This window comes from Protopterus annectens, chromosome 1.part1 (assembly GCF_019279795.1).
Source record: "Protopterus annectens isolate FY-2018-M chromosome 1.part1, PAN1.0, whole genome shotgun sequence".
Classification (NCBI taxonomy): Eukaryota; Metazoa; Chordata; order Ceratodontiformes; family Protopteridae; genus Protopterus; species Protopterus annectens.
The window spans coordinates 1048360021-1048504199 of NC_056726.1; the positions used below are offsets into that span (position 1 = coordinate 1048360021).

At 44.4% G+C, this 144179-nt stretch overlaps 2 protein-coding genes across 2 annotated transcripts in view; both read right to left on the bottom strand.

The window, feature by feature from the left end:
* Positions 1-11486: 11486 nt before the first annotated feature.
* Positions 11487-76438, bottom strand: LOC122815315 (zinc finger protein OZF-like). Its single transcript, XM_044087704.1, has 3 exons — positions 76420-76438; positions 22134-23545; positions 11487-11564 (listed from the first exon to the last, which is right to left on the bottom strand). Exons 1-3 carry the CDS (start codon positions 76436-76438, stop codon positions 11487-11489), a joined length of 1509 nt encoding a protein of 502 aa, XP_043943639.1.
* A 48300-nt stretch (positions 76439-124738) lies between these two features.
* The window catches only part of LOC122808862 (KRAB domain-containing protein 4-like), a 304687-nt gene continuing 285246 nt past the window's right edge, over positions 124739-144179 (bottom strand). Inside the window, exon 3 of the mRNA XM_044079963.1 lies at positions 124739-124884. Coding sequence (XP_043935898.1) covers positions 124754-124884 — 131 coding nt within the window. The 3' untranslated portion in view covers positions 124739-124753. The remainder of the gene's footprint in view (positions 124885-144179) is intronic.

Consider the following 144179-nt stretch of genomic DNA (forward strand, 5'->3'; position numbering starts at 1 on the left):
GTATGGAAATAAAATCTGTAACCGTGGTGAATGATGTCCAACACCCATCTGTCTTGAGGAATTAAATCCCAATTTTCTTTGAAAAGAGACAGTCGTCCTTCCAAAGGAGCTGCCAGACGAGAATCCACTGGCAGCTGAAAAGGCAGGTCATTGGGTCTGTTTACGAAAGGACTGACCCTGCCCTCACCAGAAGTCTGAGCAGGTGAACTCCTGTTCTAGGCCTAAAAGAACCTTGGGCCCTGCCCCTACCACGTCTAGACCTACCCTAGACTGGGAATCATAAGCAGGATATGTCCACCCCTTAGCAGGCCAATTTCTACTAAACTTGGTGGCTGTACCTGCAAAAATCTTTAACAGTTTGCATAGACTTAGCTTTGTCCTCCATTTTCTTTAAAACTGCTTCCACAGGTGAACCAAACAACACATCAGACTGTAAAGGAGCATCCAAAATCCTTGTCTTAACATGCTCAGCCAAATTTTGATCCCTCAACCAGGCATGCCTGCGAAGAACAGAACTAGTGGCAGCCACCCTCGAGGAGGCCTGCACAGCATCAAAACCACATTGCAAAGAATGCTTGCCCACTTGTTCAGACACATAAACCAAATCTAGCAATTCTTTACAATCAATACCTTCCGCCAAAGCATCCACCTTAGATTTTAATTGTGAAAGGAGATAATTTTGATATTTCAGCATGTGAAACTGACAATTCAATGCTCTCATGGCTAGAGTGGAAGAAGTATACACTTTCTTACCCCACCTATCTAACGCTCTTGCCTCTTTGTCAGTGGGAACAGGATTTTTAACCACAGAGGCTTTAACACCTTTAGGCCCCTGAGAAACAATTTCTGGGTCCGCCCTAGGACTCTTAAACAAATACTTATGAGCTTCAGGCACCCTATAGTACCTATCAGGTTTAACAGGAGCAGGAGGCAAGGAATCAGGGTTCAGGGAAGCCTCTGCAAAACATCTTCTACCACAGTCAACACAGGAGGTATAGCTAAGGGCCTATGCTGGGGTAAAACAAGAATTCCCTAAGCCTCTTCCTGGAATCAGAGTAATCCTGGCCTTCCCATTTAAAGTGCTCCCTCATGGAATGCAGAGTCTCTGAAAATGAAAAATCCTCTGGAGGAGAAGCAGAAGGAGTGGCATCATCCACATCAGAATCAGAATAATGAGAATACTCCTGCAAATCTTCCAGAAGACTCAGAAGCCCCTGAACCCTGTTCAAAACTGTCAAACTCTGGTTCCACCCTAGGCCTCTTATCAGGAGGGCATAGAACCTCTAATCATAGTAATCAAATCTTCTGCCATTTTAAGCATATGTTTCTTAGGTACAGAACCTGCAGAAGGCTAGGAGAAGCCCCTACTGAAACCGAACTTGGCCTTCCTCTAAAAGAAGTTTTGGCAACAGAAGGAGAGGCTCTAACTACATTGGGAAGAGAGGGAAGAATAGTTACCTGAGAAGCCCCTCAGCCTGGCCTGCCTCCTGAGAGGCCACATCCTGTAACAGTAAAGTTTCTGCCTGAGACTCCATAGAAACTCCTGGCAAAACCTCTGGCTCCACTGAGTTTCTAAAGAACCGGCGTCCGGGACTGCGGTTCATCAACCCTAGGTTTCGCTGTTTTGTCCTTACGCTTTTTGGGCGAAGCGGGCCGGAGCATCCGGACGGCATTTTATAATTGCAACGCTTCCCAAACACTAATCTGGCACAGTCTAACCTCCTCTTAATAGTGCGTTTGTTAAACCTAGCACAAGAGCGGCAACCAACAACGTCGTGCTCAGGCCCTAAACAAGGTATACACAATGTATGGTAATCCCTATGAGGTATCTGTTTCCCACAAGAAATACAGTTATTCACTTTTTCTGACATCCGGTTAAATACCGAGGCAAGAAAAACCAAAATGTTCCCAACGGGTACTTAGCCAACTCTGATTCGGTCTGAAACTCCGGTTCGAAATATTTCAGAACGCCAACCTGCACTCGCAAAACTGCTTCTGCATCGGACAACGCGGCAAAAAAGACTGAGGATATGACGCCGGTCATGCGCATTAGTACCCTGACGTACTGACGTCAGTCTAATGCGCCCTGACCGACGTCAGCCTTATACTCTGGTATTCGGGCCGACTGGATGCGGACTATACCCAATAGTAAGGACTGCAGCAATGGAAGACGAAGAACATCATCACCTACCCAAGTACTTTATCACACGACAGCAGTACACAGTTACAGGACGCACTATAGAGATTACTGGGCTACAATCTTCCCAGAGGTGCATTTCTAGGTGGATGACATCAGCAGCCTTGCCTAAGTTGTGCATTTAAATTGTTGGGAGTGTGACTACTTAAAAAGCATTGCTCACTACTTAGTCAGACACACACACACACAATTGCCAAGTCTGGGATTCGAGCTCCTACCTAACTAGCTTATCACACTACAGCAGTACGCAAGTACGGGATGTGCCACGGAGATTACTAGGTCACAACTCTCCCAAATGTGTATTTCACATTGGATGACCTCAGCAGGCTTGTCATAGTAAGCCTATGGGGAGAGCAGTGTGTGTGCATGGGCCATTACCCATTCATCTAGGGGTTGACACTCCACATGTGGGCACACACAGGGTCATATTTCACAGGTACGTGTATGCAGTTGCTAGATGACTACTTCCTTGTACAGTCATGTTGCACAGCTGGCACATGCACCACATAGTCTGTACTGCTGACAGATACCGGTGGCTAGTATCAGCAGTGCGTGACATCTGCACCTCATGTGTTTGGGGCCCTTTGGCTGCATGTTGGGTGGGACAGGCCTGGATGGCTCCTTGTCACAATCACCCTCTTCCACACATCTATACCCGTCTACCTTTGGCTTATTATAGTGTGCTGTCCTTACATATATGTCTTTATTCCTATCCACTGTATGTGCAAGGCATGAATGGTGCATACTGATGAGTGTATGCACTAACAACTGCGACTGCCAGAAATGTCTGGTTCACTGGTGTTTGCAGACATGGTCTCCGTGTGTTTAAGTGTGTGAGCATGCCCAGTGTGACCTCTCAGTATGTTGTTGACTTACATTGCCTTCATTTCTCAAAGTGTATGAGCATGCCCAGTATGGCCGTTATATTGCATGTGTTGGTCATGCCCAGATAGTTTGCACTACAGTGCAGACATTTGTGTTGTACACCGACAGGTAGCATGCTGTCTCTGCAGGGTATCCATTTATCATTTGGCATTGACTGTTACTACATTTCTGCGTAGCGGGGGGGGCACACCTGACTATTCCTACACAGAACTGGGGGGCACACACGACTGTTACTATACATCTACGTAGGATGGGGGGGCACACCTGACACTTGTACACATTTGCTAGGACTGTACTGGTATGTCGGGTACTTCATTTCAGTCTGCAGTCTTACCTATTGGGCTGGCTAGAGGCATACGAGTGAGCTACAGATCTTAGCTTATAATTACCTACATATTAGTGTCTGACTTCCTAGCCTTCACAAGTGACATCCCACTGCTTGGCCTGCTGTAGTCAGTCTGTGTAGGCCTGAGGGCGGGGTTGCCCATAGGCCTCATTCAGAGGCCATAGCACAGCATTTGTTTGTGTTTGTCTACACCTGTCCTGCTGGCTGTGACTGTTGTTGGGTATGTGACCCCCCCCAACTGGCATGTGCGAGTCACTTACCTTGTGGGTGTCCCAGTATTGAGGGTGGTGCTGCAGGGCTGCCTATGTCGGATGCACATAGTACACTCCCTACACATGGTTAGGCACAGGTAGTGTAATGTTTGGCATCCCTTTTACTGTATGTGAGAGTCAAAGAGAGGTGTTACTCCCTGGGTCCCTCCCGTGTCAGTGTATGTGCTATGCATTGCCTCTTTGCCAGGGCATACTGGGCACACCTCCTTCTGCCTACTGGGGCAGGCTCAGGTTGCTCCTCCTCCGAGTCACTCTGTGCCCATGTAGGCCTTGGCAATGGTGGTGGGCTGTGTGGCCCTTCCCCGTGCTTTTCGTGCTGCAGCTGTTTCCGCAGGATCACATTGTGTAGCATGGCACACACAAGGACAATTTGGGTACATGTAGCTGGTGAGTACTGCAAGGCTCCACCAGATGTGTTCAGGCACCGGAACTGTGACTTGAGCATCCCAAATACATGCTCTATTATGATTCTTGTTTGTGCGTGTGCCTCATTATGGAGTTCTTGTTCGGGTGTGTGTGCATTTCTGATAGGTGCCATCAGCCACGGCTCCAGTGCGTATCCAGCATCCCCCCACTAAGTGACCATGTAGGATGTCCCCACTGGCAAATCTCTAGTACAGCTGCATCAGATGCCAGATGTGGGAATCATGATAGCTTCCAGAGGAGCCAGCACACACATTCATTATTGTGCCCTGGGCATCACACTCGACCTGGCAGTTGATGGAGGTGAAGCCTTTGCAGTTGATGTAGACCCTACCCCTCTCACCAGGTGGTGCTTTGATGCATATGTGCATGCAGTCTATAGCACCCACTATCTCAGGGTATTCTGCTATTTGGTGGAACAGTTGCATATTGCTGGCCAACGCCTTACGGTTGTTGGGGAAATATACATGCTCAGCGACATGTGCTGACATGGCATCCAGGAACTGGTGGAGTACCCCAGATGCTGAGGCCTGTGAGATCGCCATCATATCCCCAGTTGGCCTTTGGAAGGTACCTGTAGCTAGCATTCTTAGGCCTACACATACCTTGGTATCCACTGGGATGGGTCCCCCTCTGCTAGTTGTGTGTGAGGCGTAGCCAGCACAGCTCAACAATTTGATGTAGGAGGTCCCTGTCCACCATATAGCGCTCCACTATCTCCAGCTCATGTAGCCCTTGGTAGGTTACCCTGGGTCTGTACACTCTTCTCCGTCTGCTCAGTGTGGGTTGCTCGGCAGCATTCACATCCTCACCACTCTCAGCCTCTTCCACAAGTTGTTGTATGGTAGCTATTGCAGCCCTTAACATTTTGCAGTTGTGAGTGTTAAAAGTTCCACGCTTGTTTACACCGGTGGTGTAGAGTGTGGGAAAAACCAGAGAGTAGGTGTTTGCATAGTTTATAGTAGCATTCTGGGCTGGGCTGGTCTGCTGCCTGTGTAATTGGCTGGTTCTGATACATTTCATCTGCCAGCTAAGCTAGTACTCCTTGATTACCTTCCTACTGCTGTTTTCCCTTCCCATTGCCTTCCCGTTTCAGCCCGGGGGCGCGCCATGCATACAGAGTGCTCAATTGTGCACATTGCTGCTATTTCCTGGTTTAACCTCTTTTTTTCTAACTGTACAACCCGATGTGTGGTGCACACACCCACTTAGGCTTTGCAAAGACTGCTAGGCAGGTTTAGACACACCCCCTAGCTTAGCTGTGCTGAGCTAGGAGCAACCCCGAGCCACAGGGCTCCAATCCGCTTACAGTCTGCCTGCCCCCCCCACCATGATGTTGCCTACCTCCTAGGCTTACACCAAGCTATTTCTACTCATACACTGTTGGGACCTAACTCACATCCTGGGGTACACTGGGATTCACTATCCTTCCCCTCATTTGCATAGGACTGCCTGCTAATGCATAGTTACATGTCTCACACTGAGCCTCTCCCCTTAGCAACCACTACTCACTGGCCAGGTTGTCTTCTGCCTGCCATTGACTTGCATGATAAAATACTGATTTTAGTTAGAATGCTTAATTTAGGTTCATTTTGTTACCCCCCGATCCCGTTTGCATGCCGCTGCCCTACACTTAAACAGCAAAGATCGGTTAATATGAATTGAAAGTTGATTTTTTTAATTGTTGTACTGTTTGCAATGCCCATGGCCTTATACTTGGCCATTGGCATGCTTACTATATGATATGCAACCTTTATTTAGGGCTGTCATAGCTCCGCTTTGGATTTTGCAGAAATTGACTCATTTCTGCTGATTGCACTAGTCCTGCACGGACAGTCATAAGCTTCCTGGATTTCTCCTGCAAATGGGGTGATTTGCATACAAGAGCTTCGTCCGTGCAGGATTAGTGCAAGAGCTCTCATGCATGCCCCTGTAGGCTGTTGCTGGTTCGCATGGCAGACATATTGCCTGCTTCAGCTCCTGCACCGATCTTACATGCCGTGCAAGCTTTTGAGAATCTGGGGGATTAACTGTTGTTTTTATGATATTAATGTATATAGATATAATTTTTACATATTTCTAAATATCTCAACAACCAAGTAACAGACAGAAATCATTAGCCTCAGAAGAAAGTTCTCAGCTAGATGAATAAAATGTTGCTGACAGTATGTGTGCAACTTGAGTGGTTGCTGAGGTATTATAAGTTGTTTACAAAATACTGTAAATGTAATAGTTACTGTGTTTACTGTGACTTATGAAATTCAATTTAAGGTCTAGAATCTAAAGAATACTACCACTACAAATTGTGCTGAAGAGTTTGCCATTTATGCGTCTTTCATAACCCCTATGGTTCCAGAGATATGAACATTTGTTTGGAATACAAGGACATAATTTGATTCTGTCAAAAGGCTTAGGGTCTGTGCCCATTGGAAGTAATAGTGCAAACTTCCCAAGTTAATTTCTCCAACTGTTTATTTTTTTTTTAATACAGAGGCAGGAATGGACCCCATTCCTAAGGCATGGCATAATTAAAGTTCATGAAATCGGTCTTAGTTTAATGTAAAAAAGGGATGGCATAGAAATACGGCAGAAACAACAAACTATGTAAAATAAGTTTAATAAGACAGGTAAGTGCTTTCTCACCAAAAAGATGCTTCTTCAGACCATAAACAGTAAAACAAAACTCACACATTAAATAGTAAAGTTTGAATACATTGTAACCAATGATAAAACACGTCATCAAAAACATCCAATCAAAACTCAAAAGCAATGAACCCTAACTACATAACTGAAACAAATTCCTAGACTTCAGGACAGGTTTTAAAGAAACCCTGCCATTCAAACTAGGTGACTTATCTGCCTGAAGTTTAATGATCCAGTTTAACTCTCTCTTTTCTGTACAACTTCTAAAGTCACCTAAATGTACATCATGTCTATTTCAATGACCATTAAGCTAAAAATGTGTGAACTGTCATTAGACATAAAATGTTTAGACAAGGATTACGGATACTAGGAATGTCCTACATTAAACAAAATGTTCCCTGAGCCATTAAAAAAAATAGGCGATTTGTCTTGCCAACATAAAAACTAGTGCAGGACTTGCATGTGGTAAAATAAATCACATCTGGAGCACAGCAATCAGCTATAATGTTGAACCTGAAGATAATACCTGTATTGGATTGAACGAACATGTTGGAGGTATTAATGTATGTACAAAAATTAAATTTCTTACATTTTCGTGTACCAAAAATCCCAGCAATGTGTTTCGGAGATGTCTGATCAGTCCTATAACAACTGTCATTTCAAAGACTTCTTTTTCTTGTACCTAAAAGATGGCCTAATCCCTACCAAATCCTTAATACAATCATCAGTCTGCAAAATAGACCAGTTAGACTCAATGACTTTACGTACACCGCTCCTATATCGCTGGCATAGAAAAGTTTAATAGGGATATTTCTGTGCTGCAACACCCCCAATACATGTAATTCATCCACATGTACAGGATCTGTGTTCTCTGTAACATCTGAAAAACAGGGTCTCACTCTAATGGCCACAAGCTCTATTGCATCATTTTACAAACTTTTCACCTGTCTAGGTCTATAATCCATCCCCAAGTTCATCACTCAACCTCAACAAATCACTCTGGAATCTAGCTTTAGAGTTACTTAATCTAGAGATCCACATAGCCTGTCCTTTGAGAATGTTCCTATAAATATGGGGATGGTGCATGCTGTGCCACAGCAACAGCGTATTCCTCCTCTAGGGTTTCCTATATAACTCTGTAATGAATGACCCATTCATATCCTTGGAGATGCTTACGCCCAGGAAATCAATATAGAGTCATATGAATGGCAACATGTAAACTTTAAAAAAGCGGTGGTCATGTGCATATATGCTACAAATTGATCCAACCACTCTAAAATGCCATTCCATAAATATATGTAATCAACAAACCTTCTTTAGAAGGTAATGTTTGCCTCATAACCTTTTCCTTTCAATAAATATTCATGCCCCCAAAATGTGAGGACTATGTTGGCATAGCGATTGGCACTAGATGTGCATATAGCTACACCAATCTTCTGGATGTAAAAAGAATTCTCAAACAGAAATACATTGTTTTTTAAAACTACTGCTGAAAACAGACAAATTAAATCAAACTGATTAATATCATAAGTACTACATTGAATGAGGAAAGCCTTGGTCATCTCTATACCCTGTAGGTTGGCAATCACAGTAAAAAGTGACTCAACATTGAGAGTAACAATAACATTCTCCTGAAACAAACTCGTTACTAACAAAACCATGCAAGTCCTTTAAAAATTGTTTTATATCCTTAAAAACTGTCTGTACATTATCCAAGACTGATCTCAATTGTTTCTAGACATACAGTGAAAACAGTTCTGTGAGCCATCATTTCCAAGATACTATGGGCCTGAGAGGGGGGTTTGTGAGGACTTGGGCAAGTCCTGAAATATAGGAACAAGATGTTCAATTGTTAAATAAGATAATTCAGGAGTTATCAAAAGACTGCACAGTCAGTCATGTACAACAGAAAAAACAGAAAAACAGAATCTTTTAAAGGCATGACCCAATCCTCAGTTGTTCTTCAATTAACAGCATTATCTGCCAACATCTCATTAACAGCATCCCTGTAGTATGAACAGTCCATTACAACTGGCCCTCCCTTGTCAGCAGATTTAATAACCAGATCTCTGTCATTACATAACTCCATTAAAGCTTCCTTCTCAGTCCTAGTAGGATTATGAAATTCAGTTTTATAACCATTCCATTGAGAATATAAATCAAATAAATCTGACTCACATTTATTACAAAATGCTTCCTAAACAGGGTTTAAAATCTAGTGAAAGGCACTAGGTCTTTTAAACTTGGAACATTCAAATCAGCAGGAAAATGTGTCTAACATAACATTTCTGGAAAACATTCTTAAGTCTATAATCAAGTGAGTGATGTCAGAACACTGTGAAGGTATAAACGACAAACCTTGCTGAAGAAGGAAAACTTGAGGGTCAGTCAAACATTTATGGGAAATGTTAAAAACTAAGAACCCTTGTGTGTTGCCACATCTGCTTCAGTGTTGCTGTTTGTGAAACCTCCATGTGTTGTCTCCTCTTCCTGCCTCTGCTATTTTGCTTTAATCTTTGATGTTTTACCAAGAGTGCTCCTCTCTTCATCCTTAATCCAGAATTAATGGGAATCGTACCTTTTTCTTCAGTTAGAATTTTGTGTGGGTTACTTGTAATGACAGCATCTTTAAACATGCTTGAAATTCATTAGCTCAGTTACTCCTGCTACCACAGAAACTGCTCCTTATTCCAAATTGTTCTAGTTTCTGCTTGCATGCCTTAATATCTTATATCTTTACGTCTTTCATTTTGTAAGATACTATGATCAGTGGGTGAAGCAATTTCGATAATCAATGCTGCTTTTGTCTTTCTCTTAAGCTACAATATCCAGTTTCCATATGTCTACCTTAGATTCTGGTATTGAATTATTCCATGCAATCATTACTTCATTTTCAGGACTCCTTTGTGGTTCACGTTTAAAATACCTCTTAGCTGCCTGTGCATTGTGATGTTTACACACTCTCCAGTGTAACAACCTTACCAACCCATCATTGTTTTTTCAGCAAACAGACCTTCAGCCCGCTTGCAATAAGATGTGCAACTGTTCTAATTTTGTACTGCAGAACCTACATTAGTCTATATTCCCCTAGCTTTTCTGTGGAGTTTGTGAATTATCATCTAAGTACTCAAGTATCTTGAGCAGACAATATTAACCTTTCATCTTCTGGATCAAAGTCATCTTGCCTATGCCACTTGTATACCAATTCTTGATCAACAAGTGGTTGTTCTAACAGTTCACTGTACTTTCCACTTCAAGTGTAGGCTTTCCAATTTTCTTTTCTTTTTCTGATCACATTCTCTGTTCTCCTTTTGCACTTTTTTGTCTGCTTCTGGTTCATTTTCCAGGCCTGTTCCTTTTAACAGCTTCTGCTAACTTGAGGAAAGATGTTTTGTGGGTGAAACTTTCATTATATCTCAGTCTTATGATGTCAGCAAGTATGTATGCAATCCCACAATCGCCAACCTATACATGTAGTCAGTTTCAAGATGGCCCATGTCTCCTTCAGACAGGGAATGTATAATCGTGAAAAACATTGGGTCTTGTCTATCATTTGATGGGCAAGAAGCAGATATTCTGTTTTCCTACCAAGCTTATCCAGTTCTTGTTTAGAGGCCAGTCATTCATGCCAAAGCTGTTTTATAGTGTGAACCTTATGCCTAGATGTCAAAGCAGTTTTCACTATTATTTTTAATCTTCTAAAATATTCCATACTAAGCTTTGTTCTCACTTATTCATACTGTACTGCTGCCCCTTCATCACGTCTCTGTTGTTCCAATTCTTTTATATCACTTCCTCCCAGTGTTTTTTCTTCATGTTTCAATTTTCCTGCTACAAATCCTGCTTTTGCACAATTGTTGAAACCAAATGACATCCTTGTATCATTTGAAAATGTTTGACTTGTAACTGCACTTTCAGATGAACTATACAGTTTTAGATCGTCCACAAAAAATAAAATGCCTTTTGAGAGGATTTTCTCTTTTGGAGTCATAGACTGTTAAGTAAACAGCTTAATGTACTGAGGGCAAGGCAAAACAGTAATCTACCCACTGTGGATTAATTGACATTTTCCTGCACTACCCCTTCTGTGAATAAGATTCGTCACTTGGGGAATATTTACAGGATTTCACCCTTTGTTCAACTTCCCCAAATGTTTAAGATTTTTATATAACTTGACAGAAATGGACTCCATTCTTAAGTTAGGACAAACTTAATAAAAATCAGTTTTACTCCAATCTTTGATGTTTGCCAAGACTATCTTCTCAGCACCTGCAATGTACCAACAATTACCTCTTTCTGTAGTTCATAAGGGGTTACTTGCATTGGCAGCATCTGTAATTATGTCTGAAGATTTTTTTATTAGTACAGTTACTTCTACTACAACTGGAAATGCATGTCTTGATATTTTAAGAATTAAACCAAGCAGAAACTTCACAGTGTGGTGTGTGTGAAGTTCACTCCTTGAAATATGTTTTGGACCTAGATCACTAATAAAAATCAAACAGTAAAATACATACTACAAAATAATAAAATAGTAGGTAGGCCACAGTTGAGTTAAACATGGAATATCCTTTACTGAAACACACAAACAAGCGATCCTAGCTTAGTACAATAAAAAGCATTAAAGAAATTCATTATTTATATATAATCAGGTTATTTGGAGCAAGGGAATGGTTACAGAGGGTGGTTCTGTTAAGATCAATAAAAGCATTAAACTCATTCATTTTACCAAGTCCCCCTTCACCCTTAACACCTCGGTGTACACAGACTGTGCTACATTAGAACTGAAACTAAAAAGCTAGAGACAAATTAAAATATATAACATAAGAACAACTTACCCCCTTAACACCACAGTGTACACTGAGACTGTACTACCTTAGAACTGAAACTAAAAAGCTAGAGACAAATTAAAATATAGAATACAAGAACAACTTATTAAGGCCCACATACTAATCCAAACTTTAAGAAACCACTCACTAACAAATGGTATGGTGTGAGGGTGGACTTAAAGGAATGAGTTTAATGCTTTTATTGATCTTAACAGAACCACCCTCTATAACCACTCCCTTGCTCCAAATAACCTGATTATATATATAAATAATGAATTTCTTTAATGCTTTTCATCATACTCAACTAGAATCGCTTGTTTGTTTCAATAAAGGATATTCCATTTTTAACTCATCTGTGGACTACCTAATATTTTATTACTTTGTAGTATGCATTTTACAGTTTGATTTTTATTAGTGAACTAGGTACATAACATATTTCAAAGAGTGACCTTCACACCCTCCACACTGTGAAGTTTCTGCTTGGTTTGTTTTTGACCCAGTATAGGTTGCATACTGGGTTTTCTGAGACTTCCAGGGATACCATGGATTTTTCTTTTTGATATTTTAAAAATTCACACCTTCCAGTTTGTAAAATGCTGTAGTTGCTGGGTGTAGCACTTTTAATAATCAATGCTGATTTTGTCTTTTTCCTTGAATTACAATATCTGTTCTGTTCGCTTATACCATCTTAGGTGCACTTATGAGATGATTTCCAATAATTTTGTACCTTGTGGTGCATGTTTCCAATGTCTCTCAGCTATTTGCATACTGTGATGCTTACTCAATCTCCAGTGTAACAACCTTGATACATGGTTAAGTCTTTCAGATGCAAACATTCAGCCAGAAAGTACAGTTGTGTACACTTACCATAAATGTAGATCTTCAAGTGCATTTACTGTTGCAGTCATCACATTTGGGTTATCTGCCTGCAGGTAGCCCTCAGTCGGCCTGAATACCAGAGTCTTAGGATTTCTGCGTCGAATGCGGTCACTTCTTCCATGATGTCAGGTCGTTAGGGGTATAAAACATGCAGCCGATGCCATTACATCTTGCCCCAGATGTCAGGTGCCTTCAAAATAGGAAGCAATTACATGGTATGGAACACCCCCAGCAAAAAGCAAATATAGATGATATAAAATATGCCAAACAAAAAGGATAGGTAGAAGTAAAGAGAAGTCAGGGGGCTGGAGGGAGGGTAACCAGGACTGCAACAGTGAATACACTCGAACATCTACATTTATGGTACGTGTACACAATAGTACTATGTTCTTCATGTTTCACTGTTGCAGTCATCACGTTTGGATTGATTCCCAAAGCTAAGGAAGGGTAGAGGCAGTTAAGAAGCATCAGGGCTGGCAATCAGGCCCTGTAAGACTGCTGTGGCAAATCCAGCTCTGGATTTAGAAAAGATAGGTAAGTGGTAATGCTTGGTGAAAGTGTGTACCGAGCTCCAGGTTGCAACTTTCAGGATGTCCCTGGTGGGGACTCCCCTGAGAAATGCTGTACAGGTTGATGTAGCCCTAGTGGAATGTGTTCTGATCCCCTGTGGGGTAGGTTTCTCATGGTGTTTGTAGCAGAAATGGATGCAGTGTGCTATTCATTTGGAAATGGTTTGCTTTGAGATGGCCTTGCCCTCTGCCCCTGCAGCAAAGCTGACTAGCAGCTGGTCAGATTTCCTGAAAGGCTTAGTCCTGTCCAGATAGAACCTGAGCTGCCTGTGCATGTCCAGGGAGTGCAGGATCCTTTCCCCTTTATTCTGAGGATTAGGGAAAAAAGTTGGCAAATGAATGGATTGGTTCACAGCCACACAGGATACCACCTTGGACATAAATGATGGGTTAGTCCTCAGGGAATCCCTGTCCGCATGGAAGATAATGAAGGGTTCCACGGCCATAAGGGCCTGCAATTCAGACACTCTTCTTGCTGAAGTGATGGCTAGAAGTAAAACTGTCTTCCATGAAAGGAATTTTAACTCTGCTGAGGCAGCAGGTTCAAAGGGTGAAAGGGTGAGCTTTTCTAATACAAAGTTAAGGTCCCAGGCAGGAGTGGGAGCGCTCCTGTGGGGTCTTAAATTTTTGGCTCCTCTCAGGAACTGTTTGACCAGAGGATGAGAGAAAAGGGGTGGCTTAGTAATATACTGAGCTGAGATGGCAGAGGCATGAATCTTAATTGAAGAGAAGGATAGGCCTTTGTGGAGCATTTCTGTTAAGTAATTTAGTATATGAGGTAAGTTGGGCACAGTTGTGTCCATTCCATGAGACTGGCTACAGGAGCAGTATCTCTTCCACTTTTCTGAATAGGACTTTCTAGTACTAGGCCTCCTTGCCTCAAGAATGACCTCCAGCACCTGCTTACTGACAGATGCTGGTGAAGAATTCAGGGGATCAGCCAGGCTGCTAGGTTCAGGATCTGTAGCTGAGGGTGCAGAATCTGGCCCGCCTGCTGAGACAGTAGGGAAGGAGTCTGAGGCAGGTGCCATGGTGGCAGCACTGTCAGACTGCGCAAAAGAGGGTACCAGTGCTGGCGTGGCCAGTCTGGTGCAATCAGGATTGTCCTTGGCATGTCTTGTTTGATCTTTAGTAGAACCTTTGAGAGTAGGGGCAGAGGGGGAAAGGCATAGACAGAGACTTTCCCAGGTGAAGGACAGGGCATCCACTTCCCAAGCTTGGCTGTGGGGCGTTCTGGTGCAATATTTGCATAACTGACAGTTCTGGTGGGAAGCAAAAAGGTCCACCTCTGGTGGCCCCCACCTGTTCCTCAAAAGCTTAAATATTTTGGGTTCCAGTTTCCACTCCTGTGGGTCCATGAGATTTCTGCTTAAGTCATCTGCCAGTGAATTTAGTTTGCCTGACAGGAAATGAGCTTGCAGGTGCACTTGGCTGCTCAAGGCTGTGTTCCACAGAGCCATGGCTAATCTGCAGAGTGGGTAGGAATGGGTTCCCCCTGCTTGTTTATGTACCACATAACTGTGGTGTTGTCCGTCTTTACCAATAGTTGTCCTGGAAGAATAAGGCCTTTGAAGGCTGTCAGATCATTCTGTACAGCTAACATTTCTTTTTCATTGATATGCAGGTGCATTTGCTTTGGGTTCCATTTGCCCTGAATGCACTGCCCTGCCATGTGCGCCCCCCATGCATAGTATGATGCATCTGTTGTTAGGGTATGGGCGGCAGGAGGTAGAGTGAAAGGGAGTCCCTTGTTGGGGTAGCAGGCTTCTGCCCACCAAAGGAACTCTGTCCTTAGGCAAGGAATGATAGGAATCATTGTTTCCAGGTCCTGAGAATGCTGACACCAGAGACTTTTTAGGTACAATTGACATTTCCTAATATGCAGCCTTGCAAATGGAATTAGTAGAATGCAAGAGGCCATGAACCCTAGGGCCTACAGTATTTTTTTTGCAGACAGCCAGGTATTGACGGCCAGTAGATTGAAGCAGTTTGTCAGATAAATCTGTTTCTCTGGAGTGAGGAATGCCATCTGGGAAGTTGTGTTCAAGCTTGCTCCCAGGAATACAATCTGTTGGCTGGGTACCAGCTGTGATTTCTTTTAATTGATAGTGTACCCCAGTGAAGTTAGAAGTCTCTTTACAAATGCCAGGTGTTGTAGTAGCAAGTCCTGACTGTCTGCCTGAATCAGGCAATCGTCCAAGTATGGGTAAATTTTAATTTCTCTCTGCCTGCAATATGCAACGGCTGGAGCTAGGCACTTTGTGAATACCATAGGCACAGTAGATAAGCCAAAGGAAGTGCATAGAGCCTGCTCTGAAGTGCAGGTATTTCCTGCAAGATTCCCATATGGGGATGTGCAGATGAGCTTCTTTTAAGTCTAGGGTTACTAGCCAGGAGTCCGTGGCTAGCATAGGAAGCAGCTGTTGGAGTGATAGCATTTTGAATTTTGGAACCACCAGAAAGGTGTTGAGAATAGACAGCTCCAGGATAGGATGCCAAGAGTTTTCGTTTCTGGGAACCAGAAACAGTCTGGAATAAAAGCCTTGTCCCCTTTGTTCTGCTGGGACAGGTTGAATAGCCTTGATAGTGAGAACAGAAGGTACTTGTTTTGGGCCTCTGCCCACTGGTTTGGGGGGAGGTCTGGCCATCCGCTTATGGTTGAGGGTGAGTGGAAGTGGAATCTGTATCCCTGGGAAACAATGGTTAAGACCCATCTGTCTTGGGTAAGGCATTCCCAGTTTTTGGCATGCAGGGCAAGTTTCCCTCCTAAAGGTGCAAGTATGTGGGCAAGGCTTGGAAGAGATCAGAATAAGTCATTGTGCAATTTTACCATAGGATGGCAGCTTACTACTCCCTGTTTTTGACTTGGGAGCACTCCATTGCTTAGACCTGTGCATAACCTGAGACAGGAGTCTTGGTGGTCTGCTGCCCCTGGGCTTGAACTGAGAAGGCCTGGAAGGGACCAGTTTTTTTGAAGGACAATGCCTACTGAATCTAGGTGGCTTTACTTGTAAGAAATCTTTAACAGTTTGCATAGATTTAGCTTTCTCCTCCATTCTTTTGAGGACTTCTGCTTTATTGCCAAATAGACTCTCTTGATTTAAAGGTGCATCTAGTAATTTAGCTTTGACATGATCTAGCAAGTTTTGTCCCTTAAGCCAAGCATGCCTTCTAAGAACAGACCCAGTGACAGCAGCCCAGCAAGATGCTTCTAAAGCATCAAACCTACACTGCAAAGTATGTTTACCAACTTGGTTAGCAGAATGCATTAACTCTTGTAAATCTTTGTGTTCTGCACAATCAGGAATCAACATCATTTTCTGTTTAATTAGCTCCATAAAATGCTGCTGATACTTTAACATATGAAACTGGCAATTTAAAGCCCTAATGGCAAGAGTAGCAGAGGTGTATACCGTCTTACCCCATCTGTCTAAAGCCCTAGAATCCCTGTCCGAAGGGGTAGGATTTTTGGCAATTATAGCCTTAATGCCTTTAGGCCCCTGGGAAATGGTCTCTGGATCCGCTGTAGGATTCTTAAAAAGGAATTTGTGGGAGTCAGGTACTCTATAGTATCTGCCAGGTTTCCTGGGAGCTGGAGGCAAAGTATCAGGGCTAAGGCTGGATTCCAAGAAAACATAATCTACAATTTCCAAAACAGGCGGGATAGCTAGAGGCCTGTGCTGAGGCAAGTTTTAAAAATTCCCAGAGTCTCTTTTTGGACTGAGAGTAGTCCTGGCTCTCCCAGCGGAAATGCTTTCTAAGGGTATGTAGGGTTTCACCAAAAGAAAAATCTTCTGGAGGCGAAGTACAGGGAATGGAATCCTCTGCATCAGAATCCTCATAGGTAGATAATGGTATGTCCTGGTAATCAGAAGGGTCAGAGATATCAGATTCCTGATCAGAAGAATCAGAAGGAAAATCAGTTCTTGTCCTTTCTGAGAGGGAAGGCTGACTTCCCCTAATTAAAGTAATGAGGTCTTCAGCCATTCTAAGCATTTGTTTTTGTGGTATGTGGGCCTGAGAATGCGTTTTTGTCGGTTTCCTAGATGTGGTGCGAACTTTAGGCCTCAGAAATTCGGTATTTTTGGTTTGAAACAAAGTCAGTTTAATAAGAAAATCCGAAGGCCGGAACACATCCTCAGAAGCTGGTGCCTGCACAGCGGCTCCAAACCAATCCAAGTTAGAGACATCCGCAGGTTCCATAGTCGAAGAAGCATCTTGTGGCATTCCGGACTCCAAATGGGTCTCAGTAGAGGCCTGCAAATCTGTAGACGTGGGTATCGGGGGCTGAGAAAGCGCCTCACTGACTACCGGCGGACTGCCGAATAGCTTAACGATAGCGTCATTGGCAGTTTTGGACCTATGCGGTCTATCTCTGTCTTTATCCTTATGTTTTTTCAGAAGATCGGTAGTCAGATGGCTTATCTATGCCATTTCGGAGTATGGAGATCGAAAGCGAAAGAATTTAGCTACAAAAATTGCCAGATGACAAATAGTTTGGGCGTTGAACAAGGCACAAAACCGACAGCGAGGGACGTCGTGGTCTGGGCCTAAACAGGTGATGCAGTAAGAATGAAAATCTCTGTGAGGTATTTGATTTCTACAGGCAAGACAATTATTAATTTTTTTCTGACATCTGTTAGAGCAAGAAAAAAGAATCCCCAACGGGGTACTTATCTTTTAGAAGACTTCAGGTCTGAAACTCAAAAAACGAAAATTTCAGGAGGCGGCCAACTGGCACTTGTGAACTCCTTCTGCTTTGGGCACCGCACGGCAAGAAAGACTGACGCAATGGCGTCGGCTGCATGTTTTATACCCCCGACGATGTCATGGAAGAAGCGACAGCATCTGACACAGAAATCACAAGACTCTGGTATTCTGGCCGACTGAGGGCTACCTGCAGGCAGATAACCCAAATGTGATGACTGCAACAGTGAAACATGAAGAACATGTGTATTGCAATCTATAAAAAGATGCATAACAGTTGCTAGTTCCATACTGCAAAACCTGCATTTTCAGTCGTTGTTTAATTTCTCCAAATATTTATTAGTTTTGGTTTCACATAACTTCACATGAATGGGCCTAATTCCTAAGTGAGGACATATTTTAAGTTCATGAAATCAGTTCCGCTTCCCACCCAGCATGGACAGACTGATGTTTTATCTAATGCTGCCTTACTGTGTAAAATGTTTGTTACATGTGGCACACTTATAGGGTGTTCACCTTTAATTTCTCTACATTTATTTTTTAAATCTTGATAAAAATGGATGCCATTGCAAAGTCAGGGCATAATTAAGGTTCATGAAATCAGTTTTGCTTGCTCTGACTATTGTCAAGTCAAATAAAAGTTTATTAACATTTTATAATCCAGGAATATGGAATAATTCCAAATGCTTTTCTCTCTGTAATCTTTCCTGCCATATTGAGATTCCTGCTGTTTCTACAGGTCGCCATTATGATTTTGTATAGGAAAATATGGTTCTTGGTTCCATATGATACTCATTTTCCTTATGTTCCAATGCCATGATGGAATTTTATCTAGATGACTGAATATTCTCTCTCTGTCAATTCTGATACACATCTTGTATGTTGATGAAATACAAGTTATTGTTCCATAGTTCTTAAGAGTGAATGTAGGATCACTTTTAAGCACAAGTAGTTTTCTCCCATTGGTAAACTGGTGTCATTTCAGGGTGTACATGTAGGAAGCTTTTATTAAAGTCTAAATCATTGTGCAAAGATGCTAATACTTTTAACTAAAAGTTGGATACATTACCTACAGCTGGAGCTTCCTACTCGAGAGCTTTTCTTCGCTTTATTTCTATTCTCAGTAGCAGTTACTTCATTCCATAACCTGTTTTTAAATTTTCTTTTTCTTGGGCATCATTTATACATTGTTTCCTTGTTGTGTTCAACCACATCCTCATATATTTGTCCAGAATGTATTAATTTCCTCTGTTCTTGGTGTTTTGATTATTATTCCTTTCCTTTGTAGCTCTGTAGAATTTCTTTAGTTCCTCCCTAAATTGCTTGCTTTTATCTTTCTCTGAGCATCTCTTTTACCCTATGCAGAGATTTTTAATTTATCGATATAAAAGCTGTAACTCAGATCTTGATCCATTTTGATGCTGTGCATTTGTTTTAGCACATTCACTTTTCTAACAGCTTTTTTTAGACAGATGTTTTTCAATATTCATAGTTGTTTCTACCTGGCATTTCAATGGTGTTGACCTATTTCTTCCTTTATTTTCCTTTACTACTGTTTGCTTTCTTGGTAATGCCTTGTTTGTTATTAGCTTAGCTGCAAAGTAATGTAGTCTGTTAATCTCTTATGATTTAATGTTACAATATCTCTGTTATGATGAGGATCTCTCTTTATGGGTATTCATTTACTTGGCTTACTATTTTTGAACATTCTCATTCACTTTCAGTACACTGTTTATATAAGCAATAAATACGTCCACAGCCTGTATTTCCTCACATGGGACTGGGGTGCAACTTTCAAAAGCAACAGTCATCTACAGCCAGGGTTCACATCACTGGGTGGCTAGCCATATGTATCCATTTCTATCAAATTCAGCAGGTCTTCCCCTATCGCTTCATTTTAAAAATTTTTCTATAACGCGTGTTTTGCAGATTTATACGGTCAAGTGTAGACATACTGATGTTTTATTAGGTTACATTTTCTGGTAAATCCCTTATCACATGTGGCACATTTATATGGTTTATATCGTCTCTCACTTTAATTTCTCCACATTTTTTAAGTTTCTAATAACATGATGGGAATGGACCCCATTCCCAAGTCGAAGTACGATTAAAGTTCATGACTTTAGTATTGTTTCTATCTTTCCTTCTCACACTGCCCTCATTTCTGCTTGCAAATCCTGGTATTTATTTTATTACTTTGTCTCTCTCTCTCTAACTAAGATACTGTAGTCACTGGGTGCAATAATTTCAAACAGTCAGTGCCACTTTATGTCTTCTTTTCATGGATTACTAATTTTGGTTTTCTCGCATCTATTTTTTGAACTGTTGGTAATGGGTGATCCCATGTGATATAAACTTAATTTTCTATGATGGTTTGTGGCTCATGCTTCCAGTGTTTTTTAGCCACTTCAGTACCATAATATTTGCACAATCCCCAATGCAACAGTCTTGCCACATTATTATGCCTTTCAGTATACAGTCCTTATGCCATTAATATATCACAACCAGCTACAAGATGTGCAACTGTTTCCAATTCTGTACTACAAAACCTACATTTGTCTGTTTCTCCCACATGTCCACTGGACTTTGTAAACTAATGCGTACGTAGTCTACTATCTTGGGCTGCCAATATTAACCTTTTGCTTTTGGTTTAAATTCACCTCTCCTTAACCATTCCTGTGCTTCCTGACCAACATGAGGTTGCTCCAAGAGTTTCCTATACTTGCAACTATATTTATGCTTTTTCCACATTTCTTGCCATCTCATCTGATCCTTCGCCTTATATTCTTTTTGTTTTTTGGCACATTCAGTTGCTGCCTGATTTTTATCTACTTCTGGTTTGATTTCCATTCCTGCTTGACAATGAAATGCTTTTGCTAAACTAAGCAGGGAAGTCATCTTAGACTTATTCTTCTCATGTTTCAAAAGTTTCACTAAGTGGGTCTTGTGAGATAATCAGATGTGTGGAGTCCCATAACTGCAGATCTATACATGTAATCAATTTCAAGGAGGCCCATTCCCTATTTCGGAATGAGGAATATATAATCTTGGTATGCTCTATTTTTATATCATTTAGTGAGCATAAAGCATCCTTCATGTTTTAATATCTAATCTATCCATCACGTTTCGGGGCCAGTCAATCACTCCAAAACTGTAAGTTAGGACAAGAGCAGCAAATTGGTTGATAGCTTGAACTTTGTTTCTTGATGTCAACATGGTTTTCAGTATTAATTTTAGTCTTCTAAAATATTCCCGAGTTTTATTCGCATTTGTTCACGTTTCACTGTAGATCCTTCATCAATTCCCAAATATTTAAACACTATCTCTTACTCAAATTCTTTTATATTGCACTCCTGTTCTTTTATATTGCACTCCTGTCCAAGTCTGTTTTCTTGGTGCTGCAGCTTTCCTGTTTTAAAGGTTGATTTTGCACATTTATCAAGACCAAATGACATTCTTATATCTGAAAAAGTTCTGACCACTTGCAGTTTTGCTTTCATTTCCTCATCAGATTACTATATAATTTTAAATCATGTAGAAAAAGAAGAGAAGTCTTGACACTTTGTTGTTTTCTGGGAGCCAAACTGAAGCAAAGACCTAAGCAAACAGCTTAATGGGTTAAGGAGAAGACAAAAGAGCAGTGGTGACAACAGAATCACCCTGGAATATCCCCCTTTGAATTTTTATCCCTGGAATAATAATTTGTCCTTTATCACAACTCAACTGCAAAGTGGTTTGCCACCGTTTCATGGTCGCTGTAATATAATCTGTCAGTGTAGGGTGCATCTTGTACAGTATTAAGCACTCTTATCCATGAATGTGGGATATTGTCAAATGCTTTTTTGTAGTCTAGCCATGCCATACTTAAATTCTTCACCTTTGTACAGTTCTTCATTATGACTTTAACAACAAATGATCTTTTGTTCCATATCGCCTTCTTTTATGACCCCTTTGCTCTATTGCCACGATTGCGTTTTTTTTTTTCTAAAGGACTATAAACTCTGTCGGTATCAGTTCCAGCGTACAGTTTATATGTCCTCGGAAGGCAAATTATTGGTCTATAGTTATAAAGTTATATAGCTATATATATGGTCTACTTGTCTATCCATTGTGGATATACTGATGCATTGACAGACCCTTTTTATTTTTAAAGCCCTTGCCACATGTAGTACATTTGTAAGGCTTAACTCCGGTGTGGACACATTGATGTTTTATCATGTGACATCTGTGTGTGAAACTTTTGTCACATGTGGCACACTTATAAGGTTTCTGTCCAGAATGGACATACTGATGTGTTGTCAAATAACATTTCTGTGTAAAACTCTTGCTACATGTGGAACATTTATAGGGTTTATACCCCGTGTGGGTACTCTGATGCAGTACCAGATTTTGTTCAGATATAAAACCCTTGTCGCATGTGGTACATTTATATGGCAGGAGTCCAGTGTGAATATGCTGATGTTTTTTCATGTAAGATTTTTGTGCAAAACCCTTCCCACAAGTGGCACATTTATAGGGTTTATATCCAGCATGGATATACTGATGCATCTCTAGACTCCTTTTCTCTGTAAAACTTTTGTCACATGTAGTACATTTATAAGGCTTCAGTCCAGTATGGACATATTGATGTAATATCATGCAGTACTTCCTTGTAAAACATTTGCCACATGTAGCACATTTAAAGGGTTTATATCCAGCATGAATATACTGATGCATTTCCAGATTCTTTTTATCTGTAAAACCCTTGTCACATGTAGTACATTTATAAGGCATCAGTCCAGTGTGGACATACTGATGCCTTATCATGTGATGTCTCTGTGTGAAACTTTTGTCACATGTGGCACATTTATAAGGTTTATATCCTGAATGGATATACTGATGCGTTGTCAAGTAACGTTTCTGTGTAAAACTCTTACTACATGTGGCACATTTATAGGGTTTATACCCAGTGTGGATATTCTGATGCACTACCAGATTTCGTTCATACATAAAACCCTTGTCACATGTAGTACATTTATAAGGCATGAGTCCAGTGTGGATATGCTGATGTTTTTTCACGTAAGATTCATCTGCGAAACGCTTCCCACAAGTGGCACATTTATAAGGTTTAAAGCCACTGTGGATATTCAGATGCCGTGCCAGACTTCTTTTACATGAAAAACTCTTGTCACATGTATTACATTTATAGGGTATCAGTCCTGAGTGGACATACTGATGTTTTTCCATGCAAGACTTCCGTGTAAAACCCTTGCCACATATGGCACATTTATAGGGTTTTTGGTCAGTCGGAACACAATGAATTAACATGCTATTCTTATGTTTAAAAACTTTGCCAAAGGTGTCAGGTTTACAGGGATTCTTGATAATGTGCTCTCTGGATATTTTATTTTTACCTTTAAAGTCTGGTTCACATGGGGTAACTTTCTGTAACTTCTCAACACCAAAAATTTGTTTGTGCGCTACATCTGTAGCATTTTCGCATTTGCCACAGGGAAGGAATTTATCATTTAAGTTAGTAGTATGGAATTTGTTGGGGTTATTAGTATAGAATTTGCTGGTGTCAGAAAGCCAGCTGCATGACCATTCATTTCCATGAGTTCCCAGATGCATTTCTGCATCAGCTTTTGTGGTAAACCATTCATTATATTCCATGCAGGTATGGCATCCAATTCCAGTCTGCAAAAGGTCTTGTTCTGTGATGGATGTCTTATTCAAAGCCTTGTCACATTCAGTATGAAAGCATTTTACATGTGATAACTGATTCTGAACCTCATTGTGGCTTGCATTCCTGTAGACTTAAAAAAAAAAAGAAATAACAATGTTATCAGAATATGTTAGCCATTCACAATGAAGCTTTATTTTTTATCAGTAAAAATAGCAAGTGTAGTAGTATATTCATATTTTTTAATTACTAATTTTAGCAAACAGGAAATTGTTGGTCACTATGATAAATGTCACTGCATAAGAAAAATCAACAATGCTAACTTCCAACTTGCCAAATTCCAAAGACATGCATCTGCAGCATTTCTCCCTGGGCCTCTGCTGAAAATAGGCTCTGTCCTAGTCGGACTTTCCTGGTCAACAAAGGTTATACAAATGTTAAATAAACAAACAAATTGGTCAGTTTACACTTTTTATTTATGTAAAAAATTTACATTGTTTGATCATTTTCAATGTACCTGCTCTCTCCATGTTTCTTTCAACATGCAGTAATTCCTCATATCTCACCTAGTTTTACTATAACTCACAACATGATCCTGAAAGTACAGTTGTGTACACTTATCATAAATGTAGATGTTAGAGTGCATTCACTGTTACAGTCAATACATTTGGGTAATCTGCTGGTAGGTCGGCCTGAATTCCAAAGTCTTGGGTCCTGCGTCGGTTGCCGTCTCCTCTTTCATGACGTCAGGTCGTCAGGGGTATAAAACAAGCAGCCAATGCCATTTTCTTTATTTTTGCTTGCCCTGGATGTCAGGTGCCCCCAAAAAGGTAGCAAAAAAAAAAAAAAAAAAAAATATATATATATATATATATATATATATATATATATATATATATGTATATATAAACTATATATACATGCATCAATACAAACTTTACCTTCATCTACAAGCAAATACACCACATAGGTTGAAGAAGATAGAGAAGGAAAGATAAACTCCAGAATGAAAGGGGGATGGCAGGCAGGTAACCTGGACTGCAACAGTGAATAAACTCGAACATCTACATTTATAGTAAGTGTACACAACTGTACTATGTTCTTCGTGTTTCACTGTTGCAGTCATTACATTTGGGTAGAATCCCAAAGCCATGGATGGGAGGCTGGAGCTAAAACAGCATTAGGTGCGGCTATAAGGCCCTGCAGAACTGCAGTGGCAAAGCCTGCCCTGGACTTAGAGTAGACAGGCAAATGATAATGCTTTGTAAAGGTGTGAATAGAACTCCAGGTAGCAGCCTCTAGAATGTCTTTGGTTGGTACTCCTCGGAGAAAGGCTGCTGATGTAGCTGCAGCTCTGGTGGAATGAGACCTAATGCCCTTGGGCACAGGTTTGCCATGGTGTAAGTAGCAGAAACGAATGCAGTGGCTTATCCAGTCTGCTTTGAAATAGCCTTTCCTTCTGATCCTGCAGCATATGTCACTAGTAATTGCTCAGTTTTTCTTAGAGCTTTAGTCCTGCTCAAGTAGAATCTTAGCTGTCTGTGTACATCCAATGAATGCAGAATTCTCTCCCCCTTGTTCTGTGGATTTGGATAAAAGGTTGTCAGATGAATAGTTTGGTTAAGAGCCACAATGGAAACCACCTTAGGCATAAATGAAGGATTTGTCCTCAGAGACGCCCTTGTCTGGGTAAAATATGATAAAAGGCTCCACAGCCATGAGAGCCTGTAGCTCTGAGACTCTTCTTGCTGAAGTAATTGCTAGTAGCAGAGCTGTTTTCCATGATAAGAACTTTATATCAGCAGAAGCAGCTGGTTCAAATGGAGGCAGGGTGAGCTTTTCCAACACATAACTGAGGTCCCATGCAGGTATTAGTGATCTTCTAGGAGGCCTTAAATTTTTGGCTCCTCTAAGATACTGCTTTAGTAAAGGATGAGAAAAGATTGGTGGCTCTGTATTGCAATAAGCCGAAATGGAAGAGGCATGGATTTTAATTGATGAGAAAGATAGGCCTTTGTCAAGCATCTCAGTCAAGTATTGTAATATCTGAGGAATATTTGGTTCTGCTGTATCAGTTCCTTGTGCCTGATTCCAAGCACAGAATCTCTTCCATTTATCAGCATAAGATTTTCTAGTACTAGGCCTTCTGGCTTCCAAAATGACATCCATCACAGCTTTACTGAGAGGTGGTGTTTGTATAACTACATGATCAGCCATGCTGCCAGGTTCAGTGTCTGGAGTTGCTTGTGCAGGATCTGATTGTTTTGCTGGGACAGTAGTTGAGGTCTCTGAGGTAAGGTCCAAGCTGGGTATTGAGACAAGTTCCTTAGGATTGGGTACCAGCATTGGCGGGGCCAGTCCGGGGCAATTAGTATTATCTTTGGTTTCTCTTATCTGACTTTTAGTAGGACCTTGGGAAGAAGCGGCAGAGGAGGAAAGGCGTAAAGTGATAGGGCGTCCACTTTCCATGTTTGTCTGTGATAAATCCTTGTGCAGAATCTTTTCAACTGATAATTTTGAGGAGAGGCAAATAGATGTATGTCCGTGCTCCTCCATTTCTTTGTTATCATGCTGAAGACTTGTGGATCTAGTTTCCACTCGTGAGGGTCCATAAGGTTTCTGCTTAAATCGTCTGCCAGAGTATTTTGTTTTCCTGGCAGGAAATTAGCTTGAAGATGTATTCGGCAAGTCAAAGCTGTGTCCCACAGTGCCATGGCTAATCTGCAAAGGGGGTATGAGTGCGTGCCCCCCTGCTTGTTTATATACCACATAACCGTGGTGTTGTCCATCTTTATCAGTAGTTGTCCTAGATGAAGTAAGTCCTTGAAGGCTGTCAGGGCATTTTGAACAGCTAGCATCTCTTTTTGGTTGATATGTAGATGCATTTGTTTTGGGGTCCATATGCCCTGAATGCATCTTCCTGACATGTGGGCTCCCCATGCATAATCTGATGCGTCTGTTGTTAAGGGTTGTTGACTCCATAAACTTTTTAGGTACCATTTGAAGTTTCCTCATATACAGTCTTGCATATGGAATCAGTAGGATGCAGGATGCCATGAAGCCCAAAGCCTGCAGAGTTTGTCTTGCAGATAACTGGGTTTTTGTTGCCATCTGTTTGAAGTAAGTAGCCAGTTGCCTTTGTTTGTCTGGCATGAGGTAAGCCATCCAGGCAGTTGTATTCAAGCTTGCACCCAGGAATGTTATCTTTTGAGAAGGTACCAGTTGTGATTTCTTTTTGTTTATTGTGTACCCTAGGCATGTTAGAAACCTTTTCACAAACACCAGGTGTTGAAGAAGAATGTCTTTGTTCTCTGCTTGAATGAGACAGTCGTCCAAGTATGGATATATCTGTATACTCCTTTGTCCACAAAAATCAATTACTGGTGCCAGGCACTTTGTAAAGACCCTGGACGCAGTAGATAAGCCAAAGGGCAGTGCAGAGAATTGGTAATGCATTAAGCCAGCCTTGAATCTGAGGCATCTTCTGCACGACTGCCTTATTGGGACATGCAGGTATGCCTCTTTTAGGTCTAATATCACCAGCCAAGCATTCTTGCCCAGCATGGGCAGAAGCTGCTGCAAAGTCAGCATTTTGAATTTTGGAATGTCCAGGTATGTGTTCAAAATCGATAAATCCAGTATTGGCCGCCAGGCCTTGTCCTTTCTGGGTACCAAGAACAGTCTTGAGTAAAAACCTTGTCCTTTTTCCTGTTCTGGTACTGGCTGCATGGCCCCCATATCCATGAGGGATGTAACCTGTTACTGTGCCTCTGCCCATTGATTTTTTGGCAGATCCGGCCAACCGTTTGCCATTGGCAGAGTATGGAAATGGAATTTGTATCCCTGTGATACTATGTTTAGCACCCACTTGTCCTGGGTTATTAACTGCCAATTTTGAGAAAAACGTGCTAATTTTCCCCCTAAGGGTGCTGCCAAAAGGTAAGTCCTTAGTGAAGGCAAAGGGAAGTCATTGGGACTGTTTTCTGTAGGTTTGCGCTTTATCTCCTCCAGATTTGGAGGTAGAAGTGCACCGTTGCTTTGACCTGTAAAAATCTTGTGCCTGGTATCTGGAACCCTTAGGGCATCTGGATTTGCCCCTTTGAGCTCTGTCTGACCAGTGTCTACTGAATCTTGGTGGCTGCACTTGTAAGAAGTCTTTTACAGTTTGCATAGACTTAGCTTTGTCTTCCATTTTCTTTGAAACCTCTTCTGCCTTAATACCAAACGGAATGTCATGCTGTAAAGGTGCATGCAGTAATTTAGCTTTAACACGATCAGGCAAATTTTGCTCTTTTAGCCAGGCATGCCTCCTAATCACAGATCCAGTAACTGCGGCCCTGTAGGAAGGCTCAAAGAATCAAAACCACATTGCAAAGTATGCTTTCCAACCTGTTCAGCTGCATGCAAAAATTCCTGCAACTCTTTATTTTCTGCACATTCATAAATCAACATAATTTACTGTTTCAGCAATCCCATAACATATTGATACTTCATGTTGTTGATACTTCAGCATATGAAACTGGCAGTTTAAGGCCCTAATTGCCAAGGTTGCAGATGTATAAACCTTTTTTTCCCATCTATCCAGTGCCCTTGAATCTGTCAGAGGGGGTAGGATGTTTTGCTGTTGAGGCCTTAACTCCCTTTGGACCCTGTGAAATAGTTTCAGGATCAGCAGCAGGGTTTCTAAATAAAAATTTGTGTGAGTCAGGGACCCTGTAATATCTGTCAGGCTTGCTGGGAGCCGGAGGTAAGGAGTCAGGGGTCAAGCTTGACTCTGAAAACACATCATCCACAATGTCTAAAACAGGGGGTATGGCTAAAGGCCTGTGCTGAGGGAGAAGGAAATCCCTGAGCCTCTTATTTGATCCTGAGAAATCTTGACCCTCCCAGTGAAAATGCTCCCTCAAAGTATGCAAGGTTTCTCCAAATGAATAATCCTCAGGAGGTGATGCAGATGGTATAGACTCCTCTGCATCAGAATCCTCATAGGGAGGTATAGATAATTCCTGATCAGAAGAGGAATCAGAAGAAATAGAAACCTGATCTGAAGATTCATAACCAGTGTCTTGCCTAGGCATCTTATCAGGAGGGGGATGGGAACCCATGATCAAGGTAATAAGGTCTTCAACCATTTTGATCATCTGTTTTTTAGGCACAGCGGCCTGTGCATGTGGCTCATGCGTCAGTTTTTTAGTTTTAGAAGTTGCTTTGTCTTTGGTTTTGCAGCTGTCGTCGGTTTGATATAAAAATGTTGAGGCCTGAATACACCCTCAGAAGCCGGTGCCTGCTCAGCGGCTCCAGACACATCCGAGGGAGATACATCCATGGGTGCAATACTTTGAGTATCTCACGGCATGCCGGACTCCACATGGGTCTCGGTAGGGGTCTGCGACTCGAAAGTAGCGGGTATCAGGGGCTGCAAAAGTACCTCACTGAGTACCAGGCGACTGGCTAAGGAGAAGCTTCGTCGTCAGTTTTGAACCTCGACTGTCTGTCTCTGTCCTTTTCTTTGTATTTTTTATGTAGTCGGATTGCTATCAGATGACATTTCTGGGTAGTTAAATCTGTTTCCAAAATACTTTGAGGCAAAAATATACCGACGCTTAATAGTGCATTGGTTAAATCTAGCACAAAACCGACGACCAGGCACATTGTGATCAGGGCCTAGGCAAGGAATACAGTATAAATGGAAATCCTTATGAGGTATTTGCTTCCCACAAGTAATATAATTATTAACTTTTTCTGACATCAGTATGGAGCAAGAAAAAAGTTTCCCCAACGGGGTACTTCGCTTTAGTGAAGACTTCGGTTCTGAAACTCAAACTCTAATATTTCAGGAGTCCGCCGACCGCACTTGCGAAATGCTTCTGCTTCGGGCACTGTGTGGCAAGAAAGACTAAAATGGTGTCAGTTGCTTGTTTTATACCCCTGATGACATGACGTCATGGAAGAGGAGACAGTAACTGACGCAGGACTCAAGACTTTGGAATTCAGGCCGACTGAGGGCAACCTGCCAGCAGATTAGCCAAATGTAATGACTGCAACAGTGAAACACGAAGAACATCATTTAAAGTAAACTCTCCCCAGACTCTGCCACTATAAATATTCTTTTTGCAATCAAAAGGAATGAAAATACTAACCATGCTAACCCCACTGATTTTTAAACACAATGACTTTATACCTGTAAAACTTACAAACATGTTAAAAGACATAATAAACATCCAAGCCTAAATAAATTGAACATTTAAAAAAACATTTGAACAGCAAGCATTAAAACAGTGAAGTAAATGATTTAACTCAATATATTCAGAGTATAGATAGCTTGTGCATTCTCTTGTAGTAGTTGACTATAAGAAAGATTTTAAGAAGTTGCTTATGGAAGGAGAGAGAGAGAGAGAGAGAGAGAGAGAGAATCTTCAGCACTGTCTCAATGATTTATTGATGCATAATAGGAATTTGTTGCTAGAGGGAATGTTTCTAGTAGGACAGCAGTTGAGTAGAGCGTCCTGTAATGCTTGACATTTATTGGGAGAATATATGAGGTTGTGGGCACTTCATGGGTTTATAAGTGAATACTAGGCACTCGGTCTATAGATTACAAGCCTAGTCAAAAACCCTATTCAGAATTTCTGTCACACCTCATGGAGAGCAAGACAAGATATACCTGGGAAGGGATTTGAGGATGCCCATCCAATTATGTAGAAACAATGGACTCAGGAGTGGAGCACCCCCTAATGCTGCACTGCAGTATCAGCAGTCCAGTCACCTAGAATAAGGAAAGAACCCACAATCCCTTTATCTTGTATCACCACAGCTAATGCTGCTACCTATTGTCCCACTGACACCAAACACAGAGGTGATTAGCTGTGTGTCGACAAGCTTGTTTGGGCGTTCAAGACAGCTTAATTGTTTTAGTAAAACACAATGATGTGTTTTATTAGGGAGGTTGGCTGCAAATGCACCTACTTTGTAGTAGCAGTCGGACAGTTTAGTTTTATACAGATAATGTTGATGTCTGTAGGAATAGGCAAAACATAGGATTATGAAGGAAGGAGGTAGGCTGGTACTAAGGTAATCCTATCCTCATCTGTCTGGTATTGCTTGACCTTATAGTGGGAGCCAAGTTTTGGTGAGTTTCCTTGATTAAGTAAAATATTTTTTATTTACTTATTGACATTTGTTTACTGGGAAAGTCCAACTGGGTCCAGAGTACCCATTTTCATGAGAGGCCCAAGGAGAAAAGCTCCAAGGACATAAATTTCAGAAAACAAGTATGCAGTGAAATAAAAGTTCACATAACTCATAACACTGTGGGAAGAAATAGCAAGGGAATTGTTATGGCTAGGCTTGTATATGCCCTAGGGCTGACAGCCCAGTACCAACCTATGAACCAATAACAAATTACAATAAATAGGGGGCGTAAGAAAAAGTTAATGAAATCCAGTAATATTGAAATGTTTGAAGTGGAGCATCTATGGATAACAAACAGCAAGTACCAAATATTGCTGAATGCAAACCTTTATGCTCACACAAAAATTATGCAAACATTTTAAAGAAATGCACATATTATTGCAAAGTCAAGACTACAGGTCATAAATGCCCTGAAGGCATATCTAGATACACAGCGGATAACAATGTATACAATCTATTCCCTGTTTTTTACCTTAGTAAAATCTGGCCTGTATGTACTCTCCACATAATACTCTGTGATCTTACTCTGAATATTTAAATCTTAAATGAATGTGAATGTTGCACCACTGCATGTTTTTTTTTTAAATAAAAAATAGAATTATCTGGAATACTGTTGCACCCAGCCGCTCATAATGAGGCAGCCCACCCGCCTCCCATTTATTTGTCCCTCTATGTTAAGGTCAGATGTCATTAACTCTGGTGGTTAAGTAAACAATCTGCTCTTGTTCTACACATCCAGATGTCCCAAGCAAGCAGAAAATCCCCATCTATCAGGAAAGTGGTTTAGGCCTCTGCAGCATCCACACATGGCTCTTCAAGCAAACTGAAGCATCTTCAACAAATAAACCAAGAAGTATTCTCTATCAAATCTTGACTCACTAATTCCCAACGGTCACTAACTTATCAAATCTTGGCTCACTAATTCCCAACGGTCACTAACCTTAAAGAAAAAAAGAGAAGTTATGTCCTTACCAGAACGTTCCACCTGTGTTGTCGATCTTCATTCATTCTTGACAGATCGGACTCAGTTGAGTCCTCGGAGCCAACTCAGCCGTTACACAGCTCAAGTCAGCCAAAAACTCCCGAGCTAAGGCTCTACCCACAATGCCCTTTTCTGCATTACCTCAGATCAAGTTTGCAGCCCGAATATAAGAAAAAAACAGAAGCTCTGTCTAATGCAAACCCTAAAACCCTCCCAGGACAAAGGTCCGAACCTCCAGAAGTCCTTTGAAAGGGGCAGGAGGGTGGGATGTCAAGAATGAATGAATATCGACAACACAGATGGAATGTTATGGTAAGGGCATAACTTCTTTATCTGACGTTGTCAATCTTCATTCATTCTTGATGAATGGGACAGAGTCCCCAGCTTCTTTAGATCCCGGGTGGCCCTAAGGAAGGATATTCCTGAGTACCATAGAGCCAAAGTATGCTCTTCCCATGCAGACCACATCCAATTTATAATGAGTGATAAAAGGTATGAGGAGTGGCCCATGTTGCAGCTGCACATATTTCTTCCATTGAGGCCTTTGAATGAAAGACAAGTGAAGTGGATACAGATCTGGTGGAATGAGCTCTAACTGGTGCAAGTAGTTCGAGTTTATTATGATTGTAGACAAAGGTAACACAATTCCTAAGCCATCTCGATAAGGTAACTTTGGAAACTGGTTTACCCAAAATGGGGCCTGAAAAGGATATGGAAAATTGGTCTGATTTTCAAGATAGTCAAGTTTCTACCTGGACAGAACTAAACCATCTTTGGATGTCCAGCAGATGCAAGCAGTATTCACCTTTATTTGAAAATTTTGGAAAGAAGATGGGCAAGTCTATAGTCTGGTTAATATTAGTAAGTGTAGAAAAATTCCACCAAGTAAGACACGAACCTTCAAAGTGGCCAAGCTGCCCTAGCTTTTTTCTTTTTGATCACCCAGAGTTAATATTACATTCTGAGACCACTTTGGGAAGAAAGGATGGATTGGTTCTTAGTGATATTCTATCCTTGTGAAAAATCATATAAGGGTGTTTCACAAAATGCCTGTAATTCAGAAACCCTCCTGGCAGAAGTGATAGCCACCAGTAAGAGTTTTCTCCAAGACAAAAATTTTAGGTCGCAAGTAGCTGCTGGCTCAAAGGGCTTTCAAACTAAAGATTGTAGTACTAAGGTCAAATCCCATGGCACTACAGGATCTCTGAATAGGGGTTTTGGATGTAAGGCGCTTTTAAGAAAAAGTTTTGCATAAACGATGAGACATCAAGGTGTGGCCATCAAATCCATTGTGAAAATTGAAAATGGCTGTTAACTGGACTTTGATGGTGGAAGTAGAAGCTCCCAGTTCAAATAATGAAGCCAAATATTCCAAGATCTTACCAACTGATGCTGAAAAGGGTTCTATATTGTTTGCATGGGCCCAGATTGAAAATCTCTTCCATTTGCTAAGGTACAGTTTCCTAATGGACGGTTTATTGGAAGCCAGAAGAATCTTTTGTACTGAAGAAGGTAATTTGTTCTGCTCGACAATTAATGGAATTGGAGATACCAAGCTGTCAGCTTGAGACTGTGGAGATTGGGATGCACCAATCCCTGTGGGTGAGACAGCAGGTCTGGAACTGGGTCTAGAATCCAAGGATGGTGAACTAGGTGAGCCCAAAGGAAGGGGATCCAGACTTGATAGGGCTAATAGGGTGCAATGAGAATTACTTTGCTTCTCAACCTTTGGGCTTTCCACCAGAACTGGGGAATCAGTGGAGTAGGGGGAAAGGCATAAAGTAGTCCCGGGGGCTAATCGAGGAGGAGTGTGTCTCTTGGGAACTCCCCTTGTGGGGAAATTAAGGCAAAACAGCTGCTGCATTTGTTGTTCATTGGAGAGCCAAAAAGATCGCAGCAAGGCTGGCCCCAATGATAAAAGATTTTCATTGCGATGTTGTGATTGAGAGACCACTTGTGAGGCAGGAGGATGAATCTGCTCAGTTTGTCCTGAAAAGGCCCTTGGGATTTCTTGAACCACATTTTTCCACTTCTCTGATTCCTAGAATAGGGTCGTTGAGGAGTAGAGAAATAAATGCCCACAGCAGAAAGGGTCTTTCCATCTTTTTCACACTTGGCTAGTGTCTCTCTAACTTTGGGGCCAAACAAAGAAGATCCAACAACAGGGGCGTTGATGAAGGAAGACTTGAAAGATCCCACAAAGTCACACAAGAGCATCCAGGTGTGGCGCCTTATGACAATGCCTGTATTCACTGCCCTAGATGTTCCGTAGGCTGCATGAGCAATGAGCCACATGGATGAATTTGATATAGACTCCAGGAAGGCAAACTGAGAGGCAACTTTATCCCGCACCTTGTCAGACAACTCATGTGAGGGTATCCGAAAGCTCAATTATCAGATCCCTTTGGAGTCTAGTGAAATGTGCCATGAAATTCAAGGGCCTAAGAGAGAAGATTGATGACGCAAAGACATGCTTCCCAAACCTATCCACTGTCCGAGACTCTCTGTTGGGAGGATGGACAGTGGAACTCTCCTCAGCAAGTTCCTTTTTGGTGGCCACCGCTAATACCACGGCATCTACTGCTAAACCCTTTCCCCAATGTGGTTGGTCTTCTGTGACTGATAAAATTTTATCTGGTCTCCGGGGAATCGGCTCTATGGAATCGGGAGCCTTCCACGCCCGTTGTACGATCAGCTTAATAAAGTAGTCAGTGGGTGAAGCCACCCAGAAAGCAGATGAGCGAGTACAAAATGCTTGCAGGAACACAGATCCTCTGATGCTGGGTTTGAGGGCTTCCAATCACCCCTCTGCTTTAGTATTTCTAGGATTTCTTCAAAGGAGACATCTTCAGGAAGTGACCGGGGGAACCCTCCCCTTCATCGTAGTCGGTTTCTTCCATGACAGACTCTTCGGGTGAATCTAGATGCTTCCTCTTGCAAGTCTTCTTATGTGGTGGCTCCTCAGTGGGGATCTCTGAGGCAGACTCCTTAGAAGAAGGACCCTGAACAAGGATGTCTTGCAGTTCCAGTGCCCACTGCCCTGACGTGATAGATTGTGGCAGCTGTGAACCAGAGGATAAAAATGTGACACTGACATAGATGGGGCCAAATGGGAGCCTGCTGAGGCTAGACCTCTCTCCATGATCTGGAAAGGCAGGCCCACCCGAAGAAGGATGGGACCCCAGAACAGAGAAAGCAAACCTCGGAACCGGGGTCAAACCCTGCTCCAATGAGTTGCCCTCCAAAGCAGGCACCGGTGGAGGGTATATAACCGTCAGGGCCCCAAAAGCCAAAGACAGTGCCATACTAACAACCAGAACCATACTGAAGCTCCCACAGCTGATAGCCAAACCATGGTCCCGGGTGTGCAACAGATCCAATGGTGCCGAAGACATCAAAGATGACCCCAGTGCTGAGATACGGTCTACTGTTGGCACTGAGACAGCTGGAACTGGGACAGTCGAACTGGTGGGCCCCAAACCTTGAAAGGAGGTCGGAGGAGGAAAGCCCGGGGGGGGGGGCCCTTGTAGAATATTCCTTGGCTCCCGAAGAGGAGGAGGAGGACTGCGTAGGTGCAGGAAGACCCCTGGCCTTCAAAAGCTGGTCCACCAAACAATGTCCACTTTGGAAAGACTTCTGGATGAATGGACTGAAATTCCCAAGGAAACTCTGGCCTATCAATGAAGGGACTGGGGAGTTTACCAAAAAATGGGTCCACAGAAGGGGAACATCTAGTCCTGGAAGGTAGAAATGTTTCACATTTTGGCACTGGCTGCTGGGCAGAAGGGGAAGCAGGAACTGAAAGGGAGGACAGCGATGCTGGTGCCAAGGAAGTTGTCGGTGCCAATGAGGTTGGTGCTGAAGTAGTCAGGATCGGTGCAGAGACCATCGGTACAGATGAGGACCTAACAGTCAGTGCCAAAGGTTACTTTTCAGTCATTTTTGCAACTTTAGTACTCGGTGCTGAAGACACAGATGGAACCGGCGACTTATGAGGTTTTAATTCTTGTAATGATGGTGAGGTTGGCACTAAATGGCTTATCTTTTTTACTCTGATTTAGGCAATTTGGACAACTCTGACTTGGGCTTCTTCAAAAGAGGACTTCAACAATCCTTTCAAAATAAGCTTATTATGGCATTCTGCCAGAATATGGACACTGAATCCCTGACAGATCTTACACCCAGTATCTACGTGAGGGGCATCCAAGTAGTATATGCAGGAAAGGTGCCCATCTGAATTGGGCATCTTTCTACCACAAGCCTAACACTGCTTGAATCCTGATGTGCTCTTTTTGTTATCCATGTCTTAAACACCATATACACACACACACACACACACACACACACACACACACACACACACACACATGCGCATTGTGGGCAGAGACTTAGCTTGAGAGTTTTTGGCTGGCACGAGCTGTATCATGGCCGAGCCTATTCCGAGGACTTGGAACAGAGTCCCATCCATCAAGAATGAATGAAGATTGACATCATCAGATAAACTTTTTCTCTTCACTCCCAAAACATTCTCTTGAGAAATCAAAGTTTACGATCCTTTCCCAAAACAATACACTTATTCAATAGTTCCCCATACAAAATACTTAGATGCTACAATTGATGAAATTCTTAAATTTGATCTTCATATAAAAAAATCTTCAGAAAATGGGGATGCTTTATAGACAAAGTAACTCTTGCGAACACTTACCTAATACCATCACTCCTACATGGTGCTCCTGTTCTCACCAACTCTACATACCATATTTAAACCAACACTGGTTACAATAAGATAGTCCGTTTGTATCTAGTACTTTATACCACACATATCACTACACTTCCCTGCAGTCTCTCACATGACTTGAATTACAGTGCCACCTTCGATACGTGTAACTCATAACTGCCCACATTAAAATTCATATACCTACTGCCTTGCCCTGCCTTAAATTCTACGCTTCATACCTGCCTGCCTAAATGATACTTAAGATCAGAAGACAAACAAATTGTTTTGTTGCATGAACCAAAATTTCTGCCAGGCAAAGTCTTTATTCTTATTCTGGTGCCAAAGGCTGGAACAACCTTTCCACAGATATCAGAACCACATCTGGTGTGTGCGCACAAAGAACACAAATAACCCAAAGAGGGTATGCACTGTAAACCAGCAAATATGGTATGAGAGCAAACTCCAACTTACTGGCCTTCAAACGTACATTAAAACACTGTCACTGAATCATGGAGCCGCTCCTGTCTAAAGCCTTATTAAAACTATCATGTTACTTCTCCTACGATGCCCTCCTTTTTTACATCCGACTGTTTTTATCCATCTATACACTTCCTTCTTTAATTTCTCCTGTGTCTGTCTTGCTCACCCCCCCTCTACTCACACAGTCTCTCTTGGTCATCCATACCCACATTCTCACCTTTCTCCCCTTCTTTACAATCAACCTCCTCCTCTTACCTTTATTACCAGAAGTATTTAAATCCCTACAACCTATCTCCTACTTACACTGTCAGCTCTTTTCTCCAATTAATATTACTCAAGAACCACTTTCACTTTATTTTATTAGAATGTGTCCTCATTGTTCTATGGTTTGTTTTTTGTACATTTTTTCTTGTACTTGCAACAATGATTGTACACGTACCTGAATATAGGTTCATAGGTTGGTACTAGGCTATTGGCCCTAGGGTCTATACAAGCCTAACCATAACAATTCCCTGGCTATTTCTTCCCACAGTATTATGACTTATGTAAACTTTTCTTTCACTGCATACTTGTTTTCTGAAATTTATGTTTTTGGAGCTTTTCTCCCTGGGCCTCTCCTGAAAATGGGTACTCTGGACCCAGTTGGACTTTCCCAGTAAACAAATGTCAATAAGTAAATAAAAAATACTTTATTTCATCAAGAAAACTCACCAAAACTTAACTCCCTATAGAAGGTCAAGCAATACCTGACAGATAAGGATAGGATTACCTTAGTACCAGCCTACCTCCTTCTTTCATAATCATATGTTTCGCCTATTCTTACAGACATCAACATTATCTGTATAAAACTAAACTGTCCGACTGCTACTACAAAGTAGGTGCATTTGCAGCCAACCTCCCTAATAAAACACATCATTGTGTTTTACTAAAACAATTAAGCTGTCTCCAACGCCCAAACAAGCTTATCGACACACAGCTAATCACCTCTGTGTTTGGTGTCAGTGGGACAATAGGTAGCACCATTAGCTGTGGTGATACAAGATAAAGGGATTGTGGATTCTTTCCTTATTCTAGGTGACTGGACTGCTGACACTGCAGTGCAGCATTAGGGGGTGCTGCACTCCTGCATGCATTATTTCTAGATAATTGGATGGGCATCCTCAAATCCCCTCCCAGGTATATCTTGTCTTGCTCTCCTTGAGGTGTGACAGAAATTCTGAATAGGGTTTTTGGCTAGGCTTGTAATCTATAGACCGATTGCTTAGTATTCACTTATAAACCCATGAAGTGCCCACGACCTCGTATATTCTCCCAATAAATGTCAAGCTTTACAGGATGCTCTACTCAACTGCGGCTCTACTAGAAACATTCCCTCTGGCAAAAAATTCCTACTATGCATCAATAAACCATTGAGACAGTGCTGAAGATTCTCTGTACTCTCACTAGGTGTCAAAACTTGGAACGAAATTCCTACATACTTGAAACAAACAGGTAAGGTCAACCAATTCAAAACCTTGCTTAAACACCTAATCCTCAGCTGGATCTGCTCTTCCTACTCACCTGTCAAATTCTTCTCCCCAGATCCTCCTTAACCAAGAGCCTTGGAACCTCTCTACTTTATAACCCACCTACTCTATCTTACTTCATAAAATCTCATTAACTCTCAAACTGCCACTATCTCACTGCCTTCTCCCCTCCCCAGTTAGTAACCCACCACAGTCTATCCTATCATTTCATCAACCTACTTTTTCTTTTCAATCTTACTGATAATCTGATTACTTGTACTGCATTTGTAGTTAATACAATCCAAGAAACCACTCCAATTTCCATTTCTTTACTTCCCATTATTGAACAAGCTTATGCACTGCTACACTCTGCATTTTATGTAACAATGCTTATCCAGTGCATGTAAATTTCTTTTACTGTTTTCACTACATGCTCTCTCTTTATTTTCATGCAAAAATATATATATACTGTTTAAACCCTAGAGCAGTACCCTTTCTAAATTCCAAGACTTAAAGCATTTTAAGGTTCATCCCATAATAAGAAACACAGTAATAGTTCAAAAGCCGGTAGCCTCCCCAAATCTTAAAGATACTTTGGTATTGGGACAGCCAGTACATCTTAATCCTAATATTAAATTAAACAATACTATGTTAAACCTGAATCGGTATCCAAAAATTAAAAATATCACTGTATAGGACCTATACCAGATCAAAAGTTTCTCAGTTGACAATATTAGACAAAAACTTGAAGTAAATAAAAGCTATAATACCATAATCAACCAATTAATATACTTGATCAACACAACTACTATGAATGTCAAAATAGACAACCAAGACATGCAGGTATATCAACAAATTATTAACCTGCTACTGTCGAGATCTAAAATGTTATCAAATACATATATATTAATAACAAAAATTAGATATCAAGATGCAATTCTATATTCCAAATTTTGGGAAGAGAAAAATAATAAGATAACTGATGAACAAAAATCTGATGCTATTGAACTTACTTTGAAATGAACTCCCCTTAAAAACTAATTTATACCCTAATTATGATCAATAATAAGAAGTTATGTCTTACCATAACGTTCCATGTTAGTTGTCTTCTTCTCACCTTCTTTCTTGCTGGATGGGTTCGGAGCCGATCCTCGGCTCCGACTCGGCCTATATTATAGCTCGAGAGCTATTTTTACTGGCTCGAGGCAGCCCTATATCCCACAATACCATGCGCTAACTCCCCAGATCTCGTTTGGAAGCTAAGACATAGTATCAAAAGTAATATTATAATAATATTATAATCCTCTTTTACGAGTACAGATTACCTGCTAGTAACACTAAGGATACCATGAAAGACGCAACATATTGTATCTCCAGAAATGGAAGGACTCAGAACCTCGAGTCTATCCAGGTTAGGGGGCAGGAGGGAGGGACGCAAAAAAGAAGGCGAGAAGAAGACAACTAACATGGAACTTTATGGTAAGACATAACTTCTTAATGTTAAGTTGTCATTCTCGCCTTCATTCTTGCTGGATGGGACAGCGTCCCTAGCATCTTAGTCCTGGGTGGCTCAATGGAACAGACTCCTGAGTACAGTGGAACCAAAATCAGCTCTATTTCTGGAGGCTAGATCAAGCTTGTAATGGGCAATAAAGGTATGTTTGGACGACCATGTAGCTGCTGCACAAATGGCATCTAGTAGTAACCTTGCTTGAAAAGCCGTTGAAGTTTATAGTGTCCTGGTTGAATGAGCTTTAGGCCTAGAGGGTAGTTGCCTGTGTCTCAACTCATAGATCAAGGTAATAATAGACGTCAGCCATCTGGAAAGAGTAACTTTCGATACTGGAAGCCCTTTCTTGCCTGCAGCATAAGAGAGGAAGAGCTGGTCTTATTTTCTGAATTGTTTTGTCCTGTCTAGGTAATACCGTAATTGGCGATGAACATCGAATGAATGTAATTTTTGTTCAGCCCTGTTGGTATAGTCTGGGAAAAAGACGGGCAAATCAATGGAGTGGTTTAGATTTGCTTCCGATAACACTTTTGGTAGAAAGGAAGGGTTTGTTATGAGAGTTACCCTATCTTTATGAAAAACCAAATAGGAGGACGGACAGACAAGGCTTGAAGTTCCGATACCCTTCTGGCAGATGTTATAGCTACTAAAAACAGCGTTTTCCAAGAAAGAAGTTTGAGGGAGCAAGAAGCTGCCGGTTCAAAAGGGGGTAGAATTAGTGAAGTTAGAACTAAATTCAAATCCCATTGTGGGGGTGGATCTTTAACTGGAGGTCTGAGTAACAAAATGCCCTTGAGAAAGGCTTTACAGAGTTTGTGGGACATAATATTTGCTTCTGAGAGTCCAACATGAAAATTAGCAATGGCCACTAATTGTACCCTGATAGTGGCCGATGATGACCCCAAATGAAAAATCTCCGCCAGGAAGTCTAGAACCTCATGAATGGGTGCATGGAAGGGATCTAAGGATCTAGTTTGTGCCCAGTGTGAAAAACGCTTCCATTTACTCGCATAAGTCTTCCTAGTATTGGACTTATGGGAAACTAGAATGATATCACGAACAGGAGGAGAAATAAGGGGAAGCCTGGCTATGGCTGGAAGTGGAGCAACCAAGCTGTGAGGTTGATGGAATGTAGAGACTGATGCAGCTTGCCCGTGAGGTGGGTCAACAGATCCGGAAGGGGTTCCAGATGCCAAGGCTGTTCCAGTAGGTATTTGTGCAGGAACGGGAGCCAAACTTGTCGAGGCCAAAACGGGGCAATGATAATCATTTTGGATCTCAAAGCAGTTGCTTTCTGAATAAGTTGTGGGATCAATGGAAAGGGAGGAAAGGCGTAAAGAAGACCCCGGGGCCAAACATGAACAAGAGCGTCTCAGAGGGGCTGGCCTGGTAGAAAGAAAAGTGTGAAGAAGTTGAGGCACTTGCTGTTTTGCGGAGTTGTGAAAAGGTCGCAACAAGGCTGGCCCCACTTCCGAAAAATTCCGTCTACTACCGCTTGATTTAGAGACCACTCGTGAGGCATGAGGATAGTTCTGCTCAATCTGTCTGCTATAACGTTGGACTTCCTGGGGATGTGCGTTGCTATCAGAAACCGATGAGATGAAATCGCCCATTGCCAAAGTCTGAGTGCTTCTCGACAGAGAGGGTAGGACTTTGTTCCGCCCTGCTTGTTTATGTACCACACTACAGACATATTGTCCATTTGAATTGCTATAGTCCCCCTGGGAAGAGAGCTCAGAAGGGCCTGCAACGTCAAAAGCACCGCCCTCATCTCCAGGACATTTATGTGCAGGTGGCATTCTGACTGTTGCCAAGTGCCCTGGACCGTCCTGCCCTGATGATGCCCCCCCCACCCGATCAGGGAGGCATCCGTTGTGACAGTGGCAACTGGAGGGGGGAGAACAAAAGGTCTGCCCTGAAAAAGCTAAGGGGAAACCATCCACCAGGAGAGATGTTTCTTGTAAGATGGTGTTATCAAAATGTTGTGGGTCATTGGCAGCTGCTGAAAGGACCACTGAGAAAACAGCATCCACTGAAGGAGCCTCATGTGGAAGCGGGCTAATGGAAGTAGAAGAATCGCCGCCGCCATGAGGCCCAACACTTTCAATACTAGCTTAACTTGGACTGCTGGACTGAAACAGGAGCTGAACATTCCGCCTTATGTCTGTCACTCTCTGAGGTGGTAATGTTGCAGACATTTCTGTGGTGTTTAATACGGCGCCTATAAAGTTTATACATTGACAAGGCGACAAGGAGGACTTTGCAAAATTTATAGAAATACCCAGGCTGTTGCAAAGATGGATAGTATAATCCCTGGCCATTATGAGATCCTGTTTGGTGGTAGCGGAAATGAGCCAGTCGTCTAAGTATGGAAACACCTGGAATCCTTTTTGTCTCAGGTGAGCCGTGACCACTGCCAAACATTTGGTGAACACCCGGGGGGCTGTGGTGAGACCAAAGGGCAGGGCCCTGAATTGAAAATGACTGACTCCCAGCCGGAAGCGGAGAAACCTCCTGGAGCGCCTGTGTATTTTTATGTGGTAGTACGCGTCCTGGAGGTCTAACAAGCACATCCAGTTGTCTCTGCCCAAAAAGGGTAGAATGGACTGCAGTGTTACCATCCAATATTTTGTCTTTAACACATAGTTGTTTAACCTGCTGAGGTCCAAAATGGGTCTCCAATCTCCTGTCTTTTTTGGTACCAAAAAGAACCTGGAGTAGATTCCGGATCCTAGCTGATCTGCTGGGACTGCCTGGATGACTCTTGTTTAACAGCTTTTTTATTTCTAGCTGAGCCTGACCCCTCTGCGCGGGTGGTATGTCTGGTAGGGGTTTTGGCGGTTGTACCGGAGGGAAAGTGAGAGGAATTTTGTAACCCTCGGATATGATCTTCTGTACCCATGTGTCTTGAGTGATGGATTGCCAGGCTTCCGGGTACAGAGATAATCTTCCCCCGACTGCCTCCGAAGGTGGACAGTCGGTCAGCTTCTCAGGGATGCTGAAAGGGTTGGTCAGGGAAAGATTCCCTGGAACCCTGGTTTTGTGGACCCCCTCTGCCCCTGGGGCGGCGTCTGTTATTATTCCCCCCTCTGCCTCTAGGGGGAAATTCACCACGTGCGGCAGGCGTGACTCCCTGTGGTTTGCAGAACCACATCTTTCCACCCCTCTGTCCCTTAGGATAAGGTCTAGAAGGCGTGGAAAAATGGACTCCCACGGCAGAGAGAGTCTTACCATCTTGCTCGCATCTGCTGAGGGTATTCTTCACCTGAGACCCGAACAATTCCGAACCGTCACGTGCAACGCCTGTGCCAGCGGCCCTACCCGCTCCATTGGCTGCATAAGAGATTAGCCGCATGGAGGAGTTAACAATGGAGTTCAGGGTAGCCAGCTGAGAGTTTATTTTGTCCTTAAACCCCGCAGCAGAAGGATCCTGTACCGTTTCACCCAGCTCTGTGAGCAAGTCTCTTTGAAGGCGGGTGAAATGACATAAATAGTTCATCGATCGCATAGAAAATGTCGCTGAAGCAAAGGTCCGCTTGCCGTACCTGCCCATGGTCCTGGACTCTTTGTTAGGAGGATGAACAGGTACAGAAGGATCAGCTAATTCCTTCTTAGTGGCTGCTGCTACCACCATAGCATCAACTGAAACACCTTTGGTGAGAAAGGATTTGTCATCTGGTGCAGAAATAAATTTCAAAGGCCTCCTAGGGGTAGGTTCCATTGAATCAGGAGTTGCCCATGCCTTTCTAGCCACGACCTCCATTAGTGGGTCGAAAGGGGGAGACACCCAGGAGGTGGAAGGGCGAGATCCAAAGGCGTCAAGGTAAACAGACTCATCCTCAGAAGGTTTGAGAGTGGACCAATTTCCCCTCTGTCTTAGGATCTTCAGGATGTCTGAAAAGGAGTCATCCTCAGAGGGGGATCTGGGGGAACCCTCTGACTCATCCAAGTTGGTGTCCGACGTGACAGACTCGGGGGAGTCTATGTGCTTCCTCTTGCACTTTCTTTTCCTAGGGGGTTCCCCTGAAACTTCAGGGGAACCCTCGGAAGAGGAGGAGTCACCCAAAGTGGGTACCTTACGCTTTGGATCTCTGCTGTCGGGTATAGGAGGGTGGCCAGAGACCATAACAGGCACTACAGAGGGAGGAGCCACAGAAATTAACCTTGGAGTGGACACTGGGTCCAGCACACTCCTCATCACCTCGAAGGCTCCCCCATCAGACACCATAGGTAGCCCCGGCTCCGAAGAGGCCGAAACCGCCCCCGGAACCGACAGAGAAGGCTCCGAGAATGATGTCAGGGCCGAACTAACCAGAGCCGAAGCTCCGAGAGGGAGAGCGGGGTTGGACAAGGGTCCGATGCCACTCGCCCCCTCGGAGCCGACAATGGAGTCCCGGCGCCCGGACCTCTCCATGGACAGACCAATAAAGAGGTCGGAGCTGACGACACTGGAGCCGAAGGAGGGGGTACCGGCTCCGACGTGGGCAAGGTCACAGTTCCGACGAACTCCGGCTCCGAACTCGAGAGATGAGTCGGAGGAGGAATGGATAACTGTATCAAAGGAGCCACAGTCTGGTGAGATGGGCTCTGAAGCATTTGGGCCAGAGCCTGGGACTTTATGAGTCTACTGACCACCCTCTCGATATCGTGATCGGAGAGCCTGGAAGACCTCGATGAATGAGTCCTAGGACTCCGCTCCGATAGAAGGGGGGACCTCGGAGCCGATCTGACAGACTCTAAAGAAGGGGACCTAGAGCGCTTGCACGCTGGGGTCGGCTCCGATGATGGTTTCGAATTGGAACCCACTTTGCTCGCCTCGGAGCCAGCCGGAACCGAGGTCGGAGCCGTGTCGACAACACCAGCCCTCGGCTCAGAAGCTGGAGCCGAGGGTTTGGCGGTTTTTGATGGCTTCCCCGAGCCAGACTTGGATGGGGAGTCATCAGGCTTTAACAAGCCTCTTAGAATAAGCTTGTTACGCCTTTCCTGCAGGACTCTTGAACTAAATCCGTGACAAACGGAACAAGAGTCCTGCAGGTGTAAAGGTCCCAAGCAATAGACACAAGAAGTGTGACCGTCTATCAGAGACATTTTCTGACAGCACGAGTCACACTTCTTGAATCCCGAGACCTTAATGTCTTTGGACATTGCCCTAAGACAGTCACACAATCAGCACACACACTCACTCACTTCGACACAAGGGGGAGATGAGGGGACTGATTAAAGAAACAACACACACACACAAAGCTGAGTAAAAGAAAAACTAAGGCCTGTAGGCCTGATTATAAAAGTTAACTACAGGGGTGGGTAGGGCTTACGAAACAAACTCTATTAAGTAAAAAATCGATAGGTAACAAAGTAGGGAAATTAGCCTAATAACTATCTCAAAAAATTAGAAATTAGTTGAAAAAAATCCTTTACTGACCTGAGCCGGTAAAAAAGCAACCTCGCAGCGAAGCGGCAAACGAGATGTGGGGAGTTAGCGCATGGTATTGTGGGATATAGGGCTGCCTCAAGCCGGTAAAAATAGCTCTCGAGCTATAATATAGGCAGAGTCGGAGCCGAGGATCGGCTCCGAACCCATCCAGCAAGAATGAAGGCGAGAATGACAACTGAACATCAATGCGTATCACACACCACTTTTTCTTAGCAAAATTAATCCCCCCCACTCCCCTTATTGTACCATATATGCCAAGACAGTGTTGCTTACACCCTTCATATTTTTTGGAGCAGTAAAAATGTTTACAAGCTGTGGTGTTCGCTAAGAACCAAGTTAGAAAAAAAGGGATATACCAAATCAACCCTCTCATGGAAAATGGCAATTTTACATGTATTCCCTAATAATTTCTCATACGAAAATAAACACATCATAGCCACATTTTTTGCAATGATCAAATCATATATAGCCCAAAATTGGTTACAGAGAAGTAAAATCACATGGGAAGAATTTAAAGGAATGGTTATAAAATACTTATTAGCCAGAAAATTAATTACAAGAAGCCAAAAAAAACTATCTTACTATCAGAAACATTGCAAAACGCTTTTAGAAATCCTAGGACAAAATTGATTTATGACCAAGGGACTTCACCATCAATATTGCTTTACATAATTATGGGAAACTAAAGGCAATTATTATAGAAATACCCACAATAACAGTGTACAGGTCATGGCAAACACATATACGATGACCATTAAGGTGACATCACTGTATATACTGTACATAGTTAGTGCAAGACAGAATAAGAAGTTATGTACCTACCATAACGTTCCATGTTAGTTGTCTTCTTCTCGCCTTCTTTCTTGTTGGATGGGTTCGGAGCCGAACCTCGGCTCCGACTCGGTCAATACTAAAGCTCAAGAGCTAATTCCACCGGCCCAAGGCTCCCCTATATCCCACAATGCTAGGCGGTAACTACTCAGATCTCATTTGATAGCTAAACCAAGCAGTTCTGGTCTCCAAAGTATGGAGAAAAAAGAACCCACCTCTATATAAACCTGAATGCAAGCTACACAAACATAAAAGGGGGAATAGAGGTGGTAGAACATGTGGGAAGGAAACTCCAAAGGAAGATCCCAAAATTTCCTATCGGTCTGTCCAGGCTAGGGGAAGGAGGTGGGGCCTTAGAAAGAAGGCGAGAAGAAGACAACTAACATGGAACGTTATGGTAGGTACATAACTTCTTAATGTTAAGTTGTCAATCTCGCCTTCATTCTTGCTGGATGGGACCGTGTCCCTAGCACCTTATTCCGGGCAGCCTATCGGAACAGACTTTTGAGAACAGTGGAACCAAAGCTGGCACGGTTTCTGGAGGCCATATCCAATTTGTAATGCAAAATGAAGGTACGAGGAGAAGCCCAAGTGGCTGCTGCACAAATGGAATCTATAGGCAGCCTGTCCTGAAAAGCTACAGATGTAGCTAATGCCCTAGTTGAATGAGCTCTAGGTCTTGAAGGCAGTTTTTGATGTCTGATTTCATAGATGAAGGTAATTATAGAGGTAAGCCATCTTGAGAGGGACACCTTAGTAACTGGAAGGCCCAATTTCCCTTCCGCATAAGACAGGAAAAGTTGATCAGATTTCCTGAACTGTTTAGTTCTGTCTAAATAATATCTAAGTTGGCGGTGAACATCTAGAAAATGTAACTTTTGTTCCGACCTGTTGGAATAGTCAGGGAGATCAATCGTTTGGTTCAGATTTGTCTCAGAGGAAACTTTAGGTAGGAAGGACGGATTAGTCCGGAGGGACACCCTATCTTTGTGGAAAACTAAGTAAGGAGGACGACTGCACAGAGCATGAAGTTCAGATACCCTTCTAGCTGAAGTTATGGCTACTAGAAAAAGTGTTTTCCATGAGAGCAGCTTAAGAGGGCATGAAGCCGCTGGTTCAAAGAGGGGGGAGGATCAAGGATGCCAGAACCAAATTCAAGTCCCATTGAGGTGGGGGATCTTTGACTGGGGGCTTGAGCAGAAAAATACCTCTTAAAAAGGCTTTGCGGAGCTTATGGGAAATGATACTGGAGTCTGAGATTCCTACATGAAAATTAGATATAGCAGCTAGTTGTACTCTAATGGTAGATGAAGAAGAGCCTAAATGGAAGAGCTCTGCCAGAAAGTCTAGGATAGACTGGATAGGTGCAGTGAAGGGGTCTATATTCTTTGATGCTGCCCAGAAGGAAAAATGTTTCCATTTACTATTATAAATCTTCCTGGTAGAAGATTTGTGAGAGGCTATCAGGATGTTCCGGACCGAATGAGAGATTGAGGGAAGCCTGGCTAGGGTAGGAATTGGAGAAACCACGCTGTGAGCTTGAGAGAATGAAGGGAGTGGTGCAGCTGGCCCGACTGGTGTGTCAACAGATCTGGCACCGGGTCCAGATGTCAAGGCTGCTCCAATAGGTAATGATGGAGGAACGGAAACCATATCTGTCGAGGCCAGTAAGGGGCAATGAGGATCATTGTAACTCTCAAGGCGATAGCTTTCTGAATTAATTGAGATATCAGTGAAAAAGGGGGGAAAGCATACATTAGTCCCCGGGGCCAATCGTGGACTAGAGCGTCTCTGGTGGGATGGCCTGGTAATGGGAAGAGAGTGAAGAAGTCGTGACACTTGCTGTTTTGGGGAGTAGCAAAAAGATCGCAGCAAGGCTGGCCCCATCTTTGGAAGACTTCTTCCAGCACTGATTTCTTCAGAGACCACTCATGGGGCATCAGAATGGCCCTGCTCAACTTGTCCGCAATCACGTTGGACTTCCCGGGAATGTGCGTTGCTATCAGAAAACGCTGAGAAGAAATCGCCCACTGCCAAAGTCTGAGTGCCTCTCGGCATAAGGGGTAGGATCTGGTTCCGCCCTGTTTGTTGATGTACCACACTATGGACATGTTGTCCGTCTGAATTGCAACAGTCCCCGTGGGAAGAGAGTCCTGAAGGGCATACAACGCTAAAAGCACTGCTCTCATCTCTAAGACATTTATGTGCAAGTGGCGCTCGAAAGGTTGCCACGTGCCCTGGACTGTCCTGCCCTGATAATGCCCCCCCCACCCGATCAGGGAGGCGTCCGTTGTCACCGTGGCGACTGGGGGGAGAGGAACGAAAGGTCTGCCTTGGAGAAATTGAGGTGATGTGATCCACCAAGACAGGTGATTCTTGCATGATTGAGTTATTAATATGATGTGAGACATCGGGAGGTGTTGGAAGGACCACTGAGTAAACAGCATCCATTGGAGGATCCTCATGTGGAAACGAGCTAAGGGGAGAAGGGTGATAGTAGCTGCCATGAGTCCTAATACCTTCAAGACTACCCTGACTTTGATCTTGTTGCATTGTAGTAGAAGGTAAACTTGTTTGTGGATATCTAACACTCTTTGCTCTAAGTCTGGCGGAAATATTGAGTGTGTCTAAGGTGGCGCCTATAAAGGTAATAGATTGACAAGGCGACAAGGCAGATTTTTCGAAATTTATTGAAATGCCTAGAGCTTGGCAAGTTTGGATGGTGAAGTCTCTGGCTTGAAGCAGTTGATGCCTGGTGGTGGCAGTAAGGAGCCAGTCATCTAAATATGGAAACACCTGGAATCCTTGACGTCTCAAGTGAGCCGTGACCACTGCCATGCATTTGGTAAACACTCGGGGGGGGCTGTAGTGAGACCAAAGGGCAGGGCTCTGAACTGGTAGTGACTGGCTCCCAACCTAAAGCGGAGAAACCTCCTGGAGCGTCTGTGCATTTTGATGTGGTAGTACGCATCCTGAAGGTCTACTGAGCACATCCAATTGTCCTGACCCAAGAAGGGTAGAATGGACTGTAGCGTGACCATCCGGAATTTTGTTTTTTGATATAATTGTTTAACTAGCGGAGATCCAGTATAGGTCTCCAGTCCCCTGTTTTTTTTGGTACCAAAAAGAATTTGGAGTAGATTCCGGATCCTTGTGGTCTGCTGGGACTGATTGGATAGCAGCTTTGATATTTCTAGTGCTGCTTGTACCCTTAGACTGGGTGGAACGTCTGGAAGGGATCCTTTGGGTTGGGAAGGGGTGGGAATAAAGGGAATTTTGTAACCCTCGGATATGATTGACTGTACCCATTTGTCTTGGGTGAGGGAAAGCCAGGCTTCTGGGTACAGTGATAATCTTCCCCCAACTGCCTCCGAAGGTGGACAGCCGGGCAGCTCCTCAGGGATGCTGAAAGGGTTTATCAGAGAAAGTTTCTCTGCTACCCTGGTTTTGCGGACCTCCTCTGCCTCTAGGGCAGCGTCTATTGTTATTCCCCCCTATGCCTCTAGAGGGGAATCGACCTTGTGCGTCAGATGAGACTCCCTGAGGCTTGCGGAACCACATTTTCCTCCCTCTGACCTTTGGATAAGGTCTAGAAGGGTAGAAAACGGACTCCCACGGCAGAGAGAGTCTTACCTTCCACCTCGCACCTAGTCAATGTATCCTTCACCTGAGGACCAAACAATGTTGAGCCATCAAAGTGGGAATTGGTGAAGGACGCCTTGAAAGGGTCCGCAAAATTGCAAAGCCACATCCAGGCGTAACGTCGTAAAGCTACACCCAGCAGCGTATGAGATAAGCCGCATGGAGGAGTTAACAATCGAATTCAGGGTTGCCAACTGGGAGTTCATTTGGTCTTGGAACCCCTCAGCTGTTGGGATCCTGTATAGCCTCACCCATATCTTTGAGCAAATCTCTCTGGAGACGGGTGAAGTGACACAAATAGTTCAGCGACCACATTGAGAAGGTCGCTGAGGAAAACATCCACTTACCGTACCTGTCCATGGTCCTAGACTCCTTATTAGGAGGATGGACAGGTACCGAAGGATCAGCTAACTCCTTCTTAGTGGCTGTGGCCACCACCATGGCATCAACAGAGACACCTTTTGATAGAAATTCTTTGTCCTTAGGGGCAGTAATAAATTTTGACGGCCTCCTTGGGGTAGGTTCCACTGAATCAGGGGCCGTCCAAGCCTTCCTTGCCACCACTTCCATAAGGGGGTCAAAGGGAGGGGACACCCAGGAGGTGGAAGGGCGAGAGCCAAACGCCTAAAGGTAAACGGACTCATCCTCTGAAGGGTTAAGGGCGGGCCAGTTCCCCCTCTGTTTCAAGATTTCAAAGATGTCAGCAAAGGAGACATCCTCAGAGGGGGATCGAGGGGAACCTTCAGATTTCTCCAAGTCAGTGTCAGAGGTGATAGACTCAGGGGAGTCAATGTGCTTCCTCTTGCACTGTCTCTTCCGAGGGGGTTCTCCTACCGGATCAGGAGAGGCCTCGGAAGAGGAGGAAATTCCCAATGGGGAAACCTGAGGAGCTGGCTCTCTGCGGTCTGATACAAGGGGATGGGTAGAAATCACCGCAGGCACTGAAGAGGGAGGAGCTGACTGAGCCGACTGTGGGGTAGACACTGGGTCTAACACGCTCCGCATGACCTCGAAGACGCCCCTATCATGCAAGGCCGGAGGTCCCTGCTCCGAGGAGACAAGGACCCCCCCCCCGGCATCAACAGGGATGGCTCCGAGGCCGATGTCGGAGCCGAACTCACCAGTGCTGACGCTCCGAGAAGGAGAACGGGGTCGGACAAGGGTCCGATGCCACTCGCCCCCTCGGAGCCGATGAGGGAAGCCCGGCGCAGAGATCCCTCCAATGAGGAAATTGGAGCAGACGACGGAGCCGAAAGGGAAGGTATCGGCTCTGAAGCACCGACAGTAACTGCTCCGATGAGTCCCGGCTCTGAACTCAAAGGAGTCGGAGGAGGAATAAAATCAGGGATGGAAATAGCCGCTGACTGTTGAGTAGGGCTATGCAGCATTTGGGCCAGTGCCTCGGACTTGAGAAGTCTACTCACCACCCTTTGTAAATCATGGTCGGACAGCCTGGAGGACCGAGAGGAGTGAGACCTATGGCTCCGTTCTGATAGAAGAGATCCCGGCGCCGAATGTATGGAGCCGATGGAAGGGGACCTAGACCTCTTCTTAGCAGGTGGCTCCGATAAGCCTATCGGAGCCGACTGAGTCTTGTCAACCTTGGCTCCAGCCGGAGCCAAGGTGATAGTATGAGATTTGGAAACATCGGCTCCAGCCGGAGTCGATGTTGAAGCCGATCTAATGCTTCCAAGGGACGGCTCAGAAACTGGAGCCGACGGTCTGGAAGTCTTAGAAGGCTTCCCCGACACAGACTGTCTCTTCAGGCTTTAACAAGCCACGCAAAATCAATTTATTTTTGCGTTCCTGCAGGACTCTAGGGCTGAATGCATGGGCACACGAGTCCTGCAGGTGGCAAAGGTCCCAGGCAATATACACAAGAAGTGTGACCGTCTGTCAGAGACATTTTCTGACAGCATGAATCACACTTCTTGAAGCCTGAGACCTGGGAGTCTTAAACACAAGCACAACACACAAACACACCTTTAAGCAAAAAATAAAAATTCACACTGAAGGACTAGGGGAAGGAGAGGGAGAGGGCCAAAGGCCTAAAATTTAAGAAGGGAATAAAAAGGGATTTCGGACACTAGAGGGGGACCCAATTTAAACTACTGAAATACTATAAATAAAACTATGGTAAAAGGAAAAAAATTAGGGGTAGAAAAAGAAGTTTCTAATTAGAAAACTTACTAACCTGCCAGAGCTGGTAGAAGAAGCACCTCGTCAGCTAAGCGGCAAACGCGATCTGAGTAGTTACCGCCTAGCATTGTGGGATATAGGGGAGCCTCGAGCCGGTGGAACTAGCTCTCGAGCTTTAGTATTGGCCGAGTCGGAGCCAAGGTTCGGCTCCGAACCCATCCAGCAAGAATGAAGGCGAGATTGACAACTTAACATTGTTTATTTAGGTTACTAGAATATCTGGTTGCAATGTTTTAATGTCACATTTTCAATATGTTGTATACTATCTTTATGTAAATGTCTGTTTTACAGCTCATTAAGAGCAGCTTGATTATTAGACAATTCTGTGTAATTGTTACCCTAACATTGATATTCCAAGTAGCTTGTATGTATAGTTTCTTTGTCATTCTTTTCCTGTATTTAAATAGAAGTGAAATGCAATAAAAATTATATTTGAAAAAAAAAAAAAAAATATATATATATATATATGGATCTACCTGACAACATCGACACTTCAGAACACCGACAACAACTTCACCGACACCACATAATCGACAGTTCACAAACACGACACCTCGACACATCATAACAACAAACAAAACAAATCCCCTGTCCAAAACCCACACACACAACACAAGCACACCAAAATCCTTACAAACCAACACTAACCCTTACATACACAACTATCTACAACCCTAACCCTAAGGTCCGTCACTATCACACACTCACCTAAAAAATATCACTACTGCACCCTTACCTAACCCGCCCCTAACTCACTTATCCCACCCTATCCCTACAGACCGTCAACATTGCACACTTACCTTACTCGCACACCCTAACGTCCTACCGCACTACCACATCCTTTCCCCATCTCAGTGTTCTCAGCGTCGGTGTTTTCCTCCGTCGTCTTCTGACATATATATATATATATATATATATATATATATATATATATATATATATATATACTGTTCATTTAAAATATAGTGCACATGCAAATATATGTGATTTAACTGTTGAACTTTTCTCTCCAGACCTCAGATGAAGACTTACTTTTTTGTCCAGTCAGACTGTTCTAGTCAACAAATACAAACAAATGTGCATAAACCAACAGCACATGCACACGCTCCTTCTATTTAATCAAGCAAGTGCTTAGTGGGCTTTTCTAGCATGTTCCAGACAGCAGCTACAGTAACATGTACATACTTTTTTCAAGCATCCATTTGCCAAGGAGCTCAGGAATAGCAATAATCTCACTATGATTACTAACCATTTTCATACACATTGGTAGGTGATCACCCAAATAAGTATAGCACTATACAAATAATGTTACTGCCTTCAACAATGAACGGTGTTTCAACAGTTCAGTAACAAGAGTCCCCTTGTACCAGCACATCGTGTTATGCGCTTTGCACCAGGAATGCTGAATATATCTTTTCAACCAGTAGATTTGTACACCTTTAATAATTCAATGCAAATAACTAAATAAAACTCCACAACATAAAGTCCACATGCACTGGACCCTGATGAATATCTCAAGAATGTTCCATGGTTAAGTCATACTACAAAATATACCTCAAAAAGAAAAGCCAGCACCATGTAAGCGTATTCAAACTTCTATTTAATGTGGCAACACCATAAAATTCAGACCGGTTTCGGCAAACTTGCCTTCTTCAGTGATAAATACATAAGCATAAGTCACCAATACTTATACCATGATCAATCATCATTACATAATTAGGCATCAACATTTAAAGCAACAACAAGTCCATTTGTCAAAACTGTAATCATACAAAAAACTACATATGGTCATTAAGCCCTGGAGAGAACAAACCCCCCAAGTTTAATGATCCAACCCCTCTCCATTTTGTTTAATATAGCATGCCATCCCAATTTGTTTTTCCTGTCCCCCCAAACTTTATCAATAGCCATGGTGTACATGGCAGATGCCCTACGCTGACCACCTTAAAAAACTCCAGCTATAATCTGTTGCATATCGTCTGCTCAGAGGCAATCTTTGCTTAACATACAAGGCCATGTCAAACCCAGAGCTGTTGGACATGCTACACTTAAAGAAATCCTAATCCCCAAGAGCCACACGCTCCAGGGATCTAAACCTTGTCATCACAATAAACAAAACATGCTGGAGGGATAGGTTCCTGACCCAGAGACTCCCCAGACTCTGGAATAGATTGCCCATACATGTCAAGCAGAGTGCCTCTTTGGTCCTCTTCAAAAGGAACCTTGACAATTGGAAGGGAGAAAGGAAATTCACCCCGGGGATCACGTCAGTCGCCCTGCTAGACAGGGGTCCAGGGAAGTAAATAGCATGGGAAGAAATAGCCAGGGAATTGTTATGGCTAGGCTTGTATAGGCCCTAGGGCTGATAGCCTAGTACCAACCTATGAACTTAGCATTATTACGTTTAAGTGTAAGCTTGTACAGGGCATTTGAAATACATTTAGTATGAATGTCACTAAGGTGTTCTGAGATACGAACACGCATAGACCTCGAGGTCTGTCCAACATAAAAAGCAGCACATGAGCACCTTACTAAAATATACCAACCAATCTGACTGACCCACAGTTTGCAAATACTTTTATATCATATACCTTACTAGTATTCTTACTAGAAAACTGCTTAGTTTTTAACATATGTTTACATAGTGAGCAATGCCCACATGGATACAACCCACAAACTTTATCACCATTTAAAGTACCTTGTTGTACTACATTTCGGTCCCTGTTAACCCATTTATAGTGGTTGAAATGGGATCCTAACGTTTGCCCTCTTCTATATGAAAATTGGCATTTTGATGAGAGTAAACTTGACAATTCCTCATTAGCTAAAGTACAGTTTTGTACCTACCATAAATGTAGATGTCTGATAGATATGCAACTGCAGTCCTGACATATGGGTTGTCCTGCCTCAGGCAGCCCTTCGGTCGGCCGGATTCCAAAGTCTGGGTCCGGCGTCGGCTGATGTCGCCTCCTCCCCGACGTCAGAGTGGCTGGAGTATAAAGGCATCCGCCGACGCCATCTTCTTCAGCGTTTCTTGCCCCAGATGCCAGGTGCCCTCCAAGGAAGGCTAAATTTTGTGAATGGATAAGCACAAAATTTCCAGACATGCACAACAGTAATAAACAGATACACCATAACAGATATCCCCAGCTAAATAGGAGAGGGGGAAAGGACCCAAGGGAAAAAACAGAGGGGTAGGAGGGAGGGAAACCTGACTGCAGTTGCATATCTATCGGACATCTACATTTATGGTAGGTACAAAACTGTACTATGTCCTTCAAGAATGCAACTGCAGTCCTGACATATGGGTTGAATACCATAGCCAAGCTGGGGGTGGTAGGATCTAAGCAAGGGATGGTGCAGCTAAAAGACCCTGCAGGACTGCAGAAGCAAAGCCTGCTCGGGATCTGGAGTATAAAGGCAGGTTGTAGTGTCTGGTAAATGTATGCACGGAGCTCCATGTAGCAGCCTCTAGAATGTCCTTTGTAGCCACTCCTCTTAGAAAAGCTGTGGATGTGGCTATAGCTCTGGTTGAGTGTGGTCTTATGGCTGGCACACCCTTTCCATGGGAGGAGTAACAGAATCTGATGCAGTGTCCAATCCATTTTGAAATTGTTTGTTTGGAGACTGCCTTTCCTTGCACTCCGGCAGCATAGGCTACAAATAGTTGGTCAGACTTCCTGGTGGTCTTTGTTCTGTCTAAGTAGTAGCGTAATTGTCTGTGTATGTCTAAAGTATGCAGCAGCTTTTCCCCTTTATTTTGAGGATTGGGAAAGAAAGTAGGCAGGTGAACTGCTTGATTTAGAGACACCCTGGATATCACGTTTGGCATAAATGAAGGATTGGTCCTTAGAGAAACTCTGTCCTGATGGAAAATGAGAAAGGGAGGTACTGCCATGAGGGCCTGTATCTCCGAGACTCTCCTTGCTGAGGTAACTGCCAACAGGAAGACAGTTTTCCAGGAGAGGAATTGCATTTCTGAAGATGCTGATGGTTCAAAAGGAGGAAGAGTTAATTTTTCCAGGACGTAGTTGACGTCCCATGCAGGAACTGGTGGTTTTCTGGGAGGTTTGATATTCTTTATCCCTCTTAAAAACTTCCTTAGCAAGGGATGCGAAAACACAGGTGGGTCACAGTTGTAATTTGCTGAGATTGCTGAAGCGTGGATTTTAATGGAAGAAAATGAGAGGCCATTATGAAACATTTCTGCCAAGTATTCTAATATCTGAGGTATGCTCATCACTGATGCATCCTGTCCCTTTTTGGCATTCCAGATGATGAATCTCTTCCACTTGGCCGAATAGGTTTTTCTGGTGGAAGGTCTGCGTGCTTCCAGCAAGATTTCCTGAACCTTTTCGGAGAGGGGGACATGGGAATAAGTCATGGAACCCTCCAAGCTGTCAGTTGTAATGTTTGCAGGTTTTGATGAACAGTCATGTAATTGTGTTGAGCTAGGAGCAGAGGCCACTGGGGCAAGGGCCACGGTTTGATGTGAGTTATGCTCGGTAGCAAGGGATATCAATGCTGCCTCAGCCAGTCTGGAGCAATCAGTATTCCTTTTGGTTGCTCTGCTTTGATCTTCAGTAACACCTTGGTCAGTAATGGTAGAGGAGGGAATGCATAGATTTTTAGAGTATTCCAGCTGAAGGAGAGAGCATCCGTTCTCCGGGCTAAAGGATGGTGTGTCCTTGAGCAGAACCTGTCCAGGTGGTGATTTAGATGAGAAGCAAATAGATATATGTCCGGTCTTCCCCATGCAGTTGTTATTTGTGAGAAAATGTGTGGATGCAGCATCCATTCGTGAGGATCCATGAAATTTCTGCTCAACCTGTCCGCCAATACATTGTCCTTGCCCGGAACAAACTGGGATTGCAAATGGATGTTCAGTTTCAGGGCCTTTTCCCAAAGAGCCATTGTTAGTCTGCAGAGGGGATACGAGTAAGTGCCTCCTTGTTTGTTTATATACCACATGACAGTGGTGTTGTCTGTCCTTATTAGCAGATGGCCTTGTTGAAGAGATTTTCCAAAGGCTTCTATTGCATGCATCACTGCCAACATCTCTTTTTGATTTATGTGTAGAGGCATTTCCGTGGTAGTCCATTGACCTTGAATGCATCTGTCCTCCATGTGCGCCCCTCATCCATGATCTGAGGCGTCTGTTGTAATAGTTTGATTTGCTTGAACTTTGTTGAAGGGCATGCCTTGGTTTAGATGGCTTGCTTGAGCCCACCACAAAAACTCCTTTTGCAGGCATGGAATGAGTGGTATTACGTCTTCTAGGTTGTGGCTGTGTTGAGACCATAAGCTTTTTAGATACCATTGTAGCTTTCTCATGTGTAGTCTTGCCAGAGGGATCAGAAGGATGCAAGATTCCATGAAACCCAGGGCCTGCAGGATCTTCCTTGCGGTCAGCTGGGTAAGTTTTTCTAGGCTTTTGAAATAATCTGGTAAATGCTGTTGTTTCTCCTCTGTGAGGAAAGCCATTTGTGAATTTGTGTCCAGTTTTGCTCCTAGAAAAATAATCTTTTGGGATGGTAATAGTCTTGATTTTTGAATGTTGACTGTGTATCCCAAAGCCTGTAGCAGCTGAATGATATAGTCCAAGTTTTTTATCAATACTTGTTTGCTGTCTGCTTGTATGAGGCAGTCGTCCAGGTAGGGGTAAATTTGAATCCCCTGGAGTCTGCAATGTGCAACTACTGATGCCAGGCATTTCGTGAATACTCTGGGTGCAGTAGATAAGCCAAACGGCAATGCTGAGAATTGATAATGCTCTGTTCCTGCAAGAAATCTGAGGTATCTTCTGCAGCTGTGTCTGATTGGGACATGCAGGTATGCCTCCTTGAGGTCCAGAGTAACCAGCCAAGACCCCTTGCCCAGCATGGGAAGGAATTGCTGTAACGTCAGCATTTTGAATTTTGGCACAATGAGAAAGGTGTTTAGAACAGACAAATCTAGTATAGGCCTCCATTGCTTTTCTTTTCTTGGAACAAGGAACAGTCTTGAATAGAATCCCTGGCCTTGTTCCTGAGGAGGAACCTTTTCTATAGCTTTTATTTGTAACAGCTTTGCAACTTGTAAGAGAGCCTCTGCCCTTTGATTTTGTGGCAGGTTTGGCATGCCTTGTCTCGTTGGTAAGGTGTGGAAGTGGAACCTGTAACTTCTGTCTATTATGTCCAGAATCCATTTGCCCTTGGTTAAAATGTGCCAGTTTTTTGAGAATAAGGATAATTTTCCACCTAGAGGTGCTTCCCTTTGAGCCTTGGTAGGCAGAGTGACAGTCAAGTCATTGTGATTGTCCCTGTGGTGCAGGTGAACTCCTTGCGCCACTTCTTTGATTTGGTGGTTGCCATTGGCGGCCCCTGTAGGAGCCTCGGTATTGCCCTCTACCTCGAGCACGCCTGTTCTTTCCTCTTTGAAACTTGTCTGAGTCTGGAAAGGACCAATTCTTAGAAGGCCAATTCCTGCTGAATCTGGGAGGCTGAACCTGGAGGAAATCCTTGACAGTCTGTACTGATTTTGCCTTTTCCTCAATAGACTTCAACACATCCTGTGCATTAGCACCAAAAAGCTTCTGTTTTTCCAGAGGTGCATCCAGGAGCTTATCTTTAACATGGTCTGGCAGTGGCTGTTCTTTCAACCAAGCATGTCTACGTATAACGGTCCCTGTCATGGCTGCCCTACATGAAGCTTCCAATGCATCATAACCACACTGAAGAAAATGATTGCTAACCTGCTGAGTGTTATGAACCAAATCCTGCAATGCCTTTCTATCAATAGGCTCAGGAGAGGCTAACTTTTTCTGCAAATCATCCATTAAGTAATCCTGGTACTGAAACATATGAAAAAGGCAGTTGAGTGACCTCATGGCAAGGGTGGAAGAGGTATAAACTTTTTTGCCCCATCTCTCCAGAGACCTAGCTTCCCTGTCAGCGGGCAGAGGGTTTTTGGCCGAGGAAGAAGCCACTGCCTTGGGGCCCTGTGAAATAGTCTCTAAATCCACAGAGTGGGCCTTAAAGAGATGCTTATGGGTTTCAGGAACCCTGTAATACCTGTCAGGTTTGGCAGGAGCAGGAGGGAGAGAATCAGGCGAAGCACTGGAGTCTGAGTATACATCATCAAGGACATCCAAACACTGGAGGAATAGCTAAAGGTCTGTGTTGGGGTAGCTTAAGGAAGGTGCGTAGCCTTTTCATGGAGTCAGAAAATTCCTGACCCTGCCACTGAAAATGCTCCCTCATGGAGTGTAGAACTTCACCAAAAGAAATATACTCTGGAGGGGAGGCAGAGGGAATTGAATCCTCGGCATCAGAGTCCTCATAGGCCTGAAAGGATTCTTCCTGGGTATCTGAATGCTCTGAATCCCCAGAGGCTTCATCTGAAGAGAGGGTGTCTGTCTGCTCAGTTCTAGGCCTTTTTTCTGCAGGCGGCTGAGAACCTCTGTCTGGGTGCGGCTGAGAACCCCTGATAAGAGAGATTAAATCTGCAGCAAGAGCCATGATCTGTCTATCAGAAGAGGAGCCCTGAGCAGTAGGCTTAGGATGGGCCTTGGCCTGGCTGGCAGCCTTAGCACGTGCAAAGGCCTTGATGGACATGGATACCGGAGGCCTATCTGCCCCACGTGCAGGGGTAACCTTGTCCACAGGAATGGTGTCGGGTAAATCCAGAGCTTCGGTTTCTGGAGGAAAATCCACAACCGGCACCGGTGAAATCTCCGGGACCGAAGAACGCGTTAAAGCGGTGTCATCGGCCTGGAGCAGTAGAATTACTGCTTCCAAAGGGACCGAAGCACTCGCGGAGGGCTTAGGTGTTGTATGGGTGGAAGATGCGGGCCGAGGATGTCGGTCCCAGTCTTTACGTTTTTTGGTAGATTGAGCTGTCGGTTGTTCCGACGGCATGATATAAGCAAAAGATTCGCCGAAAAAGTCTTCGGCAAATTCTGCCCGGCGCCTGAGTGTGCGCTTATTAAAGCAAGCACAGGCAGCACAGGCCGAGACGTCGTGGTCTGGGCCCAGGCAAGGGAGACAGTAAAAAGTCCTTATGAGGTATTTGTTTACCACAAGACAAACAATTATTAACTTTTTCAATTTTTTCTGACATCGGCTGAGGCAAGAATAAAAATGTTCCCCAACGGGGTACTTAGCTTTTAGATGACTTCGGTAACTGAGAATACAAGAGCTGACTGACTGGCACTTGCGAACTGCTTCTGCTTCGGGCACCGTGCGGCAAGAAAGACTGAAGAAGATGGCGTCGGCGGATGCCTTTATACTCCAGCCGCTTTGACATCGGGGAGGAGGCGACATCAGCCGACGCCGGACCCAGACTTTGGAATCCGGCCGACCGAAGGGCTGCCTGAGGCAGGACAACCCATATGTCAGGACTGCAGTTGCATTCTTGAAGGACATCAAAATGTTCCAATTTTTTGTTAAATACATCCCTAATGATACTAATATTTCTGCTAAATGTAGTGACAAACCTGATAGTGTTATCATCCTCACATTTTTTATCATGATATTTCAATATTTCAGACCTGTTTTGGCCTGATACGCATCTTTTGGCTGACCTGATATAACGAGGTTGGTACCCCCCTGACCCAAAACCTTTCCATAAGGTCATCCTCAAATTGATAGACATCTGGAGAAGAACAAATTCTCTTCACCCTTAAAAATTGGGACTTGGGTATATTTTCTATAATGTGGCGGGGATGTAGACTAGTTGCAAATAAATTATTGCACTGGGGATACTTGCGATACATCCTGGATGCCAACGTATTGTCATTATTTCTTGTAACTGTCACATCCAAAAAATGTAGCTGTTGTGTATCCACATTCAGGGTAAATTCTATCCCCCACTTGTTTTCGTTCAAATACTGAACAAACTAACAAATAGTCTTTCCCACCACACCATACTAACCAACAATCATTGAGAAATCTTCTCCAGATATCTATCTCAGACAAATAAATGTTGTGTAAATTATCATAAATAAGCAGATGCTCTAAATAGCCCATGAACAAATCAGCATATATGGGGGCAAAAAACATCCCCATTGCTGTTCCCTGAACCTGCCAATAGCAGTCCCCTTGAAAAAAATATAACATTTTTAGTTAGAACATGTTCTACCATGCACAATAGCAGGGTATTAAACCCTGGGGGATATATATCACCTTTCTCTAACCAGTATTTGACAGCTTCCAATCCAGCCCAATGTGGAATACTTAAGCAATAACCCATGCTTGGGTGTGGGTAATGCTGGATTTACCCACGGTTGGTGTTGTTTGGTCATGAGGGTTAAGCCTGAGTGGCCAAATAAAGACAACCGTCGGTAAATCCAGCATTACCCACACCCAGATGTGGGTTATTGTTATTATACAATGACATTATTTAAGAAAAAAAATACTTACTTTTCTTAAATAATGGCATTGTATAATGCATCCGTGCTGCCCTTCCACAGCTGTCTGGTATCCTGGAGCAGTTCTGATGTACTGCGCATGCATATGCTTACGCAGTACATCAGAGCTGTGTGTAGAGGAAGCAATGGAGAAAGGAAGAGCTCCGTTGTTTTTTAAAGTTGTCTCGCTATGTTAAATGAGTTTAACATAGTGAGATATCTTTAAAAAAAGCAACGGAGAATGGAAGATCTCAGTTGCTTTTTTTTTTTTAAGATATCTCGCCATGTTAAACTCGTTTAACATAATGAGATTACAGCAATGGACCGCTTCCGTTCTCCATTGCTGCCTAACACAAAAAAAAGTAAAGACTTATACTAATGGAAAAAGTCTGGGCGATCGGACCTTTTTCCATTAGTATAAGTCGGACTTATAACGGACACGCTGACCAATCAGCATGCTCGTTATGGAATACTAATGGGGGGTCATTGTACAATGGTATATAATGCTGTCACATCTAGTGTGCACAGTAGCCAATTTGATTACAACTGAGAATTCTCTATTACTGTCAAGAATTCTGTGGTATCTTAAATTCTAGCTCTAACTATTCTTAACAAGGGCTGCAAATGTTCCGTCAGGAATGCTGATAAGGGCTCAGTTAAATATCCTATACCGGACACTTATCGGCCTGCCAAGTGGTTTTTCTAAGTTTTTATGAATCTTGGGCAATAAGTAAAGGATCTGTTTCTGGGGGTCATCCACTATCAGATGTTGTTTAACCTGTGAGGAGATTTACTCCATCACAAGCCAGATCCAAAAATGTATCAGTCTCTCTCTCAAAACGAAAGGTGGGGTCCAGTGGAATAGCACATAATGGCTTGCATCCCTTAGCTGTCTACGAGCCTCTGATATATGACCTTCAGTGTCCATGACCACTACCACCCCACCTTTGTCCACTGGAAAGACAAAAATATCTGTATTGTTTTTAAGATTTCTAAATGCCTGTTCCTCAGCTGTCAAATTTCGGTCCAATATTCTGGCTTCACAATTTCTGAAGTGTAAATCTTTTATAACTGATTCTTGAAATATAGCCACGTTTGTCCATTGGGGAAATGAATTTGGATTTTTGAAAACAAAGTCATACTACAAACAATAGTCAGTACAGTAGCTGAGTTCTTTTAGTCAAAAGTTGACTGCTAAACAGCATTTATATGCCAGGCTTTGAACAACTATTCCTTGCCCAAAAATGCATTTTCTTACCTACAAATAATCCCTAGACTGGAAAATTAAAATGCTTATCTATTTTTTTACCATTATATTGTGTTTCTACGCTATTCAGCATACTGACAAGCACAATACATTGGGACTTGATGATATAATGTAATACTTTCTTTAGGAATCTGTCTCCCTGTCTCTTCATAGTTTCATAGTTTAGTACTAGGCTATCTGCCCTGGGGCATTTGTAAGCCTAGCCATAGTGATGTGGCTTTTGCCACCCAATGAAATGGTACAAAAATGTACAGAATAAATTTAGAATACTGTGCCTCTGTCTAGTAGTGACACAATGAAGGTCCCCTTTGACACATTGCCTGCCACATTTTAAGGTCTCTGGCCCAGGAAAACCAAACCAAGCAAGGTGGCTGTAGCCTTTTTTCTTTCCCTCTCATTGGGGTCAAACTTGGTGAGCATTTGAAGATTTGCAACTTTTTAACAGCGTACTATTCACAGCTGCATTCTCACCCTCCCTCCCTCTTTGGGTCATAATGTTGGTAAGTCACATATCTTTTTTGCCATATAGTCTAGGGGTGAAACAGGGAGGCTGCACTGATGTAGCGGTTAGCGTTACCGCCTTACAGCAAGAGGTTCTCTGGTTCGATTTTCAGCTGGGGTACCTCCTGTGCAGAGTCTGTGGAGTTGATTAGGGATGTTGGCTTAATGATTAAGATATTTGCCTTACAGACACAGGGTGCAGGGTTTGATTCTCACATAGGTTAATTTGGCTAGGCTTAAAATGACCCACAAGGGCAGTTAGCCTAGTACTAACCTATGAGGTTTTAACCTGGTATGTGACATCAACAGAACTCGCTGGAGAGAGATTTATCTTAAAGAGGTGCCCCACCTTTGGAACAAGCTTCCTATTCATGTTAAATCCCCTTGCTGGCACTATTTAAGTGCAATTTGGATGACTGAATGGATAAAGTACAGTTGTGTACACTTACCATAAATGTAGATGTTCGAGTGTATTCACCGTTGCAGTCATTACATTTGGGTAATCTGCTGGCAGGTTGCCTTCATTCGGCCTAAATAACAAAGTCTTGGGTCCAGCGTCAGTTGCTGTCTCCTCTTCCATGATGTCAGGTCGTCAGGGGTATAAAACATGCAGCCGACGCCATTTTATTTATTTTTTCTTGCTCCAGATGTCAGGTGCCCCCCAAATGGGGAGCAAAAAAAAAAATATATAGATGTAAACAGAAATATGTATAAATGCACTTTTAGCAACATAACTTTACCTTCATCTAATAGCAAATACACCACAAAGGCTTTAGTATATAGTGAAGGAAAGAAAAGGTATAGAAAAGGGGGATGGCGGGTGGATAACCCAGACTGCAACAGTGAATACACTCGAACATCTACATTTATGGTAAGTGTACACAACTGTACTATGTTCTTAGTGTTTCATTGTTGCAGCCATTACATTTGGGTAGAATCCCAAAGCTATGGATGGGAGGATGGAGCTAAACAGCATTAGGAGCAGCTATAAGGCCCTGCAGAACTGCAGTAGCAAAGCCTGCCCTGGATTTGGAGGAGAGGGGCAAATGATAATGCTTTGTGAAGGTATGAACAGAGCTCCAAGTAGCAGCCTCTAGAATGTCTTTGGTTGGAACCCCTCTGAGAAAAGCTGCTGAGGTAGAGGCGGCCCTGGTGGAATGAGATCCGATCCCCTTGGGCACAGGTTTACCATGGTGCAAGTAGCAGAAATGAATGCAGTGGCTTATCCACTTAGAAATAGTCTGCTTTGATATAGCCTTCCCCTCTGACCCTGCAGCAAATGCTACCAGTAGTTGCACAGACTTTCTTACAAATTTGGTCCTGTTCAAGTAGAATCTTAGTTGTCTGTGCACGTCCAATGAATGCAGAATCCGCTCCCCCTTGTTCTGCGGATTTGGGTAAAAAGTTGGCAGGTTAATTGTCTGGTTAAGAGCCACACTGGACACAACCTTAGGCATAAAAGAATGATTGGTCCTGAGGGACACCCTGTCCGGGTAAAATGAAATAAGTCTCCACAGCCATGAGAGCCTGTAGTTCTGAAACCCTTCTTGCTGAAGTAACTGCCAAGAGAAAAGCTGTTTTCCAAGATAGAAATTTTACATCCGCAGTAGCTGCTGGTTCAAAAGGAGGCAATGTGAGGTTTACCAGCACAAAACTGAGGTCCCATGCAGGAGTTGGAGATCTTCTGGGAGGCCTTAAATTTTGACCCCTCTAAGATACTTAGGATGAGAAAAGAGGGGAGGCTCTGTGTTGTAATGAGCCAAGATGGCAGAGGCATGGATTTTTATTGAAGAAAAAGATAGGCCCTTGTCAAGCATCTCAGTCAAGTATTGTAAAATCTGAGGAATATTGGGCTTTGCTGTGTCTGTTCCTTGTGCTTGGTTCCAAGCACAAAATATCTTCCATTTATCAGCATAAGATTTTCTAGTACTAGGCCGTTTGGCTTCCAAAATGACATTCATCAAGGATTTACTGAGAGGTGTTGTCTGAATAATTAAATGATCAGCCATGCTGTAAGGTTCAGAGTTTGGAGCTGAGTGTGCAGAATCCGATTGTTCCGCCGAGACAGTAGATGAGGTATTTGAGGGCAAGTACCAAGGGGGGAGTTGAGACATGTTCCTTACAAGTGGGTACCAGTGTTGTAGAGGCCAGTCCAGAGCAACTAGGATCATTTTTGGCTTTTCTTGTCTGACTTTTATTAAGACCTTGGAGAGAAGAGGCAGAGGGGGAAAGGCATAGACTGATAGGTTTTTCCAACTGAAGGTTAGGGCGTCCACCTTCCATGCTTTTTTGTGATGAATTCTTGTGCAGAATTTGTCCAGCAGATAATTTTGGGGAGAGGCAAATAGATCTATGACTGGGCTCCCCCATTTCCGTGTTAACATGCTGAAGATTTGTGGATCTAGTTTCCTTTCGTGTGGGACCATAAGATTTCTGCTTAGGTCGTCTGCCAAAGTATTTTGTTTTCCTGGCAGGAATTGAGCTTGAAGATGTATTTGGCAAGTCAAAGCCGTGTTCCACAATGCCATGGCTAGTCTGCAAAGGGGGTAGGAATGTGTACCCCCCTACTTGTTTATGTACCACATAACCGTGGTGTTGTCCGTCTTTATCAGCAGTTGTCCTGGATGAAGTAAGTCATTGAAGACTGTTAGAGCATTCTGAACAGCTAGCATCTCTTTCTCGTTGATATGCAGATGCATTTGTTTTGGGCTCCATTGGCCCTGAATGCATCTCCCCGCCAGGTGGGCCCCCCAAACATAGTCTGATGCGTCTGTAGTTAGGGTTTGGGTGGCATGGGGTAGAGTGAATGACAGTCCCTTGTTTCGGTGACATGTCTCTGCCCACCAAAGAAACTCCTGCTGTAGGCAGGGAATGAGAGGTATCATTGTTTCCAGACTGTGACAATGTTGGCTCCATAAACTTTTTAGGTACCATTGAAGCTTCCTCATATGCAGTCTTGCATGCAGGATGCCATGAACCCCAAAGCCTGCAGAATTTGTCTTGCAGAAAACTGGGTTTTTCCTGCCATTTGTTTGAAGTATATTGTCAGTTGCCTTTGTTTGTCTGGCATAAGGTAAGCCATCTGGGCAGTTGTATTCAAGCTTTCACCCAGGAATGTAATTATTTGAGAGGGTACCAGTTGGGATTTCTTTTCATTTATTGTGTACCCTAGGCATGTTAGAAGCCTTTTTTACAAATGCCAGATGTTGAAAAAGAGTGTCCTTGTCCTCTGCTTGAATGAGACAGTCGTCCAGATAAGGATAAATTTGTATGCATCTTTGTCCGCAGAATGCAATTACTGGTGCCAGGCACTTTGTAAAGACCCTGGGCGCAGTAAATAAGCCAAAGGGCAGTGCAGAGAATTGGCAATGCAAAAAAACCTGCCTTGAAGCGGAGGTATCTTCTGCATGATTCCCTTGTTGGTATATGCAGGTATGCCTCTTTTAAATCTAGAGTCACTAACCAAGTGTTTCTGCTCAGCATAGGCAGTAGCTGTTGTAAAGTCAGCATTTTGAATTTTGGAATGTCCAGAAACGTGTTCAAAATCGATAAATCCAGTATTGGATGCCAAGAATTGACTTTTCTGGGTACCAGGAAAAGTCTTGAATAAAAACCTTGTCCTTTTTCCTTTTCTGGTACTGGTTGAATAGCCCTCACATCCATGACGGACATAACTTGTTTCGGAGTCTCTGCCCACTGATTTTGTGGCAGATCTGGCCATCCATTTGGAAATGGCAAAGTATGGAAATTAAATCTGTACCCCTGGGATACTATGTTCAATACCCACTTGTCCTGGGTAATTAACTGCCAATTTTGAGCATGAAGTGCTATTTTTCCCCCCAAGGTGGCTGCCAAAAGATAAGTGCTTGGTGATGGTAGAGGAAAGTCATTGAGACTGTTTACTGTAGGGTTGTCCTTTGTTTCCTCCAGATTTGGAGGTGGAGGCACCCCATTGCTTTGACCTGTAAGAACCCTGTGATTGTTATCTGGAGCCTTTTGAGCGCCTGGATTTGCCTTGTGTGGCTCTGTTGGACACAGCAAAGGACCAATTTTTAGTAGGCCAGTGCCTACTGAACCTGGGTGGCTGCACTTGCAAGAAATCTTTTACAGTTTGCATAGATTTAGCTTTGTCTTCCATTTTCTTTAAAACCTCTTCTGCCTTATTACCAAACGGTGTGTCATGCTGCAAGTGGGAATCCAACAATTTAGCTTTAACATGATCAGGCAGATTTTGCTCCTTGAGCCAGGCATACCTTCTAATCACAGATCCAGTAACTGCGGCCCTGCAAGAGGCCTCCAAGGAATCAAAATCACATTGCAAAGTATGCTTTCCAACCTGTTCTGCTGAATGCAATAATTCCTGTAACTTTTATTTTCCACACAATCAGAAATCAACATAATTTTCTGTTTCAGTAGGCCCATAACATGCTGTTGATATTTAAGCATATGAAACTGGCAGTTTTAAGGTTCTGATTGCCAAGGTAGCAGACGTATAAACCTTCTTTCCCCATCTATCCAGCACCCTGGAATCTCTATCAGAGGGGGTAGGATTTTTGGCTGTAGACGCCTTAACACCCTTGGGACCCTGTGAAATAGTCTCAGAGTCCACAGCAGGATTTTTGAAAAGAAATTTGTGGGAGTCAGGAACCCTGTAATATCTGTCTGGCTTACTAGGAACCGGAGGTAGCGAATCAGAGGCCATGCTTGATTCCGAAAACACATCATCAACAATGTCTAATACAGGAGGTATAGCCAAAGGCCTATGCTGAGGAAGAAGAAGGAAATCCCTAAGCCTCTTTTTTGATTCAGAGAAGTCCTGACTCTCCCAGTGAAAATGTTCCCTTAAAGTATGCAAAGTTTCTCCAAAAGAGTAATCCTCAGCAGGAGATGCAGATGGGATGGATTCCTCTGCATCAGAATCATCATAGGGTGGAATGGAAAATTTCTGATCAGAAGAAATGGAAACTTGATCTGAAGATTCATAATCAGTGTCTTGCCTAGGCCTCTTAGCAGGGGGAGGTTGAGAACCCCTGATCAAGGTAATTAAGTCCTCAGCCATTTTGATCATCTGCTTTTTAGGCATAGGGGCCTGAGCACGTGGCTCATGCGTCAGTTTTTTAGACATAGAAGATGCTTTTGACCTTGTTTTTGAGGCTGGTGTCAGTTTTATATAAAACTGTTGAGGCCTGAAAACACCCTCAGAAGCTGGTGCCTGCTCAGCGGCTCCGGACCCATCCAAGGGAGAGACATCCGGGGGTTCAATACTCAGAGAATCTCACGGCATATCGGACTCTGAATGGGTCTTGGTAGAGGCCTGCGACTCAAAAGTAGCGGGTACCAGGGGCTGCGGAAGCGCCTCACTGAGTACCGGCAACTGGCTTAGGAGAAGCTTTGTCATCGGTTTTGGACCTCAACGGTCTTTTTCTTTGCGTTTTTTTGTGAACTCCAGTAGTCGGATTACTGACTGACGACATTTCAGGATAATTAAATCTTGATCCAAAATATTTAGAAGCAAAACTATACAGACGCTTAATAGTGCGTTGGCTAAACCTAGCACAAAACCGACAGCAAGGCACGTTATGATCTAGGCCTAAGCAAGGAATACAGTATAAATGAAAATCCTTATGAGGTATTTGCTTCCCACAAGTAATGCAATTATTAACTTTTACTGACATCGGTAAGGAGCAAGAAAAAGTTTCCCTAACGGGGTACTTGGCTTTAGTTTGAAGCCTTCGGTTCTGAAACTCGAATGCAAAAATTTCAGGAGTTGGCCGACTGGCACTTGCGAACTGTTTCTGCTTCGGGCACCGTGCGGCAAGAAAGACGGAATAAAATGGCGTCGGCTGCATGTTTTATACCCCTGATGACCTGACGTCATGGAAGAGGGGACAGCAACCGACGCAGGACCCAAGACTTTGTTATTCAGGCCGACTGAGGGCAAACTGCCAGCAGATTACCTAAATGTAATGACTGCAACAGTGAAACATGAAGAACATCAGGAAATTACCCTGGGGGTTCTAACCTGCGTCCTTCTTGGACAGAGGCAATAGGTGCTGACTTTAGTGTCTGCTTGAACCAGACACACTTGAGAACACGGGTTGAACTTGGTTAGGCTTGAAAGGGCCCTGGGGCCATTAGCCTAGTAACCTCCTATGATCCTATGTCCTCCCTGTGGACGTGTGGTTTTCCTCCAGGTGCTCCAGTTTCCTCCCACATCCCAAAGGACATGCTGCAGGTGGACTGGACACTCTAAATTGGCCCTAGGTGTGAATGTTTACATGTGTGTGCCTCCTTTTGAAGGCTGGGAGCTGGGCTGGTAACTAGACACTGTAAAACTCCACTGCCAATCATTCTGCAGACCACTTTGCTGTGGCGATCCCTAACGGGAAAAGCTAAAAGGGAAAGTTGTCCAGGAGTGAAACAAATTGTACCAGCAACAAAATAAGAAACAGAGACTAAATATGGGAGTTCCTGCCGCTGATTTCTAGCTGTTCAAAAGAGAAAAAAAAAAAAAAAGAAAAAGTTCATTTTAAACATTATTTCACAGTAGGAGAAGGATGTTCTTTTTACAGTTTATTTAAAATCTGATAAAAACAGAAGTCAGACAGTGTCACTGGAAGAAAGTTACAGACACTGTATTTAGAGATTCTCAAAATAAGCATTCATTCTGAGTACACCTATCTTTAAAGCCCATTTTTGATAGATAGGGCTTCCAAGTTTTAACTTTTGTTTTATAATTCATTTTCAGTAACATTCAATTTTCAAAATAATTTTTGGTTTAGGTTTTAATGTTCTGTATAATGTATTGTGGGTTGTTTTAATAAGGTTGATATGTCTTTAATTCATTGTGTGTACTGTAATTAGTGCTACTATTTAAGGAGCATGCGTAATAAGCACGTTTGGTTTGATAAAGTCTGGATTGAGACACACGAAAGCGCTTATCTACTATACAGCACTATTTTTTGTGGATTTTATCCAGTCTACACTACCGTTTTTATGTGGGTCTATTAAACCTATTTTTGGACTGCTGCTGGTATTGGTGTCTTTCAGTGGTCGGGTTGTTTTTAGTTTAGTTGTGACCACTAACACCCACTTTTTCTTTCCTTATTCTGAGTAGTGAAACTTTAACTAAATGCAAAGGTCTTGCATGACAGGCCAGGGTACCCCTAATCTCATACACTCGTGACAAAAAGTGCTCTACAGGATGAAAAGAGCATACACAAACAAACAAGTAAATAAATAAATATACTAAAATGCTTGCCATGTCAGGCCATTTAGGTAGAAAAAAATAAGAGTTGTAATACTAGGCTAATTGCTCTTGTGGGTCATTTTAAGCCTAGCCAATTACCCCAGGAGAAGAGTAGATTCCAAACAGTAGAGGTCCCAGAAGTGATCCCCGTGGAACACCACTGGTTACAGGTCTGCTGTAATAACTTCTTACACAGCTTCATGTAAAAGAATATCACAATGCAATAAACATTTGTATAATTTTCTTTAGCTTTTCAACATAGTGGTCATCTGATGGAAATACTTATCCACTTTATGTAATGTAGGCAATTACACAATATAATACTATATCATTTACTTAGAGATGTTCCAGTTTAAAGTTTTAAATGATCTTTTCTGCAGGGATCAGAATAAACTAGTTAAATACAACCTATATTTGGAAAAATCATACTGCAAGTTTAACCAGGATTCTTAAAACAAGTACTGTTTGAAAGGTCTGCATTCCTTGGCCTGTTCTAGTTTATGAAAATAGATAGCTGTAGTACTCTTGTATGCGTTTTACTTGATCTATCAAAGACATGACATTTTAACTTCCTGGATGGTCAAGGCAGTGTTCCACAATGCCATGGCTAGTCTGCAAAGGGGGTAGGAATGTGTACCCCCCTGCTTGTTTATGTACCACATAACTGTGGTGTTGTCTGTCTTTATCATTAGTTGTCCTGGATGAAGGTAGTCCTTGAAGGCTGTCAGAGCATTCTGTACAGCTAGCATATCTTTCTGATTGATATGTAGGTGCATTTGATTTGGGCTCCATTTGCCCTGAATGCACTTCCCCTGACAGATGAGCCCCCCAAGCATAGTCTGATGCGTCTTTTGTTAGGGTTTGGAAGGCAGGGGGGTGGAGTGAATGGCAGTCCCTTGTTTTGGTGGCAGGCCTCTGCCCATCATAGGAACTCTAGTTGCAGGCAAGGTATAATAGGAATCATTGTTTCCAGGCTGTGACAATGCTGACTCCATAAACTTTTTAAGTGCCACTGAAGTTTCCTCATATGCAGTCTTGCATATGGAATTAGAAGAATGCAGGAGGCCATGTACCTCAAGGCTTGCAGAACTTGTCTTGCAGATAGCGGGTTTTCGTGGCCACCTGTTTGAAGTAAGTCATCAATTGAATTTGCTTTTCTGGTGCAAGGTAAGTCATCTGGGCACAGTTGTATTCAAGCTTGCACCCAGGAATGTAATTTTTTGAGAGGGTACCAGCTGTGATTTCTTTTCGTTTATGGTGTACCCTAGTCAAGTTAGAAAGTACAGTTGTGTACACTTACCATTAATGTAGATGTTCGAGTGTATTGACTGTTGCAGTCATTACATTTGGGTAATCCTGCTGGCAGGTTGCCCTCAGTCGGCCTGAATTCCAAAATCCTGGGTCCATGCGTCGGCTGTTGTTGCCTCTTCCCTGACGTCAGGTCGTCAGGGGTATAAAAGATACGACCAATGCCATTTTCTTTAGTTTTTCTTGCCCCAGATGTCAGATGCCCCCTAAAAGGGTGGCCAAAATTTATATACATATAAATACATGCACCAATATAAACTTTACCTTCATCTACAAGCAAATACACCACATAGGTTGTATAAATCAGAGGAGGAAAGATAGGTTCCATCAGAAGAAAGGGGGATGGCGGGTGGGTAACCTGAACTGCAACAGTGAATACACTCGAACATCTACATTTATGGTAAGTGTACACAACTGTACTATGTTCTTCGTGTTTCACTGTTGCAGCCATTACATTTGCGAAGAGTCCCAATGTTATGGATGGGAGGCTGGAGCTAAACAGCATTAGGAGCGGCTATGAGGCCCTGCAGAACTGCAGTAGCAAAGCCTGCCCTGGATTTAAAGTAGAGTGGCAGATGATAATGCTTTGTAAAGGTGTGCACTGAACTCCAAGTAGCAGCCTCTAAAATGTCCTTGGGTTGGTACTCCCCTGAGAAAGGCTGAAGTGGCTGCAGCTCTGGTTAAATGTGGCCTAATGCCCTTAGGCACTGGCTTGCCATGGTGTAAGTAGCAGAAACGGATGCAGTGGCCTATCCACTTTGAAATAGTCTGCTCTGAGACAGCCTTTCCTTGTGATGCTGCATCATATGCCACTAGTAATTGTTCTGTCTTTCTGAAAACTTTGGGTCTGTCCAAGTAGAATTTAAGCTGTCCGTGTATGTCCAAAGAATGCAGAATTCTCTCCCCCTTGTTCTGTGGATTTGGATAAAAACTTGGCAGATGAATAGTTTGGTTAAGAGCCACACTGGACACCACCTTAGGCATAAATGTTGGGTTTGTCCTCAGAGAGACCCTGTCTGGATAAAAAATGATATAATGTTCCACAGTCATGAGTGCCTGAAGCTCTGAAACTCGTCTTGCAGAAGTTATTGCTAGGAGCAGAGCTCTTTTCCAAGATAAAAACTTTATACCAGCTGTAGCAGCTGGCTCAAAAGGAGGCAGGGTGAGTTTTTCCAAGACATAGTAGAGGTCCCATGCAGGCGTTGGTGATCTCCTTGGAGGCCTTAAATTTTTGGCTCCTTTGAGGTACTGTTTTAATAAGGGATGAGAAAAGATTGGTGGCTCTGTAATGTAATGATCCGAAATGGCAGTGGCATGAATTTTAATAGAAAAAAAGATAGACCTTTGTCCAGCATCTCAGTTAATCATTGCAAAATCTGAGGAATATTTGGCACAGCTGTATCAGTTCCTTGTGTCTGGTTCCAAGCACAGAATCTCTTCCATTTTCCAGTGTAAGATTTTCTAGTGCTAGGCCTTCTGGCCTCCAAAATGACATCCATCACAGCTTTACTGAGAGGTGTGTTTTGTATGACTACATTATCCGCCATGCTGCCAGGTTTAAAGTCCTGAGTTGGCTGTGCAGCATTTGACTGTTTTGCTGGGACAGTAGATGAGGTATCTGAGGTAAGGTCCAAGCTGGGCATTGAGATAAGCTCCTTAGTATTGGATACCAGTAGTGGCGGGGCCAGTGTGGGGCAATCAGTATCATCCTTGGCTTCTCCTGTCTGACCTCTAGGAGTACCTTGGGGAGGAGAGACAGAGGGGGGAAATGCGTATACTGATAGGTTTTTCCAGCTGAAAGATAGGGCGTCCACTTTCCATGCTTGTCTGTGATAAATCCTTGTGCAGAATCTTTTTAGTTGGTAGTTGTGAGGGGAGGCAAATAGATCTATGTCCGGGCATCCCCATTTCCTTGTTATCATGCTGAAGACTTGTGGATCCAGGTGCCACTTGTGGGGATCCATGAGGTTTCTGCTTAGTTCGTCTGCCAGAGTATTTTTCCTTCCTGGCAGGAATTGTGCCTGCAGATGTACTTGGTAAGTCAATGATGTGTCCCACAAAGTCATGGTTAGTCTGCAAAGTGGGTAAGAATGTGTGCCCCCGTGCTTGTTTATATACCACATGACCGTGGTGTTGTCTGTCTTTATCAGTAGTTGTCCTGGATGAAGTAGGTCCTTGAAGGCTGTCAGGGCATTTTGAACTGCTAGAAGCTCTTTTTGATTGATATGCAGATGCATTTGGTTTGAGTTCCATGTGCCCTAAATGCATCTTCCTGCCATGTGGGCCCCCCAGGCATAATCTGATGCATCCATTGTTAGTGTTTGCCTGGCTGGGGGTAATGTGAATGGCTGTCCCTTGTTTTGGTGACAAGCCTTTGCCCACCATCGAAACTCCTGTTGCAGGCAGGGAATGAGAGTAATCATAGTTTCCAGGCTTTGGCAATGTTGAGTCCAAACACTTTTTAGGTACCATTGAAGTTTCCTCATATGCAGTCTTACATATGGAATTAGTAGGATGCAGGATGCCATGAAGCCCAAAGCCTGCAGAATTTTTCTTGCAGATAACTGGGCCTTTGTTGCCAACATTTTGAAATAGGTAGTCAGTTGCCTTTGTTTGTCTGGTGTGAGAAAAGCCATCTGGGCAGTTGTATTTAAGCTTGCACCCAGGAATATTATCTCTTGAGAGGGTACTAGTTTTGATTTCTTTTTGTTTACTGTGTACCTTAGACATGTTAGACGTCTTTTCACAAACGCCAGATGCTGTAGAAGAATGTCCTTGTTCTTTGCTTGAATTAAGACAGTCGTCCAAAGTAAGAATATATTTGTATTCCTCTGTCTGCAGAATGCAATTACTGGTGCCAGGCACTTTGTAAAGACCCTGGGCGCAGTAGATAAGCCAAAGGGCAGTGCAGAGAATTGGTACTGCATTGAGCCAGCCTTGAATCTGAGGTATCTTCTGCATATTTGTCTGATTGGGACATGCAGGTATGCCTCTTTTAGGTCTAAAGTCACAAGCAAAGCATTCTTGCCCAGCATAGGCAGAAGCTGTTTCAAAGTCAACATCTTGAATTTTGGTATATCCAGGAATGTGTTCAAAATAGATAGGTCCAGTATTGGCCTCCAGACCTTATCCTTTCTGGGTACCAAGAACAGTCTTGATTAAAATCCTGTCCCTGCTCTTGCTCTGGTACTAGTTGAATGGCCCCCATGTCCATGAGGGATGGGACTTGTTTTTATGCCTCTGCGCATTGATTTTTTGGCAGATCTGGCCAGCCGTTTGCCTTTGGCAGGATATGGAAATGGAACTTGTAGCCTTGTGACACGATATTTAAGACCCACTTGTCCTGGGTTATAACGTGCCAATTTTGAGAAAAAACTGCTAATTTTCCCCCTAAGGGTGCTGCCAGGAGATAAGTGCTTGGTGCAGGCAGGGGGAAGTCATTGGGACTGTTTCCTGAATGGTTGTGATTTGTCTTCTCCAACTTTGGAGGTAGAAGCCCCCCCATTGCTTTGAGCGGAATGAACCTTGCACTTGGGATCTGCCTCTAGGGCGTCTGGTTCTGCCCCTCTGAGGTCTGTCTGACACAGGAAAGGACCAATTCTTTGTTGGCCAGTGTCTACTAAAACTAGGTGGCTGTACTTGTAAAAAATCTTTGACCGTTTGCATAGATTTAGCTTTGGCCTCCATTTTCTTTAACACCTCTTCTGCCTTAACACCAAAGTATCATGCTGTAAAGGTGCATCTAATAATTTAACTTTAACATGATCAGGCAGATTTTGTTCCTTTAACCAAGCATGCCTCCTAATTACAGAACCTGTAACTGCGGCCCTGCAGGAGGCCTCTAAAGAATCAAAACCACATTGCAAAGTATGCTTTCTAATTTCTTCAGCTGCATGCAATAAATCCTGCATTTCCTTGTTTTCTGTACATTCAGAGTTTAACAACATTTTCTGTTTAAGCAATGCCATGACATGTTGCTGAGACAGTTTAAGGCCCTTATAGCCAAGGTAGCGGACGTGTAAACCTTTTTCCCCCATCTATCCAGTGCCCTAGAATCTCTGTCAGAGGGGGTAGGGTTTTTTGCAGCGGAAGCCTCAACTCCTCTGGGACCCTGAGAAATAGTTTCTGGGTGTGCAGCAGGGTTTTTAAAAAGGAATTTATGAGAGTCAGGAACCCTGTAATATCTGTCAGGCTTAACAGAAGCTGGAGGTAAGGAGTCAGGGGTAAGACTAGACTCCAAAAACACATCATCTACAATGTCCAACACAGTTGGGATGGCTAGTGGCTTGTGTTGAGGTAGTAAAAGGAAATCCCTGAGCCTCTTTTTAGATTCTGAAAAATCTTGGCTCTCCCAGTGGAAATGCTCCCTCATGGTATGTAAGGTTTCCCCAAAAGAATAGTCCTCTGGAGGAGAAGCTGAAGGTATAGATTCTTCAGCATCAGAATCCTCATAGGGGGGAAAAGAATATTCCTGATCAGAAGAGGAATCAGAAGAAATGGAAACCTGATCTGAAGATTCATAGTCAGTCTCTTGTCTAGGCCTCTTATCAGGAGGGGGATGGGAACACCTGATCAAGATAATCAAGTCTTCGGCCATTTTGAGCATCTGTTTTTTGGGCATAGAGGCCTGACCAAGTGGCTCTTGAGTTTGTTTCTTTGCTTTGGAAGGTACTTCAGTCTTTGCCTTTGAGGCTGAAGTCGCTTTGATGTAAAGATGTTTAGGTCTGAATACACCCTCAGAAGCCGGTGCCTGCTCAGGGGCTCCGGACCCATCTGAAGGGATAATATCCGCGGCAACAATACCTTGAGTTTCCAGCGGCATGGTTGACTCCATGTGGGAGTCGGTAGCGGCCTGCGACTCTAAAGTAGCGGGCGTCAGGGGCTGCGAAAGCACCTCACTGAGGACCGGCGAACCGGTGACTGGCTTAGGAGAAGCTTTGTCATCGGTTTTGGGCCTCGGTTGTCTATCTCTTTCCTTTTCTTTGCGTTTTTTGTGAACTCCGGTAGTCGGATGGCTATCCAACGACATTTCCGAATAATTAGACCAGCATCCAAAATAGTTTAAAGCAAAATCATACCGACGCTTAATAGTGTGTTGGTTAAATCTAGCACAAAACGACAACCAGAAACATTGTGATCAGGGCCTAGGCAAGGAATACAGTAAGAATGAAAATCCTTATGAGGTATTTGCTTCCCATAAGAAATACAATTATTAACTTTTCTGACATCTGTCTGGAGCAAGAAAAAAGTTTCCCCAACGGGGTACTTAGCTTTATAGAAGAGTTTGGATCTGAAACTCAAACACGAAAATTTCAGGAGTCGGCCGACCGGCACTTGCGAACTGCTTCTGCTTCGGGCACTGCGCGGCTAGAAAGACTAAAGAAAATGGCGCTGGCCGCATCTTTTATAGACCTGACGTCAGGGAAGAGGCGACAGCAGCCGATGCAGGACCCAGGACTTTGGAATTCAGGCCGACTGAGGGCAACCTGCCAGCAGAATTACCCAAATGTAATGACTGCAACAGTGAAACACGAAGAACATCCCTTTTTACAAACGCCAGATGCTGTAGAAGAATGTCTGTTTTCTGCCTGAATTAGACAATCGTCCAGGCATGGATATATTTGAATATTTCTTTGCCTGCAAAATGCAATTACTGGTGCCAGGCACTTTGTGAAGACCCTGGGCGCAGTAGTAAGCCAAAGGGCAGTGCAGAGAACTGGTAATGCAAGTAACCTGCTTTGAAATGGAAGTATCTTCTGCAAGATTCCCTGAATGGGATATGCAGGTAAGCCTCTTTAAGTCTAGAGTTACCAACCAGGCATCTTTGCCTAGCATAGGTAGTAACTGTTGAAGAGTCAGCATCTTGAACTTTGGAATGTCCAGAAATGTGTTTAGGTTCATAGGTTCATACTAGGCTATCTGCCCAAGGGCATTTATAAGCCTAGCCCATAGTTATGTGGCTTTCGCCACCCCTTTAGTTTGAATAAAAACTATGCCTATCATTTTTCTGTGCCTCTGTCCAGCAGTGACACTGAAGTAATCCTTGGGGTATATCTGCGATCTCCCATCCATTGGTCAAGATTCCTCTTGAACAAGGCCAGCGAGGTGCTCTGCCTCACATGTACGGATTTTGTTCCACAGCATAGGGAGTCTCTGGGTGATGAATCTGTCCCTCCAGCAAGTTCTATTTATAACCGTGTCAAGGTTTAAGTCTCCCGCCCTTGTGGTTCTGAGGGATCTAGATTTTTGAGGTGAAGCATATTCATCAAATCTGGGTTTGACATGGCCTTATATGTCAGGCACAGGTCACCTCTGAGCAAGCGGTATGAGACTGAACAGAGCTGGAGTTCTTTCAGTCGGGCAGCATAAGACATATTTTTGAGACCCTTTATCCTTTTGGTGAGGAACTTTTGGGGCCTTTCAAGCTGCAGCAGGTGTCTGGTCAGATACATTCCGAACGGGGCATTGTACTCAATCATAGGTCTAATGAGTGATGAGTACAGGGGGACGATGACCTCCCTTGATCTAGATGTGAATCCCTTCATGATCAGGTGGGCGATATAGAAGGTTTTCCTAACTACTTTAGCAACATGAGTGTCAAACGAAAGGCTACTGTGGTAGCTAGGGGTAACCTTGTTTTTCCCGAAGGGTATGACTATGCATTTTTTGGAGTTTAACTTCAGGCCATGGCTCTGGCACCAGTTATCCGTTTCTGTGAGGCCCTTCTGGAGGATATCTGTGTCAGATGTATTTTCGACTATGGCGCCCAGTTTGCAGTCATCTGCAAACTTTGTCAGCCATAACCCTCCTGTGTTTGCTTGTACTTCAGAAAAGTAGATGCCGAACAAGAGTGGACCCAGGACTGAGCCCTGTGGGACACCACTTGTGACAGACTTTGAGTCTGACATGGCTCCAGCAACTCTGACCCTGTGGGTTCTGTCACTTAGCCAGTTTGCAACCCATCTTGTGATGTATGGGTTTACATTCAAGCTGATGAGTTTTTCGATGATACCTGAGTGGGGTATTGTGTGAAGGCCTTTGCCAGGTCGAGGTAGGCTGTATGGACTGCCTCTCCTCATCAATGGCCTTGGTGACTGTCTCAAAAAGTCAACCAAGTTTAAGAGGCAGGATCTGCCTTTGACAAAGCCAAACTGGGTTGGATCCAAAGTCTGCAAGTTCCTATGTCTTTATTTATGAGTTCCATTATGATCCTCTCCATGGCTTTGCAGATAAGGCTTGTCAAGCTAATGGAGCGGTAATTTCCAGGGTCTGTGGAGGCACCGCCCTTATGAAGGGGACCACAGTCGCCCGTCGCACTCCTTGGAGTGCATCCTGAGGTGAGGCTAAGATTAAACAGCTGTCCTAACTGTGGGTTTAATTCCTCGTTGAGTTCATGAAGCACACAGCGGGGACACCATCCGGTCCCATGGATGCTGTGTTTTTGCCTTAGTGAGGGCAGTTCTCACCTGCGTTGGAGATGTTTGGGGGCTACAATCCTCTGGAATAGATATCTCTCCTTTGGGGGTGGGGGAGAAGTTTGCACTGAACCTGTCAGCCAGTATGTTAGCAATGTGTGTAGGTTCAGTAATTTTCACATCATTTTGAACTAATTCTGAGCATATCTGGGAGTTTCCTCCTAGGTTTCTAACATAGCTAAAGAAGGCCTTATGATTGTCTTTAGAGTCCTTGGTGATTTTTCTCTCAAAATTTGCCTTGGATGATTTTATGAGAGCTCTTAGTTTTTACTTATAATGATCAAAGGTGTCTTACCTTTCAAGGATTTTGCTCTATCTTGTAGTAGCTTCCTCCTTTTGTTGTAGAGCTTGTTTATGGCTGGGGTCCACCAGACTGGGCCTTGCCTTTGGTACAGAGAGTCTTAGTTTTGTTTGGGATTGCCTGTTCCATGCAGTCCTGTAGGTGCTGGTAGAAGGCACTTGTAAGTGATTCAGCTGTTTGAGTAATGTTTACCACTGGCTCAGGGCCTTAAAGGAGACCACACTAGTTTTTAGAAGTGTGAAATCGGCTTTTGAGAAGTTTTTCACTGTGGTCTTTTTGTTTCAGGTGGCGGGATGAGGACCTCCAGCGAGATTAGTTTATGATCTGATCTCACCAGTGAGGGTATACTTCCGGCGTTGAACATTTTGATCCCATGTTCGTGATGATGAGATCAAGTATGTTTTCTCCTCTTGTGGGGATGGTGACTAGTTGTTCCATGGCATTTGAGTTTATGAACTCCAGGAATCTTTGGGTTAGAGTGTTCGGGCTTGAGTAGTGTTCCCAGTCTATATTAGGGTAGTTGAAGTCACCTAGTATGATGGTGTTTGGAGATACATTTATCCCCTCCAATGTTTTCAGGAAGGCCATGTGAGGTTCCTGAGTTTAAGAGGGTGGCCTGTAACATGCTACAAATTGCAGAGCAGTCTTGCCTATGGTTATAATTGCACCTGGATGGTCTCCGATGCATCGTGCGTTGCCACCAACCTTGAGGTGTGGGTGTCCTTTATGAATATGGACACCCCCCTCCTTTCTTGGTGTTGTCCGGATTTTGGGGCCAGAACGCATGATATGAGGTGAAACCTGTTAGAGCTGGGGTGCTCTCAGGAGCCTTGAACCAGGTTTCTGTCACAGCACAGACATCGATGTTCTCCATATTGAGAAGGGCCTCGAAAGTGCATCTTGAGATTGAGACTTCTGGCATTGAGCAGCATTACCCTTAGTTTTTTTCCTTTTTGGTGTTCTAGGGTGGTAGGTTTAGAATTTGAGCCTTGCCTAAAAAAGGCACTATGGGAGTGGCAAGAGCCTTTAGAGTGGATAAGTCCAGAATTGGACGCCATGATTTGTCTTTTCTGGGTACCAGGAAAAGTCTGGAATAGAAACCTTGTCCCTTTTCCTCTTCTGGTACTGGTTGAATAGCCCCCATGTTCATGAGGGACAGAACTTGTTTCTGGGCCTCTGCCCACTGACTTGGGGGCAGATCTGGCTATCCATTTGGGATTGGCAACGTGTAGATGTGAAATCTGTATCCCTGGTATACTAGATTTAAAACCCATTTCTCCTGGATAATAAGTTGCCAGTTTCATGCATGAAGTGCTAGTTTTCCTCCCAAAGGGGCGGCCAAGAGGTAAGTGCTTGGTGATTGTAGAGGGAAGTCATTGAGACTTTTTACCATAGGGAGGTGCCTTGTTGCTTCCAGATTTGGAGGTGGAGGCACCCCCTTGTTTTGTTCTAAACGTTCCTTATGACTTTAACCTGGAGCCTTTGGAATGTCTTGATTTGACTTGAGCAGCTCTCGAGGGGACTGGAAAGGACCAGTTCTTAGTAGGCCAGTGCCTACTAAATCTTGGAGGTTGCACTTGTAAGAAATCTTTCACAGTTTGCATAGATTTAGCTTTAGCTTTTTTAACACTTCTTCAGCCTTATTACCAAAGAGACGGTCCTGTTGTAAAGGAGCATCCAACAATTTTGCTTTAACATGGTCAGGCAGAGTTTGCTCTCTGAGCCAAGCATGCCTTCTTAGCACAGATCCAGTTACAGCAGCCCTGCAAGAGGCCTCCAAGGAATCAAAACCACATTGCAAAGTATGTTTTCCAACTTGTTCCGCTGAATGCAATAAATCCTGCAATTCTTTATTTTCCACACAGTCCGAGATTAACATAATTTTCTGTTTAAGTAGTCCCATGATATGCTGTTGATATTTAAGCATATGAAATTGACAGTTTAAAGCCCTGATTGCCAAGGTTGCAGACGTGTAAACCTTCTTACCCCAGCTATCCAGCGCCCTGGATTCTCTATCAGAAGGAGTAGGATTTTTGGCATTAGAGGCCTTAATGCCCTTGGGACCCTGAGAAATGGTTTCAGGATCAGCAATAGGGTTTTTGAAAAGGAATTTGTGGGAGTCAGAAACCCTGTAGTATCTGTTTGGCTTGCAAGGAGCCGGAGGCAGAGAATCAGGAGTTCTACTAGATTCTGAAAAAACATCAGCAACAATGTCTAGAACAGGAGGTATAGTCAAAGGCCTATGCTGAGGAAGTAGAAGAAAATCCCCAAGTCTCTTTTTAGATTCAGAGAAATCCTGACTTTCCCAGTGGAAATGTTCCCTTAAGGCATGTAAAGTTTCCCAAAAGAAAAATCCTCAGGGGGAGAGGCAGAAGGAATGGAATCCTCTGCGTCAGAGTCCTCATAAGAAGGAATTGACAAATCCTGTTCATAAGAAGAGGCAGAAGAAATAGAATCCTGTTCAGAAGATTCATAATCAATGTCTTGCCTAGGCCTCTTAGAAGGGGGGGGGGGTTGGCTACCCCTGATCAGAGCAAGTAAATCTTCAGCCATTTTGATTATTTGTTTTTTAGGCATAGGGGCCTGCACATGTGGCCCAGGCGTTGGTTTTTTAGACATAGATTCAGATTTTGGCCTTAATTTTGAAGATGGCATTGGTCTAATATACAAACCTGTAGGCCTGAAAACACCCTCAGAAGCCGGTGTCTACACAGCGGCTCTGGACCCATCTAAGTTAGAGACATCCGCGGGTTCCATAATTGAAGCATCTCGTGGCATACCGGACTCCGAATGGGTCTCAGTAGGGGCCTGCGAATCAGAAGTAGCGGGTATCCGGGGCTGCGAAAGAACCTCACTGAGTACCGGTGAACCGGCGACTGGCTTAGGAGAAGCATCGTCGTTGGTTTTGGACCTCAACGGTCTGTGTCTGTCTTTTTATTTGTGTGTTTTAGGTATTCTGGTAGTCGGATTACTAACAGACGACATTTCTGGATAATTAAATCTTAAGCCAAAATATTTAGAAGCAAAAATATACCAACGTTTAATCGTGAGTTGATTAAATTTAGCACAAAACCGACAGCAAGGCACATTGTGGTCAGGGCCTAGGCAAGGAATACAGTACAAACGAAAATCCTTATGAGGTATTTGCTTCCCACAAGTAATGTAATTATTAACTTTTACTGACATCGGTAAGGATCAAGAAAAAGTTTCCCCAACGGGGAACTTAGCTTTTAGTTGAAGACTTCGGTTCTGAAACTCAAAAATGAAAATTTCAGGAGTCGGCCGACCAGCACTTGCGAACTGCTTCCGCTTTGGGCACCGAGCGGCAAGAAAGACTTTGTAATGGCGTCAGCTGCATGTTTTATACCTCTGACAACCTGACGTCATGGAAGAAGGGACAGGGCATAGACTGATAGGTTTTCCAGCTGAAGGACAGAGCATCCACTTTCCAGGCTTGTTTGTGGGGAGTCCTTGTGCAAAACTTCTCCAACTGGTAGTTCTGGGGGGAGGCAAATAGATCTATGTCTGGGCTCCCCCATTCGCTTGTCAACATGTTGAAAATTCGTGGTTCCAGTTTCCACTCATCTGGGTCCATGAGGTTTCTGCTTAGTCAGTCTGCCAGTGTATTTAATTTTCCTGGCAGGAATTGAGCTTGTAGGTGCACTTGGTAGCTCAAGGCTGTGTTCCACAATGCCACGGATAGTCTGCAGAGGGGGTAAGAATGCTTGTTTATGTACCACATAACCGTAGTGTTGTCTGCCTTTACCATTAGTTGTCCTGGAAGAATGCAGTCCTTGAAGGCTGTCAGAGCATTCTGTACAGCTAACATTTCTTTTTGATTGATATGTAGGTGCATTTGATTTGGGTTCCATTTGCCCTGAATGCACTTCCCTGACAGGTGAGCCCCCCATGCATAGTCTGATGCATCTGCAGTTAGGGTTTGGGTGGCAGGGGGTAGTGTGAATGGTAGTCCCTTGTTTTGGTGGCAGGCCTCTGCCCACCATAGGAACTTCAGGCGTAGGCAAGGTATGATAGGAATCATTGTTTCCAGGCTGTGACAATGTTGACTCCATAGACTTTTTAGATACCACTGTAGTTTCCTCACATGCAGTCTTGCATATGGAATTAGAAGAATGAAGGAGGCCATGAACCCCAAGGCTTGCAGTATTTGTCTTGCAGATAGCAGGGTTTTGTGGCCACTTGTTTGAAGTAAGTTACCAAATGCATTTGCTTTTCTGGCATGAGGAAATCCATCTGGGCAGTTGTATTCAAGATTGCACCCAGGAATGTAATCTCTTGACAGGGTACCAGCTGTGATTTCTTTTAGTTTATGGTGTACCCCTGACAAGTTAAAACCTTGTTTACAAATGCCAGATGATTTATGCCCTGGTTTTCTGCCTGAATTAGACAATCATCCAGGTATGGATATATTTGAATATTTCTTTGCCTACAAAATGCAATGACTGGAGCCAGGCACTTTGTGAATACCCTAGGCACAGTAGACAAGCCAAAGGGCAGTGCAGAGAATTGATAGTGCAAGTAGCCTGCTTAAGTGTAGATATCTTCTGCAAGATTCCCTGATTGGGATGTGCAGGTATGCTTCTTTTAAATCTAGAGTTGCCAACCAGGCATCTTTCCCTAACATAGGAAGTAATTGGTGAAGAGTCAGCATCTTGAATTTTGGAATCTCCAGAAAGGTGTTTAGAGTAGACAAGTCCAGGACTGGACGCCATGATTTGTCTTTTCTGGGTACCAAAAAAAGCCTGGAATAGAAATCTTGTCCTTTTTCCTCTTCTGGTACCACTTGAATAGCCCCCATGCTTAAGAGGGAAAGTACTTGTTTTTGAGCCTCTGCCCACTGATTTGGGGGCAAGTCTGGCCACCTGTTTGGTGTTGGCAACGTGTGGAAATGAAATCTGTATCCCTGGGACACTACATTTAAAACCCATTTGTCCTGGGTTATGAGTTCCCAGCTCTTTGCATGAAGAGCAATCTTTCCCCCCAAAGGGGCGGTAAAAAGATAAGTGCTTGGGAAATTTAAAAGGAAGTCATTGAGACTGTTTACCATAGGGGGGTGTCTTGTTATTTCCAGATTTGGAAGTGGAGGCCCCCCACTGCTTAGTTCTGAGAGTCCCCTGGGACTGAAACCTGTTTTTGTTGTGTCTGAGTTTGGCTTGAGAGGACCTGGAAGGGACTGGAAATGACCAATTCTTAGTAGGCCAGTGCCTACTGAATCTTGGAGGTTGCACTTGTAAAAAGTCTAGTTTGCATAGATTTAGCTTTATCTTCCATCTTTTTAAGAACTTTTTCAGCCTTACTGCCAAACATGCGGTCCTGATTTAAAGGAGCATCCAACAATTTAGCTTCAACATGATCAGGCAAAGACTGCTCCTTAAGCCAAGCATGCCTTCTAAGCACAGACCCAGTAAGAGCAACCCTGCAAGAGGCCTCTAAAGAATCAAAACCACATTGCAAAGTATGTTTTCCAACTTGTGCAGCAGAATGCATTAAATCCTGTAAATCTTTATTTTCCACACAGTCAGGAATCAACATCATTTTCTGTTTAAAAAGTCCAATAATATGCTGTTGATATTTTAACATATGAAATTGGCAGTTTAAAGCTCTGATTGCCAAGGTTGCAGAAGTATAAACCTTTTTACCCCATCTATCCAGTGCCCTGGAGTCTCTATCAGAAGGGGTAGGATTTTTAGCAGTAGAAGCCTTAATGCCCTTGGGCCCCTGAGAGAGGGTCTCTGGATCTGCAACAGGATTTTTGGAAAGGAACTTGTGGGACTCAAGAACCCTGTAGTATCTGTCAGGTTAACTGGGAACTGGAGGCAGGGAATCAGGGGCCAAACTGGATTCCGAGAACACATCAACAATGTCTAGTACAGGAGGTACAGCCAAAGGCCTATACTGAGGTAGAAGGAGGAAATCCCTAAGCTTCTTTTTTGAATCAGAAAATTCCTGGCTTTCCCAGTGGAAATGCTCCCTCAGGGTATGCAAAGTTTCCCCAAAAGAAAAATCCTCAGGAGGGGAAGCAGAGGGAATGGAATCCTCTGCAACAGAATCATCACAAGTAGGCATGGACAAATCCAGTTCATCAGAAGAGTTGGAAGAAACAGAATCCTGATCAGAAGATTCATAATCAAGCTCAGCCATAGGCCTCTGGGGGAGGGGGGGGGGGGTTGACTACCCCTGATTAGAGTAATTAGATCTTCAGCCATTTTTATCATTTGTTTTTATGCATAGGGGCCTGAGCATGTGGCCTGGTCATCGTTTTTTTTAGACATAGATCGACATTTAGGCCTTAGTAATGAAGGCGGTGTCGATTTAATATGCAAGTCTGTAGGCCCGAATACACCCTCAGAAGCCGGTGCCTGCACAGCGGCTCCAGACCCATCCAAGATAGAGACATACGTGGGTTCCATAGCTGAAGTATCTTGCTGCATACCGGACTCCGAATGGGTCTCAGTAGAGGCCTACGAATCAGAAGTAGTGGGTATCAGGGGCTGCGAAAGCATCTCACTGAGTACTGGCGAACTGGCGACTGACTTAGGAGAAGCTTTGTCGGCAGTTTTGGACCTCGGCAGCCTGTCTCTGTCTTATCTTTGCATTTTTTCAGAATCCCGGTAGTCGGATGGCTAATCGACGACATTTCTGGATAATTAAACTGATAACCGAAATATTTAGAGGCAAAAATGTACCGACGACAGATAGTGTGCTGATTAAATAAAGCATAAAACCAACAGCAAGGTACGTCGTGGTTAGGGCCTAGGCAAGGAATACAGTACGAATGAAAATCTTTATGAGGTATTTGCTTTCCACAAGTAATGCAATTATTAACTTTTACTGACATCGGTAAGGAGCAAGAAAAAGTTTCCCCAACAGGGTACTTAGCTTTAAGTTGAAGACTTTGGTTCTGAAACTCGAAAATGAAAATTTCAGGAGTCGGCCGACCGGCACTTGCCAACTGCTTCTGCTTCGGGCACCGCACGGCAAGAAAGACTGATGTAATGGCGTCGGCTGCATGTTTTATACCCCTGACAACCTGACGTCGTGGAAGAAGGGACAGCAACTGACGCAGGACCCAAGACTTTGTTAATCAGGCCGACTGAGCACTACCCTCAAGCAGATAACCCAAATGTAATGACTCCAACAGTGAAACATGAAGAACATCCAGGACTACAACAGTGAATACACTCGAACATCTACATTTATGGTAAGTGTACACAACTGTAATAGGTTCGTGTTTCACTGTTACAGTCCTAACAAATGGGCTGATTACCAAAGCCCAGAGAAAAGGGAGGAGGAACCAACAGAATCAAGGATTGGAGATAATGCCCTGCAACACAGCAGTGGCAAACCCTGCCCTGGCTCTGGAAAACGGAGGCAAATTATAATGTTTTGTGAAAGTGTGGACAGAAGACCATGTGGCAGCCTCCAAAATATCTTTAGTAGGTATACAATTTAAAAAGGCTGCAGAAGTGGAATCTGCTCTAGTTGAGTGGGTCCTAATCCCTTGAGAAGGAACCTTGCAATGAAAGGAATAACAAAAGGTGATACAATGTGCAATCTACTTGAAAATGGTCTGCTTAGAAATAGCCTTGCCCTGAGCTCCAGGGGCAAAACTGACCAATACATGTGCTGATTTCCGAAGGTCTTTAGTCCTGTCCAGGTAAAACCTGAGCTGTCTGTGCACATCAAGAGAATGTAGAATATTTTCGCCCCTATTTCAAGGATTAGGAAAGAAGGTAGGAAGGTGTATGGACCAATTATGAGTCAAGCTAGAAACCACCTTAGGCATAAAGGAGGGATTGGGTCTCAGAGACCCTATCTGCATGTAAAATAAGAAAAGGCTCCACAGCCATCAAAGCTTGCAGCTCTGAAACTCTCCTTGCTGAAGTTATAGCCAAGAGGAAAGCAGTCTTCCAAGAAAGAAACTTTAAATCTGCAGTGGCAGCTGGCTCAAAAGGAGGAAGAGTGAGTTTCTCTAGAACAAAATTAAGATCCCAGGCTGGAGTAGGTGCCCTTCTGGGAGGTTTTAAGTTGCAAGCACCTCTGAGAAACATTTTCATCAGGGGATGAGAGAAAATGGGTTGTTCAAAAGAACAATGAGCAGAAATGGCTGAATCGTGGAGTTTGACAGAGGAAAAAGACAGACCACCCTCAAGCAATTCAGCCAGGTATTCCAGGATCAGAGGAAGGGTAGGCTGAGAAGAGGATTCCCCTCTGGCCTGCATCCAATGAGAGAACTTTTACCATTTGCTAGTGTGGGACTTACTAGTGCTAGGCCTCCTGGCCTCCCTCAGCACATCAACCACCTGCTGGGAAAGGGAAGAAGACAAGGAAGGAGTCATACAATGAGCCATGCTGCCAGATGGAGGGACTGAAGATGAGGATGCAGAATGATTCCTCCTTCCTGAACCAAAAGATCTGGCTTCAAAGGAAGATGCCAAGGAGAACATTGGGAGAGACTGCGAAGCAATGGATACCAATACTGTCTAGACCAGTCCAGAGCTATGAGAATAGTCCTTGGTCATTCATCCCTGATCTTCAATAACACTCTGGGAAGAACAGGAAGAGGAGGGGAAGGCGTAAACTGATAGCAACGTCCAAAGGAAAGACAGAGCATCCACTCTTCAGGCACTGCTATGATGCTGTCTGGTGCAAAAGAGAGGTAAAAGATGGTTGCCTGGGGAGGAGAAAAGATCCACTTAAGGTGTACCCCAATGCTGAATGATGCTGTAAAAGACTGCTCTGTTCAACTGCCACTCGTGAGGATCCAGGGTTTGCCTGCTCAACTGGTCTGCCAAAACACTGAGCCTTTCTGGAAGAAACTGAGCTAGGAGATGCAGGTCCAGGGATGCTGCCATGGACCAAAGACTCATGCTTTGTCTGCACAGGGGGTAAGAGTGAGTCCCTCCCTGCTTGTTGATGTACCACATGACTGTGGTGTTGTATGTTCTGACAAACAGGGTCCCTGGAGAAAGAAGATGCTTGAAAGCTAGTAAGGCCTGCTGAACTGCAAGCAGCTTGTTCAGATTTATGTGCAGGTGCATTTGCTGGGCGTTCCAACGTCCCTGTATGCATCTGCCATCCAGGTGTGCTCCCCCAGGCATAGTCTGATGAGTCTGTAGTCAGAACTTGAGTGGCAGGAAGTGGTCAAAAAGGCATGCCTTTGTTTTGCAGACAGGCTGTTGCCCACCAGAGAAACTCCATTTGCAGAGATGGAAGCAGAGGAATCATCATATCCAGGTTCTGTGTGCATTGACACCAAATGTTCTTGAGGTACCATTGCAATTTCTTCATATGCAGTCTTGCATATGGAATCATGAGAATACAAGAGGCCATGAATCCCAGGGCTTGCAGGTATTTCCTTGCACAGAGCTGCTGGGACAGGCTTGCGAAGTCCTTGAAGTAAACTGAAAGAGTTGTCTGCTTCTCCTGGGTGAGATATATCTGGGCGGCTGTGTTCAGACTCGCTCTCAGGAATTCTATCTCCTTGGATGGTACCATTTTCGATTTTTCCTCATTGAGAGTGTAACCCATGGAAGAAAGAGTTTTTACGAATTCCAGGTCTTTAATAGCTGTTCCTGAGAACTTGCTTGAATCAGAAAGTTGTCCAAGCAATGACTGGAACCAGGCACTTTGTAAAGACTCTGGGAGCAGTAGATAAGCCAAAGGGCAGCGCAGAGAATTGATAATGTTGCTTGCTTACTCTGAAACGAAGATACTACCTGCAATTTTCCCTGATAGGGATGTGCAGATAAGCCTCTGCGATCCAAGGTTACTAGCCAGGAATCCTTTTCTAGCATTGGAAGCAACTGATGCAGACTGAGCATTTTGAACTTTGGAATTATTAGAAAAGAGTTCAGAATGGAAAGATCTAGGATAGGACGCCAGGTGCCTTCTTTTTTTGAAACTAGGAAAAGCCTGGAATAAAAGCCCTGGCCTACCTGCTGATCAGGAACTGATTCTATTGCTCCCAGATGAGACAAAGACAAAATTTGCTTTTCTACTTCTGCCCTTTGGTTTGGAGGAACGTCCGGGAATCCCTTGGGAGCTGGAAAGAAAACTTGTGCCCTAGGGACACCCTTCTGAGGACCCATGTGTCGTCTGTGATAGTGGCCTAGACATCTGAAAAAAGAGCCAACCTTCTCCTTAAATGACTCTCCAGGCAAGAAAGAACAGGAAGAAGTTGAAAAAAGTCAATGAGAGTGTTTTGATTGAGATGCAGGCTTGGAGCTTCCCGCCTTAGAAGTGGAAGCCTGCCGCCTAGACCTTTGAGGGGTAGCCACCTGCCCCCTAGAAAATTTGTAACCTCTAGTCCTGGAATGGTTCTGTCTGCTGGTATCAGGAAAGGTCCAACTTTTGGAAGGGCAATTCCTGCTAAAGCGAGGGGGTTGAACTTGCAGAAAATCCTTAACAGTTTGCATGGACTTGGCCTTATCCTCCATCTTCTTAAGTACCTCCTCAGCTTTGCTGCCAAAAAGATTGTCTTTATGCAAGGGTACATACAAAAGCTTAGCCATGACAGGTTCTGGAAGAGGCTGTTCTCTGAGCCAAGCATGCCTTCTAACAACAGACCCAGTAGTCGTAGCCCTACTTGAGGCCTCAAGGATGTCAAAACCACAATGCAAAGAATGCTTATTGACCAGAGTGGCTGAATTCAGCAAATCTTGCATGTCTTTACTCTCTGCAAAAAGAGGTACACTTGCTATCTTAGACTTAATAGCCTTCAAGGTGTGCTGCTAGTACTTCAGCAAATGAAACAGACAATTAGTAGCCCTAATAGCTAGGGTGGCAGAGGTATAAACTTTCTTGCCCCACCTATCTAGGTTCCTAGATTCCCTGTCAGAAGGAAGGGGATTCGTGGTAACAGTGGCCTTACCTCCTTTAGGGCCCTGAGAAATAATCTCTGGATCCGCCAACGGGTTCCTGAAAAGAAACAGATGAGAAAAAGAAGTTAAGTACTCACCATAACGTTCCATGTGAGTTGTTTATCTCGCCTTTATTCTCACTGATGGGTTCGGAGCCGATCCTCGACTCCTACACAGCCGATAGCAAAGCTCAAGGTTTGCCAGTAGCTCGAGACCAAGCCCCTTATCCCATGCTGCACTGCTAGAATTACCTCAGATCTTGTTTGCTGAGTGTATATATACCCCCATAAGGAGTGCACTCCCCAAGAAGGAAGAAGAAGCATTGAACACCCAGGATGATACTAGCCACTAGGTCAACTGTTAGCCAGGAGGGGGATGGAGGGAGGGACGTGAGAATAAAGGCGAGATAAACAACTCACATGGAACATTATGGCGAGTACATAACTTCTTTATGTGAAGTTGTTAAATCTCGCTGTTTATTCTCACTGATGGGTAGCGTCCCTAGCACCCGCAATCCTGGGTGACTCATGGGAGTACATTTTTCAGGACCGTAGAACCAAAAGAAAACCTGTCCCTGGAAGCCTTATCCACTTTGTAATGAGTGATAAAAGTAGGAGGCGTAGACCACGTGGCTGCAGCACAAATGTTATCAAGGGGCAATTTGGCTTGAAAAGCAGAAGACGTAGAAACGGCTCTGGTTGAATGACCCTTTACTTTGTGTGGCAAAGGTATGTTAGCAGTTGCATGAACAAATGAGATACAATCCGATAACCATTTTGAAAGAGTTGTTTTAGCCATTGGTCTACCTTTTCTGGCCTCCGAAAAGGATACAAAAAGTTGATCTGATTTCCTAATATCCTTAGTTCTATCAAGATAAAATCTGAGCTGTCTGTGCACGTCAAGTTTGTGCAGCGTGTATTCTAATTTGTTGGAATGGTTGGGAAAAAAGACTGGCAACTCAGTGACCTGATTAATATCTCAGAACAGACTTTAGGCAAAAAAGAGGGGGCTTGTTCTGAGAGATACTCTGTCAGCATGGAAAATCATATAAGGAGGTCTGATAGATAATGCTTGAAGTTCTGACACTCTGCAGGCAGAAATAATGGCCACTAGAAAAATCGTTTTCCAGGACAAAAATTTGAGATCACAAGATGATGCTGGTTCGAAGGGGGGGGGGGATTATTTGAGATAGCATAAAATTCAAACTCCAGGGAGAATAAGGGGTTTGACAGGAGGCCTCATGTGAAAAACACCTTTGAGAAAAACCTTAGATAACTTATGGGCCATAAAATTTAACCCATCCAATCCAAGGTGGAAATTAGATATGGTGGGCTAACTGAACCCGAACTGTGGCAGCTGCTGCTCCTTCCATAAAAATCATTGTCAAAAACTCTAAAATGGACGACAAAGGAGCTCGGAAAGGGTCAATTTTTTGTATACTGGCCCAAATGGAGAACCTTTTCCACCTACTGCGATATAGTTTTCTGGTGGATGGCTTATGAGAAGACAATAGAATTTTTCTTGTGTCACCTAAGAGTGAATGAAGCCTGGCTATTTGGGGAAGTGGATCAGCCAAGCAGTCAGCTTTAGAGACTGCACTGAAGGATGGAGATCCCCTGACGGGTGTGTCAGGAGGTCTGGAACTGGGTCTAGGATCCATGGATCCTCCAGCAGATGATGGTGAAGAAAAGGGAACCAAATCTGTTGAGGCCAATGGGGGGCTATAAGGATAACAGTCCTTCCCGGCGACTTTGCTTTCTGTAAAAACCTGGGTATCAATGGAATTAGAGGAATTGCATATAGGAGACCCGGAGGCCAATCGTGTACGAGTGCGTCTCTCGGGGGAAGTCCCGGAGGTGGTATTAGGGCAAAGTAGCTTCTGCATTTGGGATTGATGTGACTGGCTAAGAGGTTGCAGCAAGGTTGGCCCCATTTTCAGAAAATCATGTCCACAACGTGTTGGTTGAGAGACCACTCGTGAGGCAACAGGATTGCCCTACTCAGCTTGTCCGCTATCACGTTGGATCTTTCGGGGATGTGCATTGTTAACAGAAAACGCTGGGATGACACAACCCATTGCCTTACTCTGACGGCTTCTCGACAAAGGGGGTAAGACTTGGTTCCACCCTGTTTGTTCAAGTACCAGACCACTGACATGTTGTCTGTCTGAATTGCAATTGTCCCTAGAGGAAGAGAGTCCTGAAAGTACTGCAACGCCAGAAGTACTGCTCTCAACTCCAGAACATTAATATGCAGATGTGACTCTTGATCCGTCCATGTGCCTTGGGCAGTCTTTCCCTGAAAATGCCCTCCCACCCCCATCAGGGAAGCGTCCGTGGTCAAAGTGGCTACTGGGGGGAGCACAAAGGGTCATCCTATTGTGACATGAAGAGATGTCAACCACCACCGAAGGTCCCTCTTATAAGAGTTTGTGATTAGAATCATATGGTTCATTGGCAATTTCTAGTAAGACCACTGAGAAAACAGAAGCCATTGAAGAATTCGCATATGCATCCTTGCAAGTGGAATGGCTAGAATTGCTGCCGCCATCAAACCTAGTACCTTCAAGACCTCTGCGGCTGTAGCTCTGTTCTTCGACACCAATGAGTTGACATGTTGGCGAAGAAGTGAGACCCTTTCGACTGGAAGGCGTAGAGTGGTGGTTGAAGTATCTAACTCTGCTCCTATAAAGATGGTATGCTGTGATGATGACAAGGCAGACTTTTCGAAGTTGACTGTAATGCCTAAGTGGTGGCAGATTGTCAGAGAAGATTCTGTTGTCTGAATGAATTGATGCCTGATGGTGGTGGTAAGGAGCCAATAGTCTAGATATGGAAACACCTGGAATCCTAGATGCCTCAGGTGAGCCGTGACAACTGCCATGCATTTGGTGAATACTCTGGGGGCTGTAGTGAGACCAAAGGGCAGGGCTCGAAACTGGTAGTGATAGGCACCCAGCCGGAAACGCAGATGATCTCTGGAGTGTCTGTCCATCTTTATGTGGTAGTATGCATCCTTGAGATCGATGAAGCACATCCAATCTCCTTTCCCAAGAAAGGGAAGAATGGCCTGAAGCGTGACCATTTGGAACTTCTCTTTTTTTACAAATTGGTTGAGTCTGCTGAGGTCCAAGATAGGTCTCCAGTCCCCCGTTTTCTTTGGAGCCAAAAAGAATCTTGAGTAAGTTCTGAATCCTGTTTGGTCTGCTGGGACTGGCTGGATGACTCTCTTTTCTAGCAACTTACGGACCACTATAGTTGCTTGTTCCCTGAGACTGGGTGGAACATCCGGGATTCTGTTGACAGTAGTGGGAGGGGAAGAGAACTGCATGAAATACCCTCTGGAAATGATGCTTTGTACCCAGGTATCGGATGTTATGCTTAGCCAGGCTTCTGGGTACAAAGATAAGCAATCCCCAACTGCCTCCAGAGCCGGACAGCTGGGTCTCCTTTCAGGAGCACTGGTAGGGCTGACCAGAGAACTGGCCTCTGTCACCCAGCTGTTACAGATCCCCCCCTGCCGTGCAGGCGGCATCTTCCATTATAACCCCCTCCTCTGCCTCTAGAGGGGGTTTTGCCACGTGTGACCTGAAAAGCTCCTTGTGCTTTTCGGAACCACATCGTTCCGCCCTTAGGGCCCTTGGGATAGGGCCAAGTAGGAGTAGAAAAACGGACTCCAATGGCAGAGAGAGTCTTGCCTTCCTGCTAACACCTGGTTAGAGTTTCCTTTACCTTGGGGCCAAACAGGGATGAGACATCAAATGGGGTGTTGATAAAGGAGGACTTGAAAGGCTCCGCAAAGGAACAGAGACACATCCAGGCTTGTCTACGCACAGCAATACCTGAACTAGCAGCTCTACTCGATCCATCAGCTGCGTAAGATATGAGACGCATGGACGAGTTCAAGATCGAGTTTAGGGTAGCGAGCTGGGTGTTAACTTTGTCGGCAACCCCTGCAGCTACTGTACCCTGGAGAGCATCTCCTAGCGCTTTCAGGAGATCTCTTTGTAGTCTTGTAAAATGGGTTAAATAGTTCAGTCGCTGAACTAAACATGCGTTTCCCATATCTATCCATGATCCTGGGATCTCCGTTAGGAGGACAGATAGATGAGGGCGGCTCAGATGTGTCCTTTTTGGTGGCTTCTGCCACCACCATGGCATCAACAGGCACTCCCTTAGTCAAAGAAACTTTGTCCACGGGGGCAGAGATGAACTTATTTGGCTTCCGAGGGACAGGTTCCATGGCCTCCGGAGACTCCCACGCCTTACGAGAGATCAGCTTCATGAGCTCATCATAATGCGGAGACACCCAAGAGGTGGAAGGTTGAGACCCGAAAGCCTTCAAGAGCACTGACTTGTCTTCAGTAGGGCTTTTGGACTGCCAACCACCCCTCTGATTAAGGATCTCTAATATCTCTACAAAGGAGATATCCTCAGAGGGGGATCGAGGGGACCCTTCTGATTCATCCAAGTCGGTGTCAGATGTCAAAGACTCCTGTGAGGAGTCCAAGTGCCTCCCTCTTGCACAGTCTCTTCCTGGGTACCTCCTCAGTGGCGACTTGTGGAGAGGTCTCAGAAGAGCAGGGGGCGCCCTGTGGGGCTACTTGAGGCTCAGGGTCTCTACGCTTGGGTTAACTGGTAGAAGCAAGAGCGGACACAGGCACTTGAGGGGAAGAGGAAGCCAGACCTGATGCTGATGATGTCTTTGGAGACAGGATTCTCCTAATGGCATCGAACGCATCATGGCTCTGACGAGAAGGGGTAGACTGATCCGAAGGGACAGTCTGATCCTTCTGCACAGAAGCAATGGGCGCCGAGCCAGAGGTAGGAGCCGAGCTCATCCGAGCTGAAGCCCCGAGAGGAAGAGTCGACACCGACAAATCAGTATGACTATCCTCTCTGGACCCAACAGGAGAGTGTCGGCTCCTTGAGTCCCCGGTCGGCGCCGAGGACGTCCGAGTAGATGGAACCAATAACACCAGAGCAGGTCTCAGCTCCGCAGGCTCAGCAACCATCAGGTCGGCCTCCTCCAGCTCTGAAAGTCCAGTACGGCTCTAAGGAGGAGCAGTCAAGTCTGGGTTAATGGTCTTCAGTTCCGACAACAATTTGGCAATGCCCGGTGCCCGTAAAAGCTTCGGCACCAACCGGTCCATATCCAAATCTGAGAGGCTGACAGAAGACTTCGAGGAGTGCACCGAGGGTGCTGACTGGAGCAGAGGATGTGAGGGAATCTCAGAAACCAGCTCCAAAGCTGTGAGCTGGCTCCAAACAGAAGGGACACTCTGTTCCAAGGGTAGTGGAACTGATGACCCCGCACACTCCACTTTCTTTTGCCTTTTTTGATAATTTGGAGTCACCTGAAGACTTTGATGGCTTAGAGGGTTTACTAGCACCATACTGGTCACCCAGTGCTTCCGAGAAGGGGTGCTGAAGTAAACTCCTATCCACCAATTTCCTCCTCCTCTCTAAAAGAACCCTGGAAGAGAAGGAGTGAAAGATGCTACAAGAGTCTTGTAGGTGTAATGTCCCTACACAATAAACACACTGAACTTGCCCGTCAGTGACTATGCGACTTCTTTGTCATCAGACATCTCTTTTTTTTAGACAAATTTAACAATGGAAAAACACACTGAAGAAACTTATCTAAATAACTATCTAAGAATTTGGTTAAATACAGGGTCAACTACTAGGCCAACTGCTAACTAGAAACACTTCTAAGAAAAAACAAAGTCAACACAGGGTACTATATCTAAATAACTATCTAAGAATATATATATATATATATATATATATATATATATATATATATATATATATATATATATATATATATTCTTAGATAGTTATTTAGATAAGTTTCTTGAGTGTGTTTTTCCATTGTCTAAAAAAAAGAGATGTCTGATGACAGAGAAGTCGCATCCTAAATCTGGCTTCAAAAAATGTCCGGATTGTGGAGAAAAAATGTCAGTCACTGACGGGCAAGTTCAGTGTTTTTATATATATATATATATATATATATATATATATATATATATATATATATATATATATATATATATATATATATATATATATATATATATATATATATATATATATATACACACACACACACACACATATATACATATATGTATTCTAACAAGAAGTCAAGAAAAAGTTTTATAAAACTTGGAAATAGATGAATCTATCCAATAAAATTGGGATCTGTGCTGCAGCAAACTAGATCAAAGGTAATTCCAGCAGTGCATCATGGGATAAGGGCTTGGTCTCGAGCTACTGGTAAACCTTGAGCTTTGCTATCGGCCATGTCGGAGCAGAGGATCGGCTCCGAACCAATCAGTGAGAATAAACGTCGAGATTTAACAACGTCACATTCAGGGACTCCGTAGTACCAGTCAGGTTTCCTGGAAGCAGGAGGAACCTAATTTGGAAACTAGGAATTTTCCAGAAAAACATCATCAACAACTTCCAACACAGGGGGAATAGCAAGAGGCTTATGCTGAGGTAAATCCAGAAACTCCCTAATCCGTTTCTTAGATTGGGGATAATCCTGACTTTTCCATTTAAAATGTTCCCTGAGGGTATTCAAAGTGTCACCAAAAGAGAAATCCTCTGGAGGAGAGGCCTAACGGATGGACTCCTCTGCATCTGAATCCTCAAAAGGAGAAAAAGCCTGAGAAAATTCCTCTTCATCAGCAGAAATGCTAGAAGAATCAGATCCTGAACAGGACAAAACCTCAGGAGACACATCCCTACTCCTTTTAGGAGGAGGAGGCTGAGAACCCCTAATAAGAGTTAACAGATCATTAGCCATTTTAACCACCTGGGATTGAGGGGAACGGGAAGAAACTGGAGCCTGCCTTTTCACAGGCTTACGAATGGAAGATTTACCTGCAAGCCTGAAGGACTCGGGAGGCCTGGCAACCACCGAAGGTGCAGCAGAAGTCGAAGGAAGACGTTTGCTGTCAGGACGCAAAACGGAGGCCTCGGACATTGGAGTCAGCTTAGCGGTTCTGGCTCCAGCAGAAGAGGCGACCAGTCTGGAGACAAAACGGAGGCCAAAGGCTGAAGGGACTCCGACTCAGTCAAGGCCTGCGGTTCTATGTCTGCGGACAGCAGGGACTGCGAAAGTGTCTCACTGGCTCCCGCCTGAATGACTACCAACTTAACCTCATCCGAGGACTTAGATTTCTGACACCTGTTGCAGTCCTTATCCTTACGTTTCTTCAGAATATCCGAAGACTGAAGACCGGCGGATGCCATACCAACGAACTTAGGCCAAACTCAAAGATGCCTAGCCAAAATCTTATCCCGACAAAGGATAGTACGCAGATTAAAGGAGGCACAGAGATCACAATTGGGAATGCAGTGGTCAAAGCTTAAACAAATAATGCAATATGAATGAAAATCTCTATGGGGAATCTGCTTTCCACAGGTAAGGCAATTATTAACATTTTCTGACATTCGTTAAGGCAAGAAAAGAGGATCCCCAACGGGGTACTTAACTGTAGTGCACTTCAACTCTTGTAGTCGGAAACCAACAAAGGTAAACTGCCAACTGGCACTCGTGCATAAAAATCTTTTGCTTCGGGCTCTGCGGCAAGGAAGACTGAGGAAGTGACATCGGCTGCCTCCTTTTATATCGGACGCCCTGACGTCCTTTACAACCGACAGCTGATGTCATTTTTACTTACCTTTGGTATTATGACTGATCGAGGGCTACTGGAAGCCAGATAACCCATTTGTTAGGACTGCAACAGTGAAGCAAGATGAACATCCAGTGTTGCCTTGGCCAGTAGGGAGTCACCAGCAAGATTTTTGGTTTGTCTTTCCTGATTTTCAATAGGACCTTTTGGATTAGTGGGAAGGGTGGAAAAACCTATAGAAACAGTCACTTCTATGGAATGCTGAAGGCATCCACCCTCCAGGCAAGTGGAAAGTGATCCTTGGTGCAGAAGTTGTTCAATCGTCTGTTCTGTGGGGAGGCAAGGTGTGCCCCACCGGTAGACAATGTCTAGAAAGGTCTCCCTGTCCAACATCCACTCGTGCTGTAGACAGGATGTTCTGCTGAGAATATCCACTTTGTTGTTCTGAGAGGGGATGTCGTTACTAAATCTGTGGTAATAGTGCCTACCCCTGGTTGCCTACAAACTGGTCTGGATGTTGCTTTGCTTGATGTTGCTTTACTTGAACATTACTCCTGCTATTCAGCATTTCAAAAATCCTCCAGCAGGTAGACTGAGAAATAAGCAGGCAATCCACTGGACAGAGCAAGTATTTTCAGTCTTTACTCCTGAGTATGGAGTGCAAAGGACAGTGCTCAAAATCACCATGCTTGCTCAAATTCTTCAATGGAACTTCGCATCACATCAGAATGGCAAATCAAAAAATGACTGAGATGCAAACTGTTGTGTTACAACATCGATTGGCACTTAATGTAATGCTTGTTGCAAATGGGGGGTCATGTGCCCTCATACAAAGTCATTGCTATTCATATATTAGTGACTATCATGATGAACAGGAGAAAACAGTAAATTTCATGGAGCAAAGAGCCAAGGATTTGGACAGCACATCAAAACAATGGACACTTTCTGGATGGTTGAGCAGTATTTTTGAAAACTAGTACAGTCCAGGGTATTGTAATTGTACTTTTTATTATATTTTTAATCATTTTAATATTTTCTATTTTAAAGACTGTTATTACAAAATGTTTAACCTCACCTACATGTAAAATGCCACCGTACATACCAAATAATAAAAATTCTATTGGAAAAGATAAATACTATGATGCTAAAGCTTATTTTATTAAGCTAAAAGAAAATAAAAATATAAATACATGTATTGTAGGACACCAATAGTGTCAAATGGGGGGAGGCTGCTATGGGACATGATCAGTCTTATTAAAATATATATTAATTTCAGTTTCATTAATGACTCTATAATAGGATTGTTAGAAACACATATAATTTGTATGGAGGACTGTGGAAAAATACAGTTTCATAAGCTGAAGTTACTATTGTGTTTCAACTGCATTCTTTTAATGTTTAACAGGGAAAACGTTAAGTGTTGAAGGAACAGAGGCATGTTGTTAGTGTGAAAGGAATTTGTTAGTTTGATTCTTCCAGGCTGGGAATGAGCTGTTGCTAGGGAACATTTGCTGATAAATGAAATGTCTAAGGTCAGAAAACAAGATCCTTAGAGCAGGTGGATCATGTTAAAAAAGGTGTTCACGTGAAGTCCAAGGCAAGAATCATGAGGAATGAGAACATTTCTAAAGTCACTGATTTGTCAAAAGTACTAAAACGTCAGCATCTTGCATGGCTGAATTAATAAGCAAATGTATAAAAGATGCAGTTTCCTTTGTTCATTGAGACTACTGTTGTTTGTCTTTCAGCTTTTTCCGGTAAGGGGTCACCACAGCGGAACTCCAGTCCGTTAATGATTGGCAGTAGATTTTTATGAAATGCCGAGGTGCCAGTTAGACGCCCAACCTTCAACGAAGGCACACCCATTTACGCACGCATGTCTTTCAAACGCTACCCAACCGCGGGGAGGACATGCAGATTCCACACAGAAGGCACTCCCAAGCCGCCGAGAATCGAACAGGAGAACCTCCTGCTGTGAGGTAACAACGCTACCACCGTGCTTTGTTCATTGAGACTGATTTACCAATTTTTATGAAGATAGTCTCCTAGCATTGTAAAAATAAAATTTCTGTTTGCACATTCTAAAGTGTTACTTCTGACTGAAGGCAAATAAGGTAAATTATTCTTCTGACTGAAGGCAAATAAGGTAAATTCTTCTTATTATTTATTTACTAGCCTTAACAATACCTTACAAGGGAAAGAGTACCAGTACACTGTAGCTACAATGACAACACCCAAATGCACCTTTCCTGTTCACAAAAGGATATGGTTAGTATGTACTCAATGGCTGGTGACCTAGAAAGTATCCATTCTTGGCTCACTTGTAATCAGCTGACAAACAGCTCCAAAACCGAGGCTATGGCAATTCATCCCACCAAGGATTCTTCTGTTCCTCAATGACCATGTTTCATCTTACACAGTGGTAATATGCTTAAGTTTATTGAAAGGGTGTGTACCCCATGTGTTACTTTGAACTGTAGAATGACACTCTATGATCAAGTGCCAGCTGTTTTAAAGTAATCTTATTTTGATGTATGAAACATTTCTAAGATGAATTCCCTTCTGTCTCAAGCTGACCTCCCAGTACTAGTCTCTTTCAGGCTGGATTATGGCAATACACTATACCTGTGACTTCCCAACCACAACAGATAATTTTCAGTTGCAGCAGAACTTTGCTAAGCTCCTTGTAGGTGTATGCCACCTCAGGTGAAGTTCACTTGCTTATCAAGCCCTCCACCTGGGGACTGTACTACCTCAGTGACTTCTGGGAGTGCCCATTGGTTGCTGGCTTTAAAAGGCACTCAAAACCTATTACTTTGGGTGCCTTTTTTATCTTGCTTTGCTTCCCTTGTTCACTCTAACAGCTGTCCCCAGTACACCACGTCCATCACTGAGACTATCATTCATTCCAATCTACCCCAGCCTATTACAGATTTCATCCTGGGGCTAACAAAAGACTACAAGGGCATCCTGGTGGGGGTAGGGTGTTAGTGCTGTCATACCTCTGCCAAGGGGTTTCACTTTTATGGCCTACTCTGGTTCCCCCTCCCTCCTGCAGTTATGTGATGCATCATAAGGGGCAGGAGTACAATGGAAAGGTGACACATCTTGCTCCATCTCTGCAGATGCTCAGTCATGTTCCCCTGTAATATCCCCTATAGACTATGTCACCCAAGCCCTATCCACAGACTTCACCAGCAGTGTCAAAGAGAATTGCCTACACAGTGGTCCTCCCTCCCTGGGATGAGCACACCCTATCCCTCCCCTGCAACAATCTCAAGTGTCCAAACCGCTAACTGAAATCTGATAACCTTGACAATAGTCAGAGCTTTATCCATCTATACCACTGCGCTATCTTTGGAATGATTATAGGTTGATTACTGCATTCCATATTAATCTAGTGTTTATGTTTAGAGTAAGGCTGTTCTTTTATGTATGCTATTATTATTTAAACTTGTTTTAATATGTTTTGTTGCAAAACACCTACATAAAGTCAAAGTTAAAGCTGATTAGGCCGATGGAAGCATTTGGTATCAACTTCTGAAAAAAATGGAAGTTTTGGATATTCAGGAAAAATATGATCATCATCAAATATTTTTCTCAACTGAATGGGTGTTAGTGAACATAGAAAAAATGTTACTTGTTAAGAAATACCATGTCAGACCCTGGTATATCAATTCAGAGGTTTTCTTTTTTTTTCCAGTTCAAGAGGAAAAATGCTCTCATTTAAAATGTAATGGATGCCTAATGGATGGGATAAAGTATTTTCTGTATTTCATCTAATGTATGGCTTGGAAGAACAGAGGAGGACCTCAAGGAAAAAGAATAGGGAGAAAGTACAGTTGTGTACACTTACCATAAATGTAGATGTTTGAGTGTATTCACTGTCGCAGTATACATAAAGTACAGTTGTGTACACTTACCATAAATGTAGATGTTCGAGTGTATTCACTGTCGCAGTATATATAAAGTACAGTTGTGTACACTTACCATAAATGTAGATGTTCGAGTGTATTCACTGTCGCAGTATATATAAAGTACAGTTGTGTACACTTACCATAAATGTAGATGTTTGAGTGTATTCACTGTCGCAGTATATATAAAGTACAGTTGTGTACACTTACCATAAATGCAGATGTTCGAGTGTATTCACTGTCGCAGTATATATAAAAGTACAGTTGTGTACACTTACCATAAATGTAGATGTTCGAGTGTATTCACTGTTGCAGTCATCACATTTGGGTAATCTGCCGGCAGGTAGCCCTCAGCCGGACTGAATACCAGAGTCTTCGGATTTCTGCGTCGGATGCTGTAGCTTCTTCCATGACGTCAGGTCATCGGGGGTATAAAACATGCAGCTGATGCCATTACATCAGTTTTTCTTGCCCCAGATGTCAGGTGCCCCCACAATAGGAAATAATTATATGGTATGGTACACCCCCAGCAAAAAGCAAATACACATGATATAACATATGCCAAACAAGAATAAAGGTAGAGTCAAGAGAAGTCAGGGGGCTGGAGGGAGGGTAACCCGGACTGCAACAGTGAATACACTCGAACATCTACATTTATGGTAAGTGTACACAACTGTACTATGTTTGTGTTTCACTGTTGCAGTCATCACATTTGGGTTGATTCCCAAAGCTAAGGAAGGGAGGAGGTAGTTAAACAGCATTAGGGCCAGCTATTAAGCCCTGCAAGACTGCTGTGGCAAATCCAGCTCTGGATTTGGAAAAGATAGGCAGGTGATAATGCTTGGTGAAGGTATGTACAGAGCTCCAGGTAGCAGCTTCCAGGACGTCCCTGGTAGGGACCCCTCTGAGAAATGCTGTAGAGGTAGATGCAGCCCTGGTGGAATGTGATCTTATCCCCTGTGGGGTTGGTTTTCCATGGTGCTTGTAGCAGAAATGAATGCAGTGGGCTATCCATTTGGAAAAGGTTTGCTTTGAAATGGCCTTCCCCTCTACCCCTGCAGCAAAGCCAACTAGCAGCTGGTCAGATTTTCTGAGTGGCTTAGTACTGTCCAAATAGAATTTAAGTTGTCTGTGCACGTCCAGAATGTGCAGTATCCGTTCCCCTTTGTTTTGTGGATTAGGGAAAAAAGTAGGCAAATAAATGGACTGTTTAGGGCCACACTAGACACCACCTTGGGCATAAAGTAAGGATTAATCCCAAGGGAAACCCTGTCCATACGGAAGATAACGAAGGGTTCCACTGCCATGACGGCCTGTAACTCCGAGACTCTTCTTGCTGAAGTGATGGCTAGAAGTAAGGCTGTTTTCCAAGAAAGGAATTTCAACTCTGCTGTTGCAACTGGCCCAAAGTGGGGAAGGGTGAGCTTTTCCAATATAAAGTTAAGGTCCCAGGGCTGGAGTGGGAGCTCTCCTGGGGGGTCTTAAATTTTTGGCCGCTCTAAGGAATTGTATTAGCAAGGGGGTGACAGAAGAGGGGTGGCTCAGTATTATAATGTGCTGAAATGGCAGAGGCATGAATTTTAATTGCCGAGAAGGATAGGCCCTTGTGAAGCATTTATGTTAAGTACTCTAGAATATGAGGTAAGCTGGGCACCGTTGTGGCCATCCCCTGAGCCTGGCTCCAGGAGCAGTATCTTTTCCACTTTTCAGCAATGGATTTTCTGGTACTAATCCTCCTTGCCTCCAGAATGACATCCCGCACCTGTTTACTGAGGAATGCTAGAGGAGAGCTCATGGAATTAGCCAGGCTGCAAGGTTCAGGGTTTAAAGCTGAGGGTGCAGAATCTGGCCTGCCTGCTGGGACAGCAGGGAAGGGATCTGAGGCAGGTGCCATGGTGGTAGCAGTGTCAGACTATGCAAGAGGGGGTACCAGTGCTGGCGTGGACAGTCTGGTGCAATCATTATTGTTCTTGGCTTGTCCTGTTTGATCTTTAGTAGAACCTTCGAGAGGAGAGGCAGAGGGAGAAAGGCATAAACCGAGAGGCTTTCCCAGATAACGGACAGGGCATCCACTTTCCAAGCTTGATTGTGGGGAGTTCTGGTGCAGAATTTGTTCAATTGGTAGTTCTGAGGGGAGGCAAACAGGTGTACCTCTGGGATCCCCCATTTGTTCCTCAAAAGGTTGAATATTTTGGGTTCTAGTTTCCATTTCTGTGGGTCCATGAGATTTCTGCTCAAGTCGTCTGCCAGTGAATTTAGTTTGCCTGGCAGGAATTGAGCTTGTAGGTGCACTAGGTAGCTCAAGGCTGTGCTCCACATAGCCATGGCTAGTCAGCAGAGAGGGTAGAAGTGGGTTCCCCCCTGCTTGTTTATGTATCACATAACTGTGGTGTTGTCTGTCTTTACCAATAGTTGTCCTGGGAGAATAAGGTCTTTGAAGGCTGTCAGAGCATTCTGTACAGCTAATGAGAAGTTATGTACCTACCATAACGTTCCATGTTAGTTGTCTTCTCTCGCCTTCTTTCTTGCTGGATGGGTTGAGCATCCGACGGAATTTTATAATTACGCTCCAAAACTAACCTGGCACAATCTAATCTTCTCTTAGTGCTTGTTAAATCTAGCACAAGAGCGACAGCCAACAACGTGATGCTCAGGCCCTAAGCAAGGTATACACAAGGTATGGTAATCCCTATGAGGTATCTGTTTCCCAAGAAATACAGTTATTCACTTTTCTGACATCCGTAAAATACTGAGGCAAGAAAAACCAAAATATTTTAGCCAACTTGGATTCAAAATCTCAGAACGCCAACCTGCACTTGCAAAACTGCTTCTGCATCGACCATGCGGCAAAAGACTGAGGAATGACGTCGGTCATGCGCATTTGTACCCTGACGTCCTGACGTCAGATTAATGCGCCTTGACCGACGTCAGCCTTATACTTTGGTATTCGGGCCGACTGGGGACAGCGGACTACCCAAGTGTCAGGACTGCAGCAATGTGAGATGAAGAACATCTCCCTGGTTCTCGTTTGGAAGCTGAAAAACCTAGCATAGGCCAATAAAACAAAATCCTGCAACTGGAAAGGAGTAGGAAGAGAGATAAAAACCCCCAAAGATCGTTATCTACACTATATATATCTTAGGACACCTAGATGGTGAAACAAGGGAATATAAGGACCCTTCAAAGAAGGGAAGATCTTCTCGGTCTGTCCAGGCTAGGGGGATGGTGGGTGGGATGCAAGAAAGAAGGCGAGAGAAGACAACTAACATGGAACGTTATGGTAGGTACATAACTTCTCAATGTTAAGTTGTCAATCTCGCCTTCATTCTGCTGGATGGGACCCGTCCTAGCACCTTCATCCTGGGTGGCTCATTGGAACAGACTCTTGAGAACGGTGGAACCAAATTCTGCTCTGTCCCTGGAGGCCATGTCTAATTTGTAATGCGAAACAAAGGTATGTGGAGAGGCCCATGTGGCTGCCGCACAGATAGTGTCTATTGGTAGTCTAGTTTGAAAAGCTGTAGATGTAGCTAGTGCTCTAGTTGAATGGGCTTTTGGCTTAGAAGTTAATTCTCTGCCTCTGAGTTGATAAATAGATGTAATCACAGAAGACAGCCACCTAGATAGGGTTACCTTAGATACAGGAAGGCCTTTCTTATTTTCTGCATACGATAAAAACAGTTGATCAGACTTCCTTATTTGTTTGGTTCTATCCAAATAGTATCGGAGCTGGCGGTGAACATCTAGATAATGTAGCTTTTGCTCCGCTCTATTAGTATAGTTTGGGAAAAAACTGGGAGATCAATTGATTGATTTAAATTTGTCTGCAAAGCCACCTTGGGTAAGAAGGATGGATTAGTCCTTAGAGAAACTCTGTCTTTATGGAAGATTAAGTAGGGAGGACGAATGCAGAGGGCGTGAAGCTCAGATACTCTCCTAGCAGAAGTAATGGCGACTAGGAAGAGTGTCTTCCAGGAAAGAAATTTCAATGAACAGGAGACCGCAGGTACAAAGGGGGGAAGAATCAAGGATGTTAAGACTAAATTAAGATCCCACTGAGGTGGAGGGTCTTTGATCGGAGGCTTAAGTAAAAATACACCTTTACGGAAAGTTTTGCAAAGCTTATGGGACATGATGTTGTGGTCCGATAAGCCTATATGAAAATTTGATATGGCTGCCAACTGAACTTTTACTGTAGAGGCAGAAGACCCTGAATGAAAACTTTCGCTAGGAAGTCTAAGACCGAATGAATTGGGGCAGTAAAGGGATCTATATTCCTTGCCTTTGCCCAGAAGGAGAAACGTTTCCATTTACTAGTGTAAATCCTTCTGGTGGAAGATTTAAGGGAAGCTACTATGATATCCCGGACGGGATTAGAAATCATAGGAAGCCTGGCTAAGGACGGAAGTGGAGCAACCAAGCAGTGAGGTTGAGAGAATGTAGGGATTGGTGCAGCTGCCCCGACTGATGGGTCAACAGATCTGGAGCTGGGACCAGATGCCAAGGCTGTACCAAAAGATAACGATGTAGGAACGGAAACCATATCTGTCGAGGCCAATAAGGGGCAATGAGAATCAACTTGGCTCTCAAGGTGGTTGCTTTCTGAATTACTTGTGGGATTAGAGGAAAGGGTAGAAAGGCATAGAGAAGTCCCCGAGGCCAATCTTGGACTAGAGCGTCTCTGAGGGGATGGCCTGGAAGGGGGAAGAGGGTAAAGAAGTCGGGGCATTTGCTGTTTTGGGGTGTAACAAAAAGATTGCAGCAAGGAAGGCCCCACTTCTGAAAAATCTCTTCCGCCACAGATTGTTTGAGAGACCACTCGTGTGGCATGAGTATAGCTCTGCTCAACCTGTCCGCTATGATGTTGGACTTCCTGGGGAATATGCATTGGTATCAGAAACCACTGAGAGGAGATTGCCCATTGCCAAAGTCTGAGTGCCTCTCGACACAGGGGATAGGACTTGGTTCCGCCTTGCTTGTTGATATACCACACTACGGACATATTGTCCGTTTGGATTGCAATAGTTCCCAGGGGAAGAGAGTTGTGGAGGGCTTGCAACATTAAAAGCACTGCTCTCATCTTTAGGACATTTATGTGCAGGTGGCGTTCGAAAGGTTGCCAAGTGCCATGGACCATCTTGCCCTGAAAATGCCCCCCCACCCGATCAGGGAGGCGTCCGATGTCACCGTGGCGACCGGGGGAGGAGGAACAAAGGGTCTGCCCTGATGGACTTGAGGGGACAATATCCACCAGGACAAATGACTTTTGCAAGTTGGAGTTATCATGATCTTGTGGTGCATAGGGAGTTGCTTGAAAGACCATTGGGCGAAAAGCATCCACTGTAGAAGACACATGTAAAAACGTGCAAGAGGAAGAAGTGTTATGGCGGCCGCCATAAGACCCAATACTTTCAGGACATACCTGGCCTGAATTTTGTCGCTCTGAAGAAGAACATGGACATGGTTTTGAATATCCAAGACCCTTTGATCTGTTAACTTTGCTGAAAGTTGTACGGTGTCCAAGTTGGCGCCTATAAAGGTAATAGACTGACAAGGTGACAAGGCAGACTTTTTGAAATTTATAGAGATTCCTAGCCCTCTGCAAATGTGAATGGTGTAAGCTCTGGCTTGGAGACGTTGATGCCTGGTGGTGGCAGTGAGGAGCCAGTCGTCTAGATATGGAAACACCTGGAATCCTTGCCGTCTCAGGTGAGCCGTAACTGCTGCCATACATTTGGTGAACACTCTGGGGGCTGTAGTGAGACCAAAGGGCAGGGCTCTGAATTGGTAGTGACTGGCCCCCAGCCGAAAGCGGAGAAACCTTCTGGAGCGCCTGTGAATTTTGATGTGATAGTACGCATCCTGAAGGTCCACGGAGCACATCCAATTGTCCTTGCCCAGAAAGGGTAGAATGGACTGTAGCGTGACCATCCGGAATCTTGTTCTCTTTACAAACTTGTTTAGTTTGCCGAGATCTAATATTGGTCTCCAGTCCCCTGTCTTTTTCGGCACCAAAAAGAACCTTGAGTAGATTCCGGATCCTAGTTGGTCTGCTGGGACTGGCTGGACGGCTCTTTTTGCTAGCAGTTTTGATATCTCTGGTACTGCTATAGTTCCCTTAGACCGGGTGGAACATCTGGAAGGGTTCCCTTTTACTGAATTGGGGTTTGGATAAAGGGAATTTTGTAACCCTCTGATATGATCGACTGTACCCATTTGTCTTGAGTAAGGGAAAGCCAGGCTTTTGGTTACAGTGACAATCTTCCCTAGACTGCCTCCGAAGGTGGACAATCGGGCAACATCTCAGGGATGCTGGAAGGGTTTTGTCAGAGAGAGGCTCCCTGCTACCCTGGTTCTGCGGACCCCCTCTGCCCCTAGAGTGGCGTCTGTTGTTGTTACCCCCTCTGCCTCTGGGGGTAAACTGACCTCTTGTGTCAGGCGTGACCTCCTTGAGATTTGCGGAACCACATTTTCCCACCCTTCTGACCCTTAGGGTATGGTCTTGAAGGGGTGGAGAAACGGACTCCTACGGCAGAAAGAGTCTTGCCATCTTGTTCGCATCTGGTCAAGGTGTCTTTCACTTGAGGTCCGAACAAAGCCAAACCATCAAAAGGGGAATTTGTGAAGGACGCCTTGAAAGGGTCCGCGAAATTACACAGCCGCATCCAGGCGTGATGCCTTAAGGCCACTCCTGTGCCCGTGGCCCTACTCGCTCCATCGGCTGCATATGAAATTAGACACATGGAGTTAACAATCAAGTTAAGGGTTCCAAGCTGTGAGTTTATTTTATCCTGGGACCCAGCAGCTGACGGATCCTGTAAGACTTCTCCCAACTCTTTGAGAATAGCTCTCTGAAGGCGGGTGAAGTGACACACGTAATTCAGCGACCGCATGGCAAAGGTCGCTGAAGAAAACATCCACTTACCGTACCTATCCATGGTCCTAGAATCCTTATTAGGAGGATGGATAGGTACTGAAGGATCAGCTAGTTCCTTCTTGGTGGCTGCAGCCACCACCATGGCATCTGCCGGTACACCTTTTGTTAAGAATTGTTTGTCAACTGGTGCTGTGATGAATTTAGATGGCCTCCGAGGGGTGGGTTCCACCGAATCCGGGGCCGACCACGCCTTCTGAGCCACTACTTCCATAAGGGGGTCGAAAGGCGGAGACACCCAAGAGGTGGAGGGTCGAGAACCAAACGCCTCCAGGTACACCAACTCGTCCTCGGAAGGATTAAGGGAAGACCAGTTCCCCCTCTGCTTTAGGAATTCTAGGATGTCTGAGAAAGAGACATCCTCAGAGGGGGACTTTGGGGATCCCTCAGACTCATCCAAGTCGGTGTCAGATGTAATGGACTCAGGAGAGTCCACATGCTTCCTCTTACATGTCCTCTTCACGGAGGCTCCGCTGACAGGTCAGGAGAAGCCTCGGAAGAGGAAGATATTCCCAGTGGGGAAACCTGAGGCGTTGAATCTCTGGGTCCGGGAGCGAGAGAGAGTGGGAAGAGACATCAGCAGGCACTGTAGTGGGAGGAGCTGATGGAGCTGACCATTGACTATGCCCTGGGGCTAGTACACTCCTCATCACCTCGAAGGCTCCCCTATCAGAAAGGCCAGAGGGTTCCCGCTCCGAAGAGGTGGGAACCCCAGGCCGCACCGACAGGGAAGGCTCCGAGGCCGATGTCGGGGCCGAGCTCACCAGCGCCGACGCTCCGAGAGGGAGAATGGGGTCGGACAATGGTCTGATGCCACTCGCCCCCCCCCCCGGAGCCAACGAGAGAGACCAGGTGCCCGGATCCCTCCAATGAAGGCATCAAGGAGGAGATCGGAGCTGAAGGGGGAGGTATCGGCTCCAACGCCACAACAGTCATGGCTCCGAGGAGCTCCGGCTCCGAACTCTGAGGGAGAGTCGAAGGAGGAAAAATAGGTGGAGTTGTAATAGCTACCGTCTGATGAGACGGGCTACAGATCATTTGGGCCAAAGCCAGAGACTTTAACAGCCTACTTACCACTCTCTCAAGGTCGTGGTCTGAAAGCCTGGACGACCGAGAAGATCGGCTCCGATGGCTCCGCTCCGACAGCAGGGGGGATCTTGGAGCCGAATGGATGGACTCCAACGAAGGTGATCTTGACCTCTTCTTAGATATGGATGGAGCCAAAGCAGCCGAAGACACATCGGCTCCAGCCGGAGCCGACCGTGAATGCATGGACTCAGAGGTATCGGCACCGAGTGGGGCCGAGACAGGAATCTGTGACTCACAGGGATCGGCTCCAGCCGGAGCCGATGTAGGCACAGACAAAGAGCCAGCAGCCGAAGGCTTAGTACTCGGAGCCGACGGTTTTGCTGGTTTCGAAGGCCTCCCTGACGCAGACTTAGTCTGGGAGCCCTCGGGCTTTAACAAGCCCCTCAATATTAGTTTGTTCCTGCACTCCTGCAGGACTCTTGGACTGAATGCATGACACACAGAACAAGAGTCCTGCAGGTGCAGGGGTCCCAGGCAGTAAACACAAGAAGTGTGACCGTCTGTCAGAGACATTTTCTGACAGCACGAGTCACACTTCTTAAAGCCTGAGACCTTAGTTTCCTTTGGTTCCTTCGACATAACAGTGTCGAGGGAGCACAAAAGGAAAGAGAAACACACACACACACACACACACACACACACACACACACACACACACACACACACACACAACACTCAAAAAACAATAAAAATATTAAGTGTGATACTGACACACCCAAACACTCCACAGGATCCCTAAGAATAATTAGGAAAGGGGCAGGCTTAAGGCCTAACCTAAGTGTGGAGGGGGGGGGGATATAACGGGAAAAAAAGGGAAGGTATTAACAGGAAAAGGATTAAAAGTAGTCGTTAACTACTAAAAAACAACTGGGTGAAAAACTAACCAAAAAGGGTGACTGAAAACTATGTATTCAAAAGATTTACCAGGAGCCGGTAAAAATACGCACCTCGCAAGCGAAAGCAGCAAACAAGATCTGGGGAGTTATTGCCTAGCATCATGGAATATAGGGTTGCCTCGAGTCGGAGCCGAGGATCGGCTCCGAACCCATCCAGCAAGAATGAAGGCGAGATTGACAACTTAACATCATCTTTTTTTGGTTGATATGCAAGTGCATCTGTCTCGGGTTCCTTCTGCCCTGAATGCACTGCCCTGCCATGTGAGCCCCCCATGCATAGTCTGATGAGTCTGTTAGGGTTTGGGCGGCAGGGGGTATAAAGGGAGTCCCTTGTTGTGGTAGCAGGCCTCTGCCCACCAAATGAACTCTGTCCTTAGACAAGGTCCAGGTCCTGAGAGTGTTGACAACATAAACGTTTTAGATACCATTGGAGTTTCCTCATATGCAGTCTTGCATATGGAATTAGTAGAATGTAAGAGGCCATGAACCCCAGGGCTTGCAGTATTTTCCTTGCAGATAGCTGGGTTTTTGTGCCCAATAGTTTGAAGTAGGTTGTCAAATAAACTTGTTTCTCCGGAGTGAGGAATGCCATCTGGGAAGTTGTGTTCAAGGTTGCTCCCAGGAATACAATCTGTTGGCTGGGTACTAGGTGAGATTTATTTTCGTTGATGGTGTACCCCAGTGAGGATACAAGTTTCTTTACAAATGCCAGGTACTGTAATAGCAAGTCCTGGCTTTCTGCCTGAATCAGACAATCGTCCAGGTATGGGTAAAGTTGAACATTTCTCTCCCTGCAGAATGCAATGGCTGGAGCTAGGCACTTTGTGAACACCCTGGGTGCAGTAGATAAACCAAAGGGAAGTGCAGAGAACTGAAAGTGCATGGAGCCCGCCCTGAAACGTAGGTATTGTCTGCAGGATTCTCTTATTGGGATGTGCAGGTAATCCTCTAAGTCTAGGGTTGCCAGCCAGGCATCCTTGGCTAGCATAGGAAGAAGCTGTTGAAGAGTCAGCATTTTGAATTTTGGAACCATCAGAAAGGTGTTGAGAATAGAGAGGTCCAGGATAGGACGCCAGGAGTTTTTTTTTTCTGGGTACCAGAAACAGTCTTGAATAAAAACCTTGTCCCCTTAGTTCTGCTGGGACAGGTTGAATAGTCCTGATACTGAGAAGGGAGAGAACCTGTTGTTGGACCTCCACCCACTGATTTGTGGGGAGGTCTGGCCAACCATTTGGGGATGGTAGTGTGTGGAAGTGGAATCTGTATCCTTGGGGAAACTAGGTTTAAAACCCATTTGTCCTGGGTAATGAGTTTCCAGTTTTTTGCATGCAGGGCGAGCTTTCCTCCTAAGGGAGCAAGTAGTTGAGCAGGGCTTGGAAGGGTTAAGGTTAAGCCATTGTGTCATTTTTCCATGGGGGGTGGCTTACTACTCCCTGCTTTGGCAGTGGGAGCCCCCCACTGCTTAGATCTGTGCGTAGCCTGAGACTGAAGTCCTGGTGGTCTGTTGTTCCTAGGTATGGACTGAGAAGGCCTGGAAGGGACTGGAAAGGACCAGTTCTTTGAAGGTCAATGCCTATTGAATCTGGGAGGCTGTACTTGTAGGACATCTTTAACAGTTTGCATAGATTTAGCTTTTTCCTCCATCTTTTTGAGGACTCCCCTCTGTTTTGTTGCCAAAAAGGCAGTCTTGGTTTAAGGGTGCATCCAGTAATTTAGCTTTAACATGATCTGGCAGGTTTTTTTCCTTAAGCCAAGCATGCCTTCTAAGTACAGACCCAGTGACGGCAGCCCTGCAAGATGCTTCTAAAGCATCAAAACCACATTGTAATGTATGTTTACCGACTTGTTCTGCAGAATGCATTAAATCTTGCAAGTCTTTGTGTTCAGCACATTCAGGAATCAACATCATTTTCTGTTTAAGTAGTCCGATAATATGCTCTTGATACTTTAGCATATGAAACTGGCAATTTAGAGCCCTAATGGCCAAAGTAGCAGAAGTGTAAACCTTCTTACCCAATCTGTTTAAGGCTCTAGAATCTCTATCAGAAGGGGTAGGGTTTTTGGCAGCAGTAGCCTTAATGCCTTTTAGTCCTTGGGAAATTGTCTCTGGATCCACAGTAGGATTCTTAAAAGAGGAACTTGTGAGAGTCAGGTGTACCGGTCAGGTTTTCTGGGAGATGGAGGTAAAGTGTCTGGGGTTAGGCCAGATTCAAAGAAAACATCATCTACAATAGCCAGAACAGGAGGGATAGCTAGAGGCCTGTGTTGAGGCAGGAGTAAGAATTCCCTAAGTCTCTTTGGACTCAGAATAGTCCTGGCTTTCCCAGTGGAAATGCTCCCTAAGGGTATGCAAAGTTTCACCAAAAGAAAAATCTTCTGGAGGAGAAGCAGAGGGAATGGAATCCTCTGCATCAGAATCCTCATAAGTAGATAAGGGCAAATCCTGGTAATCAAAAGGAGCAGAGATAGATTCCTGATCAGAAGGAAAATCGGTTCTTGCTCTCTTAGAGGGGGAAGGCCGTCTTCCCCTAATTAAGGTAATAAGGTCTTCTGCCATTCTAAGCATTTGTTTTTGAGGCATATGGGCCCCGAGTCATCGGTTTGGTTGTCGGCTATCTAGGCGTAGTGCGAGTTTTAGGCCTGAGGAATTCAGTGCTTCTAGTTGGAAATTATGCTGACTGTTTAATATGAAAGTCTGTAGGCCTGAATACACCCTCAGAAACTGGTGCCTGCACAGCGGATCCGGACCCATCCAAGGTAGAGACAACCACAGGTTCCACAGTCGAAGAAGCATCTCGCAGCATACCGAACTCCGAATGGGTCTCAGTAGAGGCCTGCGAATCTGTAGTAGTGGGTATCAGGGGCTGCGAAAGCGCCTCACTGAGTACAGGCAGACTGGCAACTAGCTTAATGGACGCATCGTCGGCAGTTTTGGACCTATGCAGTCTGTCTCTGTCTTTATCGTTATGTTTTTTTCGGAAGATCGATAGTCGGATGGCTTATTGAAGCCATTTCGGAGGATGGAGATAGAGAACGAAAGTATTTAGCTACAAAAATAGCCCGACGACGAATAGTTCAGGCATTGAACAAGGCACAAAACTGACAGTGAGGGATGTCGTGGTCTGGGCCTAAACAGGTGACGCAGTAAGAATGAAAATCTCTATGACGTATTTGCTTTCCACAGGCAAGACAATTGTTAATTTTTTCTGACATCGGATACAGCAAGAAAAAGGGATCCCCAATGGAGTACTTATCTTTTTTGAAGACTTCGGGTCTGAAACAAAAATTTCAGGAATCGGCCGACCGGCACTTGTGAACTGTTTCTGCTTCGGGCACCGCATGGCAAGAAAGACTGATGTAATGGCATCAGCTGTATGTTTTATACCCCTGACGACCTGACGTAATGGAAGAAGCGACAGCATCCAACGCAGAAACCTGAAGACTCTGGTATTCAGGCCGGCTGAGGGCTACCTGCAGGCAGATAACCGAAATGTGATGACTGCAACAGTGAAACACGAAGAAAATCACAGCTCCCTGTTCCACTGACAAGATAAAGCATTCATTGTTCAGGCCTCCTTGCATGGCAGCCTGCAGCAAAAGTTTCCTCAACTGGGGATTCAAGGTTGAAACAAACAAGCCTCGCTGGTCCCTCGGTGTAAGATTAGTTTATGAAAGACCTCTAGGTTTAGTCTTAATTTGTGATAGTTGGAAGTTGGCCTGCTCAGCTGGTCTGCCAAGCAGTTGTGCACTGATTGGATGCAGAAAGCTTGCAGATAAAGCCTCTGCCAGATGGCTCCATTCCAAGCAAACATAGCTACCTGCAATGCTAGTAATTGTAAATTCTTTATGTTTTGAAGTACTACACCACTATGATGTTGCCCCATGATTAGTCTCAAGACTGCTAGACCACATGTCACACTGAAAGTTTGAAGAACATACACTACCCAGTTTCTCCCACCCCTAGGCATGCAAAACTCCTTTAAGACCTCACCAGGCAAAACATGATGCACCTGTGGTCAGGATTCAGGATGCCTGAGGGTGGTTAACAAAAACACTGCTGGGATGGCCATCATATGGGATGCTCTCCCTCTGGACTCCTTTTGGATGGCAGATCAGAATGTGTAGAAGCACTGCTGCCATACATTCCTCAGACATCCCTGAATCTTACCAACTGGCACAGGAGATCAGGAGCTTGGAGGGTGACATGGGATCAATGTGCCTTCAAGATGCTCCTTCCTAGGATGCAAGATTTCTCTGCTGCTTGCAGAAAAGCTCAGTGTAACACAGTGTCATGTGATTAAGTATTCTATAAAGGTAAAGTGCATGGGGGATCTGTCATGTGACTATGCCTTGATTAAGCAGTTGGTATCATTAAGTAAATGCTATGATTTCTTAACTCATACATGCAGCATCCATTTGTAGTAGCGGTAAAGTTCCTATGAAGTACACAATACACAGCAAACAAACAATACATGATGTCACAAAGCTCATACAGGTATAGTTAACTTTTGGTAATTTTAAGTGGTCTGTAATTTTCAGTAATCATTTGTTTTGCTTCCAGGTTTAAACTATCTGGATTTAAAAAACTGCAAAAACACTACATTTAAAGGAATTTCACTAGACCACAAAGAGCAATCATGTTACTGTAAGCATCCCCTAAACAGTCAGTATGAAATGGGAAAGCTACTTAACCAATGAAATGAAATATTGGCACCATAATGCCAAGTATTAAAGAACTAAAATTGCAAGCTCTCATCTGCAAGAGTGAGCAGAAAAATACAGTTTTGAGTAGAAACAAAACCAAGTCAAAATAACATCAAATGATAAAAATTGAAAACAACAAATAAAATGTAATAAAACAGCAACAAATTCAAGTGACATCACAAATCATTCATAGCAGCTGAAATGACCACTGCAGATGATAGAGTCACCATAATTTTAGAGACAGCGACACTGACTCATCAAGGTATCTAGCATTTCTTTTTGTTTACGGCTGCTGAAACATTCAGCAGGTTTCCATTTTACCTTTTTTCCATCATGATCATTGGTTCTTCGGGGCAACTTAGCAGAAAGATGGAAGCAATATGTGCATATGTTTAGCCTTTCCTGTATTGCTTCATGATTAAATGAAAAGGGCAAAGAAGTTAAAGTTGTAACTTTACTTCACCTGGCTGGTGATAATGCAATTAAGGTATTTAATACATTTCATCGTTTGTTTTTCTTTTGTACATGCTTTGTCCTGCTATACCTGTTAACTCTCAAGTCCACCCCATCTCAGCCCATGTTTCCCCGTCCAGGGTATTTCCCAGTAATGGAGAGTATATACTGTCATGGCATCTTACAGGCACCCGTGGTGGTATATGTGCCCTCACCGGGATCCAAGCAATGACAAAGTTTTGTTCTAGCTCTAAATTCACTCCTGCTGGCTGATGTGTGAACCCACATCACCACAAGGGCATTTTATGCCCTCCCTCTGTGTCAGCATATACACACACACAAACACACACACAAAAGGATACCACCACTCATTTAACATTTCCAAGCACAAGTCTCTTGGTCTTGCAGCTTCTGGTAATGTGCAAGCTTCTACTTGCACAGCAGCTGGCTGGCATGAACCAAATCACGTCAGGCTTTGTGCCCACTGAATGGCGCACAGCAACAGTTATCCCACTCCACAAAGGGGGAGCCACCACTAATCCTGGGAACTATCCCCCTATTAGCCTGACAAGCCTGGTCTCCCAGGCCATGGACCGTATCATCATGGAACTCAAACAAAGACATTGGTAACCTTCAAACTCTGGACCCCACCCAGTTCGGGTTTGTGAAAGGCAAATCATGTCTTCTGAACCTTATCGACTTCTTTGAGGAAGTCACCAAAGCCATAGACGAGGGTAAGGTGGTTCATGCAGCCTATCTTGACATCGCCAAGGCTTTCGACACCATCCCCCATTTTGGAATTATAGCTAAACTCACTAAACTAGGTATAAATCCCTACATCACAAGATGGGTTGCCAACTGGCTCAATGACAGAACCCACACTGTAAAAGCTGCAGACTCCAAATATGACTTCAAACCAGTGACAAGTGGAGTACCACAGGGTTCAGTCATGGGACCTCTCCTGTTTGGTATCTACTTCTCTGAAGTACAGGCTAATACAGAAGGCCTCTAGCTAACGAAGTTCGCAGGTGACTGCAAACTAAGCCATAGTCGAGTCCCCAAATGATGTGAACATCCTACAGAAGGGCCTCACTCAGACAGATGCCTGGTGTCAGAGGCAAGGCCTCAAGCTCAATGCCAAAAAGTCCACTGTCATCCCCTTTGGTAAAAACTCTGTACCCATGAACTACCACATAAACTGCAGTCTACTTAATGCCGAATGTGTGATAAGAGACCTTGGAACCCAGGTGGACAGGAGTCTCTCCTTTGATAATGACATCTCCACAGCAGTCAGGAAATCCTTCTATGTGGCACACCTCATCACAAAAGGGTTCTCATCCAGGAAAAAAGAGGTAATTGTTCCCCTCTACTCGGCACTCATTAGACCCATTATAGAGTTCAATGCCCCTTTTGGAATGTACCTCACAAGACATCTGCAGCAGCTGGAAAGGCCACAGAAGTACCTCACAAAGAGTATTACTGGTCTCAAACAGATGTCCTACACTGACAGTCTCAAAAAACTCCAGCTTTACTCTGTAGCATATTGCCTACTCCGAGGAGATCTCTGTCTAACATATAAAGCTATGTTAAACCCAGAGCTGTTGGACATGCTACACCTAAAGAAATCCCAATCCCTCCGAGCTACATGCTGTAGGGACCCAAACCTTGTCACCACAATAAACAGGACATGTTGGAGGGATAGATTCCTGTCCCAGAGACTTCCTATACCCTGGAACAAGCTACCCATCTATGTCAAGCAAAGTTCCTCATTAGCACTCTTCAAGAAAAATCTTGATGAGTGGATGGGAAATAGGAAATACACTCCTGGGATCACTTCTGTGGCTCTGCTTGACAGGGGCACAGGAAATTAACTTTCTTGGGTGGCATAAGCCAGGGAACCTTGTTGGCTAGGCTTACTTAGGCCCTTGGTCTGATAGGTTCATAGGTAGGTACTAGGCTATTTCCCTCTCCAAGAGTATGGACCAGCAAACAAGTTATCAGATGCTCCCATCTTCCCCTCTCGTACATGGTGGTGATGTAACTGCAACAAGATCCCAGGGTGGTGTGTAATCAGAAGTCAGAGAATGTGTTAAAGGAGCAGATGAAAGCTACAAGAGTGGGTTACTATTAGATGTTCGAAGTGAATTCTGTCGACTGCACTTTTGTCGAACACGGAAGTTCAAAAACGGTAATATCTAACACCAAAAGCCAACCTAGGAATGGGTTTTAACATGGGTCGAGATAGAGGAGAGGTTTGTAGTTCGGCAATAACACTGAACACCTATCGCAACCCATGTTAAAACCATTCCTAGGTTGGCTTTGGGTGTTCGATATTACCATTTTGGAACTTCCGTGTTCAACAAAAGTGCATTCGATGGAGTTCGCTTTGAACATCTAATAGTAAACCACAAGAGTCATGGTTCAGAACAAAGAATTCAGCACAATGAGAAAGGACTTCCTAGCTCATCTAAAAAAAGAAGTTATGTGCTCACCATAACGTTCCATCTGAGTAGGTACTTCATTTGTCTGCAACCTGTGGGTATTGGATCCGAGCCGGCAGCTTTCCAAGCTACAAGATCCGAGCTCCTAGCTCCTCCCCCCTACCCATAATCCCCTGCTACCTGCTGTATTACCTCAGATCGACTTTTGTTTGCCTTATCACCCAACTAATAACCTCGAGAGAGGAATACACCATATCTAATCTCCGGACAAGAAACTCACAGGTGACCAGAAAATCCAGAAAAGGTTCGGGGGATGGCAGGGGGGGTCAGTTGCAGACAAATGAAGTACCTACTCAGATGGAACGTTATGGTGAGTACATAACTTCTTTATCTGAAGTAGTTACTTCATTTTCTCTGCAACCTGCGAGAGAGTCCCCAGCTACTAAAGAAAAACCTGGGTGGCCTTTACGGAAGGATATTCCGAAGCACCGTGGAGCCAAAAGAAGCCCTGCCTCTCGAAATCATATCTAGTTTATAATGAGAAATGAACGTATGAGAAGAGGACCAAGTAGCTGCTAAACATATGTCGTCCAAGGGAACCCTGGACCAAAAGGCTGCTGAGGTGGCCACAGACCTTGTAGAATGAGTGTGAATTCCAACAGGGGCTGGCTTGCCTGACTATATGTACCCGTGATTTATGCACTGACAGATCCAATTTGCTACAGTCACTTTGGAAATGGCTTTACCCCCATAGCTGATTTTGCAAAGGATACAAACAACTGGTCCGACTTGCGAAAATCTTTAGTTCTATGCAAGTAGAAACGTAGTTGTCTGTGTACATCCAGTTTGTGCAACTTGTATTCCCCTTTGTTCTGAAAATTTGGGAAGAACACTGGTAAATTTATTGATTGATTAATATTTGACTCTGAAGCCACCTTAGGTAAGAAAGATGGGTTAGTCCTGAGGGACACTCTATCCTTGTGAAAAATAAGGTAAGGGGGTTTCATACACAGAGCTTGAAGTTCTGAAACCCTCTTGGCTGAAGTAATAGCCACTAAGAAGGCCGTTTTCCACTACAAGAACTTTAACGGAACCGAGGCTGCAGGCTCAAAGGGTGAACTTGCCAGGGCTTGTAAGACTAAGGTCAAATCCCATGGGGGCACCACAGTCTTCACAGGCGGCTTCAAAAGAAAGATGCCCCTCAAGAAAGTTTTGCATAATTTTGTAGATGCCAAGGACCCTAAGCCATCACTTACATGAAAATGGGAGATGGCTGCCAACTGTACCTTAACCGTAGAAGCACTTGCTCCCTGCCGAAAATTCAGTGACAGGAAGTCCAGAATAGTTGGAATAGGAACTGTAAATGGGTCCAGGCCCTTGCCTTTAGCCCAGATGGAGAAACGTTTCCATTTACTACTGTAAAGTTTTCTGGTAGACGGCTTATGAGCCGCAACCAGTATGACCTTAACAGGAGAAGAGATACTGGGAGTCCTAGCCATCACTGGAACTGGATCAACCAAGCCGTAAGCTTGAGGTTCACCAGGTTCGGGGTTTGGCAACCCACAGGATGCGAGATCAGGTCTGGAATGGGATCCAGAATCCATGGAGGAGCCAGACTGTGAGACCGCAGATAAGGGAACCAGATCTGTCGAAGCCAGAATGGGGATATGAGGATAACTCTGCTCCCCAACTGACAGGCTTTCTGTCTGAACTTTATCATAAGCAGGAGGGGAGATAAACATAAAGGAGACCGGGAGGCCAAGCATGAAATAGAGCGTCTCTGGGATTCTCCCCTTTGGGGGGAAGTATTGAGAATAACTCGCTGCATTTTGTGTTTAATGGAAAAGCAAAAAGATCGCAGAGAGGCCAACCCCCATCTGTGGAAGATCTGCTTTGCAACAGATGGATTGAGAGACCACTCGTACGGAGTGAGAAGTACTCGACTTAGTTTGTCCGCTAATATGTTGGACCGACCCAGAATGTGTGTTGCTACCAGAAACCGGTTGGTGGATATCGCCCATTCCCAAACTCTCAAAGCCTCTAGACAAAGGGGATAATACCTGGTTCCTCCCTGTTTGTTTATGTACCAGACTACTGACATATTGTCCATCTGGATTGCAATAGTCCACAGAGGGAGAAGGTTGTGGAGAGCTTGCAACGCCAAAAGTACCGCCCTCATCTCTAGGACATTGATATGCAAAGCGGTCTCTAGGGATGTCCATGTGCCTTGGACGGATCTGCCTGAACAATGCCCCCCCCCACCCCACCTGAGGCGAGAAGCGTCCGTGGTCAACGTGGCTTGGGGCGGGGGGATCACAAAGGGCCTCCATTCTCTGAGTTCCCGCGTGCGGAGCCACCAAAGAAGGGAGTCCTTGCAAACTCTGCTCAGTGGTATCGGAGTATCCAACGGGTGGAGTGATAGGGACCACTGAACTTGCAGGGTCCACTGCAATATCCTCATTCGCAAGCGTGCGTGAAGGGAGAGACCGATCGCTGCCGCCACAGACCCTAGTGCCCTCAGGACTAACTACGCCGGTGGGGCAGGACTCTGAAGAAGGGCTAATACTTTATATGACAAGCTGTTCAGCCTGTCTGAAGTTAGGGTAGCTTGAGAGATACGGGTATCCAACCTGGCCCCTATGAATTCCAGGACCTGAACGGGGCACAGAGAGGATTTCTGCAGATTTACTGAGATGCCTAAGTTGTGGGCAAGAGTCAGAGCGTAATCTCTTGCCACGCAGAGTTGATGCCTGTTGGTGGCGGTGAGGGGCCAGTCATCTAGGTACGGAAAGATCTGAATGCCCTGAAGTCTCAGGTGGGCTGCAACCACTGCCATGACTCTGGTGAACACCCTGGGGGCTGAGGTGAGGCCGAACGGAAGAACCCTGAACTGATAATGTCTGGCCCCCAGCCGGAAGCGGAGAAACCTTCTGGATCGTCTGTCTATCAAAATGTGGTAGCACGCATCCTTGAGGTCTATGGAGCACATCCAGTCATTCTCCCGCAGAAGGGGGAGAATTGATTGGAGGGTGACCATCCGGAATTTTTACTTGGGAATGAATAGGTCCAGAGCGGAAAGGTCTAAGATGGGTCTTAGGTCCCCCGTTTTCTTTGGCACCAAAAAGAACCTGGAGTAATAACCCAATCCGGACTGATCTGGGGAGACAGGCTGGATGGCTCTTTTTTCTAGCAACTTCGATACTTCTGAAGCCGCTGCCTCCCTCTGATCGGGTGGTACATCAGGGAGGCGTCTGGTCTTAGGGGGAAGGTTTATGAAGGGGATGTAATAACCTCTGGATATGATACGGAGCACCCATCTATCTGTCGTAAGGGACTCCCAATTTGACAGGTGCTCCATCAAACGCCCCCCGACTGCCTCCAGAGAAGAACAGTCGGGCAAGCCCTCAAGGGCTGCTGCGCGGGTCTGTCTGAGAAAGGTTCTCTAGACCCGAAGTTACGCGGTCCCCTCTGCCTCTGGGCCAGCGCCCACCTTGTCCTCCTCTGCCTCTAGAGGATGAGGGGTCCGAAGCTGGATGGGATTGCTGAGACTTGCGGAACCACAGCTTCTTTTGTCCCCTCTGATTCCTAGAAAAGGACAGTTGGGGATTAGAGAAGCGGACTCCGACAGCAGACAGCGTCTTCCCGTCCTTTTCGCTTTGGACCAGCGTCTCGCAAGGAGTCTTGCTGAAAAGCGAAGATCCGTCAAAGGGCGCGTTCGCGAAGGACGCCTTGAAGGGATCCGTGAAGTCGCAAAGACGGAGCCAGGCGTGACGTCGCAAGACGACCCCGGCTCCGCTGGCCCTAGCAGCTCCCTCCGTTGCATGGGAGAGAAGCCGCATGGACGTGTTAGAAATGGATTTTAGAGTGGCCATCCGAGTCGAAAAAACATTCTTGTCTCCAACAGACATGGACTCCGGGGGGGGCTGCAGCGCATTCTTTAATCAAGTCTCGCTGTAGCCTGATGGTATGTGCCATATAGTTCAGCGTCCTTATCGAGAAGGTCGCTGAAGCAAACATCCGCTTCCCAATGCGGTCCAGTGCTCGAGATTCCTTATCTGGCGGGTGGACCAAAGAACTCTCCTGTGAGAGTTCTTTCTTGGTGGCAGCCGCCACCAACATGGCATCAACGGGAGATCCCTTGGCCCAAGACTGCCCATCTGTAGGGGGGCTAAGGACTTTATCAGGACACCTAGGAATTGGCTCCACGGTGTTAGGCTCCTTCCACGCCCTGGTAGTAATTAAGTCTACCAGGGGGTCAGACTGAGGGGACACCCAGAAGGTAGATGGGCCTGCCTCAAATGCCTCCAGGAACACGGATTCATCCACGGAAGGTTTTTGGGCAGACCACCCCCCTATAATACGCAACATTTCCATGATGTCTCCGAAGGAGACATCCTCGGGGGGGTGATCTTGGGGAACCTTCCCCTTCATCTAAATCCATGTCGGTGGTAATATACTCAGGGGAGTCCAGGTACCGCCTTTTACACCTACGTTTACGAGGGACCTCCTTGGTGTGGCTATCCGAAGAGGGCTCATCCATGGGTTCTTGTTCCTCCAAGGGAACTAGCTGGAGGGCTTGAGCAGGCTGTCCCAATGGTCGGATGACGGAGGATAGACTCACATGCGGGGGGGGGTACGGGAGGATCCGAAGCCCGGACCGGGGACCTGGAGGACCTCGACAGTACCCTCTCCACTACCTCAAAAGCTGAAGGAGAACTACTCTCGCCAGGCTCCGAAAGCATCCTCCTCGGCTCCAAGGTAGGGATCGGGGTCGGAGCCAATGCAGTTGGCGCAGAGAGAGAGGTGCGCTCCGAACCCAGCGGCGCCAAAGACACACCAACTCCCCCGGATCAGACGCTCAGCCCTCGGCCCCGAGAACTTGGATCTGACACGCTCGAGGGTATAGTCAGCGTCGAAGAGATCAGCGCTATCGGCGCCGACAAATCCCCGGCTCGGAAAGGGCCCAGATCAGACGACTCAGAGACCCGAAAACGAGTCGGAGAAGGAGTGATCGGAGCAAAACTGGGGGCCGTACGCCCTCCCAGAGGGGGGTGGAGGAAAGAGCACCCCCATCTGCATTTGGGTCTGTATGCATCAACCGATCCAGGTCTGCTTCGGTGAGGCTTCTGGTCGATCTAGAAGTCGTTGAGGCGGGCCAGGAGGGCCACCTCGACGACCTCGAGGGAGACCGGTCTTCCTCCTCCAGCTTAGGCGAAAAGCTGGGCGAACGGAGCTGAAAGGGGGAGGATCCGAAGACCCTCGAGGGAGACTTAGTCAGCTTAGATGGTGGGGCTGAGGGTTGAGTCTCAGCCTGCCTTTTATGGGATTTGTGCCCTTCCTTATCCTTGTGCCTCTTCTCTCTGGAGGAAGAGGCACCAACGTCATCAGTGCTCGAACTCAATGAAGTTGAGTCCCGGGCTGAGCAAGGGGCGCAGAAGGCACCGGGGCTGCCGAAGCAGACTGAGCCTGAGCGGGACAGGAAGAAGAAGCCGATTCCTGGGGCAACTTTCCTGCCAGGATCAGCTTATTCTTCCTATCCCTGAGCGCCTGGGGGTTAAAGGCCGCACAAATTTGGCAGGCCATAGATAAATGGGCTACCCCCAGGCATAAAACGCACTGAGTGTGGCCATCAGCCGGTGAAAGCTTATGGCCACACTCAGTACACTTCGAAAAAATGGCTTTGGGCCCTTCAGCCATTTTAAACTCACTCACACACTCACACCCAAACACTAAGGAGGGGAGGGGTGTAACACAGAGGAACAACTAACTACGAGAAATATTAACTAAACTACTGAAAATAAACTCAGGGGCACTACACACACATACACTACAACTTCACAAAAACACTTTTTTAGAGAAAAAAAGGACTTAAACGATCTCACCAAACCCAGGAGCTCTTCAAAAGATAGCTACTTCAGCCGTGGCAAAAAACGATCTGAGGTAATACAGCAGGTAGCAGGGGATTATGGGCAGGGGGAGGAGCTAGGAGCTCGGATCTTGTATCTTGGAAAGCTGTCGGATCCGATACCCACAGGTTGCAGAGCAAATGAAGTAACTACTTCAGATCTGTACATTGCACAACATAACTGAAAACCAGCATAAATGAGAAGCTTGAAGGAATGTTTACAGATGAGTGCAACAGTATTACAAAAACACTCCAGCCTGTGATACAAGGTGTGGTGCTCTTCTCTAACCTGACCAGAATGCATTCCAGTACTCAGCAGTCTATTTGTCTGGGCCTACTAGGCTGTATAAATTCTGACACCACTGGGGGGGGGGTCTGACTTTTGGTGCACAAATGACCTCTTTAGAAGTTGCATCCTCCTATTTACTTCCTGCACCTTCTTCGTTTCTTGTCAGCCATAAATGCAAAACCCTAAGGGTTTATTATCTGACTAACTACTTACTGGTCATAGTGCCATCAGGAAGCTTCTCTTTCTGCAACAGCTCGGCTCTTTCTTTATCAATGGATGGTACATCCTCAGCTCTGCCAAGCAGTAACCACAAGCTCTGCAACGGGATGTTATATCCTGCATAAAAAATATACAACACCAATTGTACAATCATAAAAAGGGTTCTCCTGACAGCTGCTGCTACATCTACAGTTACTTAGCAAAACACAGGGAAGGGTAATTCAAAATACTCCAGAAGTACATTTCTATTAGAAACAAAAGTCTGGTTATATCTAGACACAGAGGTTGTCTTCCTTACTCGTATTTGTAAATCTCTGTGCCCCCACTTAACATGAATGTCACTGTACTATTTCACTTAACATTTTTTCATATTACTGCCTTCATGTTTCTAGTTATGCATGTAATTTTTGAACCAGCTACTGTCTTGACACTCAGAATTTCAGAAACCAAGTTCACCTGTAGCCCAATGCATATGTTCTGCCAACACTGTCATACCATGAACCATCTGTTCCATTGATTCCTTTTATACAGTTACTTTATCACTGGTATTTGTTTTAATGTTGTACTTGTTATATTTCTATATTTCAAGGCATAAACTCTTTATTAAAGTTGTCTTCTGAACATCACAAACAGAACCCAAGAAGCTATGTTATTTTGTTTTTCACTTACTACTAAAACTGTTTTGAAAGTGCTGACAACAATGGGATGAATTAGAGGGTATGAAAGATGGAAAACTGAACTATAAAAGCCAAAAACAATTTGCTTCACTGCATACCTGTCAGCATATGCTGAGATGGGAAAAGGTTTAGATGGGAGAAAGGATACGACTAGGCAAGTTCAGAGGCAAACTTGATGCAAAGTGATGTGGTTGGGTAGGAAGGCTGGGGCTGGGGCAGTGTGATGGAATAAACAGGCACAGAAATTAGAATACAAATGCACATCCAAGAATGACATGTTAGCTTGTGGTAGGATGTAACATGATTACTTTGGGATATGGTGGGATGGGACATTATTAGATTAGGATAGTGAAGAAACAGGGATGAGTCAAGATAAGAAAAGGACATTAAATGTTTAAACTGGGATGAGTTAGAATGATACAAGGTTACAGAGGAATGTGGTAAGACAATACACAGAAATGGAGCAGAACAGGATGTGGAACAGTTTTAGACTAGGATGTAGCAAGATGGGACAGGCAGACTTGCCTGTAAAAGGATTAATTGCAGTCGGACAGAATATATTTAAACCAGGAGGTGGTATAATAGAAAACTGTTATATTGTGATATGGCAGGATGGGACATGAGTAGTCTGGGATGTGATAAGATGACACCTGGTTAGAATGGGATATGCTAGGATAGGACATGGTAAAAATGGCATGAAACATGGCTAGATTACAGTGAGATGGGATGGAATCTGGTCAGACTGAGAAACGGCAAAATGGTACCTGGTACAAGATGAGGTTGGACAGGGCATTGTTAAACTAGAATGTGAAAGTTTGGGACTTAACTTGGGATGAGATGAGATGGAATAGGACGCTCAGGCTACGAAGTGACACTGTGGGACAATTGAATGGCTTACCGTTGTTGGGGGAGGGAGGCAGGATGGAATACATGGGTAGACAGGGTGGAATATGAACTGATCAATCCCTGACACACCTGCCAGCATTTAGCAAGGTGGAATAAAATGAGACTGGGGTGTGGTCAGAAAGACTATCTTCAGCCTGCAATAATTAAAAATAGGACATTGACAGACTGCAATGTGCCAGGCTAAGACATGGTTAGAACTAAATGTTACAAGACAGGATTTGATTAGGATAGGATGTGGTGAACTGAACTATGATTATACTGGAATGCAGAAGGGTAGACAATGGCTAGACTTTAATGTAACAGGAAGGGACATAGTTAGATTGGGATGTGGTGGGATGGACCAAAGTTATACTGAAATGTTCCAGAACAGGGCATGCTTGGTGGGATGGGCCATAGCAGCAGGAGACATGGTTAGACTGTGATATGCCAGGCTAGGATACAGACAGGCTGAGACTGAGATGTGAAAGGGTGGTACGTGGTTAGAATGAAATGTAATGATATAAGACAAGATTAACTTAGGATGGGGTGGGTTGGGGAGACAGATTCACTCATAGATTTGTCTACATGTGGTATATCAGGACAAGATGATACGGGGAGGCTCTATATATACATATATATATATATATATATATATATATATATACACATATATATATATATATATATATATATATATACATACATATATATATATACATATATATATATATATATATATATATATATATATACACACACACACACACATACATACATATACATGAGTACGTTTTCATTTTTACTCTCTCTGGGTTCTCCATAAATACAGTACAGTTGTGTTAGAAACTTACCATGATCGTAGATGCTTCAGTATATTAGCTGGCACAGTAATGAATCTTGGGACTTCTAGCCTACATTAAGATGCAAAAGCTCTCCTAACTTCCACAGCTCTGCAACCTCCCCCTCTCAGATCTACTGGACTTCATCCCACCTGGATATTGGACAGTGCCATCTAAAGTTCTTTCTTGCCCTGGCTGGCAAAAACAGAAAAGGTGGTTGCACAGCACAGACTCCCCTGGTGAGACTTGCAGAAAGCAGTCCCTGTAGAGTGGCTGTACAACACCCTTTCTCAGCCTTGGCTGCAAAACCCACATTGTGACATTTAAACAAGATATGGCCAGATGACCAACTAGTTGATTCTAGAGCAGTTTTTACGCTGACCCTGTGAGAAAGGCAGTTGTAGCTGCAAAGGGCAACTAGAATAGGGTCCTGACATGCCCAGAAACAATCCTGCCAAGAAAAAGTAGCAGAAGCAGATACAATATGGTAGCCATCTTGAGGTGATCCATTTTCTTATTGACTTCCCTGTGCTTAAAGTAAATAAGCAACTAGCTTGATTTTCTGAGTTGCTTTGTTTTAAGTAAAACATCAGTTGCCTGTGCACACCCAAAGAGTGCAGGACCTTTTCTCCTTTATTCTAGGGGGAATGGGAGGAACATAGTGAGGTGAATAGTCTGATTTAAGGATAATTCTGTCATCATTTTAGGCATGACAGACAAGTTAGCGTGTACGGTGACCCTGACCTTGTGGAATAGTACAAAACGGCTCTATATATGAGTGCCCTTAGCTCTACAGTTCTTACAGAAAAGGTCACTACCACTAACTTTAGGAGTATGGAAGTAGCTGACTGAAATGGAAATTAAACTATTTAAAAAAAGAAAAAAAGAAAAAACTTTAGCTCCCAAGGTAGATGGATCTCGCCCATAGGTGGTCTCAAATATAGGACTTCTATGAGTACCTATGTTCCGGATAAATAGGAATAAAGTGGCAGATCCAAGGGCAGACAGACTAAGCTTGCTAACGCACATACTTTCAGAGGTACCAAAGGGAAATGTTGTCCATTTACCTAGGTATTACTTCCTTGTATTACATTTTCCTGGTCTATTTAATAACATATCACAGTCACAGAAAATATGTGCCTAAAGGGAATGAATGCTAAATTATCCATGCTGTTGGTCTTAAAGTCCTCACTTTGGGGTGAATTAGTTCTGTGTTAAAAGATCTACATGCAGAGTCATAAGAAAGTACAGTTTTGTACCTACCATAAATGTAGATGTCCGATAGGTATGCATCTGCAGTCATCACATATGGGTTGTCCTGCCTCAGGCAGCCCTTCGGTCGGCCGGATTCCAAAGTCTGGGTCCGGCTGATGTCGCCTTTCCCGATGTCACAGCGCCTGGGGTATAAAAGCGTCAGCCGACGCCATCTTCCTCAGTTTTTCTTGCCCCAGATGCCAGGTGCCCTCTAGGAAGGCTAAATTTGGAAAATGCAATAAAAAATCCAAACATTTGCAAAACTATATATGTAAAAACAAATACACCATAATAGATCCCCCCAGCTAGCTAATAGAGAGGTAAGCACCCTAGGAATACCACAGAGGGGAAGGAGGGAGGGTACACCTGACTGCAGATGCATACCTATCGGACATCTACATTTATGGTAGGTACAAAACTGTACTATGTCCTTCAAGGATGCATCTGCAGTCATCACATATGGGTAGAATACCATAGCCAATCTGGGGGTGGAGGTACTAGGAAAAGGATGGTGTAGCTAAGATACCCTGCAGGACAGCCGTAGCAAAGCCTGCTCTGGATCTGGAATATAAAGGTAAATTGTAATGCTTGGCAAATGTATGCACAGAGCTCCATGTGGCAGCTTCTAAAATGTCTTTGTAGCCACCCCTCTTAAGAAGGCTGTGGAGGTGGCTGTGGCTCTCGTAGAATGAGGTCTAATGTTAGCTGGTACAGTCTTTCCATGAAATGAGTAACAAAAGCGGATGCAATTTCCTATCCATTTTGAAATTGTCTGTTTGGAAATTGCTTTTCCTTGAGTACCAGCAGCATATGCTACCAGCAGCTGGTCAGTTTTCCTGAAACCTTTAGTTCTGTCCAAGTAGTAGCGCAACTGTCTGTGAATGTCCAAAGTGTGCAGCAGTTTCTCCCCTTTGTTTTGTGGATTTGGGAAGAAGGTAGGCAAGTGAATGGCTTGATTCAATGAAACCCTGGATACCACCTTTGGCATAAAAGTAGGGTTAATTCTTAATGAAACTCTGTCCTGGTGAAAAATAATAAATGGCTAAACTGCCATCAGGGCCTGCAATTCCGAAACCCTTCTTGCTGAGGTTATTGCCAGAAGGAAAGCAGTCTTCCATGAAAGGTACTGTAGATCTGCAGTTGCTGCTGGTTCAAATGGAGGCAGTGTTAGTTTTTCCAACACGTAGTTAAGGTCCCAAGCAGGTAGAGGTGGTTTCCTAGGAGGTTTAATGTTTTTAATTCCTCTTAGAAACTGTCTTAGGAAGGGGATGAGAAAAGACAGGTGGATCAGTATTGTACTCTGCTGAAATTGCTGAAGCATGAATCTTAATAGAAGAGTAAGACAGCCCATTGTGGAACATTTCTGCCAAATATTCCAGGATATGTGCCATGTTCATCATTGTCGCATCTAGGCCCTTTGTGGTGTTCCAGATGAGAAATCTTTTCCATTTTGCTGAATATGCCTTCCTTGTGGAAGGGCGGCGAGCTTCCATAATAATATTCTTCACTCTCTGGGATAGCTTATCCTGAGGAGGAGTCAAGGTATTCTCCACGCTGTTAGTTGCAATGTTTTCAGGTTGGAATGTAGAGTTTTGCATCTGTGCTGTGTCAGTAGAAGTGGCCATAGAGGTAGGGGCCATGGTTTTGTACGTGACATGCTCCTTAGCAGTGGGTACCAGTGCTGTCTTGGCCAGTCCGGAGCTATCAGAATCACTTTTGGCTGCTCTGCCCTGATCTTCAGTAACACCTTGGTCATTAATGGAATAGGAGGAAATGCATACACTGTCAGATTTCTCCAGCTGAAAGAGAGGGCGTCCACTTTCCACGCTTGTGGGTGGTATGTCCTTGAGCAGAATTTCTTCAGTTGATGATTGTGGGGGGATGCAAATAGATCTATGTCCGGCCTCCCCCAAGATTGTGTTATCTGTTGAAAAATGTCTGGGTGCAGCATCCATCCGTGTGCATCCATGATATTTCTGCTTAAGCTGTCTGCCAGTGTATTTTCCTTCCCTGGCACAAACTGAGCTTCTAGCTGTATATTGAGTTTCAAGGAAAGATCCCATAGATTCATTGCCAGTCTGCAAAGAGGGTAAGAATGGGTACCTCCTTGCTTGTTTATGTACCACATAACTGTGGTGTTGTCTGTCCTTATTAGTAGATGGCCTTGATGCAGAAAGAGTTTGAAGGCCTCGATTGCATGCATCACTGCTAGCATTTCTTTTTGATTTATGTGCATGCGTAGCTCCTTTCGTGACCACTATCCTTGGATACCTCTGCCCTCCATGTGTGCTCCCCAACCTAGGTGTGAAGCATCTGTTGTAATAGTTTGGGAGGTTTTTGGCTTTGTGAAGGGCAACCCTCTGTTGGACTGGCTGGCCTGAGCCCACCACAGAAATTCCTTGTGAAGGCATGGAATGAGTGGGATTAACGTTTCCAAACTGTGACTGTGCTGAGTCCATAAACTCCTTAGGTACCACTGTAGCTTTCTCATATGTAGCCTTGCTTGTGGAATCAAAAGAATACAGGATGCCATGTAACCCAGGGCCTGCAGGATTTTCCTTGCAGTCAGCTGGGTTTGTCTTGTCAGATTCTTGAAGTAATCCGGTAGTTGACTTTTTTTCTTCTGTGAGATAAGCCATTTGGGTGGTTGTATCTAGATCCGCACCCAGAAAGGTTATTCTTTGGGATGGAACAAGTCTTGATTTGTGCATGTTGACTGTATATCCCACGGCCTGTAAAAGATTGATGGCATAATTTAAGTCCTTCATCAAAGTTTGTTGGTTGTCCGCTTGTATAAGGCAGTCGTCCAGATATGGGTAGATTTGAATCCCCTGGAGTCTGCAGTGTGCTATTACTGATGCCAGGCATTTCGTGAATACTCTGGGCGCAGTAGATAAGCCAAAGGGCAATGCTGAGAATTGATAATGCTCTGACCCTGCAAGAAATCTGAGGTATCTTCTGCAACTTTGTCTGATAGGGATATGCAGGTATGCCTCCTTGAGGTCTATAGTAACCAGCCAAGACCCCTTGCCCAGCATGGGAAGGAGTTGCTGTAGAGTCAGCATTTTGAATTTTGGCACAATGAGAAGTATTCAGTGCGGACAAGTCGAGAATTGGTCTCCACTGATGCTCTTTTCTTGGAACAAGGATTAGCCTGGAGTAAAATCCTTGGCCTTGTTCTGAAATAGGAACTTTTTCTATGGCTTTCATTTGTATGTAGTAAGTTTGAGATTTGTTTCAAAGCCTCTGCCCTTTGATTTGGTGGCAGACCTGGCATGCCTTTTCTTTTTGGCAATGTGTGGAAATGGAACCTGTATCCGTTGTCTATTATTTGGAGTGTCCATTTGTCTCTTGTAATGTTGTGCCAATTTCTTGAGAATAAAGAAAGCTTTCTGCCCAAAGGTGCTTCTAATTGAGCCCTGGTTGGCGGAGTCAAAGCAAAGTCATTGAGTTTGTCCTTGTGCAGCAGTTGCAGGTCCTGAACTGCCTGTTTGGATTGGAGGTTGCCATTGACGGCCTCTGTAGGAGCCCCTAGCTTGCCCTCTACCTCTGTCACGCCTGTTCCTGCCCCTTTGAAATCTTTCTGTGTCCGGAAAGGACCAATTCTTGGAAGGCCAGTTTCTGCTGAATCTAGGCGGTTGGACTTGAAGAAAATCCTTAACTGTTTGTACAGATTTTGCCTTTTCCTCAAATTTTTTTAGGACGTCTTGAGCAGTGGAACCAAATAACTTTTGCTTTTCCAGTGGAGCATCCAAAAGCTTAGCTTTAACATGTTCTGGAAGAGATTGTTCCTTCAGCCAAGCATGCCTGCGTATGACAACACCTGTCATTGCTGACCTACATGAAGCTTCCAATGCAACATAACCACACTGCAAGAAGTGGTTACTAACCTGCTGGGAGTTATGTACCAGATCCTAAAGGGATTTACGGTCAAGGGGTTCAGAAGAAGACAATTTCTTATGCATTTCTTCTAACAAATACTCTTGATACTGTATCATGTGAAATTCACAATTTAATGCCCTCATAGCAAGAGTGGCAGAAGTATGCACTTTTTTACCCCATCTCTCTAATGCCCTGGACTCCTTTGCAGAGGGGAGTGGGTTCTTAGTATTAACAGCTGCAACCCCTTTAGGGCCCTGTGAAATCGTTTCAGGGTCAGCAGAGTGGGCCTTATAAAGAAAATTATGTGTCCGGGACTCTGTAATACCTATCGGGCTTAACAGGGGCGGAGGCAGAGTGTCAGGGTCATACTAGAGTCAGAGTATACATCATCAATCACATTTAAAACAGGAGGAATAGCCAAAGGTCTATGCTGAGGTAAATGAAGAAAAGTTCTTAGTCTTTTCCTGGAATCAGAATATTCCTGGCCCTGCCATTTGAAATGCTCTCTCATAGTGTGAAGGGTCTCCCCAAAGGAAAGCTGTTCAGGAGGGGAGGCCGAGGGAATAGATTCCTCTGCATCCGAATCCTCGTAGGCCGAATAAGCCTCCTCCTGGTAGTCTGAGTGATCCGAGCCAACAGAGGCCTCCTCTGAGGAAAGGGGATCAGGAGGATCCATCCTGGGCCTTTTGTGTAGAGGGGGTTGGGAGCCCCTGTCCGGATGAGGCTGAGAGCCCCTAATTTAGGAGATAAGGTCCTCTGCTAAAGTTAGAATCTGTGAACTAGAAGAAGGTCCCTGAGGAATAACTCTGGGAGGCATGGCTTTTGAGTGTTTTGCAGCTTTAGCCCTGGTGAAGGCCTTAATAGACATGGATGCAGGAGGCCTGGCTGCACCACATGCTGGTGTAGTTTTGTCTAAAGGTATAGTGTCGGAAGATTCCAATACACCAGTTTCGGAAGGCAATTCTGTAACCGACTCGGTAGGAGCCTCCGGGGCTGAGGCTGTCGGTTTTAATATTTCAGGGTTTGGAAGTTCCAAGGACTCTGTATCAGCCGAGACCGAGACACTGGCGGTAGGCCTAGCCGCGGTTTCAGCCGAAACTTCGGCCCGCGTGTGTCGGTCCTTGTCTTTCCGTTTCTTAATTAAATGTGATGTTGGGGTTTCCGACGGCATTTTGTAAGCAAAACTATCCCCAAAAACCTCTTCTGCGAACTCCGACCGATGTCTAAGAGTGCGTCAGTTGAAGGAAGCGCAGGCAGAACAGGCCGAGACGTCATGGTCTGGGCCTAAGCAGGGAAGACAATAAGAGTGGAAATCCTTAGGAGGTATTTGTTTCCCACAAGTTAAACAATTATTAACTTTTTCTGACATCGGCTGAGGCAAGAAAGAGTCCCCAACGGGGTACTTAGCTTTTGAAGTCTTCGGATAGCGAATTTACAGGAGCTGGCCGACCGGCACTTGCGAACTGCTTCTGCTTCGGGCACCACGCGGCAAGAAAGACTCGGGAAGATGGCGTCGGCTGACGCTTTTATACCCCAGGTGCTGTGACGTCGGGGAAAGGGTGACATCAGCCAATGCCGGACCCAGACTTTGGAATCCGGCCGACCGAAGGGCTGCCTGAGGCAGGACAACCCATATGTGATGACTGCAGATGCATCCTTGAAGGACATCTGGTTCTGGTCATACTAGGCTCAGAAAAATGAACAACTAATGCTGTGTAGGCCAGAAAATAACTATCAATAGCATTGTTGTCATGCTGTCTTCTAGCTTCTACGGTACCCTGGGGATTAAGATTATTGGTGGAAAGGCAAAGAGAAACCTACTTCCAGAATAAGGAGAAGGCAACTGTACCTCAGGCTCCCATTACTGGTATCCTGGTGCAAAGTTATCTTAGTAGATGCAAAATATGTACTGCTAGCACATCTCATCTGTACACAAAGCATTTTCCTGATATGAGCTGCCAGATGCCCCCAGAGTCAATCCTGACTCTTTGGCTAGAAACTAGGCTTGCACTGCTAGTCTGTACAAAAGATATGACTGGGTTCTTCATTGCTTGTTAATGTACTACATAACTGTGCAGTTGTCAGCGAGGATGTTAAAGATTCCTCATTGCCAAATATGTTTGAAGACCTTGACGACTAAAATGACTACTATTATTTAGTACACGTTGACTTGTCTTTTTTCTGAGGGTCTTTCCTACATTTTGCTGTATTCTCAGGCCCACTGCAACATGCATTTCCCTAGGACCTGTCAGAGTCATCTGTGATGGGGCTCAGGCTGCCCAAGGCCAGTTTGAAGGGCACCCTAATGCTGGTGTGCAGTTGACTTATCCACAATGAGATTTTTTTATGGGGGTGGGGGGTAACAGGGAGATAAGGCACTACAAGGACTGGGCTTGCTGGCACCATTTGCTCCTCGAGTACCACTTCAACCATCTCATGTGTAACCTTGTCATAGGTACCATAAGAATGCAGAAGGCCATGTAATCCAGTACCATCAAAAATTCTCTTGCTGCAATTTGATCTTGCTTTGTGACTGTTTTGAGTTACTGTGATGGAAACGGCACCATGTCTGATTGGAGAAAGGCTCTTTGCTGCTCGGTGGCTAGAAATTCCTCTAGACACATTACTTTGCCTTGTGGGTAGCAGGAGTGACTCTGACTTTGGAAAACTTGGAGAGCACCTCAAGGACTGGAAGCATGACAGGGTAGACTGTACAGCCTTCTGTATTTCCTCTAGGGATACTGCTTGGATGGGGCCATCAACCAGGTATGGACAGACATGAATGACCTTGGATCTGCAGTAAGCAAATACTGCAGCCAAGCACTTTAAACAAACCCTGGGTACAGTAGACAATCAATGCACAATCAGACACACTGGTAATCGGAATCCCTGGCTTTGAACCTAAGGAATTGCCTCTCCACCCTGGTAATGGGTATGTGTATGTTGTCATCTGTCAGTTCCAAGGTAACCAGACAGGCTTGGGGAAAGAGAAGTAAAAGGCTCTGCAGTGTTAGTTTCTTTAACTTGAGAAGTTTTCAGAGCCTGATAAGTTTTGAGAATTCCAAACCTGCCCTATCTTTACAGGGGAGAGAAGTGCACAAGGATGGTTTGGGAGAGGATTAAGTAGGGATGGCATTTCAAGGGTGGAAAGAAGGGCAAACTGTGCTGAATCATAGCTGCTCCCTTTTTAGTACCCATAGACACCATAAGTGTATTAGTCATAGGATTTTTACAGCGGTACTTACTTAAGGGAAGTACGAGTGGTCTGACTTTCTAGGAGAATGCAGTCAAGAATCTGGCTTGTAGGATGCATGAACAAATGCATCCTCTAGGACTTTCATGACTGGAAGAATGACTAATGACTTGGGTTCAAACAGGTCCTGAAAATGTATGCATCTAATCTGGGCTTGTGAAAATTCTTTAGCCTCTCATTTGAAGGCTTTCTTTACTCAATGAAGTGTGCCACCAAATGAGACATCCTCTGAGGGTGAGGCAGAGAAAAAGAAGTTATGTACCTACCATAACGTTCCATGTTAGTTGTCTTCATCTCGCCGCCTTCTTGCTGCTTGGGATCGGAGCCGATCCTTGGCTCCGACTCGGCCATCTTCTATAGCTCTAGAGCTGTTTACTGGCTTGAGGCTACCCCTTATCCCATGATGCCTAGCGCTAGCTACCCAGATCTCATTTGTAATAGCTAACCCCAGACTTAACTAGACCTTCCCAAGAACAGGTTGAGCATACTATCATTCTCTCTAAGTCAGTAGAGGAAGAAACCAGAGAATACTCAGCCAGTGAAACCAAAACTCCTCTCGATCCAATAGGACAGGGGGACGGAGGGTGGGACGCAAGAAGGCGGCGAGATGAAGACAACTAACATGGAACGTTATGGTAGGTACATAACTTCTTTATGTTAAGTTGTCTATCTCGCCTTCGTTCTTGCTGGTTGGGACAGCGTCCCTAGCACCTACAATCCTGGGTGGCTCATTGGAACAGACTCTTCAGAACAGTGGAACCAAAGTCAGCTCTGCTCCTGGAGACCATATCTAGTTTGTAATGAGAAATAAAAGTATGAGAATTTGCCCACATGGCAGCTGCACAAATAGAATCCATGGGCAACCTAGATTGCAAGGCTACAGAGGTGGCCAAAGCCCTAGTAGAATGACCTTTCGGTTTGATAGGCAAGTCTTTGTTTCTCAATTGATAAATGAAGGTAATAATACGAAACAACCACCTGGATAAGGTCACTTTGGAAACTGGGAAACCTTGTTTGCCTAGAGCATAGGAAAGGAATAGTTGGTCCGCCTTCCTTGTATCCTTGGTCCTATGCAAGTAAAAACGCAGTTGTCTATGAACGTCCAATTGGTGTAATTTGTATTCTGCCTTGTTGGTGTGGTTAGGGAAAAACACAGGAAGGTCTATAGATTGGTTCAAATTATTTTCTGAGCAGACTTTCAGAAGGAAAGCTGGATTAGTCCTCAGAGAAACCCTATCCTTATGAAAAAACAAGTATGGAGGACGAACACATAGTGCCTGAAGTTCAGAGACGCGTCTGGCTGATGTAATAGCCACCAGAAAGAGTATTTTCCAAGATAGAAAATTAATTGAGCAGGACACTGCAGGTTCAAAGGGGGGCATAATTAAAATTAGTACCAAATTAAGGTCCCAAAGAGGAGGGGGATCTCTCACTGGAGGTCTAAGGAGAGAAGTCCCTCTTAGAAAGGTTTTACAGAGCTTATGAGACATAATGTTTGAATTAGACAACTCAACATGAAAGTTAGAAATGGCCGCCAATTGAACCCTGACTGTAGCAGAAGCGGACCCAGAATGAAAGATTTGGGCTAGGAACTCCAAAATTTCGTGGACTGGGGCTGAAAAGGGATTTATGTTCCTAGCCTCTGCCCAACAAGAAAACGTTTCCATTTACTAGCATAAGTTTTTCTAGTCGTGGACTTGTGAGAGGACACAATAATCTCACGCACAGCCGGTGAAATGCTGGGAAGACTAGCTAGGGTTGGAATTGGAGCAACCAAGCTGTGAGTTGGAGTGTTTGAAGGGATTGATGCAACCCACTTGATTGATGGATCAGCAAGTCTGGAATGGGATCCAGAGTCCAGGGCTGCCCGAGAAGGTAATGATGCAGGAACGGAAACCATATCTGTCGAGACCAGTAGGGGGCAATGAGGATCATTTTGCAACCCAACGATATTGCTTTCTGTATGAGTTTCAGTATCAGGGGAAATGGACGGAAGGCATAAAGAAGTCCCTGAGGCCAATCGTGGACTAGAGCGTCTCTGGGTGTGTGACCTGGAAGCGGAAGAAGGGAGAAGTAGTTGCTGCATTTACTGTTGAAGGAGGTGGCAAAAAGACTGCAGCAAGGCTGAGCCCATTTGCGGAAGATCAGATCCGCAACTACCTGATTCAGAGACCACTCGTGAGGCATGAAAATAGCTCTGCTGAGCCTGTCCGCTATGACGTTGGACCTCCCAGGGATGTGCGTCGCAATCAGAAATCGCTGGGAAGAAATTGCCCACTGCCAGAGTCTGAGTGCTTCTCGACATAGGGGGTAGGACTTGGTTCCGCCCTGCTTGTTGATGTACCAGACCACTGACATGTCTGCTTGAATTGCAATGGTCCCAGAAGGAAGAGAGTCCTGAAGAGCTTGCAACGCTAGGAGCACGGCTCTCATTTCTAGGATGTTTATATGCAGATGATACTCATGAGGCTGCCAAGTGCCTTGGACTGTCCTGCCCTGATAATGCCCCCCCACCCTATCAGGGAGGCGTCTGTGGTCACTGTGGCAACCGGAGGGGGCTAAATTAAGGGTCTGCCCTGAGACACTAGTGGGGAGTCCATCCACTAGGAAAGGTGCCTTTTGCATGCTTCTATAATCATGATCATGTGAGACATGGGCAGCTGTTGGAAAGACCATTGTGTGAACAGAAGCAACTGAAGGATTCTCATGTGAAAGTGGGCCAGAGGGATTAGAAGAAATGCCGCTGCCATGGAACCCAGAGTTTGAAGGACGAACCTGACTTGGGTCCTTTTGATCTGCATTAGAATTTTGAACTTGCTGGCGAATTGTAGACCCTGTCTGGCGGCAGCCTTGCGGACATGTTCCTTGTGTCCAAGTCTGCTCCTATATAGGTAATAGATTGACAGGGAAACAAGGCAGACTTTTCAAAGTTTATTGTGATGCCTAGCTGGGAGCAGAGTGTGACTGTGTAGTCCCTGGCTTCGAGAAGTTGATGCCTGGTAGTAGCAGTGAGGAGCCAGTCGTCTAGATAAGGAAACACTTGGAATCCTCGACGTCTCAGGTGAGCCGTGACCACTGCCATACACTTGGTGAACACCCTGGGGGCTGTGGTAAGACCAAAGGGCAGAGCTCTGAACTGATGATGACTGGCTCCCAGCCGGAAGCGAAGGAATTTCCTGGAACGCCTGTCCACTTTGATGTGATAGTACACATCCTGAAGATCTATGGAGCACATCCAATTGTCCTGACCCAAAAAGGGTAGAATGGACTGTAGCGTGACCATCCGAAACTTTGTTCTTTGAACAGACTTGTTCAGTCTGCTGAGATCCAGAATCGGTCTCCAGTCCCCTGTCTTTTTTGGTACCAAAAAGAACCTAGAGTAAGTTCCGGATCCGTGTTGGTCTGCTGGGACTTCCTGGATGACTCAATTTTCTAGCAGTCTTGAAACTTCTATGACTGCTTGGTCCCTCAGATTGGGTGGAACATCTGGAAGGGATTTGCTCAATGGTAAGGGGGGTTGAGAGATGGGAATTTTGTAACCTCGGGATATAATTGACCGTACCTGTCATGTGCTAAATTTAGCCAGGCTTTTGGGTACAGTGAAAGTCTTCCCCGACTGCCTCCAGAGGCAGGCAGCCAGGCAACCCTTCAGGGATGCTGAAAGGGCTTCTCAGAGAAGGATTCTCTGTTGCCCTGGTTCTGTGGACCCCCTCGATCACGAGGGCGGCGTCTATTGTTGTTATTTCCCCCCTCTGCCCCTGGAGGAAAAATCACTACGCGTGTCAGGCGAGGCTCCCTGGGATTTTCGGAACCACATTTTACCACTCTTCTGACCCTTGGGGTATGGGTCTGGAAGGAGTGGAAAAATGGACTCCCACGGCAGAGAGAGTCTTGCCTTCTTGTTCACACCTTGTCAAAGTGTCTTTCACCTGTGGTCTAAAAAGAAAGGAACCATCACAGGGGGTGTTGGTGAATGCACTCTAAAGGGTTCCGCAAAATTGCACAGCCGCATCCAGGCGTGTCTCCTCAGGGCCACACCCATACCTGCGGCTCTACTCGCACCATAGGCTGCATAAGAAATGAGCCTCATGGAGGAGTACTACAGAATTAAGGGTCACCAGCTGGGAAGCCACTTTAGCTTGAGCCCCCTCAGCTGACGGATCTTGAAGGGTATCTCCGAGCTCTTTAAGGAGATCCCTCTGAAGCCGGGTAAAATGGCATAAATAGTTCAGTGACCTCATCGAAAAGGTCAATGAAGCAAACATTTGCTTCCCATATCTGTCCATGGTCCTAGACTCCTTGTTAGGAGGGTGGACAGACGAAGTTTCCTCTAACTCCTTTTTCGTGACTGCTGCTACCACCATGGCATCAACAGGAACACCTTTTGAAAGGAATTGCTGTAATGAATTTTCCAGGTCTCCTGGGAGTTGGTTCCACTGTATCCGGAGCTGACCAAGCCTTTCGAGCCACCACTGACATAAGTGGATCGAAAGGCGGAGAAACCCAGGAGGTGGAAGGTCGGGAACCGAACACATCCAGGAATACAGACTTATCCTCGGTAGGGGCTAGGGGATTCCAGTTCCCCCTCTGCTTAAGCATTTCGAGGATGTCCGAAAAGGAAACATCTTCAGAGGGGGATCTTGAGGACCCTTCAGAGTCATCTAAGTTTGTATCAGAAGTGACAGACTCAGGGGAGTCTATGTGCTTCCTCTTGCACTTCTTACGAGGGGGCTCCTCTGAATGGTCAGGGGAGGCCTTGGAAGAAGAGGAAACACCCAATGGGGAGCCCTGGAGTGCCGGTTCCCCACGCTTGGGGTCTGGAGGAGGATCAGAGGTTGGCACAGGCACTACAAGGGACAGAGCTGATGGGGACATTAGTGGTGCTGACTCAGTGGCCAGCACACTCCTCATGACATCAAAGGCGTCCCCGCCACAATGCAGAGAAGGCACTGGTTCCGCGAAAATCGGAATCCTTCTCGGCACCGATTGAGACGGCTCCAAGGTCGATGTAGGAGCCAAGCTCACCTGCGCCGAAGCTCCGAGAGGGAGAACGGGGTCAGACAAGGGTCCGAGGCCACTCCCCACCTCGGAGCAGACGAGGGAGCTCTGGCGCCCAGATCCCTCGACGGACGGCACCATCGAGGGAATCGGAGCCAACGATGGAACCGAAGGAGAAAGAGTTCTCGGAGCCGACGGTCCCACCACTCGAACCCCAACGAACTCCGGCTCCGAGCTCAATGGAGTTGGAGGAGGAACATCGATAGAAGTGGACGGAGCCGACACCTGGACAACATCTTGGCAAGTGCCTACGACTTTAGCAACCTACTTGACCACTCTCTCCACGTCGTGATCCGAGAACCTAGAGGAATGAGAGGAGTGAGATGATCTGTGACTGTGCTTGCTCCGAAGCAGGGGAGACTGAGGAGCCGAATTAATCGATTTCAGAGAGGGTAACCTCAGCCTCTTATGGCTCTGCAACGGCTCCGAAGTATATGATGGAGCCGACGGGGAGACAGTCTTATCGGTTCTAGTCGGAACCGAAGCAGCAGGTATAGTGTGAACCAACGACGGCTCAACACTTGGAGCAGATGATTTCAGGGATTTCACAGGCTGAGTCTTGGCCGGTGAATCCTGGGACTTTAAATGGCCCCTAAGAATAAGTTTATTCTTACGCTCCTGCAGAACTCTTGGACTACATGCATGGCAGATAGAACAAGAGTCCTGCAGGTGCACAGAGCCTAAGCAATAAATGCAAGAAGTGTGCCCATTTGTCAGAGACATTTTCTGACAGCATGAGTCACACTTCTTGAACCCAGACACCTTAGATTCTTTAGACATCCTAAAACCAAAAATACAACAATCAATATAGTCTACAGAAAAAATACAGACAGTACAGTATAATACAGACTAAAGTTTTTTTTTTGTTTGTTATTTTTAGGAAGCCTCTAAATCAAATGGCTGGCCTAACAAGAAGGTATAAGGAAAGCCTCTAACCTAAACGGCTAAAAAGAATAAGAAGGGGGAGGGGTAGAACTCTCTAATTAAAACGAGTTCTAAGAGGGGTGGGGAGACTACAAAAAATTCACTCAACTACCACAACAAGTATAAAACTAAAAATTAGAATACCTTACTAAGAAAAAGGAATTATTTCACAGAAAAAAGTTCTATAATAAAGTCAATACAAGCCTGAGCCAGAAAAACGACACCTCGCAGCTGAAGCAGCAAACGAGATCTGGGTAGCTAGCGCTAGGCATCATGGGATAAGGGGTAGCCTCGAGCCAGTAAACAGCTCTCGAGCTATAGAAGATGGCCGAGTTGGAGCCGAGGATCGGCTCCGATCCCAACCAGCAAGAACAAAGGCGAGATAGACAACTTAACATCTGGTGTTCTCAGTGCCAGACTCATAACAGAAAATGGGAAACATCTGGTTCACATAAAACATTTTTGCCTCTAAACATGAGGTGACAGAATCCTCTTGGGGAGTGATCCTTCTTCCTCTTCTAAAAAGTTACCCCAGACACTGAAGACAAATCAGAGACAGGCAGCCTAGATTTCAGAAATTGCATAAAGTCTTGGGCCAACCCAAAGAGATCCTTAATGGAAGTCTAGAAAGTGAACAAGGGAGAAGGCCCAGCAAGGCCAAGATAAGGCAAGCCGGTAGACATCTGTTTGGGCATGGACTACTTTCACTATGTTTGGGAATAAGGACCTTCATGGAGGAATCAGGTCATGGGTGGATGCTCAAAACCTCAAGCCAGTGAACACTAACCTCTTCTCATAAAAAAGTATGGGCATTCCACCCTTCCTTTTATTAATTAGAATTCAGGTGTTAGAACCTGTAGTCCACTGAAAGGCCTCAGAACTGGTGGATGACAGGATAGACATGGCTGCTAAAATCATGGAAGTTTTCAAAGGGGACATACCAGAGGCCTCAGTATCAATAGATGCACCTGTCCTTGGTTCTTTTATTTACAATAAAATAGGAGCCATGAAATGAGGAAACAAAATAATTACAGGAGTACTGGAAGCAAACTACATGCCATTATAGTTACAGTTCAAAACTGCGGTATTTTTGTTTTGCTGGTTCCTGTGCATTCAAGAGGTTGCTTAGCTGAGATGTCTAGTCTGTATAAATCTATTTTGCTGAAAAGATTTTTTTAAACATTTTCTTTCTGACCAGATGGCCATCCTAGAACTGCTGCACAGAAATGGACTATTTATATATCCAACTTGCAGATCATGAAAAAATGCTGCTGTATTTGCATATTTAACTTTCAGATCATAATGAGAATGTTACTGTCCACCTACATCTTTTAAGCACATCTAGATTTACCACGAGATGTGTAACAGTGCAGCTCTCAATTACCTTCTGAGAGATATTATTTCAAACAGCATGTACTTCATATATGTAATATTTTTAAGGCATATTCATTTTGCTTACTTAAGAAAACGCAGCAGGCTCAATACTACATACTTGCAGTTGCTCTTTAATGGACTTAAAAAAAATAAAAAATCCCAAAAGAATTTCACACGGGATACTTTTGAAATAAAATTTACCACTTAGTTAAAATAAAACAAAATGGTTCTGTCTTATTTTTTGCTAGAACTTACAATAACTCGCCACTGGTAAGTAAGTCTCAGTCCAAGGCTTCTGTCCAAGCCTTCCTCTTATAGGTCCTCTAGCTCAGGCTCTCCATTAATCTTCTCTCAGGCCTCTGCCCGTCTTACTTTGGTTTGTCTATTGCCTTGTGATACCCACATCTATCTCCCTTTCTTCTGTTTCTGGTCATCACTTTACCAGCAGGAGGTGTCCATTTCTCCATGCAGGGCATCTGTGTAGGATCTTCCTCCCAATATATCCCGAAAACTGAAACTCCTCAAACCATACAGCAGTCTCTAAGGCAGTCCTATGCTACAGGACTACTCCCACCTAGTTCAGACCTATGGGAATGAACAACAGACAGTCAGATCCCACCCTGCCTGGCTCATGACCGCAGCGGCAGAGGGTTAAGTCCTCCTCCAATCTGAACATTGACAACATGCCTAAACTTAGAAAAGGTGCAGCATGCCCCTTGTCGATCTCTTAGTCCCCAAAGTCAAGTGCTTCTTCCATACTCGATATACATTAACTGGCAGCAACAGTGTGACTGGAGCTACTGTTCATCATATAAAACCAGTGGCAGTGAACATGATGAGAAGCCTGTACATCAAATTAAGAATTCAAATACCATAAGTATGCAGAGTGAAAGAATACAGGAGAGGTTTAATAGAAAGTAATAAGCAAGAGAACTGTAAGGTGAAAAAAACACACAAGTACTGACCTTTGCGTAGCCTTTGGTGAATAAAGATTTGCCAACTACAGGCTTGCTCTACCCTATAAAAAGCCTTTAAACCATTTGATAATTAAAGTTGGTTCATTTTTATTAAAAAAATAAAGGCAATACAGTTTCACAGGAGGAAAAAATGGAACTAGTAATAGTGTAGATAATGTAATTATACACCACTTTTGTTTTTGTTAATATGCTCCTACAGCTGACAGCAAACATTTTTTTCAAATATCTTTGTTAGTTAGCAAACTGGTCTATAATCTAGAAGAGGAATGTGGATGGGCAAAAGATGATG

Bases quoted from the DNA above. Each gene is read 5' to 3' on its own strand.
- LOC122815315 (XM_044087704.1), bottom strand. The intron at 11,565-22,133 runs GTACTGCATCAG...ATTTGTCTCTAG, and splicing joins TTATATCTGAACAAAATCTG to CTTTTTAGTTTCAGTTCTAA.